General features: G+C 45.8%; 1 pseudogene; it reads left to right on the top strand.

The window, feature by feature from the left end:
* Positions 1–27,643: 27,643 nt before the first annotated feature.
* On the top strand, positions 27,644–100,730 carry LOC138492817 (golgin subfamily A member 6-like protein 25; annotated as a pseudogene).
* The last annotated feature ends 665 nt before the right edge of the window (positions 100,731–101,395 follow it).

Here is a 101,395-nt window from a genome sequence, read left to right as displayed (position 1 = left end):
TGGCTTAGGGCCTAACTGATGAGAGATGAAAGGCTAATTAGCTAAGAAAGGTAGTTGTCTGACATTGTTCCCTTGCACCTAAGGTTTGTTGCTTATGTGCTGCTAAGAAGCCGAATGTCCAGGGTTGAAAGAGAGTGCCAACCAATCATGAGTGCCTATGTAATGGTGGACCATACATTGTTGCAGAAGCCTACCTGCTGCTGCTGTTATGCTATTATCAGTATTTTACGTAGGTAGAGGTTGTTCAAGGCGTGCCTCCTAGATAAGGGTCACCCAATGATGATAGTAACACTCATATAAACTATAGGTATATACATTCCCTTAACCAATCCCTCCACCCAGTAGACCTTTACTGTTTGCCACATAGGATAACTTGATAACTGACATATGTTGAGGTATAAAACCTCTTACTTAACTGAAATGCGTTTGTTCACCAGGTTGCCCAACTTTATTGAACTGATAATAAAGTAATAGTTTGCCATGTTCCTTGAGTCTGTCTGGTTATTTGGGCCTGAGATCATTTATTTTGGTAATCCCATTCAGCACTTGGAATGTTCCAGGTGCTACTGCACATGTCCATCTCTCTCTCCACACATATTCTTGTTGCTCTCTTTCTCTCTCTCCTCTCTGCCTCTCTCTCGCTCTCCCTCTTTCTTGCTCTCTCTCTCTCTCTCTCTCTGACACCCCTCTTTCTGTCTCTATCTCTCTCTCTCTCTTTCTGTCCCTGTCTCCCTCCCTCTCTCATACATACTATCATTACTCTTGTTGTCTCTCTCTCTAGTCTCCCTCTACCTGTCTCGTTCTGTCCTCTCTCTCTCTCTCTCTTTCTCTGTCTCTCTCTCCTTCTTGCTCTCTGTCTCTTTCTGTCCCTGTCTTCCTCCCTCTCTCACACATCTTATATGATATGATATATAGTTTATTTATATAGCGCCTATACACAATGTGTTTCAAAGCGCTTCAAGGCAAGGGAGGGAAAAAGGAAAAAACAATGACATTCTTACAGGCCATGAACAGTAAGGATGTGAAATTAACTATCGTACTTGGCCTGACGACATTTCATGTAGTGCAAGAGCTAAGACATAGATAAGGAAGGGAGGGAGAGAGTGGGAAGGAAATGGAAACAGACAGGCGACTACCGTACTAGGCCTGACAACATTTCTGGTAGAGCCGGAGAAAAACGAAAGGTGAGGGGGAGCTGCAGAAAGGGAGGGGAGAAGAAAAAACAAGCGACTATCATACTAGCGATAATGACATTTCAGATAGTGCAGGGAGGGGGGGACATGTAGGGGGAAGGGGGATGAGAAAGACAAAGTTGCTATCATACTAGTCAAGGGACAATTCTGATAGAGTAAGTGCATAGAAGAAGTAAGGGGAGGAGGGGAGGAGATAGGAAAAGGGGGAAAGGGAGAGGAGGAGAGAACAGAGAGTAAACAGTCAAAAAGAGTGGAGAAGCAAGAGGAGAGAGCGGATACAATCGCAGAAGTCAGTAGTAAAACATAATGTTGCAAGCCAGGATACAAGATGAAGATGTGAACAGCATGATTCAGGGCCACCATGACTACCGGATGCAAAGGAAGTCCAGCATGAGAGTTGAGAAAGGGTGACGCACTGTGAAACAATGAAGTCCATAAAAGTCAAATCCAGCATTGGCCACAAGACGGTAATGGTGAAACTAGAATGTATCAGGACAGACTTTTGCAGAAGTAGGCTTGAGAGGGGCGAGGGGGGAGCAGGGTAGAAGAATGAAGCAAAACAGGCAACACCTGTGTGCGATGAGGGGAGCACAAGGGAACATCACAGGGGGACTTGAGGGGGTGGGGATGGCATGTGGGGACAGATGGAGTAAACACATGTTGGTGCATGCTTACCTGCTGTCTGAGCAGGGGCCCTGGGTCCTCCTGTTACAAAAAGGAATTGCCCTTTTCTTCGACTGCCCTTCGCTTCGGATGCCCAGGCGAGAGACGCCCTTGATCTAAGAGTTAAGAGCAGGAAGGAAGAGGCAGGGCTAAGAAGGTGGCCAGGACTTAGGCCAGTTGAGCTAGACCCACTTGCATCTGCTCCCCATCTTCAAAGGAAAAGAGGATGGAGGGCTCCTTAAGTAGGGAAAGGAGTGGCAATCGGGAAGGCACCAGGTGGGCAGGGCTTAGGCCAGGGGACCTAGATCCAGTTGCACCCGCTCCCCATCTTCAAAGGAAAAGAGACTGGAGGGCTCTTTAAGTAGGGAAAAGAGCGACAACCAGGAAGGCACCAGGTGGCGGGGCTTAGGCCAGGTGACCTGGATCCAGTTGCACCTGCTCCACATCTGCAAAGGAAAAGAGTCTGGAGGGCTGCTTAAGTAGGGAAAAAGAGCGGCAAGCAGGAAGGCACCAGGTGGCGGGGCTTAGGCCAGGTGACCTGGATCCAGTTGCACCTGCTCCACATCTGCAAAGGAAAAGAGGCTGTAGGGCTCCTTACGTAGGGAAAAAGAGCGGCAACCAAGAAGGCACCAGGTTGGCAGGGCTTTGGCCAAAAGAGCGGAAACCATTGTTAATCTTGTTGAATTTCTCTCTAGTCTCCCTCTACCTGTCTCTTTCTGTCCTCTCTCTCTCTTTCTCTCTCTCCCCTCTTGCTCTCTGTCTCTCTCTGTCCCTCTCTCACACATACTCTCATTACTCTCATTGTCTCGCCACCTCTCAGTTTCTGTCCGCTCTCTCTCTCTGCCCTCATTACTCTTGTTCTCTCTCTCCTCCCTGTCTCACTCTAGTCCTCTGTCAGGTGCAGGTTCGCTGGATCCACCCCTGCAAGATTCTAGTGGAGATCATTTCTTTATTTAAAAGGCCACTTATTAATTTTATTTGATGAAAAACTGCTCTCCACACGCTGAGCTAAGAAGGTGGGCAGCGCTTGTTTTATCTTCATTCGTAATGCTTGTGTAAAGATTCAAAAAGTATAGTATCCGAGGAAACTGCTCAGGCACCTAGGAACACAAAACTCCAAAAAGAGCACTAGGAAATCTTCCTAATTCGTGGTTCGCTCGTGGTCTGCTTTTTACAAAAAAAGCTGCATGCGTTTGATCCTTTGTTGTTTGTGTTGCTTAATTGTATAGTAACAAAGGCTACTCTTCCATCATTTGGAGCTTCATGGCAGTGCGGTGGCCATGTAGAAGCGATCCTGTACCTGCCGCTGTGGCGTGTGTGGCGCGCGTAGCGCGCGTGTGGCAGTATGGCGATCAGGTTGCCGCGGAACTCCCTGTAGCTCCGGATCTCTGTATTAGGACACTACCAGATACATGGCATGTAGCCCAGATGACGGAATCCATTCGGAAATGCATTGTCTCATAGTGCCATGACAATAGTCCGGATATGCATACAGCTTTTTGAAGAGATTAAAGATCTGGAACTGCTTTTACAAAACGAATGGAAGAGTAGCCTTTGTTACTATCCAATTAAGCAACACAAACAACAAAGGATCAAATGCTTGCAGCTTTTTTTGTAAAAAGCAGACCACGAGCGAACCACGAATTAGGAAGATTTCCCAGTTCTCTTTCTGAAACTGCTCTCCACACACCCATGCCCTGTCCCAAAAGCCCCACCCTTTTGTCCTTCCTCAAAAAAAGGTTTCACTTCCTCTTTCAGGATTAGGTGGTGTGTTCATTTCTGACACTGATACTCTTGGACGCATAATTACACCCTGACCGAACCTCATAACAACCCCCCCCCCCCCCCCCCGGCCCCACAACCACCCTGCAGCACGGGATGGTCCCGAGTGGGAATGAAAACGGCTTCAATATTAGTGGGGTGTGCAGCCGACTTTCTTCACAGATGCCAATGCGATGAAACAGGATCGTTGTAGAGCAACACTTTCAGAAACTCCCCTTCATACAGCCCTCGTACAGTGGCCTTTCTGCAAACTGCCGGAGGTTTGGATGACTGCAGCGAAATTCCACCCAACCTGCAATTTGGCCCTACATGTCATGTACCTGGTCTCGAGCTTGCGGCGCCTGTGCTCTGACACTCACTGGGCCTTACGGTAGCACGTGCACATCCGCAGCAAACGCGCCACTCCCCTTATTCCAGAGTTGCACATCTACGTTCTCCCTGGCCACGAAGACAGGACATGCTCACCGCAGCTCAGACCCTTCCAGGCACCCTCAAATCACTCCCAGCGGATCCCCAAAGCCATTGTTGAGTTCCCCAACCCCCTCATGAGAATCTGAAAGCTCAAGAACAAGCAAGTGACCTTACCTGATCAGTCCATTAATCCTGCAGGGGGTGTTGCTAGGTCTGGAAAAGACCTGGGGCTACTCTAACATACCTGCCAACATTCTGTGACCAAAAAGAGGTAGGATTTTTCAAGTTTCAAAAAGAATAATTCCCATAATGATGGCATTATGGGAATTATTATTAGCTTTGAAACACTTGCTGTGTATGGGCACTATATAAATAAACATTACCATACCATCCATCACAGGAAAATACAAAAACATACATTGTTGGCACAAAATGAAACATTCTAAAATATACAACCCATCAAGCAGCACAGCATGGAAAGATGTTGAAATGTTAAAAATGTACAATTCTGAATGGTAACTTAACACCAAATTCACTTACCTAATTTCACAGAAGGTAATCACACAGAGCTGGTAGGCAATGTTTGCCACTGCTCTGTAGCAGCAGCCCGGCCAGTACATATTTATTGCAAGTTGAACACTGAATGACATGGCCACTGATACCCCCCTCAGTCTGATAGGCAGATGCGGTGTGATGGTGTTACGCTCTGCCACTTGCTTTCATTGGTGGTTCACCTAAGGGTTGTACAAGAGAGAGTCAAGTAGCTGTCAGGTCAATGGATTGGTCTGAGCAAAGTAATCACCTTCCATCCACTGTACAGACAGACTAATTAATGTGTTGCATGCTTTGTCCTGGAGCCTGCCTTAGAGTCACATAAATTACTTGCAACTGTAAAAAGCGGTAGGATCTGTCACTGAAATCTGTAGGCGGTCGGACAGCTTAAAAAACAGTAGCCTACCGCCTTAACCAGTAGGGTTGGCAAGTATGTTCTTATGTGTCGGGACTGGCGGGACTCGGGGCTAGCTAGCATTTTATTTGTAGCCCCTGAGCTTCTATCCGGGGCTACAACCAAAAGACCAGGGGCTATAAAAACCCTAAACTCCCCCCAGCGACACCTCTGCCTTTGTGCCCGCCCAATCCCCTCACCCATCCCCATAATGCACTTTGAAGCATCCTGTCGCGATGCAGCGCTATATAAAAGAACAATGACATAAAATAATAAATGAAGCGCATATGCAATATGGTGAGCTTTTAGGCCACGCAAACACACAAGACATTGCAGCACTCTTCGATCTCCCCATGCCTGGCCCTCACTGATGCAAGCAGAACAGCTTCACAGTCAAAGGATTCCAAAAGCAGATCTGACGACTGATTCAAAGACTTGAGGGTGTTACTGACCTCAATGGCGCTCTTGTCTACGCCTGTAAAGTACCTGGTCTCCTCGCTGCTGGCTTTGTGGTATCACTGTTGGGTTTTCCGCACTTCCACGGTGATCCAGACTTCTTTGGGTTGCTAGCATGGTTCAGGGATAGAGCCTCGTGCCCTTCACCTATGAGAATTGACATGATACTGGATCCGGGGGCCAGTTCCCCATGCCACGGTACAGCTTTCCCGGATTAACGTGACCTGGAGACAGCGCAAGCACTGGCTGGGATAGCTCGATGTACAAAATGAGTAGAGTCCAGGTGATCCAAAGCTGATAATGATTCAGGAGGTCATAAAGACTTGCCAGAACTCAAGGGTGCTGAAGGACCTTCCACGGGCAGGCAGGCAGGAAGGATGGCGTCAGGGGAGCACCAAAAAGAGCAATAGGCAAGAGAAAGCAAAGGCAGGGAAAAGGAGCAGGGAGACAACCAGGCAGAGACAAGGCAGGTCTGAAGGAGGCGCAATGCAAGTTAGTACACAAGAGACAATAACAAGGAGCACAGGGTTGAGTAAAAGACACAACCCCACAGAGCGCATTAAGAGATGTCTGTTTGGTGTAATGACAGCCTATAAATAGCCTGCTGCTCCCTCATTGCATTCCTCGCAGCGGGCATCATCCCCATGACAACGGGAACGCTATGACGGTGTAACAGAGAAAAGGAACCCCAGTGCGGAGGTGCACACCTGCACAAAGAAGAAATCATGGCGGCGTCCAGCAAGGATGTGCCGGCACTCAGCCGGTCCATGGAATGCCATCCCCTGCCACCAGTCTGCTCGTGCATAACCACAACCAATCCACCAGATGAAACAGAAATCCCTCATGATACTTGGAGTCACACATTTCCTTCACCTCAAACTCCGGCAAGCCGTTGTACTCCGGAGACCCCTGGCCGGCCCATATAGCCGAGGTTTGCTCCGAAGTACTTTAAGATGAGATAGCTGCATCCTTAAGATGGATGGGGGTGCAAATGTATTACTCCAACACCAAACAATAAGGACAACTGAATGGTTTGGCAAAGGGAATCTGTTTAATGACAAGTACAAAAAACAGGGAGTTCTAGAAATCAGCAGTGATGCGATCGTCCTCGCTTCAACTCAAATGAACTTCATAAAAATAGTAGCATTTATACTAAAAACTCGTCATTATCGATGTGTAACACTCAAAAGTTAGCATGCAATTCTATTGGTTAGGAAAAGGTACATTTAATATAGGTACTATATCTGTATATGGTAACGGAGTGAGGGGATTGGGTAAACACTGTCAGGTGGGTGTCTAAGCCCTTCCTTCAAATATGACTACTGTAGACGTCAATAAAAGTATGACGTCCCATTGGTTCTACTAACTATAGGACTCTAGATTATTTGGTCCGTTGTGATGGGGTTGGCACCAACCCCATGCATAAATTTCCACTTTGCTTAGCAGCATGCAGAACCGTCGGCCAGGTGCAGGGTGGCCCTCAGCTACCCGGCCATCCTCCAATTAAGGTTACAATAAATCATCGCTTCAGTAACTATCTGTCAATTATTTTACTGTGTTTGGCCTCGAAACTGCATCTTCTGTCTGGAAAATTTCGGATATCTCTGCCTGGTCGGATGCCAAGTGTAGGTGTGAACCTGTGCTCCTTCTCGCTTGGCTGGTCACGTGATACCCACACCGTGAATTTGTCTTGTTTCTCTCAATTTGTGTATTTGATTCTTATTTAGCTCTGCCACCTGCCTACGCTTCCTTATCTTGACCTTTCATATATTTTATTTGGTTTGAAGAAGTGTCTCTTTGGAGTCCACATCTTTATTACTCCTTTCACGCTTCCTGCCGTCCGTACACGTTCGTCTTTATTCCATGTCATTAGTTGACATTGTCCCTTTGGGCTACTGTAAACCCATCTTCCCACATAATTTCTGTGCTTCCTGGGATAGAGAAACTTTGTTCCTTCTGGTGCGTGAATGCTGGCCTTCACGAAGTCTCTTATTTCTTCATCAGTCAGGTCTTTGAGCTTCCATCCTGGCTTGACATCAATCATGATCTTCATCCCTATGGCTTTCTTTGCAGTTTTCTGGCATTGCGAGATTATTATCTTGATAACACAAAATCCTAGTAATATCATCACTAGCAGGGCTCCCAGAAACTTGAATATGTCTGCCATCCATTGTGGGACCCACGAGACTAGTGATCCAAACCAGCTATCATCATCAACTTCATCAGTTTCGTCGATCATCTGGTTATGTAGCTTCATCAGCATACCTATGGCTTCTGTTAAAGTTCCATTTTCCTCGTCGTGAGAAGGTATAAATGTGCAACATGAGTCTCCAATTTTGCACAAACTCCTCCATCCATGGCTGTGATCAAGTCAAGGACATATCTGTTCTGGAGAGTCATCAGTCGGATGGCTCTTAACTCTTCCTTGATTGCATTGAATCCTTTTATGATCGTGTTGATGGTCTGCAGTAACTCCCATCTGGTTATCTGCAACCGTTTAGTATTTACTCCAACTTGGATTCTCGGCATGAAAATCGTTGTGAACACTGATGAGGTGAGGCTGAACAGCCTGTGTTCATATGGGATTGCATGAAAGGCTTCTTCTGATTTATCAGAGAAGTAATTCTCTCTCTTCATTTGAGTCAGCAGTTTCACAGATCTCCTCTTCCTCAGGTGAGCATCTGCTTTCGGGAAACTGTCAATATTCAGGTCACTTTTCAGGATCACAAATGCTGGAATGAGGAGGTTCACTATTGTGCATATGCCTCCCCAGTCTCTTGGCAGTCTGATGTATGCTTTGGATCCGCATGCCCAATAATGATCCATAATTACTGCAGTTCCATGCACCATTCGTGGAGCATCAAAAACTCATCCACAGTTCTTATTCTCTCCCATCTTTCTAGTGCCATTATTCCTAAAGCAGAATTTTGGCCTTTCCAGTGGCACTATCTGTAGGGGTCCTCCTCTGTCTTCGACCCATGTCAGCAGTTTTGCAAACTTTGGCCATAATGGTTTGCATCCGTTTCACACTATGTTGATGGTGGGCTCATAGTGACCGAAGACCATCCATGCTCGGCATATCACTACTCCTTTCTCCCTTCCATCTGGTGAAAGCACTGTTCCCCAAATTTGCATTTGGCCTTGATTCTTCCATCTCTGAGCTTCTTCTGGAGTTTTTCCTTGGACATTTAGCTTGTGGTTTGCTTCTCTTCTGATCTCTGCTCCTTTAACTCCAGGCTTCTCATATCTGATCACAATGTGTTTTGTCTTTCCATTGTTTCTTGTCTTTATGTCCTGGACATAATCGTCTTCGTTTGGATCAGTTGCTTCAGTTGCCCACTTCAGTGAGGCATCACTACCCATGAACTGGCCTCTGGTCTTGAACATTGCTACGTGTGAGAGACAGTGTGCTGTCTGGACATCGATTTCTACAGCTATGAAGATCTTGGATTTCCCCATGCTGTATGGTAGGAGTGCACAAACAAAGCATTCCCCTTCTGAACTTCGTCTTCCAACTTCTTTCAGGTACTGGTACCAAATGTTGGTTCCCAGATGTGCTGTGCTGTCCAGGTAGTCGTTGAGTTCGATGTCATCTCCTTACATGCTTCTCTTGATTCTTAGTGTTTTCCTGTAGTTGGCTATGACTACATCCCTGAATGCATCTGTATGGCTCTTTCTTTCTGGAGGATTCTCAGGTATCCCGGTCCATGGTGCAGGCCTCCTCATCTGCGTCATTTGAGTGGACAAGAGTCTGGCAGCTCTTTCCCTCTCCTCATACATCTTTGTCCTGCTGGTTACAAATGCCCATACCAACCACCCTGACACTGGTCGAGTGTATGGTTGTATTGTAGAACTGGTACTTGTCCCTTGCGTTGGACCATATGTGCTTGGCAATACAGTCTCTGCGGTTTTGTTCTTCAGTTCCTCTTGCAGTTTCCTCTCTCTGGCTATGTGCGGAAATAATGAGTCTACTATCAGTTGTGTCCATGCAGAGAGTTTCTCTGAGTTGGCTCTTGTTTTCTTAAGAGTTTCTGATATGACTGCTTCTGTTGGTTTTCCTTTAAACTCTTCTTGTTTTCTCACAACATCTGAGTGGAGTTTCTTATGGCAGGCAGTCTCTTCCTCTCTACTGCTTTGGTTTGTGGTTCTGCAATCATTGACACTAGGCCTGTTTCGTGTGCATTCAGTATTTGCATGCATGTGGTTGTCAGAAACCTTTCTTTATTCATTCTGTGCCGACCCTGTCTCTGGCTTTTCTGTTTGCTTGTAACCACAAGTGTGTGTGTATTTCATTGCCAATCACATCCATTTCAAGTTCATTAATTCCTCCATCAGATCTTCTAGGGACTGGAATGACTATACAAGTTCTCTGTGCTTTTGTGGGTTTCATACGTGCATCATTAGGTGGGTGCACTGGAATTGGAACGCTTTGTGCACCAATAAAAAATGCAGTTCTGATCATTAATGACAGTAAAACAATGATGAATATGATACACAAATACATTATGGTTCTGTATGTGAGGCGGCAGCATTTGCTTCCAGAGATGCATGGTCGCCTCTCCTCCTGCGGGAGGACAAGTTTGCTGCTCTGGACCCCCATCTCGATCATTCACCAAATGTCAATTTTATTGTATTCCCTTAACCAATATCGTCTTTCGAGTTCTGTGTTTAAGAGTGTCAGGTGCTCCATAAGTCTCCCCCCTCTTGTGGGTGATGGATTGTCTCTTAGTTCAGGATACAGTTCCTTTGCTAGATTATGGGAAAAATCAAATTAAATAACACTTCAGTAAGTCATTTTACTGTGCATGTTCGAAGTAAGTGAGCTCCCAGTCCACTCCTCGGATTTGCTTCAGTCCTGAGGACATATTGTACACTGATCAGTATGAAGAAATAGGGAAAAATAACAACAAATATAACAAGCGAAGTTCTTGACACTGCTTCCTCGATCTGTCCCTCAGCAGAAGGCTTTTTAGAATCTCCTCAGATAGCTGCGCTGATGGTTAGAGAGTTCCACTTGGAGCACAATTCCGTGCATGAGAATTCCCATCTGTGCAATATTAGCTGGATCTCTGATGAATGTGAGGACATCAACATCGATTGGTCTCCCCACTAGCTCTGGAAAGTCAGTGACTAGGTGAAAGAGGACATTGTGTGCCAACCTGCTGTCTTCTGGTGACAGGGAAAGCCGTCCTGTCTTTGCTGAGGTTCAGGATTATGTGTTGTTTTCTTTACTGCAAACAATGTCTGCACTGTTCGGTCGCGTGGAGTTCAACTAGAATTATGATTTTATTTAGGAGATGGCTTAGGTGGTCTGTATTTGCTGGATCTCAAAGAAACGTGAGTGTATCTGTTGTTCTTCCAACAAGAGTTGGACAGTCTTCGATTATACGGAAGAACAATGTGTTGATAAGCTAATTGATGTCCACCTGTGTTTGGGACATTTGGTTTCTCCTCACTGTACTCAGGAAGCAGGAGAAATTGTTCAGCAATGACAGTAAGCAGTTGTTTTATTGTCTTTTTGTTTTCAGGATCTTGAAGAAAGTCAGTGACATTGGTGAGCCTTCCTACCAATGACGGGTATGATCTTAGCACTAGATCAAAATAGGTGAACACATCCTTGCTGATGTCGCTACTTCGGGACACCATAAGTGATTCCGAATAGGATCTCGGTATGAAATGAGTCGGGATACTGTATTTGCTTCCAATGTAAGTGTCCTCGGTCAAAATTTGGCATGTTCTTTACTCAACAAGGCTTAAATGTGCCTCAGTCCAAAGTTCAAAGTTTGCAGGCTATGTTGTGGCTTATATGTGCAATTTTCTTCTTCACCCTGCAACTAGGATGCACAGACTGTCTGTTTTTTATGTCCTTATCCCTTTTTTCTCTTAGAGGAAGTGTCTAAGTTAAGCCACAACTTGCAGAAAGTTCTTTGCCTTTATCTGGTTGGTCATGCGTCCATCTTCCTCGCCATGGATCTCGTCTGCACGTGCTGTGGTTCTTCCCCATCGCTCGTCAATTCCTCTCATTGGGGTGAAGGCAGGGGGCTTCTCCAATGTAGGGTTTGATATCGCTGAGAAAAATCCAAACTCTCCTGCATTGTAGTTTCACTGTGGATGGAGTGCAGTCCTACACTGTAAAAGGGCCGTTGACTCTTGGCTCGTCCCACTTTTTCCTTGTATGATTCTTCACAAGGACTGCGTTTCAGGGAAGACTGATGGAACACGTAAACCTTGAACTTGGTCTGTTGTAGTATCTCCTTCTGTGTTCTGTGCTGCTCTGCACCCTTTTTGTCGTTGCTGCAGCTGGTCTGAATTTACAGTGAGGCAACATGTCATGCAGTTCATATAGTTTTGCATTTCAGACCCCAAGCAGAGGAGTTCTCATTCTTCTTCCTGTGCCTATTTCGTGTGGCATAAGATGATGGTCTGACCCGGGTTGGTTCCGAAGTGCATACAGTGCCAAAGGAAGGCAGTGCAACCATCCCTTCTTTAGAGTAAGCTTCAACTTGGCTATCGTTTCCTTTAACAAGCCATTGAGCTTCTCACAGATTCCGTTACCTTGCAGATGATACGCTGATGAGAACTTGTTATTTATACCAAGCAGCAACCTAATCTGTTCAGGGGCCATTATCTGATCTCATGACTTCGCACACCACCCTCCTGGGGAACACTTCCCTGACTAATAATTTGGCCGCACAGGTAGAGCCTGAGTGTGTACATGGACCTGCCTCAATCCATATAGAGAATGGACACACCACAACAATTAAGTATCTGTACCCATTAAATACTTGAATCATGACATGCAAGTGCTGAAAAGGCCCATTTGGCTTTGGGATGACTCCTCTCATTACCTTTAATGTGTGCCCAGCTGTGAATTGCTGGAAAATTATACAGTTCACTATACAGAATGCAACATGCTCAGCTAAATTCGGTATGAACCAGACTTCAGCGAACGTTGCTGCTAGATTCTCTTTTGTCATGTGCGCCGGGTAATGTTACTGCTTCAGCGCCATCTTTAATAGGGCTACAGGCATTACTGGTTTACCAGTGCTGTCTTGGTGCCACAAGCTGTCAGAGGGGTTTAAAGAACACCCTTGATGTTTCAAAAGGTTCTTTTCTTCCTTTGGTACCTCCCCTTGGAGTTCCATTAACTGTGTTTGCCCCAAATGACTGTAACTCTCAGGTTCAGTTCGTGTAACCATCATTCGCTCGTTGGCGTGGGTAGCTTCCACATCCATGATCGTCTCACTTTTGGATGCCCTACGCTTGGCTTCCGTGTCTGCTGCTTGATTTCCGCATGAGATAAAATCAGTCCCTTTCGTGTGGGTGGCTCATTTCACGACAGCTATGCCCACTGGGAACTGTAGTGCCTTAATCAGCCTGTCCAATAAGGCTGTGTGCTGCACTGGCGTGCCGTCCGCTCACAGGTAGCCCCTCCTTTTCCAGCGCACTAGTCCTGTGTGCACTGTTGAGGTCACATAGGCGGAGTCACTGTAAACCGTTACTTCCTGGTCTCCGTGATTCTCAATGTCGAGTATCAACACCAATAATTCTGCAGCCTGTGCTGAATAATGAGATGGTATTCGTGCACTAAGAGGCACTTGAAATTCTACATTTGCTGTGTGTTTCACCACAGCAATGCCAGTATATCTTTGTCCGTCACTTTGATCGATACTCGAAAACCCGTCAATGAAGACAATCTCTCCTCCTGCCAAAGCATTTTCTTTCACCCTGGGAATTTCATCATAGAATTCTTCATAATTTGCACAGTCATGTATTGGCTCTCATTCAGTGACTGGCTCTGCTATAAACATAGCTGGGTTCGCTACCTTACATCAGATATACTTCATAAGCAAAAGCTCTCTGAGATGTCATTGTGCCCTTTGGTTTCTCTAGAATGCCATATAGTGAGTGCTCGAAGTACAACGTCATTGAGCAACCCATCACAATGGTTGTAGCCTTCTCTATGGCGAATGCTGCGGCAGCTAAACTTTCTTGAAAAGGAAAATGACCTCTACTTATTGGGTCCAAATTCCCACTGTAGTATGCCAGGGGCTTGTCCCCAACATGGATCTCTGTGTGAGTACTGCTGTCATAATGCTGCCATTCGTGTGTGAAAACCGGTAACATTCCTCAGCATAGTTGGGAATCCCGAGAACTGGAGCTGTGTAAATAGCTCTTTTGAGTTCAGCAAACCCTTTCTCCATGGTCTCAGACCATTCAATCTTTTCTTTCGTCACTTGGGCCTTCTTTAGGGCCTGAAGTAAAGGCTTAGTGTAAGAGCTGTAGTCGAAGACCCATCCCCTGACATAGTTGCATAGGCCTAAAAAGCTCTGCATCTGCTTTATCGTGTGTGGCTTAGCCGTGTTCAGTATGGATTCAGCCCTTTCTGGGGTCACTCTCTTTCCTTCATGTGAGATCAACTGGCCTATGTACCGCATTTATTGTTGACAATATTGTAAATTTTCCTTGTCAACTTTATATCCTTTCTCAGCCAGTATAGTCAATAGCTGAACAGAATCGTGCCTGCAATGCTTTTCTGTGGTGCTGCAAATTAAGATGTCATCCACGTATTGCAGGACGACACTTCCTTATGCAATATTGCTCAAGTCCATCTGCAGGACTCAGTTGAAAATAGAAGGAGACTCACAGTACCCCTGTGGCAGCCTTATGCTTTTCAGACACGTTTGTCTGAACGTGAATGATGACAGATCTTGTCAGTCACGTTGCAACGGGATTGAGAAAAATGCATTTTTCAAGTCAATCACTGTGAAATATTTTGTCTCAACAGGTATATTACATAGAATTGTAGCCGGGTTAGGGAGTAGAGTGAACTCTGTCTCAACAATATCATCTATTCGCCTCAGATCTTGGATTAAACGCCAAGACCCCCCCTTTGATTTTTTGATCGGATAAACCGAAGTATTGCATGACGACTCTGACGTCACTAAGATGCCTTGTTCCATCATTGCAGAAATTGTCTTTAAAATCCCTTCAACTGCCTCTCTGGACATTGGATATTGTCATGCTCTAAGGATAATTGCTCCTGCTTTCACTTTAATCTTCACTTCTCCAACCCCCTTCAAAAGGCCTACGTCACAGGGTCCTGTGGTCCCACACTGAGACAGGCACCTGGGCCATGTCGTCATCAAAATATTCAGGAAGATTTTGTGCCAACATCATTCTCTGAAGTACTTCTCTTTTGATCATTTTTACCCAAAAGGTGAGACTCGCTTCCACCATTGTCTCTCCCATATCTGCTTGCTCTTCAAACATATCATCATCAGTGACGTCAGTCAATTGATTTCCTTCTTCAATGGCGATTACTGCTCACCATTGCCGCCCTCGTTGTCATAACCATCAATCAAGACCACTCTCCCTCACACTGCAGCTGTGTGTATCATCAAGGGAAATACTTGTCCCTTCTTCTCATGCATCTGTATTCTCAGTCTGAATAAGAACCCATCAGGTGTGGTCATGATTTTGTCTGCAATGCCTGGCAATCCTGCCATAAGCACACGCATACCATATGCAAACATTTCTGGCTCTAATGGTATGGCCCTCATGGCTATGTGTCCTGAGTATGCCCTAATCATTTTGCATACATTGGAGTAGTGCATTCCTGGAGTGGAACATACTATGCTCCCCTCCGTGAACAAGATTGTCATGTTTAACTTTGTCATTAAATCTCGACCCAAAATGTTTACTGGGGTCTGTCAAGAATATAATAAAGGTACATTCATTTCACATTCTCCTATGGAGACTGGAAGTGCATTTGTGAAGGGAACATGACTGGTAGATCCTGTAAAACTCTGAGTATTTATGGCCTCACCGGACATGGAAAATTTGCCTTCACGTGTGCATGAGCGTGTTGCACCCGTGTCAACTAAGAAGGAATATTCTTTATCCCCTATAGCGATATCCACCCTAGGTTCCCTTTGAGGGTCTGGTGTCACAGATAAGATAGAATACATCAGGGTTCCCAGTGAGCAGTCCTAGTCCATATATACATTTGGCCCACTTGTCAAAATAGAAAGTATATTGTGCCTCCTATTGTAATAAATATATTAATATTGGCCTACGCCAAGCTGCTCGAAAGTCGCTTACGAAAGAAATCTGTGTTGCAAGGTCCTGACCTTAAATCCATGTAAGCCGCCATTTTAGGTCAAACCGCCATTTTAGGATTTGTTGTGGAAAAGTCACGCTGTGAGCTAAAATGGTGGACGATGTCATTGCAGAATACAACATGGCCGTCTTGACCTTTGTACATAGCTAATGTGTAATTTGCCTGCAGGCCACTTGTTGAGGTCGTGAACTGAGACCTTGTCCTTCGTTGACCTATGTGTAGAAGGATTACTCGTGCAATGAAACTAATCCACGAGCATATGTTGAGACAATGTATTCAAATACTGAACGAAGAACATCTGTTTAACTACATTGTATTTAATGTTTAAGAAGGCCTGCATGGAAAACCTTAGAATACACAGTTATTGCATACGCTTGTTGATACATGTATTAAAGGCAAACCAGTTATATGCGGTTATTTGAGACTTGGCACGAACCCTAGATCGGTGATGTATTAAAGGGAATATTAACCCGAAGTGGGGCTGGACATTTCGCCCACCAAATGTATAAAAAGCGAATGCATTCTAATGTACAGCGTCTCTCACTGAACACACTGAACCAGGCTGGAGTTCGTTGTGTTGTACTGAGGGCCGATAGCTATCTGATTTTGCTCTGTTTTTTGTAACTGAATTCAGTATAAAATAAAGTACTTTGTATGTTCCTTTGTAACCCGTGTTCGGTGTATTTCCTTTTGGGGTACTCAGCCTCGAAATTTTATTTCTGTTTTCACACATTGTGTGTCAATGGATTTCCCCCATTCCCATTGTTACTTCCCATTCCAGGGTTCAGAGTCTGCCCTGTGCTCATCGTCTGTGATAATTGCAACGGCGCCTGTTGGGATTGTCCTTGTGGAAAATTCCCCATGCTCTGAGGTTGCGCGCCTTGTTGCACTCCTAGCGCTTGCTGTTGCACTGTGTGATTCTGTGCAATACCCTGCTGTAAAACTGCACGTGGATTCATCATGTCTGCTCCTGTCGCTTTGCCGTTCTGCATCATGCCTTGGTTTCTGCATGTGTGTGCCAAGTGTCCTGTCATTCCACACAGCCAACATACTGGCGGTGGTCAGATCATTTGTCCGTTTGACATATCTTGGTTACTATTTTGCATATTTTGAAACCCTCCTTGATTATTTTGGAAACCTCCCTGATTGCTCTGCCATCCTCTTCCCCTAAATCCTCTTCTCCTGGGGTAAAACCCTGCATTGCCCTGATTATTCTGCTGTGGATTAGTCACCTGCTGCATGCTTCATTCAGCTGCGCTAGTTATCATGGCTCCCTCAAGAGCATATTTTGACAATTTCTTTTGCACCAATTTCGCTTCCTCACCCTTTCGTGCAGCTTCTTTTTTGTGATTCTTTTCTTGCAGCAGTCTGCAATAATGTGCGATAGTTAACTATATTTCAGCCCAAGGCTTGGCCTCAATTCCCACCTATTTCTTGAGTTGTTTCTGCACCGTCTCTAGTAGCCCTTGGCACAATATATGGTAAAACACAGGTATAGAGTTTGTCCAAGATTCATGAGTCTCGAGCACCCAAGCGTCTTGAAAATTCTGTATGTAAATTAACGGATCCTCAGACTCTGTCATTTCTTGTGTCATTATAGCTCCTATATCGGAAGTATCTGGGTATAGCACTCGTAGTGCTTTCCATTCTGCAGCTCTACAATTGTTAAATGGAGCTCCGTCATGCGCAGTATTAATTGTGGTTACACGAGGGTAGCCTGCTCGCACCCGCACCTCATCTGCTCTCTCACCAAGTATGGTGATTAGGAGACCTTTGATGTCCCCATTGGCTAACGTGTTTCCCCCTGTCATTTTTTCTAACTCATGTATCCACTTTCCAGCTCCCGATGTCAACATTGGAAGCTTGTTTTTCAAATGTTCTCGATCCATGTGTGGCCATGGAATATATTGCGGTCTTACTCCCCCTTTCTCGAACAACGGAAATTGGGATGCATAGCCCTCTCTCTCTTCTCTCATTGTTCTTCTGTCTATTGCAGGGGTAACATTCCTGCATCGCCGTCTTCCTGGCAATGTCCTGAGCCTGTCTACATAGGGCGGTGAAGACACCCACCTCTGACTATGAGATACTTCTTCATGTCGGTCAGACTGCATGGCTGACTCTGATGCCCTCGGTGTAGACTCACTAGTGTCTGACCGTCTTATTCCTTTTTCCCTGGGGAGTCGTCTTTTGCTCCATCTCATTTTCCTCGCGCTCCTCCCCTTCCGAGTCGGACATTGTCTGTCCCCAACTAGTGCCACTTCTTGTGTCCTCCTTACTCCTACTTATTTCTACTCTATCAAGGGATAGCTCTCTATTTCTACTACTTCGGGAGACATCCTCAGTGTCGTACAGCTGAGTGCTCTCCAGGCGCTCATCTTTCCCCTACCCTTGCGGTGTTTGTTCTAACCCCATTTCATCATATATTCCATCGATCGTTTCTCCGATGCTTCTGGTGTTGAAGTCATCTTTCATATTTGCCCTACACGTGCCTGGTACTGAATCGTAGGCAGGAATTAATACTTCTATATCTTCCCAGTCTACTACTGGATCAGGGTTTTTAAGCTCTCACCCCAGATATTCAAGATCGCATGCTCTCTGTCTCCACTTACTTTCTATGTCGTCATCAAATTCTGTGTGCTTCCTCGCCTCTTATCTTACTCTTTCTTCTTCCTTTTTCTTTTCATTTCTAAGTTCATCTGCCCTTCGAATTTCCTCATCTCTTTGTCTCTTTATTCTTTTCTCACGTATCCTCAGCTCTTCTTCTAACCTTTGCTGTTCCTGTCTGTCTTGATTGTTGGCTGCTCTTGGTTTGCGATCGAGCTGTCTCTCTTGCTCTTCGCGATATACTGCTGTTCTCGCCTTTGTATGTCTTTCTTTCTTATTCTTTCATCTCTCAATTCCTTCTCTTTCCCCTTTCTCTGTGCCTCATCTAACCTCTGCTTTTGCTTCGTGTCATCAATGCCCTTGCCATCAAGTTTTGGTAAAATTTGCCGTCCAATCCATTCGTTTTTTGCGAATGCTATCTCATCAGTTCTGTCTTTGTTTCCCTTCCATCTCTTCCCCTCTCTCTCCTTGTCGAGAGATGCATTTGTCTGTGCCTGATCTCTCCTTTCGTCATCGCGTCTCCCCTTGTCCCGTGGGACTGTGGAGGTAATATTCTTATCCTTGTCTTTCCCTTGATTTTCGTCACTACTTTGCATAGGTTACTCATATGCCGGGTTGCTGTACCCCATGGCTGCTTTAAGTTCTCTCAGCAGGTGTACTCCCTCGCCCTTACTTTCTTCAACTTTCATTTCGGATAGGGCAGCTGGCGCAGTAGGCGTACCACCCCTCTCTGTGCATACATTAAGTATACAATCTATTGGTGGTTCCTCTTCCTTTCCCTGTTCATACATTTTCCAAAGCTCCAGAACAGCGAGGCGTTTTTCTAGCTTTTTGCCCGTGTAGGTGGCATGCAAATATGTCATCATATGTTGCAAGATGGCTTTAGATAAGGACCCACCTTGTGGCCATGGCATAAACATTTTGTGGGCAGCCCCTTTAACCCACTCTCTACTGTATTTCTTCAGTTTGGGTTCGTGTTTTGGCAACTGTTTGCATAAGTGTGTCAATGGAGTTATGTCCTCCATGCTCAAATCTGTTCCTTTTCCTCTTATATAACACTTGACAACACTTTTGTGTGGCTTAAACAGTTCCAACAATATGAGCGAGCATCAAACACTGCAAGCTCCAATCCAAATTTTTCACAAAATTGTATATCTTCTAATGTACTCAAAAAACATCAATTTGTATGCAATTTTATCTCAGCTGTTAAATTGCGTAAAATTAAAATCAGTTTTCTCAAAGAAAATTTTCGATATATGACGTCACAACAAAAAACATGCAAGACAGACGCTTGATAGACTAGACGAACACCAGCTGGTCACAGTTATCTCTGCCTTTAATCATTACCCCTTCATGGAGTCTAAACGTACCCCTTTCACAAAGTCTTTAACCGTCGTGGTAGTCTAATCGCTCCCCCTTCAGCTGGGACTCTGGGTACATGTTTCTTCTAGCCGCTTTTATTAAAAGCGTAGGAATAAGGCAAATCCTCTCACTTCTCGGGTGTCTTCCCCGGTAACCTCTCACTTTTCAGGTGTCCTTCAGGGTAACCTTTATTTACTTAATTATTCTCGAGTCATTATCTCTATATATATATAGAGGAAATCAATGAACAACTCTCTTCCCTTCCCTCCAGCGAAGATGGAAATAAATTAAGAACAAGCATGGAAGGTAATTTAAAAACCTACGAAGAAGATATAAAACTGCGCAAACAAAGGAAATTTCTTCGTGATAAGGAAGATTATGAACTGGGCCGAGTATATACATTTGCACAGCGATTTGATTACTTAAGGAAAAACATGCCAAGTCAAAATGCAAAAAAAAATAAAGAGACAACCCCAAGCTCAAGCGATGTAGTTACTACATCAGATTCGGAAGCCTCAATGAGTACCAATGAAAACCCGCCAAAAAAGACCAATTGTTTAGACGAGATGAGAATGTTGGGGCTGGATGGCCGAAAAAATACCACCAAAAAGAACACAGGAAAGGGCCGTGGCAAACAGGGATCGGGAGGAAGAAGAAAACAAGGAGGGGACAGAGGAATAAGCAGCTCAGAGTCAGATCAGAATACAAGAACACGCTCTGGGACCAAAAAGACGCAACAAATTTGAAAAAAATTGATAACAGCATCATTAACCTTTCAGATCATGTCCTTAATCCAGAACAAATCAAAGTACTGCAATATGGATTTAATTTTTGCCCCACTTCTGGGTATGACTATATGGAAACAAGAATTGACTTTTATAAATATATGCGAAAGATTCGATTGAAAAAATTCTTTATTTTGAATCCACCAAAAGAAAAACAAAGCACTGGCTTATCGGGTCGAACTAAGGTAGCAAAAGAAGATCTAGACACGCTAATTGACTTAGCTGAACTGGAATTAATCGGGGAACAAGCTGAAGGGTCCGTCGCTGTTACTCCTGAAATGTTAAACATTGACACCGATTGGCCTATAAAAAGCAAACTGAAGGCGAAATCTAGGTTTAACCCAACGTTCCAACCAGGAGGGAAAATTGAAGCCTTTCAGGATCTTGTCATACACGACCTAAAGAAAGCCAGATTTCAGAATCAAAAAATCAAATAGAATTTTTCAACAAAAGAAAGGAAGATTCTTAAAGATTTGCAAGAGTTAAATGATGTAGTGATAAAAGCATCTGATAAAGGCAGCAATATAGTCATCCAAAACAGAAAGGATTACATTAAAGAAGCAGAAAGGCAATTGTCTGATGTCACTTGTTATGAAAAGTTAAATGAGAATCCGATGGAAGCAGTAAAGAAGAAAGTGGAAGACTTCTTGAATAAATGGACAGATCTTGACATCCTGAATGATGACAATCACAAATACCTGTACAATACGTTCCCCACCATACCGACAATTTACTTTTTACCGAAGGTCCATAAACATCCATCTCGTCCCCCAGGTAGACCCATTGTTACCTTGAATGGAGCCTCCCTTGAAAACATGTCGAAATATGTGTACCAAACGCTGCTACCTTTAGTCTTTACTTTACCATCCTATTTACGGGACACAAAAGATTTTTTGAGTAGGATTGAAGGAGTAGCCTGGGAAAAAGACTTTATGTTTGCAACACTAGATGTGCTATCTCTTTATACCTCCATTGAACATCAGGATGGGAAGAGAGCATGCAAACATTGTTTAGACAGTAGATCTTTAAACTACCGTACACACGGCGAAATGATTTTGGAAATGATTGATCTATGCTTATGTAACAACATTTTTCTATTCGATAATGTTTATTATAATCAGTTGAGAGGCACCGCGATGGGCAGGAGTTTTGCCCCGTTGTACGCAAACTTAACAATGGGTTGGTGGGAGAAGTTTACAGTATGGACAGAGGCTAACAGCCAGTACACCAATCAACTAGTTCTTTGGCTACGGTTCATAGATGATCTATTTATTCTCTGGAATGGCAAAGAAAAGGAGTGGCTCGACTTTGTAGAAGTTTTGAATACCAACAACTTAAATTTAAAATTCACAGAGACACACAGCCGTGAGTCACTCATTTTCCTTGATGTATTGGTAAAAACAAACCAGAAAAAAATCAGCACAGAGCTTCATCGGAAACCCACTAGTTCTGACATGCCTCTATTTGCTAGCAGTAATCATCCAACTGCATTAAAATGGAGCATACCATATGGAGAATTTGTTAGAATTCGGCGCAATTGCAGTGAACTTGAGTGCTTTGATAGAGAGTGCAAAATTACTGCCAACAATTTTTCTAATCATAGATACCCGAAAGCAGTTATTGAATTAGCTTACTCCAAAGCACGCAATCTAGACCGAACTGCCCTATTACTAACTAATCAAACATCTGAAGAAGCAACGAAAACAGATGAGATAAGGCTTATTCTCACGTACGGTACCAAAGCCAAGACAATAAGAAATATACTTTGCAAACATTGGCATGTTTTAAAGTCCGATGAGGCACTACAACCATACCTTGCTGAACGAGCAAATATAACCTTCAGAAAATCAACTTCCATCGAAGATCTTCTTGTGAGTAGTTTTTTGCCCCCCCAAATAGAAAAGCTTGGCATCGCTTCATGGATAGGGAGCAAGAATACAGGTTTCCATAAATGCACCAAGTGTAAAGCGTGCCAACATGCTTTAAACAAGAACAATTTTGTGCATCCTGTATTGGGCAACATTGTAGAAGTAAAATCAATGATCACATGTAACACAGAGTTTGTTGTATATGTACTGTCTTGTTCATGTGACCTTTGGTACGTGGGAAGTACCATAGGTAAATTGAAATTAAGGATTCTGCAACATATGCGAGCCATAAAGAATATTGATGCCTCCTATCCAATGGCAGTTCACTTTAGAGATGTCCATCAAAGTAAACTGGATTGTTTCAAGTTTTTTGGAATACACCAAGTGAAAGAGAACCCACGAGGGGGCAATCGAGAATTAGAACTCCGCCAGATGGAAACCAGGTTCATATTAGATCTAGCAACCAGAAAGCCTAAAGGACATAACTTAGATGAAGAGTTGTATACTTTCCTCGGCACATAGAGTGTTTAAATACTGTAAATTTCACAGATTTGGGAAATATTTTGCTGATCACTGAAAAATTGGAATGACTTGGACGCTGGGTTCCAAGAAAGAAGGGAATAATTGAACAAATCCTAAGCAAGTCTTTTTACTTGTTTTATTAGTTTATATGTGATTTGTTATCCGCCAAAAGTATAGAGTGTTCATGTAAATGCAAATATGATGAAATCTACTACCGTAAATGTTTTCACCTTTTCAAGCTTTGACCATTAATGTGTGAAAGAAGCATTAATAATGCGGCAGCTATGTATTTTAAGAAATAATGCACTATGCACTTTAGCTTCTACACACATTGATAACATTAAGGTTCTTATTGGTTTAACCTTATTTTCCACCTTTTTATCTAATTATAGGAGTGCACAAGAGTTGTTTGTGAGTAATATATTATGTGTGGAAGAAGCATTAATAATGTGGCAGCTATGTATTTTATGTAATAATGCACTATGCACTTTAGCTTCTATACACAATGACAACATCAAGGTTCTTACTGGTTTAACCCTACTTTCCACCTTTTTATCCAATCATGGGAGTGCATAAAAGTTGTTTGTGAGTAAATATTTTCGTAAAATCAAAAAAGGAAAATTATAATAAGAATTTTCATCACCGGGAAACTACTATATATATTTTTCTATGCACTATGCACTTTATATATTCTTTTTTTTTAAATTAGTAAAGTAGTTTCTCTGATATACTCATTCCTAAAAACATATGGAATACACAAACGACTACATTGTTATAAGATGCACACTAATGATGTTTTAAACTAAAGGTGTAGTGAATACAAAAGTCATTACAAAATGGCCGAATGCTTTGAACAAAGGAAAACATAGAATTCAACTATGGTAGAAAGTGAAAACAGACAAAGAAACTCAGTAAAACCATAGAGTTTTTTTACTTTTGTATCTGTATTTAATGGCTGGATGTATGTCCGTTCTTTTGTACGTGATCAAGCAACGGGACCGTTGCGAAACGCGTTGTACGAGGCAAATCTGTTTCTACCGATGCCTAAATAAAACTGGATATGAGAAATACATATGTTGTTGTGTGATGGGCTGACCTGAAGGAATTCTACGAATTGGCATATGGCTGTAACTTGACGAGTGCCTTCTCACTCTGGAAGTAGTGCGATAACTTCTTCTTTTTGGAATATATATATATATATATATATATATATATATATATATATATATATATATATATACAGTCTTCTCTACTTCTAACTATATTTAGTTTCTCACTTCCCTTCGTTGCCTTTTCCTTTTACTTGTTCTAAAGCATGCACTTTTGCCAGAACATTTAGTCTTTTTCACTCACCGTTCGCATGGTTCCTCTCTGGACTCTCGGGATCACCGCCTTCGTTACCACCTTCTTCGGCTTTTCAACCTCTCAGCTACCTGTAGGAATAGGAAGGGATGTGTGGGGAACACTGGTCCCTTCAGGCCCTGGTCTGCAGTCTTTCTTATACTACCACTGTCTACGGGGAGCTTCACAGTATACTCAGCCGAATGGCAAAGGACTCGTGATATTGCCGAAGACCCAGAGTTACTTTATGTCGACGGTCAATGGATGTCTTATTCTAATCAATAATCAATAAACCATCAATCTCTGCTACCAAGTGTACTCCGGAGACCCCTGGCTGGCCCATAGAGCCGAGGTTTGCTCTGAAGTACTTTAAGGCCAGATAGTTGCACCCTTGAAATGGATGGGGGGTGCAGATTTATTACTCCAACACCAATCAATAAGGACAACTCAATAGTTTGGCAAAGGGAGTCCGTTTAATGACAAGTCCAAAAAAATGGGGAGTTATAGAAATCAGCAGTGATGCGATCGTCCTTCTCGCTTCAACTCCAATGAACTTCATACAAGTAGTAACATTTATACTCAAAACTCGTCATATCAAAAGTTAGCATGCAATTCTATTGGTTAGGAAAAGGTAACTTTAATATAGGTACTATATCTGTATATGGTAACGGAGTGAGGGGATTGGGTAAACACTGTCAGGTGGGTGTCTAAGCCCTTCCTTCAAATATGACTACTGTAGACATCACTAAAACTATGACGTCCCATTTGTTCAACTAACTATAGGACCCTAGATTATTTGGTCCATTGTGATTGGGTTGGCACCAATCCCATCCATAAATTTCCACTTTGCTTAGCAGCACGCAGAATGGTCAGCCAGGTGCATGGTGCCCCTCAGCTACCCAGCCTTCCTACAATTAAGGTTACAGTCAATCATCACTTCAGTAACTATCTGTCAATTATTTTACTGTGGTTGGCCTCGAAACAGCATCTTCTGTCTGGAAAAGTTCTGATATCTCTGCCTGGGCTGATGCCAAGTGTAGGTGTGAACCCATGCTCCTTCTCGCTCAGCTGATCACGTGATACCCACACTGTGAATTTGTCTTGTTTCTCTCAATCTGTGTATTTGATTCTTCTTTAGCTCAGCCACGTGCCTACGCATCCTTATCTTGACCTTTCAGAGACAGGATATTCTGTTCTTACGCTTCAATTAGATGTAGCTACCGTTCGCTCCTTCTGTTGGTATGACCTTGGCTCTCCTGGCACGAGTTGCATCTGCCGAGTTTCGATTCATCCGTCTCTTCTCGTTTTGCTAGAATATGAATCTTGTCTTGTTTGGCCTCTAGTAACCTGAGTTGATACTGCTTTTCGTGCAAAGTGGAATCGCACTTATAATACTGTGCTTCATTTGAGGTAGATTATGTATAATGGCGCTTGCCACGCTATTCTTCTACTTAGCATAGCAAGCCGCACTATTTTCTTATGCCTTCTTGAGGTTCCAAGCATATGTACAGGTGTAAACTGATCGACTGTATTCATTTTACTCACAGCTTAACTCTCTTAAATTTTTTGATAGCTTTATAACACTTTAAGCTCACAATCTCTTTTCTCAGGGCGTTTTTGTCTCTTTGTGTCATTCTTGGTTCATCATTTGTCCATCCGAGTCCTAGTGATGTCACCATTCGTCTTCCATTAAGACCTTTTTGGTTTCTTCCGGGACGGTACTTAGGCAATCTTCATTTCGTCTCATATGCTGGTAGGGTTTTCTTAATGGATACCTTACTGTCCATGGTTTTCGTGGTATCGGTACTTCAATAGGTGTTTCTCTTCTGTTAGGTACTGGGCAGAGCCCTACTGTGGCTCTCTGCTGATTTATCTGCTCATCATACGTCACATATTTTGGTGTGAACGTTCCTAGTACTTCAAAATGGGCGACTGGAGTGCAGGCTTTATTCAGGACCTCCTCTACACCGTCGACATTCAGAGGAGACAGGCACAAAGTAGAGCCACCATATGTGTCCTTACAGTATGGATTCAACAGAGAGAGGTGGAAAACTGGGTGAACACGCCATGAAGCAGGCAAAGACAATTCGAAGGCCACAGGAAGGTTCCTAGCCACAATCAGAGGTGTTGCTAGGTCTGGAAAAGATCTGGGGCTACGCTAATGTCGGAACTGTCAGGTCTCAGGGCTAGCTAGCCTGTTGGCTGTAGCCCCTCAGATTCTATCCGGGGGTTCCAACCAAAAGACCCAGGGCTATACTCTCCTTAACCCCCCACCCTAGCAACACCCCTGGCCACAATACGAAAAGGTCCCAGAAATCAGGGAGCCAACTTGACTAGCAAATTACAGACCACCAGATCCTTGCTGGAGATCCAGACCATGTCCCCAATCTGGTAGGTGGCAACAACAGACTGCCTGTAGTCTGCCATGGTCTTCTGTAGATGTCAGGGGTCTGGAGCTTCACAGACACCTTCTTATGGGTTGTGACAATCTTTGGACCAAGGCGTCAGCAGATGGAACAGCAGTCTGTACAGGTAGGAATATGGGAACGATGTTTGGGTGCAATCCGCAGGTACAAAAGAAAGGGCTGATCTTGATGGAGGTGTGATATGCGTTGTTATAAGCCACCTCAGCTGTGTCCAAATACTCAGCCCAATTCAACTGCAAGGCATTAGTATTACACTGCAGATACTACTCCAGAGTCTGCTTGGTTCTCTCCTGAAACTGTTGCTGTTACTCTGTGAATGGTAACCAAAGGTCAGGGCTTGATGGATTCCCAAAAGATTACAGAGAGCCTTCCAAAAGCAGGAGATGAATTGAGGTCCCCTGTCCGATATTATTTTTTCAGGCAGTCCATGCAATCGATATGCCTCATGAAGAAAGACAAGGGCCATACAAACCGCTGTTGGAACGGCAGGCAAAGGAACAAAGTGGGCCAGTTTATTGAAGAAATCCACTATGACCATCACAAAGGTGTTTCCTTTGGACACATGGAGATCAACAATACAATCAGTGGCCATAGTGTGCCAGGGATAAGGTGGTCTCTCTAGCGGTTGGAGGAGACCAGCAGGACACCGGGTCACCAGAATTGCAGAGGAATCAGTTTCAAGGTGGTCTTGATGCTTCTATGACTAGCAATCCGACATTCATGAAAGCAAGATAAGAGAATGGAGCAGAGGGTTTCTGTAGACATGTATAAACAACCATTCCGGAAAAGCAATCCATCAGAAGATTGAATTAAGGAATCTTTTTGCAGTTGGACAGCTTCAGGAACAAGAGCCATGGCGTCCCTGATTTGTTGTAGATCAGATGCAATGGTATACGTGAAGTGTTTCTCAGGTAGAATGGGTTCTTGTCGTCCGGAGACGGAATGTTCATGGTCATGTAGACGGGAAAGGGAATCAGCTTTTTGATTTTGGGCTCCAGGAATGTAAGTAATAACAAAATCAAATGGTGAAAAAAAAGAAAGTCCATCATGCTTGGTCGCTATTGGTACAAAGAAGGGTGAATAGATAATGCAGATTACAATGATCTGTACGTACAACAACCTTGTGGTTGCCACCCACCAGATGATGTCTCCTCTCTTGAAATGCATCTTCATTCTCAGGCTCTAAGGAAATCAGGCTCTAAGGAAATCTTTGCTATTCTGAGAGAGCTGGAATCACCAGCTCCCAGTCCACCTTCCATCCCCAAAAATGCAGACTGGTGTAATAGCATCCAGTCCGTCATGCTGGACAAGCTCAACCTCCTGCAAAGCAAAATCATCTTCCACCAACAGGCCCTAAGCCAACAAATCTCTGACCTCCACCGCAAGTCCGCTCAGGACTCCCCCTCCTTCTCCTTCAAAGAAATGAACAAACAGGAAGTGAATGCCCTCTTGAAATCTATCAAACCGTCCAACTGTAAAGGAGATGCCTGTCCTGCACAACTTATTAAAGAGTCTGCCACCACCTTGGCCCCTTTCCTGACAGTTTTTATTAATGCCTCCTTCTCAGCTGGACTGGTACCCTCGTGCCTCAAAGAAGCCTGGATATGCCCGCTCTTGAAGAAACCTTCATTTGACCCAGCTGTCCCAGGGAACTACAGGCCCATTACTACCGTCCCTTTCTTATTAAAACTCCATGACAAAGCCACCTATATGTAGGTCCAAAACTACCTTGAAGCCAATTGTCTACTAGGTCTATGCCAGTCAGGCTCCCGTCCAGGCCATGGGACAGAGACGCTACTTCTAGACCTTAAAGATCTTGATGATCTCAGAGACACCGGCAAACCAGCACTCCTCCTCCTACTCGACCTATTGGCAGCGTTTGATCTTGTTGATCACAACACCCTTTGCCACCTCCTTTCATCCACTGCCAACTTCTCCTCCAAGGCCACAGCTTGGATTGCTTCCTTCCTCCAAGGTAGAGTTATGAAAGTCTTCTCGGACCAAGCTTTGCCAATCCAGACACTATCAAATGTGGTGTCCCGCAGGGCCCTGCATTTCACCCACCCTTAACAACCTCTTCACGAAGCCCTTATTCAACTTCTTGGACGAGTTAGGCATATCATATACAAACTATGCAGATGACACGCAGGTGCTCATCCCCCTCAATGGGGACTATGACTCTGACAGGGAAAAACTAAACACTATTTACTCTAAAATTCAAACCTGGATGGCATAAAACTGGCTTTGCCTCAACAGTGAAAAAACTGAACTGCTACTCATTGGGGCCCCGGCAACCCTAAAGAAACTTGATGAAAATGACAACTCCTTTACCATTGACAATACCTCTATCCCTGTTTCGCAGGCAGTTAAAACCTTGGGGGTCTTCTTAGATTCCAATCTGACTATGAGCAGACAGGTCAACGCAATTGCTTCCACTGCAGCATGCCACTCAAAACAGATTAATGCGGCCAGACCCTTCCTGTCCAGAGAGAACTGTCTCACTATAGCAAAGGCTATAATTGGGGAACCCGGTTAGACTACTGCAACGCCCTCCTACAGACCATCCAGAGCAATGCGCTGCAGGCTGCCACCGGCATTTCTAAAAGGGAGCATATTTCGGTGACTAGGAGACTAGTCCATTGGCTCCCCATCAAGGAACGCATCACACACAAATGTGTCAACAAGACTGTATCCCTCTATCCCAGAGATTTGCTAAACCCAGCTCAGGCAGACCTTCACGGACGGCCTACACCAATGTGGTCACTGTTCCTAAAATCCCGAGGGCTTGTATAGGAGGTTCGAGCTTCCCATTCATCGCTGCATCCCAATAGAATGCCCTACCAACACACCTAAGGAGCATGGATTCACACACAGCCTTTAGGAAAGCCATTTAAACATGGCTGTTTGTCTAAATGTGCCTCCTACATTGATGTTTCCTCCCATAATCTCGAACTCAGCACCCATGCACTGTAACCTTTATTGTATGCACTGAGTTTTGTTTCAAGTATTTTTTTTCATGTACCTGCTTCCTTTTCATTATGCCGAAGTTATGCTCTCTGTAACCGACAAGCACCTTTGTAATGTGTAACTAAGACATCTGCTGCAACAGCGCCTCAATGCCTTTTGGCTGCAGAGCGCTTTACAAATACAAAAATAAATAAATAAATGTGCAAATATCACAGCCTGAACTAACAGTGGCTGAAGCTTCAATGCAATTGACTGAGGAATTAGCTCAAGATCGCGACTTTAGTTTGCCTAGTTTTGGGGACTTGTCCACCACCGTCAAGTCACAAAACACATTCCTGCCAGACGATTGGCTTTTAAAGGAGCAAAAATACATTGTATTCATGACAGCCGCCTGCTATAGAATGTAAAAATGCTGAAATGCGTCCATACATTAAGTTGGAACATATGCGGGGAGCCATTGGTGAATGTGTCTCGTGTATTACAAGGCACTAACCTGAAAATCCATGCCAGCTTTGGCCACCGCCACAATAAATATTCATGGTCCACTCAACCAATTCTGGTCAAAGTGCCTGGTGGAAATCTACTATGTTCAGGAGCTTTACTTTTCAGTGGCTCAACTTTCAGTAAGATTTCAAGTTTCCGTCAATTTGTGGGACTTGAATTCCTTGCTAAAACCCAGTACTACAAATATCAAAGGGAATTCTTATTCCCTGCTATTAGTAAAGTCTGCAAAATCAAAAAGATGCAAATGCAAAGTTCATTCTCTGACAAACATTTCAGGCTAGCTGGCGATGTACAGTGTAACAGTCCTGGATTTTCCATGAATTACTGCACATACCACTTTCAAGACATGGAAAGTTAAACAATTGTGAGTTTGGTGATTGTGCAGGTGCCTGAATGTACATCTTCTGCAGCCATGGAGAAACACGGTTTCATCAAATCCGTCAAACATCTTGAATCCAGGGGAATGCAAATAGAGCTGATAGCCAATGACAGGCACGTTTCAATAGCCAAGGCCATGTGAGAGCAGTTCCCACACATTTGGCAGCAATTTGATGTATGGCACGTTGCCAAATCAGTCAATAAAACAATTACAGCTGCTGGTGAAAAAAAGGGTTCCGAAAATATTTTAAAGTGGAGTGAGTCTATCAGCAACCATCTTTGGTGGAGCTCCAAAACTTGTGATGGATCAGTAGAAATTCTACTTGAAAAATGGCGTTCATTGATGCACCATTGTTCCATCGTACACTCATGGACTGAAGACCAACATTTCCACGAATGTGCATATGGACCTTTATCAAAGGAGCAGGAAAGCAAGAAGAAGTGGTTGGTGCCATGTTCACCTCCACACAAAGCACTAGAGAAGATTGTGTACAATAAAACGCTTTGAAGAGACCTGACGGTAATTCTGTCACACCTTGAGATTTGGAGGTGTTCCACAATATATGCCTAAAGTACAGGCCCAAAAGGTGGCATTTTGGTATAGGTCGGTATGGAGGCCAGATCAAGTCAAGCTGTACTTGCCCACAACGAGAATGTGGGGAGGGAACAAGCAAAAACTGCAGGAACCTTCGGGATGCTTCGTTACCTCATGGCCTTTGCAAAACGAGGCAAACAATGGGTGGCCAAGCCAATATACCAGGAAATGGAATTTGAATTTGTGAAAGATCTGACATTGACTTTGTTGGCCATGCGTACTCATGGAATCGATCACATACAATGCCACAAAACATTGCAAACGAGCCCTGTCTACCTAAAGCGGAATTTGTCGAAAGGTTGACTTCCGGATTTAAATGATTTGTAGCTATCTTCATAATCAGCTCACAATACCATTTGTGAAATGTTCCTCAATTTTTGGATTTTGTACAGAAACAATCGATTGCTATTACACTCGACGTTGCAATGCTATAAAAATTGTTTAAACGTATTAAATTATGCTGATTTAATCGGGTGTACTATTCATTAATGTATGTTAAGCCTCTCTCCAAGAGGAGTCAATGAATTTATTGATTGTACTTTTTGTTATTACCCAAATTGATCATTCACAAACGACCGTATGGTAAATTTGGGCAAATTCGACCAGTACCATTCGATTGTTTGTAAACGATCAGTTTGGGTAATCACTAGCAAACATGGGGAGCGGGGGTTGCATCCCCAGACCCCCATTTTTGGTAGTGATGGCTTTTAGGGTAGAGGGGGTGTCCCCCACTTCTAGAGGTTTGGAGGCGAGGCACAGGAAAAAACTGTGGAAGGAACAGTGGACCCTGCAGCGTCGGATCCGGCCTGCGTGAGAGGGACAGATCCAACGCTGCAGAGTTAGAAGTAGAGTGGATGGTGAAAAGGTAAGTAGTGGGTGGGGGAGTGTGTGTGGGTGGGTGTTTTTTTTGTTTTGGCGGATTTGGCCACAGCAACATTGGCTTCGTGGCTGAATTGACCACGGTCGATTCAGCGGCAGCCGCAAACAATTGTGCCATGGCCAAAGCCTATACATCCACTTTCTTCATCCGTCAAACCTTTCAAAAACAAAACAAGCAACTACGACAATGTAAAGAATGAGAAATTTGATGATAATGGAAGGATTACTAAATGACCCACGAAGCATAAGGTGAATTATTTATCGTTTGAAAATAGTGGACATCCAGAACATTGGCAGGACAACAAAGCCTTCTTCTCGAACTACTCCAGAAACATTGAGTCTCTTAAGGAATTGTCAGTAACAGCATTCAGCATGGGAGACATTGGCTATGTTCCTTGGGTCATCTGAAGAGACATGTAACAAAATTGATATAGATATAAAAGACACAATGTCAATAGGGCTATAATAGCGATAAACACATTCTGCATCTACGGTGACTTTGAACAGAGTGAGAATCGATTTCACATCTTCCATGACACTAGTGAAACCAAAAAGCTGTGTGCATACAGTAAAGAGCAGGTACAATGTGTATTGACACTTGCACCTGAAGAAGGGTAAACACCTGAAACATTGGGAGAAATGGCAAATTTGGGCGTTTACATATTGTGGATCAAGTGTGCATATTTGGATTACCAAAGTGGATTTAAACAATGAAAAAGCAATTTGCACTATAAATAAACTGACCAGTGAACATTACAGTGAATAAGTGCCATGCGTGTGTCAGTTATCTAATGTGTGTGGTCGCGTATTGAGATAGCCCAGGTGACTCATTATTAAAATGTGCCCTTCAGCCTTAAATGCGAAACATTTGCCCCATTGAAGGCAACTTAGACCAAACTTTAAGCAGTGTAAGGTATCCTGAGACCCGAAAGAATGCCACGTGGATACCACATCTAAGCAGGGGTCGCTCCAGTCGGTTCTTTGGTTGGGCAAGTCTTACTTTTTAAGCCTCACCATTGCTGACTGGGGGTGACCTGTGATCATGAGCCACAGTCTCTAATGACCAATAATGGACTGCTTGGTGAAGAGACTGTCTCCCTGCCATTTGAAAAGCTCAGATGCCGCTGGTTCCAGTCCAAAGAGTGTGTTTCCTCCCACTCAGTGCTACATCCAGATATGTATGTCTGAGCACAGGGACCCCCAGAGTTTTCTGCAGACTTCTCTTCCCACAGTTCCTTCAGCTCTTAGGGTTTCTTTGCAATGCACCAACAGGTGACAGTGTTGGGGTGCAAATCTTGCTGAGTGCCACCATGAAGGGACCCACGTCCAGTTCTGTATTCTGGGCACAGTTGTCTCTGCTGGAGGGACCGATTCAACTGGCCCTCTAAAGACACCCCACGTGTAGCCCTCTGGAACCCGTCTGCCACTTCTCAGATTCGTGTACTGAGCACAAAGATGCCAGAGTCCACGTCACAGGGCTTCACGGCGCTTGGACTGAAATAGTGAGCTGGGCTGAGGTCCCTACAGGGATACTTAGGGCCAGACTCTGGAATCTTTTTTGGTGCAAGCGAGGAGATGCGCTAGCAGTGCAATTCACAAAGGGCATCTGAATGAGTGCACTTTTCCCCCCTTTGCTCATTTGCACAAATAAGGGGTTGTTCCTGAGCATTTTAAGCACATCATGAATTCACAAACGCGATGCGCTTTAAAATGCCCAGAAATTAGGGTCATTGCCCTGCGCCTTTTGAAATAGACGCAAATCATGACAGGCTCACCTCTCTCCCTGTCGTGATTTTCCTTTGAAGTGTGACAGCCACTGGTTAAACCACGGATGCCACCCTAGCCTGCCCATCCCGCAAACAGGGAAGGAAATGTTTTTATTTTTCATTTCACCGAGACGGGCCCCTTACCAGCCTGTCTCGGTGAAATGTGCTCCCAGCAGCCACGTGGTTGCTGGGAGCCTGTCTTTCATTTCCCAACACTTATGTATGCAAGGGGGCTGGGCAGCGCATCTTTGCTCCACTGTCCAGCCCCTCCTGAAATGCTCATGACACATTTGTGAATAAAGTGGCCGGCCGCCGCATTCCTAAAAATAGCACAAACGAAACACGCACCTTCTCTGCTCTGCTTTCATTTGTGCTGTTTTTTGAGAATCTGGCCCCATGGGTCACGTTCACCAAAAGTAGAGCAAACAAAAGGAGCGCAGATAATGCGCTCGTTTCATTTGCGCGGCTTTCAGAAATGCTCAGGTCTGCTTATTCACAAAGGGACCTGAGCATTTATGCAGGGGCCGGAGAGAGGCGCAAAGTTGTGGGTTACATGTCTTTATATCTAAATAATTTATAATGAATGCCCATATATCGAATCTTTTATCTTGAAAACTTTTTTGGGGGCAGAGGGGTCTCCCCCAAACACCCGTTTCCAACCCCTAAAAATCCATCATGACCGTTTCCCAAAAAAAGTAACCCTTTACCCCACCCTAAATCCATTCACTATAAAGGTTTTCAAGATAAAAGATTCGATGTATGGGTATTTCAATATATAGGATTCCATATAAACACTGTATACCAAAGTTGTGCTGTCCGGACCACTTACATACATCAGTCTCAGGAGCACACGCCAGACATGAATGTATGAAAGGTTCCCTGGCATCCACGTGGTTGCTTGGAGTGCATTTCAGAGAGACAGGCCTCTAAAGGGCCTGTCTCTCTGAAATGACTACGGAAAGAAAGCATTTTCACCCCTGTTTAGGGTATCGAAATGTAGTGTGACAGGCGGGGTATAAACTGCAGCTGTCGCACTTAAAGAAAAAATCACGACAGGGTCAGAAATTACCCTAACAAAACACAAAGAAGGACTGTTTGGGGTTACCATCTGTGGGTTGCCCAAGTCTATTGTCACACCAAAAAACCCCACAGACTAATTGATTCTTCAAGTTGCAATGTACCAACATGTGTTGCCATGATCTCAATATTGCCTCGTTGCCAGTGTTTAGCTAAAAGGCACATGCTAAGTTATAGAACTGGGCATGTGTCGTCTGCTATTCAAATGAAAAGTTTCAAATGTTATTCTGGGTGGTATGTCTAGCAGAGGCAGTTAAAAAAGAAGGAAAAGAAAACACTTTCACAAAAGTTGTCTTCGAAGGATAGAAAAGATGGAGGGAATCGTCCTCATTTCTGGTGTAGGTTACTCATTCATCCGTGCAGCACTGCAGAGGACTCACTGCTGTAAGGGATGCTTGCAGTTGATATGTTTGATTTCAGTTGGTAGAGCGGGAACCCCACTTAACCACCAGAGCTACCTGCTGATCGTTAGGTTGCTCTGTTTACTTGGCGTGCTGTTCGTAACATATCTCTATCGATTTTTTAGAGGGACATATATTGAAAGAAACAACCCTCAGCTGTGACATTCTTTGTTTGTCACTAGATTGGATGGTTTGTGAGCCGACCGGTTTCAGTGGACTACTGTTAGTGTGCCACTTTCTTCAGGGCTATCAAAAGGTGCCAGCCTGCAGGCCTCATCTTCTTTTCATGCAGCTTGGTCTGCAGTTATTAGTACTATGCCCACACTATCCGTGGTCTCTTCACTTTGGGTAGGGTTAGTGGTGGGTGTTAGTCCCAGGGTGGTTGAAATGGCAAGCCCTGTTACCTGCTAATGTGAAGCGAAGTATGTTAGCCTTAGGGTCTGGTTTATTAGTAGAGTGACCAGATTTTAAAAAAAGGGGAAATGTCATAGACATAGAAGTAGGACTAAAGTAAACACACATTAAACTGTAGTACTACTTCTATGTGACTGGCCTGTTGCGGTGGTGTGGAGGGAGCTTGTGCTCACATTGGAAGAGAGTGGCCGGGGAGGGGAAGGAGGAGTAAATGGGCCGTGAAAATCATTCATGCCCCCATTCACGCACAGGAAGAGTTGTGCAGGTCCCTATTTTGGGATTCCGAAATCGAGTCCTGGCAAAAACCGGGACCGTAGCCACCCACCCTTCCAATACCGGGATGGGGTTTATAAAATGTAAAAAATTCACGGGACCCTGGGACGGAGGGCGATTTCCCAGGACTCTCCCAGGTAAATCAGGACATCTGGTCACCCTATTTATTAGCAATCTGATTGGCTGCCCTCCCTTGTTATCCTGATGTATCTGGTTTCATGGGCACTGCAGAGGGAATCAGTGATGCCGCCTGCACGGGCTCAGGGTGTTACTTGCCCCGTCTGCAAATAGTAGAAAATACAACTGCACACATAAAAAATAAACACACCTGTTATTAATAAACGGAAACCTCAAATTTATAGGTAAAATTCCCCAGTGAATAGGACACCTGTTTACACATGAGCAGTGCTTTCCACCGTGCGGGGTATCCCGCAGGGGCCTTTGAAAGTGGTGGAGCTTGCACAGCCCTATGCCGCCACCATGCAGGGCCAGATGATGACACTATGGGCGATGCAGTGACAGGGCCAAATACGCCCCAGAGGCAGTGGCTGATCCCAGCCCATTGCGGGCGTCTCCATCCACCCAACTGTACCAGAGCTCCAGATCCTTGGGGATAATTGTAAGGGGTGAGGTTAGTAAGATGTGTTGGGCCTCTAAAAACCGCGAAGCGTTCTTGTTACCTTTACACGTTAGGAAACATGTAATGCACAGAGTTTATGGATGAATTATTTACGTTTGGGTACAGTTTGGCACATTAAGCAACATTAAGTGCATTAAGAAAAGTGCTTAGTGTGCACAATTTGCTGGTTGGGCCATCACAAATCATAGAACTTTCCAGTTATGTGTAGGAAGTAGGAAGCATGAAGTATGCAGAGATTCTGGGTAATTGATTTAAGTTTTGGCACATTAAGTGTTAGAATACCCCCATCTCATGCCATGGTCACGAAGCATCAGACGAGCCGCTAAGTCACAAAGGGCCCGATTCATGGAATTATTTGCATGAGAAATAGGGACTTGAGCACCAAACTGCATGTGAAATCCCATTTGTCCATTCATGCAATCGAATGCAGGACTTTTCCAGGAGATGCGTGGAGTTTGCGCAGGTTCGGCACGTCTCTGCAAGCCATCAAGTGTCTTGCGCGAGACACCAGGCAGAGCATGAGCGTGGCTTGTGCGGAGGGCTGGGAAGGGGGGGGGGGGACACAGAAAATGGAGAAGAACATGGAAAAAAAATGGGCGTTATGAGGGCCGGTCCACAGGCTGTCCCTCGCACGCCCACTATTGCGCCCAACAACACGTATTCATGGAAACACAAGCGCAGCCTCTCAGCAGAGAAATGGCCACGCTTATCCCTCGATCTCTACTTCACCCGAAGGCAGACATACAGACACTTGCACATGATATGATATGATAGGTTATTTATAACGGGCTTAATACCCAGAGGTTTCTAAGCGCGGACCCGGGATCGAACCTGTGTAGCTCTGTGTCGTGTTGCTTCCAAGGCGAGCACGTTGCCGCTGAGCTATCCTCCCGAGTCATTAGGAATTGCAGTGCGGAGGTGGGTTTGCATGTCGGATTTAGAGGTGCTTGTACGCAACCGGGGTTCCTATCTAACTTAGGGATGAGCGTATGCAGTGTAGCAGGGTGCAGGAACGGCTTAGGTGGGTTCGCATGCAGATTTACAGAGTTTCACCCGAGATACAAAGCATCATACTAGTGAAAGTACAGAGTCTGGGTGCCAGCAACAGTTTACGAGGGACCCTGCGCAGGGTCCCCGAGATGCAGGCATGCTTGCGGGGTACCCCACACACTGTTTGAAGACTATTTGCATCCGGGGGAGCAAGCAAAGGAAGCTGTTCTGGCTGTTTGTACTTAGTATGTGGGCATGTCGGGGGTATTGCGGGCACGACTGAATATGGTTACTTTGCGCAGTGAATTCCATGAATACGTGGAGTGCTCATTATTTATTCTGCACACAGGCTCACGCGGTGTCGTACTCGGCTCGCTGCAATTGCGGGAGAAATTAGCCCTTTTCCATGAATCGGCCCCAAAGTCTTCCTGAATCCTCATTGGGCCTCATTCCGAGTATGGCGTTAAGGGATAGCGGCCACCGGTAACGAGACCGGTGGCGGTGATCCCTTACCGCCATACTCCGAGTTCCCTTTGCGCCCTCGCCCTTAACGCCTGCTTTGAGCAGGTGTTAAAGTCGAGGGCGCAAAGGGGCCTCCAAGCCAATAACGGTGACCGTAATGAACGGTCACCGTTATTTGCATCTTCCCCATTCCTATTGAGCCCTATGGGGGCTCATTTGGGAATGGGGAAGAGCCTTGGTGAATGCGGAATTACCGCCCCGCCAACCTTGGAATGGGGCGGTGATTCCGCCATCCACCAAGGCGCTGCCGGTCCGGGTACGGCGTCAACCAAGGCGTTAATAGCGCCATTGGTTAGCGCCGTACTCGGAATGAGGCCCACTGTATCTTGTGGGATCAACAATGTGGCCAGCCAGCAAAGGTTACATGCTGCCTGCTGATATCACACGGCTACATTCCACCTAAGGATTCCTCAGGGATACACTGTAGCAGCGATGCAGACTAGAGACCGTGTTGCTGCTGTCAAACAGACCAATCAGAAGCATGCACGATGCAGACCGTGTTAAATGACTGGCGTCATTTATTATGGGGGTTTTGTTAAGGAAAGTTGTGGAGGGTTGAAAATACCAAAATACAGAGCTCCAAACCCCCAGCCAAGATAGAAAAAAGGATGCTTTGTTATTAAAATAATTTGGATTATCTAGCAATTCAGCTGGGTCTCTCACGGATACACTGTCATTCGTACACACCAACTCACTGGTGTTGGCCCTCATGCTATTGACCTCATGGGAACGACAGATTAATGAAACTGCAAGATTCAAGCCCGCGGCCTGCAGCTTCCACTCAGCCTGTGGCAGTTTATGCTTTAACTCACCGAGCTAACATTTTAAACACCATGAGTCATCATTTCGCAACGAGACTTCGCCTCACAGCAAGTCCCAGTCCCCTCACGAGTAGATATTTTAAAACCACTGAAAGGCAGCTCACCTTCTGGGCATGTTTGCCACATCTTGTCTGCCTGACCAGGCTGGATCACACATGATCAGCCTCCTTCGCCAGCACCACAGGCACAAAGAAACACGATCACCATTATTTTTCAGGAGAGGATAATATATGTGAACATTAACCTGAAATGCGTGCACAGATATTGATGTTTGGAAGGGAAGTTTTGAGACTAGGGAGAGGGCGTTCCTCAGTGAGTGTTTGCAAGTTGACAGCCCCTCGTTATAGCTTTATTCTGGGTCAAATCCGTCAATGAAAGCCTGGTAATGTGACAATAGGCTGTGCAGAGGTGTGTGCCTGGACTACTTATTGGTAATCCTCATTGCTCCTAGACCTACTCTTCCTCGTCCCAGTCCTTACTATTGGAAGGCGGGATATCAAGGAATGATGTCCCATATTAGCTGTGTATAACCCTGAATCTACCATTCAGCCCACACCAGATATCTGAGCCATGAGAGATGCTGGTGTGACAAGGAATAGTGGGACCAGGAGTGGAATGTGAAAACTGATCATCGTTTGACTCCCTGCAACATTTAAAATGAACTTGGCCTGGCCTACCATGTCCTAATTTATTGAAAAAGAAGAAATTGGCCATTTACTCTGTTGCAGCCCTTAACACACTTACATCAAAACGGTTTTATGCTGACCAAGAATGTGCAGAGTTTAGTGGTTTGCAGTCTTTTTGGGAGCAGCCCATGTCCCTGCCTTAGAATTGCCCGAGCCTCTGGCCAGGAAGTCCACGTGCTTCGTGGCTACATTCCCTGAATAACACAAGTCTGTGATGGGGCTGTAATGTCCAAATGCACCCTGCCTCTCTCATAAACCGGACCTTGTGTAGGGGTACATATAAAAAGGAAGGCCTAAGTAACATACACAACAAAATAGTAGGGGTTGTCTCCAGGGTCAAGGTAGTGTCTGGGGAACTTCACTAAAAGAAAGGTTTCCCAGGAGGAAGTGAATGTGTTAGAAGTTCCTGAAATCTTTCAGATTGGGTGTACCTCTTGTCTTCAGGAAGATTCCAGGGGTTCCCGGACCTCACCTTGCTGGCTTCCAGGGGTAACCAAACCCTTCTCATGGCCTTATTATCAGTCTTTGGTTTTAAGGTGTCCTTCATAAGGTCAACAGGCAGGTCTGTCTCAATCTCCAGGCTGCATATTTTGGTGGCTCTCATGGAGGAGGGAGAGGAAGAGGCGAGAGTGCCTATCCCAGAAGAGAATTCTTCTGTTCCTCAGCATCTCGACTTCCTCAGAAAGCTGGTCCCCTGATGCTCAACAGAGTCAAAGAGTAGGGTCCACTTGGCCTCTTGTCTCACTAGGGACTGAATCCCCTGCACCTTCCTAACCTTCCTCTGACCGTCTTTGCACCTCTCTGAAAATGGGGTATAGACTCTGCCAGGTGCTCATTCCTTCTCTGCCTTTAACACCTAGCCAGGCCAACTGGGCGTGCCGGAACAATCTGGTTTGACTACCACTCAGTTCCTCCACCATCTCCTGCTTTCTCTTGGCTTCCTCCTGGTCCTCCTCAACCCACTCTAGATATTCTCTTAACTCCTTGTTTTTATTAACCACTCTCTGGTATCCTCTTGTCTCCTCCTTTTCTTTATCTTTTCACCTCTGTAATCCTCTCTCATCTCCAATGTCCTCTCCAAACTCTCTTTGCCAATGTGTGTAAGGTTCTTAACCTTCCACCTAACAAATCCTGATTTTCCTATATCTCCTGATGTTCTACAACATCTTCATTTTTGTATACTTCAACCTTCTCCTCACCATTACCAACCTGCTCTATACTGTAAACAAATGCTTTCTTACAACCCCCAATCTTCTCTGTACTTTCACTAGTCTCCAAACCTCTCTCTTTTTTGTCTCCCATTTATTCCACCACTTTCTTTGACCCTTTCAGCAATATTCTTCCCTTTCATCCTTAATAGCCTCTATGTCGCTTTCACCTTCTTCATCCCTTTGGGCCCCTTCTTCCGTCCTCTAAGCACCAACCTCGTTCTTATTACTCTCACCGTCTACTTGTTCACCCTACCTCTCTTGAGCATTGCTGTTCTCCTAGCTACTTCCAGTGTCCCATTCTTTACCCCTTTTGGTATGAACCTCCTTCATTCTACTTTCACATTCAAGGATTTCTAGCTCTCTGACCAGCTTCTTAGCCCGTCTCGGCAGGTTAACTTGATACCAGTCGAGAAAGTAGCTGGTGCCAACTTCTTCAAGGTTGGATAAACCTATGTCCAACAAGAAGTGGCTTACCCGAATGGCTGGAGATCAACGCCCAAACAGAAGTACTGCTGGAGAGACACTGATTGTCAATCCTTGGGAATGTCAATGGCTCATTCAAAACTGGTTAGTGAAGAAAGGCCATGGAGGAAATCCCCAGAAATTCCTTTAACAAAAAGCAAGAGGAAATACCTTAAATACTCAGGGGGCTGTCACAAAGTATCCTGCCTTGCTCCGAGGGTTAGTGATGGGGAGGCCATGGGGGTCCAACTACCGCTACGTGATATTTGAAGCAAACCCCAGCGGTGGTATGAGGAGGATCACATGGTTGACCCCACCCTTCCCCGAGAGAGTGGCAAGGACTTATCCTCAACAACCAGCATTGCCCTTCGAAGAAACTGGGCAAGAGATGCTCAAACTCTAAAGCTTCTTGAAGATCCAAGAGGCTCAACAAAGGGATGATAAGCCCTGCATGGAAGAGATAGCCAAGCAAACACTTACCAAGGTGTGGCTGGCGAGACCCATGGGCAGACATGTCTGTGCCCAGATACAAACACAGAATGCCACCCACAACGCTCATCTGCAACCCAGTGTCCATAGTGATCATGTTTGAGTACCGCAGGCAAGATGCCGCCATTCTCAAATATCTGCTTGTTTCGCAGTGCCGCATCGGGAGGGGAAGGTGACTATAGAAGACGACGAGTACCAACCACGAGTTCAAATCCACCAAGAAGAAAAAGCTGTAGAGAAAGTATGAACTTATCCAAAACAAACTTGTTACCCAGATGATACATTTCCTGCTTTCCTTTAGCAAACCCTTAGTTGAATCCCTTCGACTCTTAAGGGAATTTATCCGTTCCTGTTTTTCCCTGGTTCCATGTGTTAAAATTGCGGCAAAAATGGCCGTTGACATACACTATTGCGGCAAAAAGGCTGTGCTTTTGCCGCCACAATCCATGTAAAGGATACGGGGAACACCCCTGCAAACCCCGCCCGGGCCCATTATACCATTTGTGGGGAGCGGGGGACACACCTGCAACCCCCGCTCCCCTTAAATGGTATCATGTGGTACACCTTTACCGGGTCAAACCACAGCATTTCTGTCGCTATTTTTTGTACAGACAACATTTTTGCCCCAATTTTATCACTTTAACATTTTTGCCCAAATTTCCGCGCCTTGAAACACTTGTGTATAGGCGCGTTACAAATGCCATATCATATCATATCATATATCACTGCATACCATTTCCCTACCATTCTAAAAATAGGACTTGCCAGTCCTTTGTTAGAGAAGCCACGCATCCCCATTATTTGAATCACTATCGTTCGGTCAGTAATGTTCCCTTTTGGTATAAGCTTTAGGCAAAAGCTGTTTCCATTCTATCAGATTCTCATATTGATACTGATTATGTGTTACAGGAATATCAATTTGCAGCTCAGAACCATCTAGCCTGCACATTGCGGAGGATAGTGTCCATTTGATTAATCGAATGAGCCTTGAGTCTTGGTGCTTTTGGACTTGTCTGCTGCTTTTGATACAGTGGGTTTTAAAAATTGTAACACACGCATGGGAATGAATGGCTTAGTTTTGAAATGGTTCCAATTGTTTCCTCCAGGCAGAACTCAAGCTCCACAAATGGGCCCCTTTCATTCATCTCAACTTCCTGTTCAATGTGGAGTACCACAGGGGTCGCTTTGGTCCACCGGGTTGTTCACCTTTTATAAGGAGCCTAACCTAAGGGATATATTCGTATCCTGGTGATTCTCAGCTGCATCTTAAAATATCTTTCACTGAGACTCGAGCTCCACTTTAATCCTGTCTATCAGAATTCATTAATTGAATGCCCTTGCTTAGTCTTAAATGAAATCCTCTTAAAACTGAACTTATCTTATTTGCACCAGACAACAAGGTACAACATTTACTTTCGTGTCTCTCCCTGGTGTAATTGTCCAGGTTTTCTCCATCCTTGGTTCCACTGGCCACATCTTTGGGGTTTTGATTACATCTGAATGTGCCTTTTCAAATCCACTTGGTTGCTAGGAGCTCGGTCGGCTGATGTTCAACTTTCCTTCCCAAGGAGAAGATCAACTCTTATATTCCTGTTGACCTGTTTCCTTCTGCAGTGCACGCCTTGGTTGTATCAGGCGTTGATTGAGGGAACACTATTTTGACCAGAGTCGCAAAATGCCATTTGCTTTCTCATCTTTATATAATGCAGCTCACTTGATCACGGAAGGAAAATGTGATCACATCTCACCTGTCCTGCTGAATTCGACTGGCTATCTTTGGAAGTGAGGATGCCTTTTCAACTGGGATGGTTAGCATACAAAGAAGCTGCTCCGCATAAACTTTTACATTTAGCGAATACATTGAAAATAGCTGGTGGATCCCGCTCTCTAAGGATGAAATCAGGACTTCATGTTGAAATTCCTAAAGTCTCTAAAGAAAGGACATCCAACCAAGCATTATCAGTTGACATCCCACAGTTCTGGAATTCTTTGCCAATGGATACTCAATTAGCTCCGCCTTATTGATTTTTTACAAAACATTATAAACCTTTTAGTTTCCTTAAGTTTCTGCTAAATTGTTTCTTTTGATTGTTTCCCCTCAGCACTCTTCGAAAAGTATAATATGTTGTAAATAAAATAAAAACAAAGACACCCGTTAGAGATTGGTGACGGGAGGTCCCCGGGTAGGACCAGTTCCCTATAAAAGGTTTGGTTTAGCAAACAGCTTTGGGTGGCAAAGGTGGAGAGAAGGTGTGTGCTTGAGGCGAGAGGCAAAGAGAAGAGGAGGACCGTTTGGTGGAGGCTGAAGAAAAGGAGCAGAGATGATAGAATGAGGACAAGGAGTTGGTTTGGAGGAGAGTAGAGAGCTTGGTTTCGGGGAAGATAGGATAAAGTGGAAAACAGGATAAGGGCGGGGGGGGGGTGAAAAAGGGGAGAGTTGGTGAAGAATCACGTGGAGGTGGCGAGAAACACACCAGAAACAAAAGAGGTAGTGAATAAGGTAGTGAGTGAACAGGAGGAGGTAGTGGGTGAAAAGGAGGAGGAGGGGAGTGAACAGGAGGAGGTAGTAGTGAACAGAAGGAGGAAATGAGTGATCAGGAGGAGGTAGTGAGTGAACAGGAGGAGGAAGTGAGTGAACAGGGGGGGTAGTGAGGGAACAGGAGGAGGTAGCGAGTGAACAGGAGGAGGCAGTGAGTGAACAGGAGGAGGTAGTTACTGAACAGGAGGAGGTAGTGAGAGAACAAGAGGAGGAAGTGAGTGAACAGGAGGAGATACTGAGAGAACATGAGGAGGAAGTGAGGGAACAGGAGGAGGTAGCGAGTGAACAGGAGGAGGTAGTAGTGAACAGGAGGAGGAAATGAGTGAACAGGAGGAGGTAGTGAGAGAACAGGAGGAGGACGTGAGTGAACAGGAGGAGGTAGTGAGAGAACAGGAGGAGCTACTGAGAGAACAGGAGGAGGACATGAGTGAACAGGAGGAGAAAGTGAGAGAACAGGAGGAGGAAGTGAGTGAACAGGAGGAGGCAGCGAGTGAACAGGAGGAGGAAGTGAGTGAACAGGAAGAGATACTGAGAGAACAGGAGGAGGAAGTGAGGGAACACGAGGAGATAGCGAGTGAACAGGAGGAGGAAGTGAGTGAACAGAAGGAGATACTGAGAGAACAGGAGGAGGAAGTGAGGGAACAGGGGGAGGTAGCGAGTGAACAGGAGGAGGTAGTAGTGAACAGGAAGATGAAGTGAGTGAACAGGAGGAGATAGTGAGAGAACAGGAGGAGGAAGTGAGTGAACAGGAGGAGGCAGCGAGTGAACAGGAGGAGGAAGTGAGTGAACAGAAGGAAATACTGAGAAAACAGGAGGAGGAAGTGAGGGAACAGGAGGAGATACTGAGAGAACAGAAGGAGGAAGTGAGGGAACAGGAGGAGGTAGCGAGTGAACAGGAGGAGGTAGTAGTGAACAGGAGGAGATACTGAGAGAACAGGAAGAGGAAGTGAGGGAACAGGGGGAGGTAGCGAATGAACAGGAGGAGGAAGTGAGTGAAAAGGAGGAGATACTGAGAGAACAGGAGGAGGAAGTGAGGGAACAGGAGGAGATAGTGAATGAACAGGAGGAAGAAGTGAGTGAACAGGAGGAGATACTGAGAGAACAGAAGGAGGAAGTAAGGGAACAGGAGGAGGAAGTGAGGGAACAGGAGGAGATAGCGAATGAACAGGAGGAGGAAGTGAGTGAACAGGAGGAGATACTGAGAGAACAGAAGGAGGCAGCGAGTGAACAGGAGGAGAAAGTGAGTGAACAGAAGGAGATACTGAGAGAACAGGAGGAGGAAGTGAGGGAACAGGAGGAGATACTGAGAGAACAGAAGGAGGAAGTGAGGGAACAGGAGGAGGTAGCGAGTGAACAGGAGGAGGTAGTAGTGAACAGGAGGAGATACTGAGAGAACAGAAGGAGGAAGTGAGGGAACAGGAGGAGGCAGCGAGTGAACAGGAGGAGGTAGTAGTGAACAGGAGGAGATACTGAGAGAACAGGAAGAGGAAGTGAGGGAACAGGGGGAGGTTGCGAATGAACAGGAGGAGGAAGTGAGTGAAAAGGAGGAGATACTGAGAGAACAGGAGGAGGAAGTGAGGGAACAGGAGGAGATAGTGAATGAACAGGAGGAAGAAGTGAGTGAACAGGAGGAGATACTGAGAGAACAGAAGGAGGAAGTAAGGGAACAGGAGGAGGAAGTGAGGGAACAGGAGGAGATAGCGAATGAACAGGAGGAGGAAGTGAGTGAACAGGAGGAGATACTGAGAGAACAGAAGGAGGCAGCGAGTGAACAGGAGGAGGAAGTGAGTGAACAGAAGGAGATACTGAGAGAACAGGAGGAGGAAGTGAGGGAACAGGAGGAGATAGCGAATGAACAGGAGGAGATACTGAGAGAACAGAAGGAGGATGTGAGGGAACAGGAGGAGGTAGCGAGTGAACAGGAGGAGGTAGTAGTGAACAGGAGGAGATACTGAGAGAACAGGAGGAGGAAGTGAGGGAACACAAGGAGATAGCGAGTGAACAGGAGGAGGAAGTGAGCAAACAGGAGGAGATACTGAGAGAACAGGAGGAGGAAGTGAGGGAACAGGAGGAGGAAGTGAGTGAACAGGAGGGGTTAGTGAGAGAACAGGAGGAGGCAGCAAGTGAACAGGGGGAGGAAGTAAGTGAACAGGAGGAGATACTGAGAGAACAGGAGGAGGAAGTGAGGGAACACGAGGAGATAGCGAATGAACAGGGGGAGGAAGTAACAGGAGGAGGTAGCGAGTGAACAGGAGGAGGTAGTAGTGAACAGGAGGAGGAAATGAGAGAACAGGAGGAGCTACTGAGAGAACAGGAGGAGGCTGTGAGTGAACAGGAGGAGAAAGTGAGAGAACAGGAGGAGGAGGTGAGTGAACAGGAGGAGGCAACGAGTGAACAAGGGGAGGAAGTGAGTGAACAAGAGGAGATACTGAGAGAACAGGAGGAGGAAGTGAGGGAACAGGAGGAGCGACCGCCCAACCCACAGAGTTATTTTACCGGCTATAGTAAAATTATCAATTACATGTCGGAATGTTCTCAAACTCAGAAAGCAAATTACAGTCCGTAGTGGATACCATTAAACTGGTAACTGAGATCTTACAGCAGGCCAGTTCATCTGCAGGTCTGGTGCAAAGTTGGCCACATGTCAAGCCTGCGTGGATCTACTTTTCAGGCTTCAGAGGTTGGCAAAATACATACCATTGGTAGGGTTCATAACTGCCATGGAGACAAGAAATATAGACACATTACAACAAAGTATTAACAGTGGCACAATTAAATCAAGGGCCACTATGTGCTATGGTCTAACAGGTCTACACTGTACGCAGGCTTTTAGGCACAAGGATTTTGTCATGTGACTGAAGACACTGAGATGAAATGTCTTGTGATGATCGTAACAGAGCCAATGGCAGAAAAAAACATGTCATAACTGCAACTTGCGAAAAGCAAAATACATAGTCCGAAATGGATGCTTATTCTGCTCTAAATGCTTTTTGGACGTTTTTGTCTGCTTTGTGAATTTGAGGTGCTTAAGAACAGACTAAATCAGAGACTCACCCCATGAAGTGTGCCTGAAATAATCCTCTAATGAGTCTAGCAATTATTGTATAGAATTCCAGAAGGGCAAATTATGTGTTATTCCTTTTCTTTCTTATTTAGGGTCACTGCAGTGTTACACTTGTGGAACCCCATGTTTTTTTAAGAGGCCTGAACAAGGAAGCCAGCCACTCCAGAAACAAAGAGCCGCATGGTGCTGTCCCCAGCCCAGAAGCTTCAATTAAAAAAAAAATAGGGGTAGCAAGGGAGACCACAGGGGTGGCAAGGGAGACCTCAGGGGTCGCAAGGGAGACCTCAGGGGTCGCAGGTGCGACCTGTGGTGACCACCAAATGATATCCCTTCTCTGTACCCTAGAGATTTACCCCCACAATTTTGGCCTTGAAGTTCTTCTGGGAGTTGTTCTATTGCTTTAGTGTCTGGAAGGGATGCAGTTGGGGAACGGGCAAATATTTGGAGGTGTCCTGGGCCCATGTCACAGAATGGGTTCTGGATGATGAACAGTCTTTTGAATTTAATTCTCGGTTGTACCGCACTATGGTGGAGTGCTTCAAGAGCAGCTTAATGTGGTAGGGTGGTTCAGGGACCAGTCTCACTGACTGGATCTTCACATTTTGAAACCTGTCCATTCATTTCTTAGGTGGGTGGACCATAGCATGCCACATTACTGCCTAGCCATTAGCACAGAACTAGTTAGTTCCACCTGATGATTCATTTGACGGTGTGATCGGATCTTACCAAGTAGGGATCGCTTCCAATTTGCTCTTTTGATAACTGCAGGGATCCGTGGTGGGAAGCTGAGCTCCGGATCGAAAACCACATGCAGACTTTTGACCTTTGATGTGAAAGTGAGAACTGACCCTAATTTTGTGAGCCGTTTGAAATGGATGTAGCTATCTGCTGTTTTGCCTGCCTCGAGGTTCTCGGCTGTGGATCGGTTGAGGCAGAGGAAGCTTTTCATCATCCAGAAGATTTGATGCAGGCAGGTAGAAAGGTTGGTCTGGTTCACCCCCTACTGGCCGAGCCAGATGTGCATTTGAGTATCCCAGAACTCCCGCTGGTGGATCTGGTCCTGGAGAAGTGGGCACCTCGAGAAGGAGGATCAGTGGCCTCCAGCCTAATCTTCTTTCTTCCGTTGCTCGGGGTAGGTTTAAACCATTCAAGGGTTGACAATGAGACTACTGTCCAGTCTTCTAGCCTTTGAAACAGAATCTTATGGTATATAGTCTGGTCGGCTGCTAATAGTTCTAGGAATATAAGAGCTGGTTGTATGGCCTTCATCCACTAACGAGACTAGTTTGTCAATTATGTTTGCTATCATTGTTTCACTGCCTCTCGTCGGCCTGAAATATGTCATGGACGAGGTTGTGTCATTACACATATTCCTTAATTTGTCTTCTGACTTGTTTCTCCAAGATTATGAAAGTTAGCGATTGGTCTACAGTAGATAAGAGTCTTGGGATCGTGTGAGGGTTTCTTAAGGAGAGGGGTGATTATTGTTTGGTTGATATAGGTCAGATCAGTTTGGTACTTTTGAGCATGCTTGTATTAGTGTGCAGCAGGGCCTCTAATAGGTTATTGGGACCTGAGTTTATTGGTTGATGCTGTGTAGTGAGAGGTATGCTTCATTCAGGGGGACCTTGTCAAAGTTCTTGTTCTTTTCTTCTGGTCATGGTTTTTGCTGTGCAGTTTTATGGGATTGCAGACGATGGGATGCATTCGGTAAGATAGGTCAGTGGGCTGAGCGCTCGCTCCTGTGATCTCTGTGTGATCTGCATGTCGCAGGTTGGATTTCCCGGCAAGCCCAACTGAGCCTTTCATCCTTTCAAGGTCGGGTGATATTGTATGCACATATGTTCTATGTATAAGTGCTTAGGCATAAGCGCTATATAAATTACTTACTATATTTCGAGAGTTGAATCTTAATCATAGAGGGATCAGTCCCCATGCGAGTTTGAATTGAACTGTTTGTCATGTAATTGTTGTATGGCAGCACTAGGTCCAGCATGGCCTGCTGTCTCTGTTTCACTCTTTAAAAGTATGTCAAACCCAGGGGTGTATGTTTTCTCTGAAGTCTGTGGCACTTTTGATTCTGGGCAGGTTTTTGTTCTTTGAGGAGTAAGATCTTTGGGTCCTTCCAGAAGTGTAGGGTACTAGAATAGTACAGTGTATCACTCATTTCAAAATTGACATGTTTCAGTTTAAGTTGAATTTGCCAAGCGTCATTTCCTCAGGTTTGGATTCCAGAACGCTGCTTTCAGAGCAGTGTATGGTATCACTGAACACTATTTCCTTGCCACAGTTTCTCATTCAATTGCTTTAATGATGATATTTTAACCCTACCTAGCAGCTCATCAATGATTGTGATGGAATTATCTCTCAGCCAGGTTTTATTAAGCCCAAAGCCCTGGCAATCAGACTCGACCATGAGACTGCATGCATCAGGTGTGTGTTTGCTGCCTAAGAGGGTCTTGATCAGCCCCATTTTGAATAATAGAACTGTATCTTGCAGAGGTGAATCTGTCTGGGTTGCCCGAAGCTGGTGATGGATTGGGACTGGGCTTAGATAGGGGTTGACTGGTATCTGGGCATTGCATCTAATGCCATTGCATCTAATGCCATTCCATCAAAATGTTTCCATCTAAAGAACTTCCATCAAATGCATATTTTTGGGGGGTAAAGGGTTGATTTTTGTTTACGTGCATTATAAAGGGTAAAAAACGGGGATTGGGGAGGGGAACATCTCCCAAACACCCCCCAAACCCCTCCCACCAAAAAACTAAACAACTAAAAATGCATTCGATGCCATGACCATACACCTGGGTGACTCACTTCTGGCTTCTTGCGGCATATGGTGTGGATAGGGACCATAAAAGGACCAATCACAGTTTGACAACCCGTTTCCCTACAGCCATTCATTGGTTGGGACGCCTGACACTGGGAGTAAGATAATGGAAGTGGTCCTTTGGGTTGTCATGGTGCATTGCCAGTGTACTGTACTCATAGCCAGGTCTGGATTCAGGCTTGGAGTTGGCATGTGACATTACATGGGATTTTCTGGGTCCATGGTGGCAGGTGAATTTTTTTAATCAGTGGAGCGTAAATGTTTCCCATTAATATGCGAGAGTAACCAAGCATATAAAGAGAGCCTCCACCAACCAAGGGAGGTTCAGGGGGGCTCACCACCCCCAAGAAATACTTTCAAATAATGGGCTAAAATAGTGCCTTCTACAGAACACTTTCTGACTTTCCCTTCCCCCTCCCCTTCCCCTCCCCAAGCACGCCCCAACCACTACCCCTCCTGCACACACATAGCAGCAGTGGTGCCTCTTCACACTGGCAATTCTCGTCCTTTCTGACCAAACCCCTCCCCAGCTTACCCCTGTACAAACACACGTACACATACATGGACGCATACACGTGAGAGAGTCACACATTCAGAGAACCCCACACATGTGCAATGAAGGTGCTGATTCAGTGCCAGGCAGAGGGGCGCACCTACCAATTGGGGGAATAATGGTGGCAGGCAGGGATACTCCAGAGGGAAGGGCCTGTGGTCACTGGAAGCTGTACCCAGCCCCAGGGACCAAGCATGAAGGGGAACAATGGGGAGGGTTACACTGTACACATAACAATATGGATTCAAGGGAACCTGCTGCATAAGCGCAGAAAACGCAAACATCACAGGTAAGCGCACTCCATGGGGATGCTGTAGATAAGCCTTTCAACGCAGGCCAGTTAGAACACACTGCGACCACGTAGCAGCTGTTGGGTAGAGGAAGCTGAATTCTGGCTTCTTGTCGCCAGCAGACCGCCATCGCTGGCAACAGCACCGGGCGATACAATCAAGGTCATCGAGCCAGTCCCATGGTTACTCGTGGCAGCTGGGGAAATCAACCTTATCTGAGGAGGCACTCGCATAACACCAATGCAGGTTTCAAATCACCTTTTGGCCAGTGGCTATGGGAACAGGGATTTGGAATGAAGAGGCACTCCAAAAGGAGCCAAGCAAACTGTATTATTTGGTGTCCCTCCGAGACAACAAGTGCCCAGTTTGTCCATAACAATGTTTGCAAGGCTTCTCATTGGGTAGGCGCTGTGTGAATGTCATCCTTCCCACTAGTTCAGGGTGCCTTGTGTTCTTTCTGTTCTGGTGCTGTCCAATGGCAGACAAATAAAGATCTGGAGGTCAGCACAATTATGTTATTACTAATTGCGAATAGTTTGCAGGGTGGAGCGAAAGGCAATGTAGTGCCAGAATGGGAGGGGATGAACCGCGAGAGGGCAGGTCTGTTTTGCTCCAATCATGTCGAACTAATCTATGTCTAGCTATAGGGGCATGACGTATTCTAACTAGTCATCTTCGTGAGAATGGCGAAAATGTGAAGTTTGAAGTGAAAACCGTATACACATTGTATTAGCTATAAACAAAAGTATTGTTGGCTGTGAGCCAGTTTGTCAGCTCTCATCAACCAGTTCTGTTCCACTCTGCTGTTTGATTTGTGCTTTCCCAGCTGTAATAAACAGTGTTACTTCTTGCCTGGTGTATGCCCCTTCTTGGACTACTACTGGAAACTTACTGTTACATGCCCCAAGAGGACCCCTAATACATTTTGTAGGCCCCAGGAAGATCCTCAGTTCCTTCGTCTACTGAGGGCAATCTGGCCTCCCTCCCTAGGGGTGCAGGTCAGGTGCGACTCTGAGGAGCCCCTGCAGACGCCGAGTTCACAAAGGTCTGCCTGGTCCCGAGCGTAGCCCAGTCTAGGGGAGGAGTGAGCCTGCACGCGAGGCATTGTGCCGAGAGGACTCAAGGATCTCTATGACACGTGAGGGTATCCGTGCAAGAACACACAGTATCGTGGTTGCATGCCCACGGAAGGGGGAGGGGGAGGGACTCTATTATATGGTGTTTAGAAGGCATCCTCAAGGTGGGAGGATGATCGGCTGTAGTAGTAGTAGACTTTAGTACACACCACCCCATAGGGAGTGGACGTGTGTGTATGGGAACACCTGCATTAGAGCAGGAGAGGTGCATAGTGAGAGGTGAACCCCGTTATATGAGAGTTGCACATAGTGCCGGCGATTGTATAGCTGTGTTATTTAGGGGACGTAGGTGTTATTTTATGGTGCAGTTGTTGAAACAGTGTTTTGAAGGAGCAGAGAAGGATTCACGCGTGTTACTAAGTGCTGTTCATATTGCTTTTGTGGTATTCACCAAGGTGGAAGGGTCACTGCTGACAGGTACCTGGTGTACTTTAGTGTGCTTGCCATTCTAGAGGTGGGCATGAGCAAGAGGTGGAGAGATGGCTTGGTGCCCCTATACCAACATAGGGAGAGTGAGCCTGTGGAGAGGGCCGTTGCAGTACTAACCCGGAGTGAGTGGACGGGCCTGGAAAGAAGGCCAGTGTGTCTGATGAGAGTGCATGGGTAGGCCTGTGAAGAAGGCCAGGCCGAAAGGGAGAAATAAGGGGAAAAAGGGTGATTGAGAGTGAGTGCGGGTGTCATTGGAAGACAGGCATAAAAGGGAGCAGGGGAAGATATAAGGGGCTAAAAGGAGACGTGAGGGAGGTGTCACTGGTAACTTGGGTATAGAGGAGGGATGACAAAAAGAAGGGAGACAATGGGCCTCATTACGAGGTGGGCGGTATGGGGTTAAAGGCGCCGGTAAAGGTGCCGGTGCCGTTAACCCCATAACGCCCTGTTATGAGGTCCGCTCTGGACGTCTAGTTTTATCAGACATCCTTAGCGGGTCCCGCGAGCGGCCCAGCATGCTAACAACGGGCCCATCATTAACAGGCCCATTATTAGCATGCTCCCCATTCCCATTGAGCCCTATGGGGGCTCAAATGGGAATGGGGATGGACCGGGTCTGGGTTCCCTGAATGGGGAAATACCGGGCCCTCCAAGGTCGGAATGGCCCGGTATTTCCCCATTCAGGGACCACGGACCGGACCCGAGTTTGGAGGCAGCCATGCCCTTATTAAGGGCATGGCTGCCTCCAAACTCGTAATGAGGCCCCATGTCCTTTCGAGACAGCCCCCTCGACCATATGTGTGAAAACAACCTCAATATCACAATAAAATACTAAAGTATAACTTCCAGTGGGTCCAGGAGACTTCAGGTCAGTGTTTCCATGCATGGCCCGGGGAGGGAACGTTCAATAGTAAGATAATAGAAAATATGTTCTCGTATTTAATAACAGATATGAAGGCTCCAAGTCAAAGAGCCAGCAGAATATATTGGGGCTCTGGAGACTGTATGAGGAGAAGAAGGGGAAGCCTACAAAGACAGAAGGAGATGGGGCTGAGGAAGGGGACCGGCCCAGTGCTCCGTCCCCACCCTATGGTGCCTATCTAGCGCTACAACCTGCAGTGAGGTATACCAACCCACAGCGGGAGTGCCCAAGGGGGGAAAGGAGGGCGACAGGGAAAATTAAGGATAGAGATGCCCAATGGGATGATGAACACAGAAATGGAGAGAGGAAATACTTAGCGGACATTTAAAAGAAAACATGACAACAGGTGGACGCATTGTTTAGTGAAGCAGAGAGAGTGATTGAACAGGATGCACAGGGGAAAGATAGACGGAGAGAGGGGAAAAGGGGGGCAGGAAAGAATGGTTGTCAGGAAGGATACAATTCAGACTGGACGATGAGGAACAAAAACAGGGAGAGGAGGAGATAGAAGGATAGGACGAGGAGGGTATAGTGTCAGATGAAAAATTAGGAGTGGAGTTACATGATGGAGACAACTGTCAGGCAGACTTGTGGATGGTACTGAGAAGCATGTACCTAGAAATGTCAGACTTAGGGGCAGTCAATGTGCACTAGATGAAGCCTGATGAAGACCCAGCAGAGTATATTAAACAGGTCCACGACCTTTGGAAGTTGGAAATGCGGAAGCCCTGACATGAATGACTCCCCTTGTTCTACCACATCTTGGTCAAGGGATTGCCAGCGGATGTCCAGGTGTCTTTAGACAAGATTGTTGGAATAGAAGCAAAGGAATGGCCAGCAATACAGGCAACGATAGCCTAAGAGGAAACAAGGGAGCAAGAGGCATGTAGCAGAACATTCTACAAAAGCAGAAACAGACTGGTGCAAAAAAAATTGGCATGGTGCACAATGGAAGGGGCAGTGCTCATACCCAACACTGCCACGGTGGCACCCGTGCAACAGCGAGGGTTCCCCCTAGGGAACATACTTCTAGGAGGATGGAACGTGGTGCAACTGTATACGTCACAATGGGGATCACCAAAGCAAGGGAATTACATACCGAGGTGTTTCTTTACAATGGTGAGAGGGTACATGCAGTAGGAAGAGGATATAGGGGGTTGGGATAGAGGGTGTTTGGGCCATGCTTTATATGTAGGAACATGGGGCACTTCACATGCACTTGCTTGTTTGGGCAACAAGCTCAGACACAGGCAATACAAACGGCACATCAGCAAGGTGTTGTTGTAGCACAGCAGCAGTCACAGCAGGTGCAAACCCACCAGGGACAATGGCAGCAGAGGCACCAGCCCCTGTGCGAGAGGCCACAACAGGCCCAAGGGGGACTAATGGATGGTGTGATGGCACTTCCCAGTATAACACAACTGCCAGCACCTGCTGCAGGAATACAGGAGTGTTAGGGCAGAACATGGTACCTCACTACACTGGGATCAGCATTGTCAGAGGAAATCCTTTCCTGCACCCGCAGAGTAACCTGCAACATTAGGGGGACAGAGAGTTTGAGTGTGTCCAGTCCTAGCATTAACTGGCAGCCGGAAGAAGAACCCGAAGTAGCAGTGAAAATAGGACCAAGAGAGTTCTCATTCCTCATAGACACAGGAGCCACCACATCCTGTATAAGGGAACAGCGATTCCTGCTATCAAACAAAGTTATGGACACGCTGGGCTTCTCTGGGGCAGTTATGGCGGTTCCAGTAACAAAGGAATTACCACTATCAACAGGGACGCAGCACCTTATAGCACCACTGTTGTACTCCAAAGACACTCCCATTAATATACTAGGAGAGACTTATTGAGCAAAGTGAATGCCACAATATAATTCACCGAAAAGGGAATGTGTGCTAGACATCAGGCATCTATTACACACGAGTGGCTCCACTTCTTTTAGCAGCACATGCCCAAAGCACGCTGGGAGGTGAGACCATGTACCCTACCATGTTTTGGTATGGGGTCGAGATATTGCTTGGATGGGTCCCGGGGATACAAAGGAAGATGTTCCGATTGGCATCAGAATTTCTATTCTGCCCACAGTGCCAGAAGGAAGACATAAAAGAAACCACAGCAGTGCTATAGCTCGAAGAAGTAGTGATCCATGAAGACATGGTGATCCAAGGTGAAACAGATAATGACAAAATCGAATGGTGTACACTGCTATGCATTGACCCAACATTGACAATTACAGGAGTAACGGATGAACAGCCGTTCTCTGATGAGGAGTAAGAGGGGAGATGTTATTCCAGCTACAAGTACCCTGCCCAGTAAGAGTAGTAGAAAAGCTGGTGCCGATACTCATGTACACGAGGGGAGCGGAGCAACCTCTGACGGGCCAATGGGATCAGAGCTCGCCCTCAAGTACTTTTAAGATGAGAGAGCTGCACCATGAGGAGGATGGGGTGCAGGATTTTCTTACTCCAACACAAATCAATAAGGACATGTCAATGGTTTGGCAAAGGGAAGTCCGTTTCATGACAAGTACAAAAAACAGGGAAACAAATGGAAATCAATAGTGATGCGATCGCCTGTCTCGCTTCAACTCCCCAATTCTTCATTCAGACAGCAATAGTTATAGTACATTCTCGTCATCATTGACGAATAGCACTCAAAGTTTGTCATGCAATTCTATTGGTCGGGAAAGTTAACTTAAGTATAGGTGTTATATCTGTATATGGTAACAGAGCGTAAAGATTGGATAACTCTTATCGGGAGGGCGTCTATGCTCGTCCCTCTACAACACTCGTGGTAGACGTCACTACAAGTACAACGCCTTATTGGTTCTACAAGCTATAGGACCCTAGATTATTTGGTCCATTTTGATCGGGTAGGTTACACCCCTAGACATAAATCTCCACTTTAATTGGCAGCATGCAGAATGGACACCCAGATGTGGAGTGCCCCAAGATTCACCCTGCCTCCCTTCCATCAATCAGTACATTTGGGTTATGTGTCAATTAGTTGGCTGAGGATGCCCTCGAAACAGTAGCTTCTTATCAGGAAAAGTTATGGCATCCTCGGGTTCTGGGTGACATCAGATGTTGGTACCTCTTCGCCCTTGGCTAGTCACGTGTCTGTTCACCGTGAATCTGCTTAATTTTCCCTCTTTTCGTGTATTTGATTCTTTCTTAGCCTCGCCACCTGCCTGGGGCCTCCTTATCTCAACCTTCACTGGCTGGCTGCTATGCTCTGAAGTTTCGGTTCTTCGAAGTTGCCGCTCTCCTCCCTTCTTGGAGTTGACCTCAAATTCCCAGGCATGAACTACTTCTTACTGAGTTTTGATTCCGCTCTTTCCTTCTGGCTTTAGCTGGAATATGATTCTCAGCCTGTTTTACCCCTTGCAGCTTGGGCTTAATTCTGCTTTTACAAAATGGAGTCGCACTTGTATAATGTGCTTCATTGAGGTAGATATATAATTGGCGCTTGCGGCTCTATTATTCTACTGATTGCATGCAGTACGGTTTACTTGACTTCTTTCGCTCCAAGCCTATTTACAGGCATTTAGTCAGTTACGTATTTTTATCCTTCCTTCATTTTTACATTGTTCGTGCTGCAACGCTGTTTCTTCTTTTAAGTCTGTCGCACCATTATTCATAACTTTTCGTCTTGTTTGTCATACTTTAGCCATTGTTTCCTTCATCTGTGAGTCTGTCCGTGCCCGTGTGTCGTCAACACTCGCCTTCCATTAAGGCTCTATGGGTCTCTTCGGGGACAGTCTGCAAGTAGTCTTCATTTAGTGTTAACTGCTGGTACCGTTGTCTCAGTGGGTACCGGGCTGCCCAAGGATGTCTGGTTATAGGCACTTCAAAAGGTATTGCTCTTCTGATGGGCACTGGACAGAGTCCTAGGGCTGCTCTCTGTTGGTTAATTTGTTCCTCATACGTCACAGACCTTGGCGAGTATGTTCCTGTTACTTCAAAATGAGGGGCTGGGGTGCAGGCCATGTCTGGGACCTCCTCTACACTCCCCCCTCTGGTCGGTTCATCAACCACTTCTACTTCCTCCTTTGAATTCTTGTTACTTTGTTCTTCCGTATCTTGTTCATCGTCTTCTGGGTTTGTACATGATGGTGCGAATACTGGTGTCTTTGGAGTCCATATTTTTATAACTCCTTTCAGACTTCCTGCTGTTTTTACGTGTTCGTCTTTGTTCCAGGTCATTAACTGGCATTGTCCATTTGGGCTGCAGTAGATCCACTTTCCTTCATATTTTCTTTGTTTTCTGGGATACACAAACTTTGTTCCTTCAGGCACAAATTTGCTGGCCTTCACAAAGTCTCTTATTTCTTCATCAGTTAGGTCTCTGCGCTTCCATCCTGGTTTGACATCGATCATGATCTTCAACCCAATGGCTTTCTTCGCAGTTTTCTGGCATTGTGTGATGATTATCTTGATAACACAAAATTCTAGTAGTATCATCAATAGCAGGGCTCCGAGAAACTTGAATATGTCCACCATCCATTGTGGGACCCATGAGAATAATGTTCCAAACCAACTGTCATCATATACTTCGTCAGTTTCATCAATCATCTGGTTCTGTAGGTTTGTCAGCATACTTATGGCTTCTGTTAAGGTTCCATTTTCTTCATCATGCAAAGGTGTAAATGTGCAACATGATTCTCTGATTTTTGCGCAAACACCTCCATCCATCACGGTGATCATGTCAAGTACATATCTGTTCTGGAGGGTCATCAGTCGGATGGCTCCTAGTTCTTCTTTGATCACGTTGAATCCTTTCATGGTGGTGTTGATGGGCTGCAATAACTCCCATCTGGTTATCTGCAACCATTTTGTATTTACTCCAACCTGGATGTGTGGCATGAAAATTGTTGTGAATACTGATGAGGTGAGGCTGTCAGTCCAGAAAAACTAAGCACCCCTAGAGGGCCCGGAAATGAATCATAATTGGTTGGCCAAAGAACGACTGCCACATTTACAGTGTAGGAATATATATTCATTAGTCATTAGTTATTACGTAGCTATTAGTTTAACTAGAGTGAAGCCATTTTAAGATGACCAGAATCGCCATTTTGTTTTCTCTCTCTGCTCTCTCTAACGTTGCCACTTTGCCTCATGTAAAACTGCTTTGCTGTAGATATTATTTCGCTTCAATGGTCCAAGGCTAAGAAACATGTTGAAACATTACACTGGAGAGCCAGACAGGAATCAAGACAGGGAGCAAGGCATATAATCAGTACACGAATGCCAGCGAGTCTCCTGAAAGAATAGCAATGTACGAAACTAGCATTTAAAGAGTTGAATTATGATCTTCTTTACGGCCCCCCTTTCTGAGCCCAGTGAGGCCCCAGAGAGCGGGCTGACTTCTAGAGCGAGAATCGAAACTTAGAGATAGTGAGGCCTGGTATTTGCGAGTCTCCTACGCACAGCTTGCCTATGAAAAACAGAAACGCTGTGTTCTCGCAAACAAAGAATGGTGTCTGTAAAAATGGAGATTGCAACCTGTTACTAAATATGGTGGTCTGAAGTGTCATATTTGTCATGATGGTCAATCATCACCTCTAATTCAAAGGGAAATGAATTGGGGGCAGCATCAATTGTGTCATTGCTGATTGTAAGGTGCTCCTTTTGAATATATGTAACTGATGTACGACTCTTTTTTGCTTGCATCCCCCGAGGTCTGTTAGACACACGTCGCGGGACGTGGGACCACTTGGCCAATTGGAACTATTTGTATTGCAATAAACCCTAGATTTTGGCAACAGAAACTCGTGTTTGGCGTATCTATTTGTGTGTGGTGACTGTGCCTTGTGTCCACATTCAAGGGTCCCTCAGGGGCCCCTTCAACATGAAATGCTTCTTCTGATTTGGCAGAACAGTAATTCTCTCTCTTCATTCAGGATACCAGTTCGACAGACCTCCTCTTCCATAGGTGAGCATCTGCCTTCGGGAAACTGTAAATATTCAGGTCACTTTTCAGGATCACAAGTGCGGGAACATGGACGTTCACTATTGTGCATATGCCTCCCCAGTTTTTCGGCAGTCTTATGTATGCCTTGATCCACACGCCCAGTAATGATCCATAATTACTGCGATTCCCTGAGTCATTCCTGGAGCTTCAAAGATTCATCCGCAGTTTTGATTCTCTCCCATCTTCCTTGTGCCATTGTTCCTGAAGCACAATTTTGGGCTTACCACTGGTACTATCAGCAAGGGTCCCCCTCTGTCTTCGACCCAGGTTAGTAACTTTACCAATTCTGGCCATATAGGTATGCATAACCTCTGTGAGTTCTCTATTGCTTCTTGGCAGGCTCCAAGGACCATTCAAGCTGGGTAGATCACCACTCCTTCTTCCCATCCATTTGGGGAAACCACTGTCCCCCAGATCTGCATTTGGCCTCTGTTCTTCCAAATTTGAGCCTCTTCTGGAATGTTTCCTTGGACGTTCAGCCTTGGGTTTATCTCCCATCTTGTTCCTCATCCTTTAACTTCAGGCTTCTCATACCTGATCATGTGATTCCTAGTATGAGCTCTGTTTCTTGTCTCGATGTCCTGAACATAGCCATCCTCGTCAGGATCAATTTCTTCAGTTGCCCATTTCAAGGAGGCGTCTCTCCCCATAAACTGTCCTCTGGTGTTGCACATTGCTACGTGTGACATACAGTGTGCTGTAGCAACATCTATTTCTACAGCCACAAAGGCCTTGGATTTTCCCATGCTGTACGGTAGAAGAGCACAGATGAAGCATTCACCTTCTGAAATTTCTTCTTCCGACCTCCTTCATGTGTTGGTACCAAATGTTGTTTCCTAGATGTTCTGTGCTGTCCATGTAGTCGTTCAGTTCACTGTTATCTTCATGTGGCCTTCTCTTGATTCTTAGTGTCTTTCTGTAGTTAACTATAACTACATCTCTAAATGCGTCTGTGTGGCTTTTTCTTGCTGAGGGATTCTCGGGCATTCTGGTTGGTGGAGCAGGTTTCCTTTTCTGCATCGATGTGGTAGGTGGAGGTTTTGCAATTCTCTCCTTCTCTTCTTGCATCCTTTTCCTGCCCTCTATCAGTGTCTTTATTAGCCACCAGCCTGTCACCGGCCCCGTGTATGGCTGCATCATGGGCCTGGTACTTGTTCCTTGTGTAGGAACTTGTGTGATTGTCAGTACAGTCTCTGCGGTTCTGTTTTTCAGTTCCTCATGTAGCTTCTTCGCCCTAGCTACAAACAGGAATAAATGTTCTATCAACATTTGTGTTCTTGCAGTGAATTCTCTCGTAGCCGCTACTATCTTCTCAAGGGCTTTTGTTATGTCTTCTTTCTGCTGGGAGATACCATAAATTCTGTGAAAAAAAGTCTTGGTGTGGGTTGCTTCAGGACACTGTGTTAAGCTCTTAAAAGGAAAGTCTTTGGTCACAGTCTATCAGAGTCTTGTTTTCCAACAATGCTTAAGCGTGGCTTGGTTCAAAAGTTCATATTATCAGTGTGTTGTGGCTTAGATGCGCAATTCTCTTCTTCACCGTGCAACTATGATGCAGAGTGTCCGTTGTGTCCTTATTCCCTTTTTTGCTTAGAGGAAATGTCCAGTTTAAGCCACAACTTGCAAAGGAGTTCTTTTGTCTTGGCTTTTGCTGCGCATCCGTCCTTCTTCCTCGTCATGGATATTGTCTGCACGTGCTGAGGTTCTTCCTCGTTGTCTGTGATTTCTTCGCGGTGGGGTGCAGCTAGAGGGATCTCTCCGATATAGGGTTTAATGTCATTTAGAAAGATCCATGCTTGCCTGCCTTGGCAGTTCTCTTGGTTCTTCTCGGTTTCTCTCATTGTTTTCTGAGGCTGATTGTTCAGCAGGCAGTCCTGTGCTCTCTGCTGCCTTTGCTTGAGGTTCTGCAGCCATTGACACTTGCCCTATTTCGTGTGCATTTAGTGTGTGGGTGTGTGTAGTAGTCAGTGCTACGTTTTCATTCATTCCGCGCTGACCCTGTCTCCAGCTTTTCTTACCTCAGGTATGTTTGAATCATTACTAATTACATTCAATTTTAGATTGTTTACCTTACCTTCAGGTTTTCTTGGAGCCGGAATAACTATATAGGGTCTGGATGCTTTCGTGGGACCCATGCGTACATTATCTGGTGGGTGCACTGAAATTGGAACGCTTCGTGCACCAATAAAGAATGCAGTTCTGATTGTTAATTACAGAAAAACAATGATAATCACTATACATATACACATAATTCAGCGGTATGAAAGTTGGCAGCATTTCCTTCCAGGGAAGCGGGGGCGCCCCTCTGTTTGTGGGAGGACCAGGTTACAGTTCTGGGCCCCCATTTCAATCATATCGACTGTTAAAGTTCTATTCTGTTCACTTACTCCATTATTATCTCTCAGAAAGTTTCTAACATAAAGTGTCTTGTGCTTCGTAAGTGCCCCCCCCTTGCGGGTGACGATTGTCTCTGGTTGTGCGAAACAGTTCCCTTGCTAGACTATGGAGAAAGATTAGACTAACACCTTTGGTAAGTCACATTCATTATGCATATTCAAAATAGGTCAATTCCCAGTCCACCCCCCGAATTTGCTTCAGTCCTGAAGACATGCTGGATCCTGTTCAATATAAAAATGGAAAAATAGCAATCAATCAAAATCAAAGTCAAAAATAAAAAATAAAAATAAGAAAATAAGACGGTGAAGTTCTCGTCTCAGCTCTCTCGATCTGTCCCTTGGCGGAATGTTTCACTGGAATCTCCTCATGTAGCCTCTCTGAAAGTTAGACAGCTCCACTTGCAGCATTATGCCATGGAGGAGCGTTCCCATATGCACGGCATTAGCTGGATCTCTGATGAAGGTGATGACGTCAACCTCGCAAGGTCTCCCCACCATTTCTGAAAAGTCAGTGACTAGACGGAACAGGACATTGTGCACCAGTCAGCTGTCCTCGGGTGACAGGGACATTTGTCCTGCTTTGCTGGGTTCAGGATTAGAGTGCTTTCTTTTGACGTGAACAGTCTCTGCACTTTCCTGCTGCGTGGATTGCAACCAGGTAGTTGAGCTTGACCCAATGCTGGTTCAAATGTTCAGTGTTTCTTGGATCTCTAATGTACGTAAGCGTGTCTGTGTTTCTCCTGACGAGTGCTGGGCATTCCTCTATGATACGAAAGAAAAGCGTATAAGTGAGTTCATCTATGATCACCTGCGGTGGAAGCATTTGTGTCCTTATCACTGTATTCGGGTAACACAGCGAAGGCTTCCACGAGGACAGTCAGCAGTTGCCGATTACTTTCTTGTTGGCAGGGTCTTGAACAAAGTCTGTGACATAGGTTACTCCCCCTACAAGTGACAGATATGATACTACTAATAACTGGAAGTAGGTGAGTACATCCCTTGTGAGATTTCTGCTGGGAGATACCATAAATTCTGTGAAAAAAAGTCTTGGTGTTGGTTGCTTCAGGACACTGTGTTAAGCTCTTAAAAGGAAAGTCTTTGGTCACAGTCTATCAGAGTCTTGTTTTCCAACAATGCTTAAGCGTGGCTTGGTTCAAAAGTTCATATTATCAGTGTGTTGTGGCTTAGATGCGCAATTCTCTTCTTCACCGTGCAACTATGATGCAGAGTGTCCGTTGTGTCCTTATTCCCTTTTTTGCTTAGAGGAAAAGTCCAGTTTAAGCCACAACTTGCAAAGGAGTTCTTTTGTCTTGGCTTTTGCTGCGCATCCGTCCTTCTTCCTCGTCATGGATATTGTCTGCACGTGCTGAGGTTCTTCCTCGTTGTCTGTGATTTCTTCGCGGTGGGGTGCAGCTAGAGGGATCTCTCCGATATAGGGTTTAATGTCATTTAGAAAGATCCATGCTTGCCTGCCTTGCAGTTTGACCGCTGATGGAGTGCAATCATCTACGATAAAAGGACCATTGAATCTTGTCTCGTCCCACCTTTTCCCTGTGCTGTATTTTACCAACATGGCATCTCCAGGGAAGATGAGTGGCGTGCATAGACCTTGAACTGCGTCTGTTTCAGCATCTCCTGCTGCGTTGTGTGCTGCGCTGCAGCCTTTTCGTCGTCGCAGTAGTTGGTCTGAAATGACAGCAAGGCTTGATGTCATGCAATTCAGGTATTCCTGCAGCTCGGTTCCCAAGACCTCTCAGGTTGACTGGGCATCACATCTAGCTCTATCTCAGGGAGTAAGGGGGGGTGTTCATTCTCCTTCCTGTGACTATCTTGTGCAGCGTAAAATGATGGTCGGAGCCTCGTTGGTTCCGAAGAGCATAAAATGCCAGTGGTAGACAGTGCAACCATCCCCTCTTTAGAGTAAGCTTCAACTTGGCTATCCTTTCCTTTAACAAGCCGTTGAGCCTCTCACAGATACCATTACCTTCCAGATGATACGCTGACGAGAACTTGTGCTTTATACCAAGCAGCAAGATGATCTGCTCAAAGACTGTGTTAACAAAATGAGCCCCGTTATCTGATCTCATCACCTCACACACCCCCCATCTGGGGAACACTTCCCTCACCAGGAATGAATTTGGCAGCACAGGTTGAGTTTGGGTGTGTACACGGACCTGCTTCTATCCATCTAGTGAATGGACACACCACAACAATTAAGTACCTGTACCTGTTACACACGTGAATCATGTCGACATAGTCAATATGTAAGTGCTGAAAAAGCCCTTTTGGGCTGGGGATGATTCCCTTCACTACTTTTAATGTGTGCCCAGCAGTGAATTGCTGCCAGATTATGCAGTTCACCATAAAGAATGCAACATGCTCATTTAAATTCGGTATAAACCAGTCTTCTGCAAGCGTTGCAGCTCGATTTTCTTTTGTCATGTGAAATGGGTAATGCAACTGTTCCAATACTATTTTTAGTGGGGCTACAGGCATTACTGGTTTACCAGTGCTGTCTTGCCCCCACAATCCATCCAAGGGGTTTAAAGAACACCCTTGACGCTTCCATAGGTTCTTTTCGTCCTGAGGTGCCTCCCCTTGGAGCTCCATCAGTTGAGTCTGCCCCATATTGCTATAGGCCTCTGATGTGGCTCGTGCTACCATCATACGTTCATGGGTGCATGCCACTTCTACTTCCATGATCGTCTCCCTTTTCGACGCCATACGCTTGACTTCTGTGTCTGTTGCATGGTTTCCGCGTGACACGAAATCTGTCCCCTTTGTGTGGGCGGCGCATTTCACAACTGCTATGCCCACTGGGAGCTGTAGTGCCTTTATCAGCCTGTCCAATATGGCTGCATGTTGCACTGGCGTGCCGTCTGCTCGGAGGTAGCCCCTTCTTTTCCAGTTTGCTAAGCCTGCGTGCACTGTGGGCGTCACATTGGCACAGTCACTATATACTGTTACTTCCTGGTCTGCGTGATTCTCGATGGCGAGTATCAACGCCAATAGTTCTGCAGCCTGTGCTGAATAATGAGATGGTGCTCGTGCACTGACGAGTACTTGAATTTCTCCGTTTGCTATGTGTTTTATTACGGCCACGCATGGATATCTTTGTCCGTCTTCTTGGTCGATTCTCGAAGACCCATCAATAAAGACAATCTCAGCTCCCGCCAGGGCATTTTCCTTCACCCTGGGGATTTCATCATAGAATTCTTCGTAGTTCGCACAGTCATGTATCGGCTCGCCTTCAGTGACTGGCTCAGCTATGAACGTAGCTGGGTTTACTGTTTTACATTGAACTATTTTGATAGATGGATTAGATATGATCACTTCATATGCAGAAGCTCTCTGAGATGTCAATGTGCCTTTTGGTTTCTCTAAGATGGTGAATAATGAGTGCTCGACGTATAACGTCATGGAGCATCCCATTACAATGGTTGTCGCCTTCTTTATGGTGAACGCTGCGGCAGCTAAGCTTTGTTCATATGGGAACTGGGCTCTCATTACTTGGTCCAGATTCCCACTGTAATACGCCAGGGGCTTGTACCCCAACAAGGTTCTTTGGGCGAGCACTGCCATCATAACGCTGCCATTTGTGTGTGAGAACAGGTAGAATTCCTCTGCATAAGTAGGAATCCTGAGAACTGGAGCCATACAAATCACTCTCTTGAGTTCCATAAACCCCTTCTCCATTATCTCAGTCCATTCTATCTTTTCCTTTTTCACCTGAGCATTCTTTAGGGCCTGGAGCAAGGACTTGGTATATGAGCTGTAATCGAAGATCCATGCTCTAACATAATTGCATAGGCCTAAGAAGCTCTGCATTTGCTTTATCGTGAGTGGCTGAGCCATGTTCATGATAGCTTCAGCCCTTTCTGGGGTTACCTTTTTCCCCTCATGTGAAATTAACTGGCCTATTTTCAGTACCTCTTGTTGACACTATTTCAATTTTTCCTTGTCAACCTTATATCCTTTCTCAGCCAGTATAGTCAGTAGCTGGACAGAATTGTGCCTGCATTGCTCTTCAGTGGTGTTGCAGATCAGAATGTCATCCACATACTGCAAAACAACACTGTCTACTGCAATATTGCTTAGGTCCATTTGCAGGACTCTGTTGAAAATGGACAGGGATTCACAATACCCCTGTGGCAACCTAATGTTTTTCAGACGCATTTGTCTGAAAGTAAATGACATTAGATCTTGTGAGTCACGGTGCAACAGGATTGAGAAAAAAGCATTTTTCAAGTCAATCACCGTGAAATATTTCACTTCGATCGGTATGTTACACAGGAGCGTAGATGGATTAGGAACCAGAGGGAACTCGGCTTCAACAATATCATTTAATGCTCTTAAATTTTGGATTAAACGCAAAGACCCTGCTTTTGATTTCTTGACAGGATAGATCACCGTGTTACAGGGTGACTCTGAGGTCACTAGGATGCCCTGATCCATCATGGCGGAAATGGTCTTTGCGATCCCTTCATCCGCTTCTCTGGACATGGGATATTGTTGTGCTCTTGGTAAAATTCCTCCTGGTTTCAGATTGAATTTTACTTCTCCCACCCCTTCAGGAGGCCTAAGTCATAGGGTCCAGTAGTCCATACTGAGGCAGGCACTTGGGCCATGTTGTCATCAAAATATTCCGGACGCTTCAGTGCCAACATCATTCTCTGAGGCACTTCTCGTTTGATCTTTTGACCCAGAATATGAGGCTTACTTCCACCCTCGTCTCTTCTAAGTCAGGGTGTTCTTTGAACAGATCGTCATCGGTGACATCAGTCACTCAATGCCCTTCTTCAATGGTGATAATCGCGCACCATTGCCTGCCTTTGTCATCGTACCCTTTCACCAATGCTACTTTCCCTCGTACCGCTGCAATATGTATCGTCAAGGGAAATACTTGTCCCCCTTCTTCATGCATAGGTATTCTGGGGCTGAATAGAAACTTGTCAGGGGTTCTCATGGCCCTATCTGCAAGGCCTGGCAATCCCGCCATAAGCACACGTATGCCATATGCGAAGACTTCTGGTTCTAACGGTATAGCTCTCAGGGCTATGCATCCGGAGTATGCTCTGATCATTTCGCACATGTTTGAATAATGCATTCCTGGAGTGGAGCATACTATGCCCTCCTCCGTGAACGAGATTGTCATATTCAATTTTGTCATTAAGTCTCGACTCAAAATGTTCACTGGGGTCTGACGTGAATATAATAAAGGCACATTCATCTCACATTCTCCTACGGAGACTGGGAGATTGTCCATAAAGTGAACTCGACTACGAGCTCCTGTAAAACTCTCTGCATCTATGGCCTGGCTGGAAAAGGAAAACTTGCCTTCTCGTATGCACGAGTGTGTTGCACCCGTGTCAACTAAGAAGGAATATTCTTTCCCCCCTATGACGACATTCAACATTGGTTCCCTGTTAGGGTCTGGTGTCACTGATAGGATAGAGCACATCAGGGTTCCCAGTGAGCTGTCCTAGTTCATATATAAGTTCGGTCTACTGTATACGTGTGGATTTTCTCCATTCCCAGGGTTTCCTCCCCTTTCGGAGTTTGTGGCCTGAGACACTTGCGGTGGTGCCAGTTGGGATTGCCCTTGTGGCAGGTTCCCCATGCTCCAGGGTTGAACCCCTTGTTGTGCACCTTGCTGCAAGCCTGGTGCTTGCTGCTGCACTGTGTGATTCTGTGCACCGCCCTGTTGTGGGATATCAGTCGGATTCACCATGCCTGCTCCCATTCCTTGTCCATTTTGCCATGTGCCTTGGCTTCTGCACGAGCGTGCCACCTGCCCTGTCATTCCACACATCCAACACACTGGCGGTGGTCGGGCTATTTGTCCATTTGACATTTCTGGATTGCCCATCTGCATGTTTTGAAAGCCTCCTTGGTTACTCTGGAAACCTCCCTGATTACTCTGAAACCCTCCCTGATTACTCTGCCATCCTCTTCCTCTAAATCCCCTTCCCCTCGGGTAAAATCCCGCGTTACCCTGGTTGTTCTGCGGCGGTTTAGTTGCCTGTTGTGCGTTCGGTTCAGCTGGGCTTGTCAGCAGGGCTCCTTCAAGAGCATACTTTGATCATTTCTTTTGCACCAGCTTCGCTTCCTCACCCTTACGAGTTGCCTCCTTTTTTTGATTCTTTTCTTGCAACAATCTACAGTAATGTGCAATAGTCAACTGTATTTCGGGCCACGGTTTAGCTTCTACTCCCACCAATTTCTTGAGCTGTTTCTGCACCGGTTTTGGCAACCCTTGGCACAATATATGGTAGAATACAGGGATAGATTTCATCCAAGATTCATGCGTTTCGAGCACCCACGCATCTTGGAAATTCTGGATATAAATCAACGGATCTTCTGACTCCTTCATTTTTCGAGTCATTATAGCTCCCATATCGGAAGTGTCTGGGTACAGCACTCATAGCGCTTTCCATACTGCTGCTCTACAGTTATTAAATGGTGCTCCGTCATGGCTAGTGTTAATTATGGTTACACCAGGGTACCCTGCCCGTTTCCACACATCATCTGCCCTCTCACCAAGTATAGCGATTAGGAGGCCCTTAATGTCCCCTATAGCTAACGTGACACCCCTTGTCATCTTTTCTAACTCATGTATCCACTTCCCAGCTCCCGATGTCATCATTGGAAGCTTGTTTTTCAGGTATCTGGAATATATTGTGGTCTTACTCCCCCTTTTCCTAGCAGCGGGAATTGGAATATGCAGTCTTCCTTCTCTTTCCCCATGGCTCTCCTGTCTATCGCTGGGGTAACATTCCCACATCGCCGTCTACCTGGCAATGTCCTTAATCTGTCTACATAGGCTGGTGCTTACACCCCCCTCTGACCGTGGGGTATTCCCACATGTCGGTCATGCTGTGTGGCAGACTCAGATGTCCTGGGTGCGGACTCGCTAGCATCTGACCATCGTACCCCTTTGTCCCTTGGGAGCCACTTTCCGCGCCGTCTCCCTTCTTCATTTGTCTCGTCCTCCATCTCCTCCCCGGAGTCGGACGCTGATTGTTCCCAATTCACGAACTCCTTGCATCTTTGTTGTTCTTACTAATTTCTAGCCTGTCTGGGGACAGTCCCCAGCTCCCACTACTTTGGGTGACATCCTCTGTGTCATACAGCTGAGTGCTTTCCAAGCACTTGTCTTACCTTTCCCCGTGGGATATTGGCTCCAACCCCATTTCACAATCTATTTTATCGATCGTTTCCCCGATGCTTCTGGTGTCGAAGTCATCTTTGATATTCTCCCCACTCGTGCCTGGTACTGAGTCGTACGCAGGAAAGAATTCTTCAATGTCTTCCCATTGTACAACAGGATTGGGTTTTTTAATTTCCGGCTCCAAATATTCGAGATCCCGAGCCCTCTGTCTACGCTTACGTTCTATATCATCATCAACTTCCTTACGTTTCCTCGCTTCTTCTCTAGTCTTATCTTCTTCCCTTCTTCTTTCATTTCTACATTCATTTGCCCTTCTAACTTCCTCATCTTCCCGTCTCTTTTATCTCTTTTCACGTACTCATTGCTCTTCTACCAACCTTTGCAAGTTCTGTCTGTACTGATCATAGGCTGCGCACTGTTTGCGACTGAGCGGTTTTCCTTGCTCTTGGCGATATAGCTGTTCTCGCCTCAGTCTATCTTTCTTTTTTATTCTTTTGTCCCTTATTGCCTTATCCTTCTCCTTTTCCCTTCTCTGTGCCTCATCAGACTTCTCTCTCGGTCTCATATCATCACTTCCTTTACCATCGAGTTTCAACAATATCTGTCCTCCTATCCATTCGTCTTTTGCGAATGCTATCTCATCAGTTCTGTCTTCACTTCCTTTCCATTTCTTTCCCTCTCTCTCTTTATCGAGAGGTGCACTAATCTGTGCCTGACCTTCCCTTTCATCGTCGTGTCTCTCCTTGTCCCTCGGGATTGCGGATGCAAGATTAATTTCCTGAACCTTCCTCTTAATTTCGTCACTACTGTACGTAGGTGACTCATATGCAGGATTACTATACCCCTTAGCTGCCTTTAGTTCTCTTAGTGGGTAGAGACCCCCTGACTTACTTCCCTTGATTTCTGGCTCAGGCGGGGCTGGTGGCATGGTAGGGATGTCACCCCCCTCCATGCATGCGTTTGATATGCAGTCTGCGGGTGGCTAATCCTCCTTTGGCTGTTCGAACATTTTCCAAAGTTCCAGAACATTAAAACGTTTTTCTAATTTCTTGCCTGTATATGTGGCATGCAAGTGAGTCATCATATGTTCAAAGATGGCTTTGGATAAGGACCCGTTCTGTGGCCACAGCATAAACATCTTGTGGGCGGTACCTTTAACCCACTCGGTGCTATATTTCAAAAGCTTGAGTGCATGTTTAGGCAGTTGTTTACATAGGTGAGTGAGTGGAGTAATCTCCTCCATGCTTGAACTCTGTTTCTTAGCAATACTTTGATGCAATTTCACCACTCCCAACAATAGGAGCAAGCACCAGATACCACAGGCTCCAATCCAATCTTTCCCGCCAAATTTTTTATATCATCAATGTACTCAAGAACAACAATCTGTGTGTGTTTCCCTCTCAACTACAGAATCGCATAAAACCCAAACTTCGTTTCAAACAATCAATGATACAAAATTCTTTACATGTGACATACAACAGAACACATACAACAGACACTTGACAGACTAGACAGACACCAGCTGGACACATATATCTCTGCCTTCTAATGAATACCCCGACATGGGGTGTAAACAAATTCCCTTAACAACGTCTATAAACGTGGTCGTATACTAATCGTCCCATATTCTGTGGGCTCTGAGTTCACGTTTCTTCTGACCGCTATATTAAAGTGCAGGAATAAGGTGAATCCTCTAATTTTTATCTCAGGCGTCCACCGCGGTATCCTCTGTTTTGTCTCAGGTGTCTATCCCAGTAACCTCTATTTTCTCAATTATACTCAAGTCATTATCCCCTTATATATATATACAGTCTTCTCTACTCCTAACTATTTTGTTTTCCCCACCACCCTCTGTTACCTTTTCCCTTACTTGTTCTTATGCCTATAAGACATTTGAATTTTTGGTTCACTCACCGCTCGCATGGTTTCTCTCTGTATCCTCAGGATCACTGCCCCTCCTTTACCGCCTCCTTCGGTCTTTTTGTCTGATCGGCTGCCCGTAGGAATGAGAAGGGTTATGCTCTGTAAGGCAGGTTCCCTCAGACCCACTGCTGTTTTTGATGGACTTACACTATCATTGTCCATGGGAAGCTTCTCAGTCTACTCAGCAGAATGGCGAAGGACTCGTGATATTGCAGAAGACCTAGAGTTACTACGTGTCGACCGTCGATAGGTACCTTATCAATAATCAATATTAACTAATTGATGGTCAAAACCATCCTCTGCTACCAAGTGTACACGAGGGCGGAGCGACCTCTGAAGGGCCCATGGGATCAGAGCTTGCCCTCAAGTACTTTTAAGATGAGATAGCTGCACCATGAGGAGGATGGGGTGCAGGATTCTCTTACTCCAACACAAATCAATAAGGACAAGTCAATGGTTTGGCAAAGGGAAGTCCGTTTAATGACAAGTACAAAAAATGGGGAGAAAAATGGAAATCAACAGTGATGCGATCGCCTGTCTCGCTTCAACTCCCCAATTCTTCATTCAGACAGCAATAGTTATAGTACATTCTCGTCATCATTGACGTTTTACACTAAAAGTTTGTCATGCAATTCTATTGGTTGGGAAAGGTAACTTAATTATAGGTGTTATATCTGTATGTGGTAACAGAGCATAAGGATTGGATAACTCATATCGGGAGGGCGTCTACGCCCGTCCCTCTACAAAACTCATGGTAGACGTCAATACAAGTACGACACCTTATTGGTTCTACTAGCTATAGGAGCCTAGATTATTTGGTCCATTGTGATTGGGTAGGTAACACCCCTAGACATAAATCTCCACCTTAATTGGCAGCATGCAGAATGGACACCCAGATGCGGAGTGCCCCAAGATTCACCCTGCCTCCCTTCCATCAATCAGTACTTTAGGGCTATGTGTCAATGAGTTAGCCAAGGATGGCCTCGAAACTGTAGCTTCTTATCAGGAAAGGTTATGGCATCCTCGAGTTCTGGGTGACATCAGATGTTGGTACCTCTTCGCCCTTGGCTGGTACCGTGTCTGTTCACCGTGAATCTGCTTCATTTGTCCTCTTTTCGTGTATTTGATTCTTTCTTAGCCTCGCCACCATCCTGGTGCCTCCTTATCTCGACCTTCACTGGCTGGCAGCTGTGCTCTGAAGTTTTGGTTCTTCGAAGTTGCCGCTCTCCTCCCTTCTTGGAGTCGACCTCGAATTCCCAGGCATGAGCTACTTCTTACTGAGTTTCGATTCCGCTCTTCCCTTCTGGCTTTAGCTGGAATGTGAATCTCGTCTGTTTTACCCCTTGCAGCCTGGGCTTAATTCTGCTTTTACAAAATGGAGTCGCACTTGTATAATGTGCTTCATTGAGGTAGATATATAATTGGCGCTTGCCGCTCTATTCTTCTACTAAGCATTCCAAGCAGTACTGTTTCCTTGGCTTCTTGCGTTCCAAGCCTATTTAGAGTCATTTAGTCAGTTACGTATTTTTAGCCTTCCTTCATGGTTACGTTCTTCGTGCTGCAATGTTGTTTCTTCTTTTAAGTCTGTCACACCATTATTCATAATTTTTCGTCTTGTGTGTCATCCTTTAGCCATTGTTTTGTTCATCTGTGAGTCTGTCCGGGCCCGTGTGTCGTCACCACTCGCCTTCCATTAAGGCTCTATGGGTCTCTTTGGGGATAGTCTGCAAGTAGTCTTCATTTTGTGTTAACTGCTGGTACGGTTGTCTCAGTGGGTACCGGGCTGCCCAAGGTTGTCTGCTTATAGGCACTTCAACAGGTATTGCTCTTCTGATGGGCACTGGGCAGAGTCCTAGAGCTGCTCTCTGTTGGTTTATTTGTTCCTCATACATCACATACCTAGGGGAGTATGTTCCTGGTACTTCAAAATTGGGGGCTGGGGTGCAGGCCATGTCTGGGACCTCCTCTACACTCACACAACTGGTAAAAAGTGGAAGCAGACACATAGACGAGGACCTAAAAAAGGTCCCAGAGAAACTATAGCCAAAAGGGCCCCATTATTTAGGGCTTTTAAAGGGAGTAGGGGTGTCAAAGATAACGTTAAAAGAAGGGTCAGTGCTGCCCAAGCAAAAAAATACCCTTTGTCCCTAGAAGCAGGTGAGGGGATATACTCGACTCTACATGCATGGTGGCAACAGGGCATAATAGAGACATCTACATCACCTTGCAGCATGGCTATATATCCGATAAAGAAAGCAAAGGGGAGATCATGGAGATTTATACAAGATTTAAGCCCTCTTAACAACATGGCTGGAGCAGAATGTCCCCTTGTACCGAACCCTGCTAAAATACTGTGCAGTATTCCAATAAAGGCAAAGCACTTCACGGTCATCGACCTGAAGAATGCCTTCTTTTCCATCCCACTACACCCAGATTCTAGATATTTGACAGAATTTACGTATTGGGGAATGTCATTTGAAGTTACTAGGCTGCCCAAGGGGTACTGCAAATCACCCAGCATCTTCAAACGAGTGATACAGATGGTCCTGAATAACTTACAAGTGTCAAGCACAGTGATACAATACTTTGACAATTTATTGTTGTGCAGCGAGACTGAGGAGCAGTGTAGAATGGACTTGCTGCATCTCTTGACAGTCTTAGCAGACAAAGGATATAAGGGGGACAAGGAGAAACTACAATACTGTCAGGAGGAGTTTGGATACTTGGGGCAAATAATATCCATAGGAGGACGCAAGATAACACAAGAGAGGGTAGAAGCAATTCACATGACTGCACGTCCACGCACAGTGAAAGAGATGCAGCAGGTCCTAGGTTATGCAACTTCTGCAGGGCATGGGGTTTCAATGACTCTACATTTACAAAGCCCTTACTGCAGGCCCTTAAGGAAGCGCAGAAGGAGAAAAGGAAAATAAAGTGGACATCATAAGCATTGGCCCATGTGCCACTGTTGGCCACCCCTAATTACAAAGAAAATGGGGGTCATTCCGAGCTTGGAGGTAAGGAATTACCGGCACCTGTAAGGGTGCCGATGCCGGTAATCCCTTACCTCTGTATTCCGAGGTCCCTTTGCGGGTCCTTCCTTACCTCCTGCTTTTAGCAGGAGTAAAGTACGGGACCCGCAAAGGCACTTCGGAGGTAATTACGGTACCGTAATTTACGGTGCCGTAATTACCTCCTTCCCCATTCCCATTGAGCCCTATGGGGCAGAAATGGGAATGGGGAAGGGCAAAAGGTGAATGGGGAATTACCGGTCCCTCCAACCCTGGAATGGACCGGTAATTACTCCATTCACCACGCCGGATTTGGGACGGTTTCGGAGGCAACCATGGAGCTAATTACTCCATGGTTAGCTCCAAACCCGGAATGAGGCCCAATGTGTATTTGTTCTCCCACTCAGATGGCTTAGTGATGATGGTGGTCCCTTACGCAAAAGAAGACACAGGGGCACAAGCCATTGGCTTACTACAGTTGTGTTCTAGACCCAGTAATGCAGGGAATTTCCCCTGCAAGAAAGCTCTTGCAGCTGCAGCATTTGCATCAGAGAAGGCAACAACAATTACTATGGATTGTCAAATAGTGCTATATGTGGAGCATTAACTATTACCCATTTTGGAAAAATCAAAGAGTATATTGAAAACACAAAGGGCGTCAGGATATGAAATAATATTGAAATCCATAGCCATTGAGGTATTGAGGTGTTGTGTGGTAAACCCAGCAACATTCATATCACAACCCGCAGGGGAATGGGACTACGTGCATTACTGTTCAGCCCATATGGACAAAATGGAAGGGAACATCGATTAAAATAAGAAGAAGAAATAGAGGGAGCAGATATGGTCTTTCTTGATGGGTTCTGGAGTATAGACCCAAAAGCAGGAAGGAAACATACTGCGGCTGCAATAGTGTGCTACAAGAATGGGGATTATGTAGTTGCATCACAGCAGAGGTTACCATTGCATTATTCAGCTCAGACAGCAGAGTAAGTGGCCATGATCAGCATGTTGAGCATGATGGAAGGGCATGCGGCTATTATATTCTCATGCTCTGCATACGTCACATCCACAATTCATTCAGGAGAAGGGATGGGTCCCCAGGACAACATGCTGAATTGCTTGGGCAACTGATTAAAGCATTGAAACTAACAGTGGAGGTGACCATAATAAAATGCACCGCCCACACAGGTGAACATGACTTAATATTGTTTGGGAACAAAATGGCTGTCAGAGCAGCCAAAGAAGCAGATTACTTTCCTGAAGGGACCACCTTCCTTTGGGAACCCTGAAAGGACCACCTTCCTTTGGAGCTGGCTATATCAAGGTGCAAAGAAAAAAATTCAAATGATTACAGCAGGGATGAGAAAGGGTCAAGAGTTACAGAAAGGAGAAAGTTTCAACACAATACATATTGTACAGATAACAGAGCTGCAAGGACAAGCTCCATAGGAGGATACGGATTTGTGGATACAAAGATGTTGTTGCCTCTCACCTACAGACTTGATATGGAGGCACAATAGCAGAGGGAAACCAGTTATGACAAAGAAGTTATTGAGCGTAGCGTTAGAGCAGTTGCACTTTCCCGCCCATGTGTCCAAAGAACACATAGTGGCAGAAATAAATGAAGGGTGGTATGTTTCTGAAGTTACAAAAGCAGTGGCAGAGATTACGGGGAAATTGTGTGGTATGTCAGCAATTTCTGTCCGTCCATACATTGAAAACAGTGTGAGGGACATTGAAGCGACCGGAAGGGTCCTACCGGCACTTGCATATCGACTATGTTGGCATGCAAGACAGATTACCTCTTATAGGTACATGCTTGTATATGTCTGTCCTTTTTCACAATAGGTTGAGGCAGGGCCCTGTGCTAAAAACAATGCAAAGTTGGCCGCAAAGTTCCTGTTGCAGCAGGTGTTTTCAACATGGGGGTTATGTGAAGAGATAAGGTCAGAAAATAAGCCAAATGTCACCAACTACCTTTTTAAGAAGATAACACACCTCCTGGGAAGAAAGAAAAGGGTTGTTGAATGATTAAATGGCTTGCTTAAAGAACAGTTAGCAAAGCTAACTTCGTCATTGTGCAAAAACGGACTGTATTGCCTCCCATTAGCACATTTTGCTCTTTGCAACTCACCCAGTGCGGATCATCATTTGAATCTGCACAAAATTGGAACTTGGAAGAGGATGCATTGTCCTGTTCCTCCTGTCTGTTCAATTTCGGACGCTAATACCACGGCACAGGTTTTGGAAGAAGACATGCAAACGTTTCTACCTGAAATGACAAATGCCCTCAAATATGTCTTCCACCAGGTTCAACGTTTGACAACAAGGCAGACCAGCGCGAAGGAAAGACGAGTGCACACAGCGAAGAAGAATTCCCACAATCGCAGCCCCTCTATCCGGGCAAGAAAATACTTGTCCATAATTTTGTACTGAAGTGGCAGGAACTGAAATTCACTGGCCCTTACGAAGTACTCTATGCGACACTCACAGCAGTAAAGATAAAGGAAAGCAAGGCTTATATTCACGTTTCTGACGTTTGCAAAGACAACAACAGCACCCCCTCGGAAGGAGAAGACAGGGAACCAACTTGATGGGAATTATTACCCAATTGTCATTGACATTTTTTTCAGCTGTAAGAATTTACAGAAAGCCCACGAGTACAGAAGAAGAAAGGCTTGCAAGAAGTGGGGGAATGGGAGAAAATATTTACACTATATGAAAATTATAGGAATAGGATTGTTTTGTTTCTTTTTCTTGTGTCTTCTCTTCTATCTCTGGTTTTTATTGCATAACGAAAGCGGGGGTGTGTCCACCGACAATGGGAAAGAGACACATACCAAGAGAAGTATATTTACTGCTGAGAAGTTCTATGGCTCCATTGAGGAGGCAGGAGACACAGCATCTGGAAATGGCTGGTATGATGAGATGAGATGGGTGGGACGACAGCGCACTAATGGTAGTTGTTATGTGTGCTCGCTAATTCTGCACATTACAGGGGCACCAAAACAATTCTTGCCACAAGAGGTAGCTACAGAGAAAGGGGGGTGCCTAATTCACCGGCAATTAGGTAGGACTCGGGACCTGTTTCAAGGGCATGCAGAAAAGTACAATAGATAGACGAAGGGGAGGAGGTATTTGTGGACATTTATATACAGCTTGAAAGTATGACCAGGCAAAAAGCAACAAAGCATGTTAGTATTATAATATATATCACAAATGGGGCTCAAAGGTGGAACAATTGGCCAATGCCCACAAGAGCATATATTGCAAGAACTTAACAGGACATGACATCCTGTGCTGCCACACCAGACACCTGATGTGGATTGGGGGTTCAGTGTTTCACGACGGGAAATGGGAATGAGGGATGCTGCAGTGATGCGTGGAAGGGGTGGTGAAGGAAATAAATATTGACTGTAGGATAATATGGAATGCCAATGTACATGCCTTGACACGGAAAGATGAGAGACATCGGCCAGTGTACATAAAGCCACTTACACAGCTTTCCTTGTGTTTCAGAGCAACAGGGACGATCATAATGGTGATGAACCCTACCTGCTGGAAGTCGATAAGCATTGCACATTGGAGAAAGGGACGACGGCGGGGATAGACTATGGTGGGCCTGTGGACCTAGAGCCTACACCCAGCTACCTCCAGATTAGGGAGGGGTGTGCATGCTTGTGACCCTCCACAACTCTCCACTGGTCGTACCATAGGCATACTTGCTACCTTTCAACAATCTCCCTGCACAAGGGACAGCGAGCGGAAATAGGTGAACGGCAAATAATGGCAAGTGGTCAGAAGAAAAAGAAGCAGTAATTACTTCTATGCAGAATCATCACAGAGTTTGGTTATGATTCCACAGTACTTGACTTTTTAACAAGGCATCATTTTTTTTGTTACATCTCTACTACTTCCTGGGTACAAGCAGCAACAAATGCCAAGTGGCTGCAGATTACCTGCCACAAGGTGCTTCAGTTGGTGAATGCGACTGAACAAGGACTGAATGCAGTGCAGGAAGATCTCGGTGTCTTGTGCCAGGTGGCCCTCCAGAATAGGTTTGTTCTCGATCTAATGACTGCAATGGAAGGCAAGGTCTGCCACAAAATTGGGAGCAGCTACTGTACGGCAATAACTGCCAACGATGTTCCGAATGGGACACTCACAGATGCTGTCGAGGAGATCCATACACTACATGAAAAGATGGTAAGAGAAACGCATAACACTGCCTCAGATAGTTGGCTGGACTCATTATTTGCTTGGGTGCCTGAGTGGCTAGCAGCTGTGTTCAAAATAACTGTGCCCGTGCTTGTTGTCATGCTTGTTGCCTTCTGTGTCAGACAGTGGATCATCCAGATCTGTAATTGCTGCAAGGGAAAAGTATTGTATATAATGTCTGTTAATAACATTGGAGAAGAGGGTAGCAGATTATGGATGCACCAAGGGACCAAGCATAAAGGGGAACAAGGGGGGACACACTGTACACATAGCAATATGGATACAAGGGAACCTACCTGCTGCATAACCACCTAGAAAGTCTAAATCACAAGTAAGCGCACTCCATGGGGATGCTGTAGATAAGCCTTTCACTGCAAGTCAGATAGAACACACTGCAAACATGCAGTAGCCAGGGGGTGGGGGAAGCTGAATTCTGGATGCTTGTCTCAAGCAGACCGCGTCACTAGGAACAGCACTGGACGATAGAATCAAGGACGGCGAGCCAGTCCCACGGTTACTTGTGGCGGCTTGGGAAATCAACCTTATCCAGGGAGGCACTCGCGTAACACCAATGGCAGTTTTAAATCACCCCTTGGCCAGGGGGCATGGGAACCAGGATGTGGAATGAAGGGGCACTACAAAAACAACAAGTACACCATGTGTCCATAACAATGTTTACAAGGTATCTCATTGGGCAGGTGCCGTGTGAATGTCTCCCTTCCCACTAGTTCTGTGTGTCTCGTGTTCCTTCTTTTCTGGTGCTGTCCAATGGCAGACAAATAAAGATCTGGAGGTCAGCACGATTATGTTATTATTAATTGTGAATAGTTTGCGGGGTGGAGCGGGAGGCAATGTGGTGCCAGAATGGGAGGGGATGAACCGGGAGAGGGCAGGTCTGCTCTGCTCCAATCATGTCCAACTAACATATATCTAGCTATAGGGGCATAACGTATTCTAACCAGTCAGCTTTGTGAGAAGTGCGAAGATGTGAAGTTTGAAGTGCAACTCTTTCTAACCGTACACACATTGTATTAGCTGAATGAAAGTATTGTTCCTTGTGAGTCCGTTTGTCCGCTCTCGTCAACCAGTTCTGTTCCACGGTGCTGCTTGATTAGTGCTTTCCCAGCTGTAATAAACCGCGTTACTTCTTGCCTGGTGTACACTCCATCTTGGACTACTACTGGTCACTTACATGCCCCAAGAGGACCCTTTATACACATGAATACACATACTTGCATACATATATATACATGCATACTACACTTCCTTGCTCTCATCAGCTTGTTGCTGCTTTGTAACTCTAGAACCCGAACCGGATGGCCGGCCCCAGTGTAGGGAAGCACTAAAGCTAACATTATTGGCATAAAGTTGAGAAGCCAGCAGGGCCAGACTCCGTACACCCCGCCGGCCTCTCAACACTGGTTGGCTCTATTTGTGTAGTGCCCATTGAGATCCTCAATAAGAAAGATCCTTTAGTGAAGGATGCACCTTAAGGTGGTGTGAGAAATGTCATCATCCGCACGGTGGAAGTGTGCGCACCTGGACTTTTTTTTAAAATGTTTAGATGAAATTGAATGATGGTAGATCAACCTTTGGAAAATGTGTGGGGCTAATCCGCATATATTTTCCTATGCTCACTGCAAGATATACACATAGAGCCATTTACTGTGGGTAGACACAGCCTACAGGGGCACTCCCCCTGTCATATTTAGTTGGTATATGACAGGAGGAGTACACAATGCATCTCCAGAAAGGGGAGGAACAAACCTCCCCCCTGCCATGGCCAGTCTGATTAACTAACAAAGGCTCCATGGATCCACTATGTCCTTCTGTTGGGCCCTGCATCTGGTGGCAGTGATTTGCATGCCATTCATAGGGTAATACAAACAGGCCCACATGGGACCTGGCTGCAGAGGATAACAAAGGAGACAGGAAAACCCAACAACCTTTCATATGCAACTGTGTCAACCTGAAACCAGCTCCCGCCTTCAGTATCGATTGACAGTGAACTGTCATGTCTGGGAGTGTGTGTTTACATTAGTCCTCCCAGCAGGGGGACCTCATTCATAGGTAACGAGGATGTGGTTGGCAGGAGCCAGAGAGTCTGGTCTCACCTCAGCTTCAAGGGAGACCTGACACTTTAATCAGGAACCACAGAGATCTCCACTAACCAGAGAGACCCTTTGATCCACAACACACAGGAAGATGGGTGGCACTTAGTATTACATGTTTTCACCCCTTTACCTTTTCTGTTGCAAATCGCTCTGATTATGACCTCATAAATACAGCAGATTGGTGGGACCCAGGATTGGTTCATCATGGTAGGCTTAGCCTACACCAATCCCGCTGGTCCATTTGGCTTTAAAAGAGGGCCAAGCCCCTCTTTTGGCAGATCATCTGAAGGCATCACCAGAAGGAAGAATTCATCATTGGACTTTTGCTAAAGGTAGAGTCTGCCTTACATCTTCCATCATTGAAGGATGGCCAGGACCTCCAAGAGGGAAGCAAGATCCCTCCCCTAACCATCTCTCAGGGAACAGAGGGGGATACTGAATCCACAGGACACTCCAGCTGCTCCAGAAACAGTACTGAGCCATCATCCAGCATGCCTTGCTAAGCCCTGCAGCAAGCTTCCTAGGAGGGACGTCCCAGAGAGTCTCTGAACCCAAAACTAAGGGCAAAGTGGCTGCCTGCAACAGACTCCCCAGTTTTGGGCTGTCTGCCTTAAAGAACAACACAACGTCTATCTTAAAGGACATTTTATTTTCAAGCTTGTCGAGTTTCTTGAGCTGCAACCGACTGCAACGCTGCATGCTGTTAAGTTGCAGTCGCTTAAAGCCATCCGAGACATCTTGACCAGTGCTTCCGAACCGCCTACCAGCACTAAGACAATGATTCCTGGCCCTGAGCCGCCATGTAGTCCAGCCTGCAGACGTCCGTCCAGCTTCGCTCACTGAACTGTTTGCCACCTGATACCCGCAGATATCGCCCATCTTGAACTCTGTCACAGAAGCTGCAAAGTGCCCTGAAACTGACTCGACCCTGTCGAGCACCAAGAACACCTATAAGCACGAGGTACATTGTGGTTCTTTCCCCCTGGTCCTTCTCTGAAGCCCTCTAAAGACAATTTAAGACCCATTGCTCTCTTTTTGCTGAAGCCAAATATCCTTGAACTGTTGCGATTATTTCTATACTGACTATCCTCCTGTCAGTTACCAGAGTGGATCCATTGTCCTTCTTTGAAACTGCCTGTCCTCTGCATTCCTTTACAGGGTCAGTTGTATTTTGTAGTGTGCTAGATCTGTCTGTTGTGATAATAATGAAGTCGATATTCTTACACAACCTTGACTGGACAGTCCCTTTTTATCATTGGCTAATAATTGTATTTTCTCTGGGTTGCAACTAATGATTCATGACCTTTCGGAGATAAGCCTGCCGTCCCGGTTACCAAAATTGGATAACGAGGTTTATAGTTTGCTTGTGTTTCCAATCTGTTCAGATCCCTTCTGGTGTACTAGAGGTGCAGGGCTGATTGATGGTCTAGAAACCGATATTCATCCCTGGACCACTGGTGCCCTGGATGTTGATTTGTCACAGGTGGCCTGAGACCTGTTGTGGCTGAACAACTTGCTGATCCTGTCTGCCCTTTAACCAGAAAGCAGAAACAGGAGCAGTGACTTATTTAGCTGCACCAGGCCTATTTAAATGGGGGGGAGGGAGGCATTTTCAGCCCACAATGGCAGCCACGACTGTTCAGCGTTTCTATTGTTCACTGGTAATTTGACTGTGAACAGAACATGAGTCTCATCTGACCTCCTTAACTATTACCTCCTTAACTATTCAGGCATGAGTTACGGGAATGGAGGGTGTGCATGATCTAGGCTCTGACGGTTACTTGGCTACGAGGAGCCTAGCTCTACGGCATGGCCAGGCTTTCCTCCCATGCTTTTAGACTGGTGGTAAGATTAGCAGAATTCTTCAGGCTCCTATTCCTCACAGGTTGTAAATGGTGTTGGTCAAAGTTTGGAGGCATACAAGTTTCCTTTGACCAGGGAATAGAGTTAGGCTTCCCACTCTATCGCAGCCGAGATCTTACCTGACACCTTATTTTGCATTTTTAAAGCGCTCACAAAGCCCACGGGCAGGCGCTGTTACAGGAATTGTTTGTTTTTTAGTTGCGCAATTGTTTGCGTAATTGTTTTTTGTCTTAGTTACGCATTTATGATAAACATCCAGAGGTTTCTAAGCGCGGACCCGGGACCGAACTTGTGTTGCTTAGTGTCTGATTGCTTCCAAGGCGCTCCCGTTGCCACTGAGCTATCCTCCCGGACGATATGTCGGGGCTTATGGAGACCCATTTCAAAATGATCTCTGAGAATCCTCAGGGGTGCATAAACTATAATGGAGAAGGAATAAAGGGGGTGAAGGGCTGCAGAGTATCACATCACAGGTTTATTGGCCTCTGCACAGAACAAAGAAAGGCAGTCTTCCAGAAGCCGAAAAAGTAATTGTCACTAAAAACCACGGATGGTCTCTTTGTCAGCAAGGTGCTAATGGAGTCAAAGCTGAAGTAAGAATGCAACAAGGTGATAGGAAGGTTACTGGATAGTTCACAGCCCTAGAGGTGACAGCTTGAGGACTCCAGCCAAGGCCGCCTGTGATGTGCGCGTTTCAAAGATCACGTTTAATGTCCCGAATTAAAGAAGTATGTTGCGTTGTGATAAGGCTGCCAACATGGGGGCAGCAGCTCGGCTCCCACCTTCAAGGCTTGTGGCCCATTTCAGCTGAAAAGATTGAAAGTCCCTGGCGACGTCCCCGCCCCTCCCTCTGTGGAGCAATGGGCACCCTCAGTCAGTTCTCAGAGTCACGTTATTCCCACCTTAGACACGTGACGATTCAGTTGCGCTAGGAGTGGTCGTGAGGTGAAAGGATGGCTCTTAAGAAAACATACATATGGATAAAGGCCCACGCCGCTTCCAATACTGACACAGACTCGCATGGGAGGTATATGCAAGGGTCAAGCATAGCGCCCAGAAGCCACAAGTGGCATTTACGATATGCAAATGTTCAAACAGCGCTTCGACATATGGCAGGAGGAGCTATATAACGCATAGTGCTGCGGGCCTCACGTTGTCTGTTCCATGCCAAGCTGGCCCTGTGGTTTCTTTCAGCTGTCGTCCCCCTGGAACCAGAAAGCTCTGGGTCCTCTCTGCCCAGTGGGCACTCTCTACCCGCTTCTGCTGCTGTTTCTGCTGACTCCAGTACACGTGCCTCTTTGTGTGGCCGGTGGATTTGCGTTGTGCTAGCAGAAATAAAGCAATAGGGCGGGTCCTCTGACTTCTGCACCCACCGCGAGGTGAACTTTTGCTGACGCCAGCCGCTGTTGGTAGTTGCGACGGGCTGGATAGGCTGACTCAAGTGCAGAGCTCTGCATTATAGCGACATCTAGCGGCCTCTGCTTCATGTTTTGGGGTCTCTTTGGATAGGCATTGGTGAGAAGGGGGGCCGAGATGGAGAAATGGAAGAAGCATGGATAGTGCGGGAAGAGGGCAGTGCAGGGGAACAGCAGGAGGAGCTGGGGGCTCTAAACATGAGAGATTGGTTAGACGGGTGCAGAGAGAGGATGAAAGTACAGTAAGATTAGCATATGCAGGGCCGGCCTTACTATAAGATCTCTCTGCTGCGTTTGACTTAGTCGACCACGACAAATTAGGCCTTACCCTAACCACCAATTTCCACTTCTCTAAGAAAGCCACTAATTAGATAAAATCCTTTCTCTCATACCGCACTTCAAGAGTTGCCCTAGGAGAATAAACAGCTTCCTCTGGAAGTACCTCAAGACTCTTGCCTCACCCCAACGCTATACAATGTATACACAAGATTACTCTTCGCAGCACTTGATGCCATGGGAGTAATTTACACAAACTTTACCGACGACACGCAAATACTTAACCCCATCTCAGGCAACCTTCAACAGGATACTGCCTGTATCAACAAAATGTATTCCGTTATCCAAAACTGGATGGCGAATAATAGTCTCTGCCTTATCGGAGAAAAAACTGAGATCCTTATAGTCAACACCCCAGCCAGACTCAGCAAACTCCCCCCTGACTATACCTGCATCCTAATAGATGGTACCCCCATCACTATATCACATAAAGTTAAAACCTTAGGAGTTCACCTTGACTCCAATCTCACTATGAAAAATCATATTAGCGCTCTTGCCTCCTCCACGCCTACACAGCCAAGCTAATTACGCTAAGTAGACCCCCTCCTCTCACTGAAAACTGTCTGACACTCGCCACAGCCCTTATCCTTACAAAACTAGACTATTGTAATGTTCTACTGCTAGGAACCTCAAAAAAAACCTAACCAAACTACAACTCCTGCAAAACAAAGCCCTTAGAGCAGCATTAGGCAACAAAAGAGAACACATGTCCCAACATAGAAGAGATGCCCCTTGGCTACCAGTACAAGCGAGAATCATCCACAAAACTCCCACTATCACCCACAAATGCATCTCCAATACAGCCCCTATCTACCTCAATCATAGCATCTCCCGCAAAAATACAACTAGAATCCTCAGATCTAGCGACAACACACACCTCCACATACCACGCATCACCACCTCCAGAGCAGGCAATACAAGCGTTCCCATAGCAGCTCCGCGCATCTGGAACTCGCTCCCCAACCCCCTCACCAATGAGACCTCCGTCCAGAAGTTCAAGAAACAACAAAAAACTTGGCTATTCATCAAATACTAGCCACCTAAGTTAACGCCAACTGTTTGACTGCACTATGTAATATAACCACCTTGTCTGTAAACAAAGATTAAGATGTAAATAAGATGCAAGATAACCATGTTCGTTTGTAACTAAATATCGTATGACTAAGCAACCCAAGATTTATGTAAAAGACGCTTGTATGCCGTGATACCTAAGGGTTTGGGCCTGTAATTAAATGCAATTATTAAATAAATAAAATAGCAGCAGCAGCGCCCTGGGCGAATTGGCTCCTCCCCCCTCCCTGTGCGCCACTGGTCAACAGGGGGAGAAGTGGGGGGTGGGGTGGGTCAGGAGCTCCACATTTGTTTTGTCCCTCCCTGCTCCGGCGCCTGGCAGGGGGTTAATCACTGGAATAGGGCGCTCATCGCCGAAGCAGGGAGGTAATCATCATGTGAATAGGGTGCTATCAGCACCCTATTGTTATTCAATGCGCCCCGCCGTCGTGGGCGCATTTAACAACATAAGGGCGCCTGTCGCACCTTCTCCCACTACGCCAGCTGGGAGGAGTCCTTAAAAGACTGGCGAGCTGGCATAGCGGGGGCTAATGGCACCCTGGGCGGCATGGTGCCCCGGGCGGTCGCTCGGCCCGCCCTGCTCTAAGGACGGCTCTGACCATATGACTCCATGTCACTTGGAATGCATATGCTAGTCCCGGCCTTTACTTTTACTTTAGTTCAATTCTTTCAATTGAACTGAACCAAGACTACAACTACATAATGCAATTGGTGGGAACATTTCCCTACTGCGGACAACATGTTCTTCCAATCAATTATTAAAGGAGGGCAATGTCTTGCCAAATTTGCACTAGCGTGACATTTGCTAGGGTGCACAAATGCACAGAAAGGATATATTTTTTGCATTAGAACAATATTTGCCCAACTGCTAATTGCAATGGCAAGTGATGTAAAGTTTCTGTAATAAAGCCGATGGCGTAATCTAGTGATGAAAGTATGAATGGGGAGAGGGGAAATGATTAAAATGACAGAGTGTTAATAGGGACAACGGCATAGGAGAGGAGCAGGACACAGGGAGCAACGGAAGATGCGGATGTGGAAGAGCAGGACACAGGGAGCAACGCAAGATGCGGAGGGTAGAGTGAGCCAGAGGGAGGAATGGAAGATGTGGAGGGTGGAGGAGTGAGCCGGGGCGGTGGGTGGAAGGAGTAAGCCAGAAGGAGGAATGGAAGATGTGGAGGGTGGAGGAGTGAGCCGGGGCGGTGGGTGGAAGGAGTAAGCCAGAGGGAGGAATGGAAGATGTGGAGGGTGGAGGAGTGAGCCGGGGCGGGGGGTGGAAGGAGTAAGCCAGAGGGAGGAATGGAAGATGTGGAGGAGTGAGACAGGGGGAGGAATGGAAGATGTGGTGTCTGGAGGGGTGAGCCACAGGGAGGAATGGAAGATATGGAGGGTGGAGGAGTGAGCCGGGGCGGGGGGTGGAAGGAGTAAGCCAGAGGGAGGAATGGAAGATGTGGAGGAGTGAGACGGGGGAGGAATGGAAGATGTGGTGTGTGGAGAAGTGAGCCAAAGGGAGGAATGGAAGATGTGGTGTCTGGAAGGGTGAGCCAGAGGGAGGAATGGAAGATGTGGTGTGTGGAGGAGTGAGCCAGAGGGAGGAATGGAAGATGTGGAGGGTCAAGGACTGAGCCGGAGGGAGGAATGGAAGATGTGGTGTGTGGAGGAGTGAGCCAGAGGGAGGAATGGAAGATGTGGAGGGTCAAGGACTGAGCCAGACTGAGGAATGGAAGATGTGGAGGGCAGGGCGGAGGAGTGAGCCAGAGGGAGGAATGGAAGATGTGGAGGGCAGAGGGGTGAGCCAGAGGGAGGAATGGAAGATGTGGAGGGCAGAGGAGTGAGCCAGAGGGGGGAATGGAAGATGTGGAGGGCAGAGGAGTGAGCCAGAGGGAGGAATGGAAGATGTGGATGGTAGAGGATTGAGCCAAAGGGAGGAACAGAAGATCTGGAGGGAGAAAAAGGGAGCCAGAGGGAGGAATGGAAGATGTGGAGGAGTGAGCCAGATGGAGGAATGAAAGATGTGGAGGGTGGAGGAGTGAGCCAGAGGGTGGAATGGAAGATGTGGAGGAGTGAGCCTCAGTGAACAATGAAAGATGTGGAGGGTGGAGGAGGAAGCCAGAGGGAAGAATGGAAGATGTGGAGGGCAGGGCGGAGGAGTGAGCCAGAGGGAGCAATGGAAGATCTGGAGGACTGGGCCAGAGGGAGGAATGGAAGATGTGGAGGGTGGAGGAGTGAACCAGAGGGAGGAATGGTAGATGTGGAGTGTGGAGGACTGAGTCAGAGGGAGGCATGGAAGATGTGGTGGGTGGATGAGTGAGCCAGAGGGAGGAATGGAAGATATGGAGGGTGGAGGAGTGAGCCAGAGGGAGGAATGGAAGATGTGGAAAATGGAGGAGTGAGCCAGAGGGAGGCATGAAAGATGTGGAGGGTGGAGGAGTGAGCCTTAGGGCGAAAAGGAGGATGTGGAGGGTAGGGTGGACGAGTGAGACAGGGGGAGGAATGGAAGATGTGGAAAATGGAGGAGTGAGCCAGAGGGAGGAATGGAAGATGTGGAGATGGGAGGGGTGAGCCAGAAGGAGGAATGGAAGATGTGGTGGGTGGAGGAGTGAGCCGGAGGGAGAAATAGAAAATGTGGAGGGTGGAGGAGTGAGCCAAACGGAGGAATGGAAGATGTGGAGGGTCAAGAAGTGAGCCAGTGGGAGGAATGGAAGAAGTGGAGGCTGGAGGAGTGAGTCAGAGGGTGGAATGGAAGCAAAGATGGGAAATCTACCAAAGAACATATGTAACACAAGAGATCACCTCCTATTCAGAAAACTCCTCAAATCTTTGCTCTTCACCCCATAAATGGAACAATGCCAATGCGGGCACATACACAGCTGAAACAATCCTGAGAGGAAACTGAAGCTACTTCCCATCGACTGAAGTAAGGGAAGAACAATCTATGGCATATCACCATACCAAATGAAAGATAGAGACGCCAGAATCATACCAAAGAATGGTCACTGAGAGATCACGATAGAAGGATAAGGATGACACATCAATAACACCTTAGCCAACAAAATAAACACAGGCAGCAATGGATCACTTACAGGAAATCGATAGGAAGGGAGCGGATGATTGTAAAAATACAGCACCAATACAAGAGTGGGGGACAATGCACGCCTCAATCTGGTACACAAAGGTTAAAAATAACACAGCTGGAAACTTGTCATACCATCACTCCTAACAATTAGACGGACAGAAAAGGAAAAAAAAGAGAAAGAAATATGCCTACTCCATAGGACAACCGGATACATAGAAGAAGAATTATAAGGACTAAGAGACATATGACCCACTAACCCAAAATTTCACAATTCTGCATACTTACCTCACACAGAAATCGACACAACCACCTTCTCGCACAGAAAACCACATGCACTTCGCCACACCACAACAACAAACAACACATAACTCTCACCAACAACAGACAGGGACTCACATGGATCCGATATTCACCCCCAAGCTCAGCGCACAGTGAAAACCGAACTGAAGCTGCCAAAAGGACACCACCATTGCTCACGTTCCTACTCCCTCTTCACCCTACTAACCCAACCCCTCATTCTTGTTTGCAGATCCACCAGAGCGCATGGGGACCAATTCAGTTGGTGACAGTGCACGGTACAAATACATTTACATTAACAAATCAGAAAGAGGGACGTGGGGAGAGCAAAAAGAAGGGTCAATATGTGGAAGAATGATTGCATAGTGGGGAATTGAGGACTCTTTCTCACAGTAGTGCAAACATGGAACAATGGCAACATTGGTTTTGTCCTGCTTTCCAGATACGAGTCAGAGCAAGCAGGGTTTCCTGAAAACATGCCCAGGACCATATGATAATAAGTTTATTCATTGTTATTTATTAATAATGATCAAAGTGAACATATACTGCTCCCCTTTTCAAACGAGGAAGTAGACACTGTACAATATGGGTTTGCTAGATTTCATGTTGCATTGAGTGTCAAATGTGTCAAAATTATGGAAGTAAGTGCAGTTTTTATTGTCATCAACATGACATTTCCCATCTCTTTCTTTCTCTCTTTCGCTTTCTGTCCTTTTCTGTCCCTTTCTCTCACTTCCTCTTTCTCTCTCTCTCTCTGGTACTTTGACTGCCTTTCCTACGATGCAGCATCCAAACTCTCTTTATCACACAATTTCTTATGGTCATATCAGTACTTTTACTTCATTTCCCAGAATGCAATGTCATAGCTCTTTTCTATAACAATGTCTTATCGATACAAGGGTATATGGGATCTCCTTCTATCATAATGCAATTAACTCTTTGGTACTTTATTGTGTTTCCCAGAATGCATTATCAAAGCTCAGTTATGTTTCCCAGAATGAAGCATCTGAACTTGTTTGCTCACAATTTTTTATGGACATGTTGGTAGTTGGACAACATTTCCCAGAATTCAGCATCAGTGTTCTCTTCCTTTCACAATTCCTGATGTGCACTTTCATACGTTAATTGCATTCTCCCAGAATGCATCGTCAGTCCTAAATTGGGTTCCTTAAAAACAAATTTCTCTCTTCCACTCTTAGCCGTTCAAGGATTATTTTTCCGTCACCACCTTGCTTGAAGTACTTCTTCATCTGTCACCTGCCCTGCCACTTTGCGGAACACTCTCTAACTCCAGAGGCCAGCTGCTTCCCTCCAGCTCTCAATGTACCTCTCACAGACATCCTGGCACAATCCTCAGTATGCCTAGTTCATGAGACAATACTGCGTTGGTTTAAAAGGGAGGCTGGCGGCAGGCAGCAATACATGAATCTATATTTATAAAATGCTTAGGTATGTTTCTGTACGCAGCTGATTCAATTTATCAGGGTTATGTTTCCCTGTGCTGTCCAAATGGCAAAGTGCACCTCTGTGTGGTCTTCCAATTCAACAACAGCTATCATTTTAAAAACAGAATGAGCACGGTTCTACGTGGTCACCTTATGCTTCCATTATCACAAACATTCAGAATAATTTCAAGTTACTTCTTTCCACCCCCACTACTCTTCACATAGGGCACGGCAGTTTCAGTGTCAATGAACAGTTAATTACTGGCTCAACGTTTCAGTCTCTAAAGAGGACGATGTAGGACGAATGACTCCTCATAAGCTAAAATTGAAAGAAGGTGCTGTAATTATGCTACTACGCAATCTTATGCCATCATAGGGAATCTGCAATGGAACAGGGTTGACAATTACACATCTACAAAGACACATTTTAAGCCCTGATTAAGGGCGCCCTAATCAAGCACTGCTCATGCACTGGACATTGCAGACCTTATTAAGACTCAAGACCTTGATTTTATTGCCATATCAGAGACATGGCTTCATGCAGCCTCCGGACCACTACTCTCCCTCGTCATACCTACGGACTACTCCATCACCAGATGCAACCGCAACACTGCACAATCTAGAGGGGACGGAGTTGCCTTTATTCATAGAGACTCATTTGGCCTCAGAGCAATGCCTAACCATAAGATTCCCTCAGCTGAGTTACTCTCAGTCAAGCTTCCCATCCCGCCTAATCAAACTGCCACCTTACATCTCATCTACAGACCGCTTGGCCCTGCCACATCCTTTGGGGAAGACATCACATCCCTATTATTAGATAATTTGAAAGCTAAATCTCAAATGATCCTACTAGGGGACTTCAACCTGGGCTTCCAAGATCCAAACGACCCCACTGCAGCCGACCTTGCTAATACTCTAATTGACTTGGTGTTCTCTCACCACATTCTAGAACCTACATACATTAAAGGGCAGACACTTGACTGGTTAGTAGAATCCAATTGCAACGTTAGCCTTCAGACAAATTCACCCTGCGCCTGGTCAGACCATCATACTACTACCTTCAACATAGATGCTGTCCAATGCCCCAAACAGACTATTGCTCTGGCTTTGCATACTAGAAATAAAAGTGATATAAATAGAGACAAACTTATCCCGCTTATCCTTCCCACCCTCAGCAAAGTGTCCACTTCCTGTGCCGACCCCTCGATTCTAGCGGATATCTATAACTATGCTATGCTCACAGCACTAAACTCAATTCCCCCAATCAAACGCAGGAAATCCAAACCTCGTGCACATCTTAACTCATGGTTTGCATCACAATTAAGAGTGCAACAAAAAAAAAACGCAATGCTGAAGCCCTTTGGAAAAGTCATCCTCTGATGCCCATAAGGACAGTCTCATTATAGCATCCATCAACTATAAAAAGGCTATGATATGATATGATATACACAAGTGTTTCAAGGCGTGATGAGGCAAGGGGGATACAAAGGGAGGACAGACAACAATCCTACTAGGCCAAGTGTCATTCAGATCGCGCAAGTGCATGGGAAGGGGGGAAGAGGAAAAGTGCATGGCGGAAGGGAGCGGGGAAAGTGCAGTAGATGGGAAAAATGGAATAATAAGAAAATAAATAAACAGTCAGCTAGTGGCAAGTAAGTGCAGACAAAAGTGCTGGCAGGGGGACTGTAGGCATACAGAACAATGGTCCCCAGGTGCAGGGATTGCTAGGGAGGCAATGCAGGTGGGAAATTGACGGGGCCTGAGCCAGAGATCAGAAAGGGTGGCCAGCTAACCCAAGCAGTTTCAGTCAGGAAATCAGCAGGGGAGAGCGGAAGAGAAAGCAGAAGTAAAGAGGAAGGTTCTGAGGTGCTTCCTGAACCGGAGATGGTTCTCCTCGAGTTTCAGGGAGGCAGGAAGGCTGTTCCAAAGAGAGGCCTCCGCCGAGGAGAGTAATCTGCCACCAACACGTTGCTTGGAGAAGCGACTGACACTGAGGGAGTTGGATGCGGATGAGCGAAGAGCTCAAGAAGGAAGATATTTAGGAAGAGAGAGTTGAAGGATTTCTTCCAAGCCAAAAAAGTTATCTTCAAAAACACATTACGGAAGTGGATTCTAACACCAAAGAATTGTTTAAGATTCTGAAGGAACTTGAATCACCTGCTACTCCCCCTAATTCTTGCACTAAAGACAGCAAATGGTGCTCGAACATACAGAAAGCACTCCTGGACAGAATTGCCACCCTCCAAACTAAAATCAAAACTAAGCAAATTTTTCTAAAGTCAGACAAGCTACTGAATACCCCTACGACTGTAATCACCCATGCCACTCCTAACATTAAACCTTTCAGCTTCTCTTCACTCACTATTGCCGAAGTTGAATGCATCATTAATAAAATTAAACCTTCCAATTGTCAAGGCAACTCGTGCCCAGCCCCCATTATCAAGGAGGCCTCCCACGAACTAGCCCCATTCATTGCCGTCTTTATAAATTCATCCTTAAAACAGGTATAGTTTCAGACAACCTTAAGGATGCCTGGGTCATCCCTCTGCTTAAAAAACCCTCCTTTGATCCTAGCCTACCTACCAACTATAGGCCCATTACCACTGTCCCATTCATGCTCAAAATGTTGGACCGTGCCGCCTACCTCCAGATCCAGGACTATTTGGAAGTCAACAATCTACTTGGCTTAAGGCAATCTGGCTTCCGGCCCGGCACGGGACGGAAACTGCCGTCATCGACCTCAAAACACAGATTGAGGTGTTGAAAGACAACGGAAAATTAGCCCTGCTACTATTACTCGATCTCTCAGCTGCCTATAATTTGGTTAATCACCAAATCCTCTGCCACTACCTCATATGAGCCACCCACTTCTCAGACTCTGCCACAGCCTGTATCAGATCCTTCTTAAGCAACAGATCTATGCGGGTTTTCTTTCCATCAGCATCTGCTGAGCCTGCTCCCATTCACTGCGGTGTACCCCAAGGTTCATGTGTGTCACCTACACTTTATAATGTGTTCACCAAACCACTGTTTGATGTACTTGACTATCTGGGTGTCTCATACATTAGCTATGCCGACGACACCCAGCTACTCATCCGCATTATGGGTGATTATGCAGTGGACACTAAAGCCTTGAATGATGTCTACATGGTTATTCAGGCATGGATGGCGCAACACGAGTTGTACTTCAATGATGACAAGACAGAGTCCTCATTCTGAGTTCCCAGTCGTTCATCATTGATGGTAACATCATTAAGGATATTAAAACTCTAGGAATTTACCTTGACTCTACACTATCATTGTGTAGACAAACCAATGCTTTCAGGTCAGCTTCTGCCCATACTTGCAAACGTATTACGGCTTGTAGACTATTCCTGACTATTCCCAATTGCACCATCCTGGCTAGAACACTTGTCATGTCTAAGATAGACTACTGTAGCGCCCTTTACCTAGGGACTAGTCAATCTAACCTTAACAAATTGCAAGTCATTCAGAACAATGCCATTAGAGCAGCATTAAACATACCTAGAAACCACCACATCTCTAACCACAGACGTAATCTACATTGGTTTCCTGTTAAGCATAGAATCTCCATGAAAACACTTGCCCTGACTCACAAGTGCCTAACCAACCAGGCCCCTATTTACTTAGCCAATCGACTCACACCTCACACCTCCACTCGGCCCATGAGAGCTGGCCAAGCCCATAGTCTATCCCTTCCTAAATTTAAAGTACAAAAATCTGGCGGCACTAGCTTCCCTGTTTTGGCCTCTAAGCTTTGGAATACCCTTCCTAATGCTATCAGAGCTGAGCCTTCCTTCCAATCTTTTAAGAGCAAAACTAAAGTGTGGCTCTCATCACTTAACATTTGAGAGACCAGAAGTTATACTACAGATCCTGCCACTTGGTCACTCAGTTTTGCATTCAGTTGTATAATTCTCGGGCATAGAATATTTGTATTCCTCTATCTATATATCTCCCGTAAGTAGATAATTTACCCTCCTGTGAACCTCCTATATTTTCGTGTGAGCCTCCCATATTTTCACGCTTTTACTTGATAGAGGAACTCTTGCATATTCGTCTTGCATGTACATGCTCTTCTTTTAGATATTATGTATAATCTTGTCATACTGCAGCTCTACCCGCATGATTACTGTAAACTGGTAGAGCCACCCATTTGTCTATGTATGTAGTGACTTTGCCTCCTAAGATATGCGCCCAGATGCCCTTGGGCCCGGCGTGCTATATAAATAAACAAATACAAATACAAATACATCATAGAGGCCTGAGTAATCGATGGAACTAGATTCTGTTCTTATACCGTTCATACCTCTCATTCCATCTGATACAAATATGCCTTTCAAATGCACAAATGTGTTTAGACTTTTCAATGATCATTAATAAGTCACAAGGACCTATGCTCCCTTCTTGGAACTATCGTTGGTGACCATTATTAAGTCACAGGGACCTACACCCCCTTCTTGGAAGTGATCAGCAGTAATCCTGATATTTAAGAAGATGGACAGAAGTGACCCTATGAATTACTGACCGATAGTGACCTTTAAGATATGCTAGAATGGCATATGTTACGTCGGGAACAGCTAGTATATTTAAAGATGACTGGGGGAAATTTGAAGAGGGATCAGTGCAGCATGAAGAACCTCTAGCTGGTAAGGGAGGAGGGAGGGCAAAAAGTAGAGAGGAGTGGGGAAGGTTGGACAGCGTGCAAGTAGCAAAATGTATAATTTTGTGAAGATGAATAAAGGAATTGAGCAGAGATCCCAGAAGGAAACAGTAGGCAAAGGGCAGAGCACTAGGGCAGAGGTAAGATGTCCTTGTGATGGGAAAATATATTCCGGAAAGACAGCCACCATTGACTTACTTTGAGGCCCAAGATCACACCTGCGGTCCAAAAGCTGCATAGTGGAGCTGGGTCTCTGTGGGGACTCTACTGGTTAATGTTAATGTTAAAGGTATTTGGACCACGCACTGTCACCAACGGAAATGGTCCCCAGGTGCTCAGGTGAATCTGCAAATGAGAAAGCATGGTGGAGTTAGTCGGATGAAGAGGGAGTAGGAAAGTGAGGGAAGTGGTGTCCTGTTGGCAGCTTCAGTTAGGTTTTCACTGGGCGCTGAGCTTGGGTGTGAGTATTGGATCAATGTCGGTCCTCATATGCTGTTGGTGCGGCTTATGTGTTGTTTGTCTGTTGTTGTGGTCTGGTGAAGTGCATGGGGTTTGCTGTGCAGGAGGTGGTTGTTTGGAATTTTGTGTGAGTTAAGTATGCAGACATTTGAGCTATTGGGTTAGTGGGTTGTATGTCTCGCAGCTAACATTTACAGTTTGGCTAAATGCCTAGATTTGAGTCCTGTATAGTGGGGGAGAGGCCTAGGTTTCATGGTACATTAGGTTTCACAATATAATAGGCAAGATGGAGGCTACATTTAGCTTTGAGTGGCCTGTATAGTGGGAGAGAGGCCTAGGTTTCACACTATAGTAGGTTTCACAATGTGATAGGCAGAGATGGAGGCACCACTTAGATTGTAGAGTCCTGTATAGTGGCAGAGAGGCCTAGGTTTCACAGTACAATAGGATTCACAATATAATAGGCACAGATGGAGGCCACACCGAGACCCGAGAGTCCTGCACAGTGGGAGATTGACAATTCTCTAAGAGAGCGATGCAGGTTAACCTTCACAGTTCTTTCTTAATGTTCACAGTTCCATGCCAATGTGGTACTATCTAGATGCAGTTCATGGCAACATCAGCACTTCCCCAAGAGTGTGGCGTAGGCTAATGTTCACAGCTCTATATTAATGTTCACAATTCTATCCTAATGTAGCTTGGTTAATAATTAAATAATTCTCACCCTTTGTGGAGCTGGTTAGAATTAGCAGCCTGGTCAACTATGTTCTGAGGTTAAGTAGAGTGGCAGGGCTTTCTGGAGTGATTGTTCTAATCCCCACCCATACCACACTTACCATGGTAGTTACTGCTGGTTGATGGCTGGCCACTGGCTTCCCCTGCTGGCACCTGCAGACACTGTCTGGAGCTGCTTTTTTGTAGGAGCTGCCCTTTGCCTTGGGGCCCTTAGCTGCAGGGGCTGCACGGGCAGAGGGCTGTCCTGGGAAGGTGTGTTAAAAGCAGGGAATAGCCAATTAGAAAAGGGGAGCGGGGAGGGAACTGGGCCGGTAGTGGAAGCGGGAGAGGGAGGGGGTTTTAAATGCATACCTAGCGCTCTTTCTTTAAAAATAAGCCCACAATGCGGGCAAAATGGTAGATGTGCCTAGGCAGGCACGGCCTTACCTCCTGGAGAAGCTCAGCAGAGTGAGGGACATGAGGCGTGGGGGGCCTAATTTCCTCGCACACATGGCTACTGGAGTAGTCAATCAGAACAGGGGGGGGCGGGAGAGGGAGGGAACAGGGCCGGTAGTGGAAGCGGGAGAGGGAGGGGTTTTTAAATGTGTAACAGGCGCTCTTGCTTTAAATATAAGCACACAATGCGGGCAAAATGGTAGATGTGCCTAAGCAGGCACAGCCTTACCTCCCGGGGAAGCCCAGCAGAGTGGAAGCAAACCGCATGTTATTTGAAACATGCCAAAAATCTTAAGACAGTGCATAGGTTCATGCTTGAGATATTTGCAAGCAATGCTGTGTTCTATTTTCTGAATGACTTTCAGTCACAAATGGTAGCAAATTACTTTTAAACCCGGTTATTAAAACAAAGTATGAAATCCTGCAGGCTGCCTTATACTGCTTCTTAAAAAGGAGGGAGCAGTGTGACCTAAATAAAAAAATATGTTTTAAAGCATGTAATCAAGGATGTTATATTTTATAATGTTAGCTCCTGATTTTATGATATTCTTGCTTGGTTGGTGTTCAAAAGTGTGAATTAGTCTTTTACACTAGACAGGAATAATAGACAGCACCCAGAACCACAAAGAGAAAACTAAGTCTTTGGCAGCTTAAATGTGCGAGTTTTAGGAAATACTTATACTCGGGCAGTTGTTGATCTGGTTTACCCATGATAGCAACAGCATAGAGCCCCAGATTAGGATCTTGAGAACAACCTTGGATAAAGACTCAGCACAAATCCACGGAAAGAGTAAAGGCACACAGTTATTATAGTGTATACGCATTCCTGAAAACGTGGGCTTCATCTGGGGATTCATGTTCTCTGCAAGCTGAACATTGCACACAACAGCCTTCTTCTGCCATCCTGTCCAACTCACCCTGCAACATTCCTCACATCCCAACACCACTACCTCAAGTTCCCCTGTACCTCGCGCTCACCCCACCCACTCGTTTGCACCTTTTGGGGTTTCTGCTCATGCTAGCAACTCCATGCTATGGAAATGGAAGAGGGGCTCGGTTTCCATCTTCGGTGTATTCTTTTTTCCCGTTTATTCACCAAATGAACAGGGCATGTGCCCTGCCGTGGTTCTTCTTTTACACAAAATGTTTGCCGTTTGCATTCTAGTGTACATCATGGCTGGGTGCTAATTGAGCTCGGCGAGCCCGATGGGGGCTCCTGCCGGCCCACATCACAGCTTGAGCTCTGGCTAGCCCTCCTGCAGGGGCCAGCCACAAGCCCCGCAGTTTGCCCTGACTTCCTTTTCCGCCCCAGTCACTCAATGATTGGCTGGGACAGGCCAGGAGTGGTTCTCAGCATGATCATGTGGCGACGGGCAGAGCCAGTGAATTCAACAGGTAAGTTACAACAACAAGTCTATCAACTCTTTGTGCTCCTCTGGTGCTCGCTCCCCCTCCCAAGCACTTCCCAAAACTCCAAACCTCCAAATGCCACCATCCCGTTTTCCCTGGCCCATCCCCCACACTCTCCCTAAAACACTTGTGTTATCCCTACACCCCTGCCCCTTTTTTCTTGACCCAGTACCCTTTAGCCTCTTCTCTTGCCCCAGACATGTTTAGATCCCTTTGTTGCTCCCTTTTCTTGTCCCAGTCCCTTTTAACGCCTTTTCTCACTTTACCCCTTTCTCAATTTTCTTGCCCCAGCCCCTTTTAGCCTTTTATCTTGACCTGTTTAGCCTCTTTTCTTGTCTCATACCCCATTTGCCCCTTTTCTTGCCCCCTTTAGTCCCTTGTTTTTCTCCAGTCCCTTGTATCCCCCTTTCCCCCTGTTATCCCAAAAGCTTGTCCCTTACCTCTTTGGCCCCTTTTCCTGCCCCATGTTAACCTTTTCTTGTCCCCTTTAGCCCCTTATTTTTGCCCCAGTCTTTTTTATCCCTTTTTCCTGCACCTTTTGAATCCTTTTCTTGCCCAGAACCATGTATCCCATTACTTGCCACCTTTAGTCCCTTTTTTCACCCAATCTCTTTTTTCTTGCCCTTTTAGACACTTTTCTTGCCCCAGACCACATACCCTCTTTTCTTGTCCCCGCTTGCCCCTTTTCTCACCCAATCCCTTTGTTTCCCCTTTTGGATCCTTTTCTTGCCCCAGACCATTTATCCCCTTTTCCTGCTCCCTTTAGCCCCTCTTTTCACCCAATCCCCTTTGTTGACCCTTTTAGACCCTTTGTTGCCCCTAGATGCTTGTATCCCCCTTTCCTGACCCTTTGTATTGCCCTCAGACCATTTTAGCCCTTCGTCTAGCTCCCTTTAGCCCCTTTTTGCATCCATACCCCTTTGTTCCCTTTTTTCCCCAGCCGCTTTTCTTGCCCCCAGCCTCTGATGCAGGCTCCTTCCCCTTTTACATGGCCTGTTCCCCAGGTGTGGCTCATGTTTGGTCCTAAGAGCCAGACCATGCCTCCAAGCTTGACCCTGACTCAGCCCTATCCCTAAATCACTTGGCTCTCACAGAACTATATGCTCATAGTATTGATACATGGTGAAAAGGACTTTACTTGCTAGTTATGGCCTAGGAGCTCTAGTCAATTGCCCAAGCTGTGCTCAGGTTTGGTAACTCAGGACCTGGACCGTTGCTGCCTGGTATACCCCTACAAACTGGGCATTACTGATTAACGTTAGACCCTACCTACCAAAATATAGGATTTATTAAAAAGACATATGTAGCCATGAATTCACACCATCAGGTAAGTTAGTTCGGCGACTGGTTGTGTCTCCCACTCCTCCTCCTCGCCACGTCCCCTTACTCTGATCCCACCCTCCTCCTGCCTATTGGTCTGTACGGCCTTAGAAAAACTGAAAGCTAGCAGCAGCTCCATCCCACCTGTGCGGCTGAGGCCCTAAGCCTCATTTGTGGAAATGGAGTCAGGTAAGCACCATCCTCATGCCTGAGCGACCCCATTTTCGTTTGTTTAGTAACCTGCTTGTGTTGGTTTGCCGGTAGTAATTTGTGTCAGCTCCACATTGAGAGTTGTCAGCAGTAATTTGTGTCAACTCCCCCTAAGAGCCCCTGTGCACTCGGGGCCTGCATGTGTTTCCCACTTCCACTCCTCGCCGCCTCCCCTCACTCCCATCCCACCCTCCTCCCACTGATTGGTATGTGCGGCCTTAGGAAAAAAGGAAGCTAGCTGTAGCGTGAGTCCATCTGTGCAGCTGAAACCCTAAGCCCACCCATTACCACCTGATTGGTCCCCCTGCCCCATTTCAGACACCTCACTGGGGAAGCCTATCCCGTGGGCAGCCCTCAACTAAGGGCCCAGAGGCAAAAGGCAGCTCCCACAGAAGCAGCTCCAGATTGTGTCTGCAGTTGTCAGCAGGAGAAGCAGGGAGAAACCCTCTTACAATAATAACAACCAACACTGCCACCTAACCCCCAATCCTCATTCACATATATTACCTAAACAACCAACTGTGCCCCCACTGCCTGGACTCCATTCTGCGCTGAGCTCAGACAACCGGACAGTAGTGCTTGGCACCTAGTACCCGGTTAAAGCGGCTCGACCTGCCTATCCCACCAAGCAGCAGCCAACGAGCTTCATTGCTCCCACCTCCATACATCTGGTTAGTTGCCAAGGCACAATTTCACTTGTGAACAGCAGAAGCAGCAGACAACAGTGTGCACACATGCCAATAGAGGACCAGACAGCCGTCAACCAATGTCAACGGACATGGTAGGCACTACTACTGGTACCAATAGCTACGTTAACGTTTACCCCATCCTAAACCACCAACATCTGCAATAATTAGACCAACCACTAACCATACACACCCAAGACCTCTAGGAAATCCAGTGTGAATCCAAACCTAAATGATTACATTTAAATGTCTGTTGTACTGTTAAACCTAGGCCTTTTCCCACTATATAGGAATCTGAAATCTAGGTGTGTTTTCTCATCTCTTCCATTTTGTGAAACTTAGGCCCTTTTCCCACTATCTAGGAATCTGAAATCTAAGTGTGTTTTCTCATCTCTGACATTCTGTGAAACCTAGGCCTCTTCCCCACTATCTAGGAATCTCAAATCTAGGTATGTTTTCCCATGTCTGCCATTTTGTGAAACCTAGGCCTTTTCCCACTATCTAGGAATCTCAAATCTAGGTGTGTTTTTCTCATGTCTGTCATTTTGTGAAACATAGGCCGTTTCTCCCACTATCCACGAATCTCAAATCTAGGGGCCTCCTCACGAGTTTGGCGCTAAAAAGCAGCCATTAATGGCGTGCCATTAATAACATGTCCGTCATGGCCCGAACCTGCTAACAGCGGGTGATTAAGAGTGCGCAAGCACAGGCACCCCTGCATGCCGGTAACGGCCATACCAGCATACCGGTAACAACCCTCAAACCCCCATACAGCAGCATCAATGAATGCACACATAACGGCTCCGGCAACCCCCAAATAGCGGTACCGGTATTAACACAGTGCTAAGAACGGGCCCGTTATTACCGGACCCGGAAGTAACATCATCGTGCCGGAATGGGAAATGCTTAGGCGGCCATCTTGCAAAACACAATCCATTGCCATCCTCCACAAACAGGACCTTCACCACTGGAACTCCTAGTACACCACGGACAAAATGTCGAAGTCTACCAAGAAAGGCACTGCCGCCTGCGTAAACCACAGTTCAAGGATGAGGAGCTGAACAAGTTAGCTGACACCCTAGTGGCGAATGCTGATGTGGTGTTCTGCAGCGACCTCAGGCATCCATCCCAGCTGAAGAAGAAGGCATCTGGGTAGAAGTTGCCCGGAAAGTAAGTGCAGTCGGCACCACCGCACGCACAGTGCGCGATTGCAAAAAAAGATGAGATGACCTCAGGCTGAGAGTACAGAACATCTTGTCGGCCAATCGGAGCCAGCGGCTGGCAACAGGTGGAGGACCTCAATCACCAGTGAAATTGGCTGGGTGGGAGGAGACTTGCAGCTCAGTCATAGATGTGGAGTCTTTTGAAGGAGTCGGTGGAGCTGAGTGTGGCGTGCCAACATTGGCAGATGAAGGTGAGTGTTCCTACAAACACACGACAACTAATCATCACCATTGACCTCCAGATGTGACTGCAACGCCAGACAATACATGGCCCATCATGCACACCTACACATATCCATATACACATGCTGGGCCCACCACTATCACATCCCAATGCATGCTGCATGCTGCGCCCATACACGAATACACACCCGACACACAAATGACCTGCATGTGTCACACAGCACGTCACTCCCAACACACATCAAGGCCCAACAGCAGCCACCATGGTGTACATGTGAACACCTGCATGATTCCAAACAGCACCCCTCAACCTTGCATGTACCCAGTCCGCTGCAAAGCCAGGCATGCAACTGATCACATGGCGCCACATGCACAAAGAACGCATGCATGATGCAAGCACCACCATCACTGATGC

This window comes from Ambystoma mexicanum, chromosome 10 (genome assembly GCF_040938575.1).
Source record: "Ambystoma mexicanum isolate Mex_15411 chromosome 10, UKY_AmexF1_1, whole genome shotgun sequence".
In the NCBI taxonomy this organism is placed as follows: domain Eukaryota; kingdom Metazoa; phylum Chordata; class Amphibia; order Caudata; family Ambystomatidae; genus Ambystoma; species Ambystoma mexicanum.
This window is presented reverse-complemented; position numbering and strand designations above follow the sequence as displayed.